Source organism: Raphanus sativus, chromosome 4 (genome assembly GCF_000801105.2).
Source record: "Raphanus sativus cultivar WK10039 chromosome 4, ASM80110v3, whole genome shotgun sequence".
NCBI lineage: Eukaryota > Viridiplantae > Streptophyta > Magnoliopsida > Brassicales > Brassicaceae > Raphanus > Raphanus sativus.
Window position 1 is genome coordinate 9594531 of NC_079514.1, and position 104227 is coordinate 9698757.

Sequence of the window (104227 nt, forward strand, 5' to 3'; positions counted from 1 at the left end):
CAAGCTCAAGACTTCTAAACCCTTTACATCACATCCCTTTGGATTTTTCTTTACAGAACTAAAGCTTCATGATTTGAACCCGAAGGAGTGCAAGAAGTTGTGCGTAAGTTTCAATAGCATCCTTAACTTCTCCTTTGGCTACACGAACCTTTGCATTCAGACGTAACAGCTTCCCTTGTTCCCACTTCCCTGTCTCGTTAAGCGCTGCATCCACGATAAAACCCAAGCCAGAAGCAACCATACTTGAAGACCAGACTCTGCTGCAACCTTCAATGCTTGCATAGCGTATGCTAACGTTGAATCAAGCTTCCTCTCCTCTCCATTCTCTAATGCAAGATGGTATGGCAATGCATAAGGGAACTCAGAAGAACACGTCTCGCTTTGGGTTATGTTCGCTATGAACAATGGTTGTTCCTTTACATCCTCGCGCCTCCTTGTCTTTACACCGTCTCTTCCTCCTCGCTTAGTTATCTTGACAACTAAAATTAAAGCAAGATACGTACGTTTACGTACGCAGAGAAAACGTTCAAGTAGTGTTTCAGAGAGACAAAGAGACATGAAATAGAAACAAAGAAATCTCACCGAAAATGCTTCTCTGGTTCGTGGTGGTGAGTTTAGTACGATCTATATCCTTTTGTTGAGATGGGGATTGAAACTATATGTTGTTATTGTGGTTGTTTCTTGTCGTTTGATGTCAAAGCTATGAAAAAAAAATTCGTTATGTTCCTTTGTTATTTAAGCAAAAAAGGAAAGAAAGTTAAGCATTAAATGTTGTGTTTTTTTTCAAATCGCTCACAGAATGACACGTGGATCCGAGCCTTCTCATGCATTCTCACAAAAATCGTTTAAGGAAAGCCTTAAAATGCTTCTCCTTTAATATATAGGGGATGAGGTAAAACTAAATTACTCTACTTAAATTTACTCATGCATTTTAACTATAATGTATGACATCATAATTTTCCTAACTAGTAAAAACTTTATATAAGCACAATATCTTCTTAGAAAAACTAACCACCACTCTTTTTTATGACTCGGATCACCTGAGCCGTAAAGGCCCGACTAATCCCATAAGCCAGTGACAAGAACCGATTGTATAATATCCTCTCAACGAAAATCAAATTTAGGAAGCTGAACTTCCACAAAACCACTAGATATTGTACAATTGTACACCACGTTTACAATCTTATCAGTTTTTTTCTAGAAAATAACTTAATTTCAACAGAAAGACGAGAAAATTGTACATGTGGTAGATAACTATTGAATTATACACTAGGGAGAGCAATTTTATAACCTTTCAACGGGAAAATAAGGTGATATTCATATCCAACAGATAATTTAGTTACACTAGTAATTAAAAGAAGAAGGGAAAAATCAACTCAGGATAATGTAATTCCCGAGATAATTAATCCTCGACTTGGCACACGTAGATGATGATATTAAGATAGAGTACAAAGTCAACAATGCAAAAGATAGGCAAACAGTTTTTCTGTTTTTTAACAAGCTGCAGTGGAGTGTGTGCCGTTTTTAACTCGCTGTCCATTTTCAGTTTCAGTCTTCCGATCATTACATATACACTTGTTCGCAGTTGGTACGACTGTGATCTCTGCTGCTTCAGGAGATGCCAATGTCCCTAGCTTCAGCATATCAATACTCACCTCCGGCAACTTAGCGGCTTCGAGTTCTTTCTCCACCAAATCCGACGGCGTTTTGCAGTATTTGAAAACCACGTAAAGTATCATTTGAAGTGCACCGAGAACAAACCCAATCACGTTCGGGAACTGTGATATCGACAGATGAAAGGTATTAGTGCTCAAAGCATTATTAACTACTTTTTATTTTAATATATGAACTTTTCACTTTTATAGATTCATATCAATTTGTAGAATGGTTACGTGCAATATACTACTGTATTACTTTATAACAGTTTTGTAGATAGAACTCTTTTGTAAAAGATGTTTTTTTTAAAGATAAAAGGAGTATCTTTAGCGTTTGTGGAATATATAATATGTAACGCGACAATAATACCAACAAAAGGGCTATGCTTTTTGTAAATCCATGTCCCTCTTAATCTATGATAATATGTAGGCTCAGGTATATAGAAACAAAAGCAAACACTTTCACGCAATATAATGATATGATTATGATAATGATTCTGATGACTTACAGCAACGTAGATATCCCTAAGAGCAAGACCATAAAGAAGCCATACGACCGCACTGATTGTAAGTGTCAAGGATAAGCTAAACGGCATGTACTCCACACTTTTTGTCTTTATCACCGTTCTCTGTTTTCATTATATACAAGATTAATTTATTCATTAAATCAAAACATATATTATGTAACACTAGCTAGCTAGCTATGACTATACTTACGATAATGCTAAGCGGCGCAGCGAAAACGCAGACAGAGAATCCGACACAGATTCCTCCGATAATCTTCGCACGTGTGGAACCTTTTGCTAAGAATTGGCAGAGGAGGAGAATCAGACAGAATCCTCCAAAGTTCATTAGCAACAAGAGCTTCACCGTTAACATCTGCACTGAAATTGTCATTAAATATAATATATCTCACATATACATGTCGTAATGTCTAATCAATGAACATACTCGTGCTTTCTTGGTGGCGAAGGCAACGAATATGGCGATGTATATGGTTTCTATGAAGCAACCAAAGGAGTTGATGGTGACGAGAAGGAAGACATCTTTTTTCTGAGTAGCGTAGTAGAGCCAAAGCATCGCGCTGAAGAGCGCCACCACATAGGGAAGAGATTGAAAATCTTCTGTGGTTTTTTTCTTCCAAATCCTATAGAACGTTGGCCTGCATCCATATCGAATCATCTTGGCTATTAAATATTGATATCTTAACTGGTTTGGTTTAGTATATGATCACATATAGTTTGTTAGTTCTAGTTATAGCGAGATAGTAACATATAACGTATGTGCTGATATATTTAGATACTCATGTTTTAATGAAGTAAAGATGTGACTACTTACACGGGGGAGAGGAAAACAGCAAAGGAAATGATGTTTCCTGAAAAAAAAAATCACGAAGTACAATGTTCGAAGACATACCGGTTTTGGAATATGGATATAGGCTATGATGATATCAAATTTGATATAAAAGGAGATAAATTCATACCGAGCAAGCCGAAGGCGAAGGCCCATGTGTTTTGAGTGTTGAAGATAGCCATGGTTTTAGAGTTTTATTTTGGTAGGAAGAATAATTTAGGTTTTTATTTGTATAGGAGGGAGAAGATGAACTCTTCGAGGTAAGAGAGATATAAGCTTTGTAAGTGTTTCTCTTTTATTAAAAGCTTATGGCACGACCTTAGCATTTGGGGAGTTCTAGTATATATAGTGGGAGGTCTTAAGAAAAAATGGGGGTAATAGAATATAATTTAGCAAAAAAAAGGGGAAGATATATGTTGTGTGAATTATAATATAATTAATATATATACATATACTTAAATATATTGTCTTTGTAGGTGTACTGCAAAAACAAATGTCCTTAGAAAATTATTCAAAAGCCAATCCACACCAATATAACTTTTGATAAATAATGCAGGTCGATTTCGGTTTAGGCCAACTCTTTCTTTTAAAAGCTTTATGTCTAGATTCTACCTATTTCACATATATCTATATGTGATTTGTTTTTACATGTTACAATGTTTTCTGCGGTTGGATAAAATTACAAAGCTCTTGAGTAAATTACATTTCCAAGAAAATTAGTTCACGTGAAATTGTAAGTAAACATATTTTACAGTTTTCATTAGTAACTTTTCATTCTAAACTTACGTTTTTCAGTTTTAAATCATAAATTTTTATTTTTCTATTGCCGTTTCTCAATCATTAACATTTTGCCCGTACATGCCCAATCAACTTGAAACAGTTAATAACACATAGATAGATGCTCTCTTTCATTTGTACTTGAATTAACATTTGTTTCATCAACGATATTCACGTTTTGTTCTTACGTTTTAAAAGGTAAAATAAACGGAAAGAGATATAGACTGCTTAACTAATGGAGACTACTGGTTAAGTGTTTTTTTTTGTCAGCTACTGGTCAAGATTAATACAGTATAGTTCAAATTCTCAAGTAATAATTGAATGATGAAAGCATAGAGGTACCCCTTATTTAACGGTTAGTCGATATAACAATTTGTTAAACTTCATTATATATATGATTTTATATAAAAAAGCAAATTCAAGATAAGATTTTGGCAGATCATGGGTGCAAGATTTTTTTATATAACTAGGCTCCAACACGAAGGAGAAAAAGTTGGCCTAGCATGCAAGTAAGTAGTCATGGTTAGGACCTCATATATTGTTTTATTGATTATGGCTCATAGTTAATGCCGGTCTTTGAGTTTTATAAGACTGAAAGCAAATAAAAACAAATTACTATGTGATTTGAACTTGGAACATGACGTTCTAAACTACGATATTTTTTTTTCTGAATATACTATAAGATCACTTAAATTTTAGTAAAAAATACCGAAAGTAATTTACAATGATGAAAGTGGGAAGCATATGCTTCTTCAGCTTCCTGCCAAGGTCGGGGATCAGTCTAGACTGGATGGTTACTTGAACGTACCGATTAGGTTAATTTTTTTTTTTTTTTTGCTAAATCTTGTGAATTCTTAATATTTTAACTCATAGAATAAGACTTTCAAAATATTACATATATATTCAAGATCATAAAATCGTTGTAGTAGAATAGTTTCATAGACTTGTAAATAATTAGGTTAACTTTAGTAACTTAAACTGCTTTCACCTGTTTTACTGAAGAGATCATTCTTTTAGGGTGGTTTCTTTTTCTAGTAAAATATTTCTTTAAGACTAATTTATTCTAGTATAAAATTATAAATTAAAAGACATTTGTTCAAATGAATTATTTCAATTAAGTATATAATGACGAGGTTGTTCATAATTTTGAAAAATCCATCCGTATTTGAACAATAGGCTAATAATATCTCTTTCTTAACACTGCAAGAAGATGCTTAGTAGGTAAGTGGTTGAAAATGACTACGGCATCAAAATTAAACTAGATGTTATTTCACATATATAACTATCACGAATAAATAATAAAGAGTACAATAATTTACTGGAACATCGAGACATACAAATTTTGACAAAATATATTAAAATTTTGACAAAGCTCACAAATACTAGAAAATAAAGAAACAGAGATATATGTCATACCCACACAAAACGAGCGCTTTAGCGTAGTAGAAATGAATATTATACACTTGTTGTAAACTTGTAATCAACTTGTTACGTACGTAGACTGGCTGGAGAATTCTAATGGCAGAAGAAAATCATGCAGATAAAATAAATAACTAGAAAATGAAAAAAAAAATAGAGGTGAGCAAACAAGAAAGCAAAGCGGAAAGACGAACTGAAATGTGGTTCTTCTAATGTACCAAGTTGCTCTCACTCTTTTATGTCCAATCGTCTTCTCTCTATGTTCTTTTGCTTTTTCTTTTATTTTCTGTTTACTTCATTTATCTTCCATTTTACATAGAGCAACTTGCGTTCTGGAAGACTGATACACATTCCTTACCAAAGGCCTCCAAGCATTCTTACCTAAGGCCTCCAAGCAAACTTTGACAACTTTTGCAATTTACAAAACCATTTTATGTGTATAATAATGTAACTCTTTTTGTTAATAGAGTTGGACGTTAGGCCTTAATCTCTTTCTAGGTCCAGAACTAGCATTTGCTAATATCAGAAACATGGCATAAAACATTTCTTTCACTGGGACTCAAATAGAAGCACAACCGAAACCCATGCACTTAGTTAACCATTAGTCTACACCAATGGTATTATAACATATAAGTGCAAAAAAAAAAGTAAAGTCATTGACATTGTTTGTTGCGTGTGCGATCTTACACAACATACTGAATCTATACTCTGATTCCAAATAGTATTCAGGATCCATATTAATTTGTAGATACTAAACAAACATAAATAGAGTGATTTAAATAAATAAAATCCTATGTGAAGTCAAGGTTATGAGAATGATTCAAACCATGTTTTCTATTAATAGAAATTCACAAAAAATTATCTGCGCCAATTAATACTATATATAATACCTTACATGCCATTAAGAAAGCGACACCGTGCTCAATGTTTTGGTGTCTAAATTTTGTACTTCTAGCACCAACTCGTACGACACCAGAACATCAAATTTGATGTAATTTAATCTCTAAGAACTACTCCAAGCGAACAGCAAAACGTCATAATTGACGTTTCTAGTTCTCCAACCGAATGCCAAACCCAACTGCATAAATAATTATTTGGTGTTTTGTGAACAGTGTTACACCAATGTGTAACACTGTTCACAAAACACCAAAACTTAAAATATTTTTTTATTCTTACTTTTACCTTAGAATAATATATTTAAATGAATATATATATCATTTAATTATACTTTTAACATATATTAATAAGCAAATTAATTAAAAATACAAATAAATACCATCAACTAAAATAATAAATTAATGAAAACATATTATTACATAATTAAAATTAAACACACATAAAATTACATAACTAAAATTAAAAAGACATAAAATTACATAATTAAAATTAAACACACATAAAACTACCAATTAAAATCAAATACACAAAAATTACATAATTAGTATGATGTACTTTATTTCTGGTTATTTATATTTTATGCATTGTAATTTTGCTTAACGGATTATAATCTTATATCTTTCTTAATTAATCATTTAATTATTATTATTTACCAAAACTAAATAAATTATTCCAATTAATTTCTTCAGTTTTCAAATTATTGATTAATATTTTTTTAATTGTAATTTTATATTTTATTTATTAATTAATCAGTTGTATAAACAATAATTATTTATTAAAACTATTAAAAAAATAAACAGCAAACTAAATTTAATATTATAATAATAGAAAATATTCTTTTTGGTGTGGGATTTGGTGTTGTGGTTGGAGATGGAAAATAAAGTGAAACACCAAAACACCAAATTTGGTTTTTTTTTCACACCAAATTTGGTGTGTGGGTTGGAGATGTTCTAATGAGATATCAAAATAACATTATCTCACCAAATTTGATGTAGAATAAACAATATTATATTAAATTTGGTGTAACACTATTCATCACACCAGATATTTAATATACATATTTTATTTATTTTATTTATTTTATTTATTAATTTGTTCTTTATTATTATTAATTAGTTCAAATCTGTAACTAAACATAAATGTACTGTATTATTTGTATTTTTAATTTTTTTTACATAATTTTTTTTAAAATAAAAAATCACTAATGATTATTATCATTTTTATATTGTAAAAATAAAATATCATAGAATTTTTATATTGTATTTTGCTTTCAAGTAAGAAAACACTAAGGCTGCAATTGGATTATTGATTTATGAAATGGAATGATGTGGAATGACTTATTCCATTAATTCCAAAATAAATTTCATCATTTTTAATTGAATGGAATACTCATTCCATCAATTTCACAAAACAGGTAAATTATAAAGAGGAATGTTTCCACAAAAAATTGATTATGAATGAATTTAATTCTATTTTTTGCAGTATTTCTTTTTATCATTCCATTTATTTTAATTTCATCAATTCTATATTTTTCTACCAGTTATAACCTAAAATGATTATTATCATTCTTTATATTGTAACATATTTTCATTTTATAGTATCGATTATAATCTTTATTTAAGTTATATTAATTAGTGATGAACAATTAATAATATTACATTATTGTAAAATTAGATTTAATAGTAAATAATTAAAACATTGTGTAATACTATTCAATAAACATTAAAATAACATTTTTTATTTTACAATATACTCAAGCTTGTATTACTAACTAATACAAATTTTATTAAAACAAATATATTATTTTATGTGTTTTTCGTAATTAATAATTTGTAATGTAATATTTTATATTAAATAAATACATGAAAAGCGTAATTTTGTTAAACCAAAAATATAAATTTAAATAAAGTTTATAAACATAAAATTACAAAATTTTAAAAATTTAACAAACATAATAATTAAGTGGATGAAACAATTATTTATCAATTACAAATAATAAAATATAAAATTATTAAAAGTGAAAACATCAAATAATATATAATATTAATTTTAGTGTAAGATTTTGTGCTATATTTAGAGATGACAAAAAAAATATAACAACAAAATACCAAATTTGGTATCATAGTTGGTGATAGCCTAATGTCGGTGTGTATCTTTGATCAAGAAAAAATAATGTCGTTGTGCACTCTGTAGTATTAAGGGGAACACGTTAACAAACTCTACGCTACTACGTGTCTTTAGTCTAAACTTATTAAATCACAAGTCCTATATCACCTATATTACACAGCGTTGAAGATTTTTCAGTTGCCTCGGCACGAGTTTAAGATTAATTTTTCCTTCAAGGTCCAGCACCGTTGAAGATTTTTCTAGTTGCCTACGAGAGTTTTTTTGATAACCATATCTTTCTCATCAATACTATTAATTCTTCAACATGTCCAATTGATATGAAGTTATGTCCAACAATTATTTTTTCCACAATAAAATATATTCTATAACTATAACTGAATCTAAGTAAATATTTTGTAACCACCTTTTAATTCCATAATGGTCAGAGCTTATTAAAAAAAAACCAAATATTTTATAACTATTTTCCTTTAATTCCTATATTCTAGGATCTATAACTGCAACATTTATGAAAATGTACAAATAAATTATTGATATATGTCGATTTAAATATGTATAATAATTACAGCACTTTTTTCTGAAAATATATGCACATTTGTTACGGAAAATATATGTTATTAATCAACAATAATACATTAATTAATCCAAATTAATAACCACCTTTATTCTTACTATTATGACTACTAATATTTAAAATCTAAGTTTATGCTTTATATTTACTAACCCTGACCTTTTAATAAAATAAATAATTAATATAATATTATTTACCATTGAAAAAGTTAATATAAAATAAAAATAATTAGATTTTTATTTCAATTCATGAAATACAAATTTATTTAACTAATATATCTACAAAATTAGGATTTTGCCGATAAATAATAATTATCATGAAATTAAATAATTAAAAGATAATTAAATTTATCTCAATTTTTCGGGTCAACCATTACAAAATCACGGTTAAATGAAAATTTGATGGATTTTTAATCGTATGGGATTTCTAAATAGAAATTTTATAATTTAATTCAAAATCTAAGCTGAATTCAATGTAGATCACTAGATTTACCACTGGTGCCGTGGATTCATATCATATATGAAAATATACTAAAACTATATCATAAATTAAATTTAGCAAAATTTGGATAAATATAATAAATTAATATTTTAATATATAGGTCCAATTTAATCAGATTCGAGGCCTAGACTTATGGGATAGATTCTATATTGGTTTTTCGAGTATGAATATTTAATTGCGTGAATCATTCAAAATGCTAATAAATACCACAATATTCTGATTTTATTTAAACCTGATTATATATTTCATCATCAAAATTATTTTTATTAAAACGTTAAACCTATTATAATATTCACATATATAATGCTTTCTTTGTAACATTTAAATGTAAATAAATAGTCAGAAATATAAATTTATATTCAATAAATTTAATTTGTTTCGGCAAATAAATTTGCACTTTGAAAACGTGGATCAAAAATAATATTACTTTGTTATTTAAGAAAAATAAAAATTTATAGCTGTTAGAAATAAAGTACAATTAATATATGAAATGACTATGATAGAAGTGTTTATAGTTATGAAAAATCACAAATTCAATATAACTATCAAAATCTTTTACTGAACTTTTTAAAAAGTAATATTTACACAAATATGATCACAGAAAACACAAATATGATTTACAAAGAATACACAAACATGAAATTAAAATTTCTAAAAAAATGTAAAACAAAAATATACCCGCTCTTTGAAGGGCGGGTCAAAATCTAGTTTTAATATAAAGTTTTTTATCTGACCAATAAACGCAAAAGAGAAAGGAGGTGCGCAGGACAAATCCCTATCGAGTGATATAGAATAGCGTCACTGGGTAATTGAATCCTTTATATTCCAAACTTTTTGGTAAATCATTCATGGCTAGCCATGTCCATCGTGAGTCGTGACGTGGGATTATGTTTCATACTATCATGCATGTTACGTATTAAATATTTTATAAAAAATACTAAATGAAACATGCATGAAGATAACGAGCACGTCGGCTTTCTCTAGAGGCCCCTGTATTAAAAGAGAAACATGTAAAGATAGACTCAAGAGGATATGATATGATTGGCTGAATTTGTTATTGCCACTAGATAAATATCACATCTTGCATAAGTAACCTAAATTTCACGTCTAGGATTTTTTAATGTTCACAATTTATTTATTTTTATATATAAATTTGAACATGTAATTTACCTGTTTTCCGTTCTTAATTTCTTTGTAGGGATTTAAATCTATATTATTCTATGAATTTGAACGTGTAATTTTCCTGTTTTTCTTACTGTATATATGGTTATAGAAATAGGATTCCTGCAAACTGTTAATCAAATGATTCTTAGAGAAGAGATGATGGAGTAGATAATCATCTACGAAAACTAAATTTTACTAACAACCCGTGGGTCAATCATTCATTGTATTTGCCAAACATAATAATCGAGTGAAACATCAATTTGTGTTGTATTATTTCTAGGATACTACCGTGATGTATGGTGCAAATTATAACTCTTAATGCTGTCTAATGCTGAAGCAAATATATCAAGTTTTCCAATTAAATCGAACTCATTAGCAAGCTGCGCCATATAAAATATTTTTTTCTAGCAGTTAATTATTAGATTTAAAAAGAAGGACGTTAAAATTATAAAATGAAAAGCAGATAAGGTTTACGTACCAAATTGATTTTTTTTTTGCGTAAAGTAATATCTCTAATTATTGAAGTCTTTATTGGACAATATATGAGTGATGATTCCACTCCCATGTAAAAGAAGAACGGGATAATATCAATCTTTTCTGTTTTTTCCTCTTTTTCTTTCACTTTTCTCTATAAATAATCTATTTTATTTTTTTTTGTAACTCACTAATAACAATAATGTGTCTTCCCCAAAATCTGCTAGAGAACACTCGGCAACTTGTTTAGTTGTATTATGATTGTGAGAGTGCGTATTATTATCCCATTATCATCTTCTCTATGAAAAATTCAATTATATTCGAGAATACGAATTAGAAATGAAGATTATCTCCATCCACTATTAGGCAAAACGTTTGATAAAGGTTCCTCATTTGGATTTAGTACAGTTGGCCGGTGGTAGCTTTGGTGAACCAAAACTTTATGTTTTTGTTTTTTCAGGTATTTAAATATGTTAGTATGTTTTTGATGGTCAAATAATTTTTTTAATCTTACACACATGTTTATAAAACTTTAAACTAAGATCTAACCGGTGAATTTCTTAGAAACATTATGAATAAGTTGAAAAAAATACAGATGAATAAAATTATAGAAACAAAGAGAAAGATTATTTTTATCAATTTTAGTGAAAAATAAATTTATTTAATATTCCTCTAGAATGAAAAGAAAAAAAAATGAATGAAAAAAATATTTTTTACAAATGATAAAACAAATTAGAAATACAAAGAAATGAAATATTCTTTTTCATTTCTTGGTTACCAGTTAGACCCTAAGAGATACATACATATAAAATATATTTATATTCTTAGTAATGCAATCGATTTTAGGACACTATTGTAAAATTGAAGTAACACTACAAAAAAAAGATAGTTTTACATCGTTTATTTTTAATATTTGCATTATTTATAAATGATGTAAAAGAATTTTACATCACTTAAAAATGACTCTGAAAGTGGTGATGCAAATAATTTACATCAATTCATATAATAACTGATGTAAAAATATATATTATTTGCATCATTCCCATAAATGATGTTAAAATATGTCATTTATTATAAGTGATGTTAGTTTTTACATCAATAGTGTTAAATGATGCAAGTAGTTCTATCAATTAAAATAATTGATTTCAATAATTTATATCATTTATAAATAACTGACATAAAATTATTATCAATATTTAAAAACGTAATTTTGATAAAATTATTTGATTAAAATGGTTTATTTTGTTAAATAATTCCAATTAATATTTTTACTGAATATTTATATTCTTTGTTGCAGTTTCCTTTCTTTCTAATATATATTATTATCTTTATAAACAAATTCATATTTCACAATTGTTGATAAGAATATTATATTAATACATCACGGTTAAAACAGTTATTTACAAAACAAGAAAAACACAAAAGTCAAACATCAAACCCAGTAGACATAAACTTCAATTCCTAATTTTTCTTTTGTCCATGAATTTTATTCCATATTGTAAACGCAATAACTCGTGTTCCATGTTTCTTCGTTCCATGATAGGAATCATTTATCATAATACCTGGAACAACTTTTGTTCTACAAAATTTAAAGCAAAACAGAGAAAAAAAATCAGAAATCATGTAGAAAGTTAGAAACTCTTGGCATCTTTGTGTGAATAAAGATAATCATTTTAAGTATAAATAACATAAAATTTTAACCTTTATTTGCATATCTCCGTTGATTTTGAAACTCACTGTCTTCACCTTTGTTAACCTATCAATGATGATAGTATGGAAACCATTCCATATAATAAGAAAAGAAAAAAGCAATCGAAAAGTGTGAAAACAGAATATGAAACCATTTAAAATGACCGAGTAGAAACAGTTTTTACTCTGTGTTGTAACTGTGTTGAATAAGTCTTTTAAAGAACTGTGTGTGGAAGAAGATGAGTTTATAAAAAATGTCGTGGTCTATATGCAGTTTGTTTGTTTTACCAAAAGATTGTGATCTAGTGGATGAGAAAAAATAGGAGATATTACTAAATTTTTGGAAAATATATATATTTTAACGGTTTCAATTTTTATTTACAAAACAAATTATGGAAATAATAGAAAATTAGTTACTTTATTCGTTTAATTATGTGGAAATCCAGTTACAAAAAAATATATGTGGAAATCTGTAATATTATTTTTAGTTTTAAAACAAAATCTTTTCATTTGACTTCTTTATTTCTTTAATTAATTAAATATTATTATGAGCATAGAAATACTTATAACAATATAGTTTTCAGATTCTTTATCAATAAATATATTCAGTTTCATTTTAGCAATTCATGATATCAAATTATTTTAGTTACTTATCAAATAGATTTTTATTTATATAAATTTACATGAAAATATTGAATATTATAGTTTATAATAAGATCTTCATCAATATATTCAACAAACAAAGGAATTACATACATATTAATATTACATTAAAATACGTTAGCAGCATTTTAATTATCATTAATATCAAGTTTGCATATTTTATTGAAATGATGTTACTTTGTATCATTTTCTAAGCGATACTAACAGAAAATAGTAAATGTATCAGTTATTTAATTGATGCGAAGTTGTATCTTGTATCAATTTTTGGAAATGATGTAACAAATATAGATTTGTATCGTTTTTATTGAAATGATATAAAATAATTTAATAACCGTATCATTTATTATAATCGATGTTGTACCACATATTTTGAATCATTTGATAATAAATAATGCAAACTAATATCATTTAAGTAAGTGATTCTATTTAAGTGATGTATTATGACTGTTTTTTTTGTAGTGTAACTAGAGAGAGAACTTGAGGGACTTTAAAAAAAACTCAAGGGATTATAAATATAAAATATTCTTTTGAATATACCGACATCTGGTTCTATGGTGTAGTGGTTAGCACTCTGGACTTTGAATCCAGCGACCCGAGTTCAACTCTCGGTAGGACCTATATTTTAAGCTTCAACAATAAATATTGCATTTGGGCCATTCTGTTATTTTCTTCCAGGCAGTTAGGCCTTCTGTTATTATCCCAGTACGACCTCTTCTTTTTTCTGATTCAACAATATGTATTGAATTTGGGCCTTTCTGTTATTTCTCCGGTCCAATGACATCAAATAGTATCAAACACCCATGCTTTGTTTTTTTTTGTAATTATGTTTTCTGCTGCTTTACACAGCAGGGAGGGTTGATAATGGGTGATAATTGAACCATAGTTCCGTTGTCAATGGTAGTGCTCGAGGTTCAGTAGCTACTTTCTGTGTTCCTGGCTTTAGAGGTTCTTTCCAAATGATTGGTTTAGCTTACATTACTTTTGTTTCTCAGCACCTTGGCTTCACACTTGGAACGTGTTTTGAGAGAACAAATTATTGCAGGAAAGCATTAGGGGACACATCCAGAATTACTGGTTAGCAACTGAAACCATTCAGTGTTGCCGAGATATTTCAGGAACTCTATTGGTCAAATTATCCTTTGCAAGGTCAAGTTTTCTGAATCCATTTTTGAGTTTTTGGAGTGTCATGAATGAAAGTGACTCTATAACTCATTTTCTGTCCTCGTTCCAGGCGTATGTTTACTTGGATGAAGGCATGAAGCTCACAGCATTAGGGGCAATTAGTAAAAAAGGAAAGGGTATTTGCGAACTTCAGGGAGTTGATTTTATCTAATGTTGATGTGATGATGGGAACCTTCTCACCAAATCGTTTGGTTCTTGTAATGGCTATATTACTGGAAGCTAAGGTTAGCAAGTGTTTCTACTTGTCTTCATATGCTGATCTTCTTGTTGCACATCTTCAGCGGTCTAAGTAACCTTCAGTCCTTCACTCAATAGTAAAAACAAACACAGCCTGTTGAAACGACAAAGATATGTTTAAGGCATTCGGTATTTATACCACATTCCAGGCGATGCTTATGTACGTTGTACACTTCTTAATTTCAAAAAAAAAAAAAATAGACGAATCATTCTCATAACCCTTGACTTCACAAAATGTATAACCTCTAAATATACTCCTCTCTCACAAAATGCATAACCTCTAAATATACTCCTCTGACTGTGTCTTGTTACCTTCATTAACAGCTCAGAGACTTGCCATCTTCCACACAACCTGATTTCTCAGTGCTCAAAGCCATCTCGTCTTACTAAAAAAATCTAATCCAGATTTGTCCAGCTTTGCTCAAGTCTTGTTTAGCACAATGAGTCTACATCTATGCATAGTTATCTTACCAAAATTTGTCAAAAGATATTTTTTTCCTAACAAAAAAACTCTCTGCATGTTTTGAGATTTCATAATTGTAATAGTCAATAAGCTCTGAACCATAAAGACACCAGCAATACAATAACAATGAGCAAACCACCCTACTTCTTCCTCATTTACTACTACAAACTACAAACACTACTAAGAGAAGAAAAACGAGAGCAATGGCTGTCACAAAAGACTCTGCCTTTTTTTTTTATAATATCACGAGAACTCTCTGCCGAGCTTCTGTAGAGCACAAAACATCTTCCTTCTCGACCCAACAGCACTGATCCCCATATCCTTGAGATCCTCCAACGTCAACAACGGCAACACCTCTTCATCGACTTCATGCATCTCAAACATTGGCCAATACCTCCCTAACCCTAACTCCTGCAGCCATATCTTCACTCCTTCTCTTCCTCTTCCTCTCTGCCAGTCTCCCCTCTTCTCGTACCTTGTCCTGTTCTCCTCCTCCTCCTCCTCCGTCGGAGACTCCGAATCATCTCTGCTGAAATCGCGAAACCCTTCTTCCATTTCTTCATCTTCTTTCGTCGTCGCCCAATTCGACCTCACTCTCTTCGCACCCGCACCCGCCGCCGCAGCCGTCGTCTCTCCGCTCGAAGCTTTCACCCACTTGTTGACCCGCCAAGTCCCGACAGAAATCGGATCTTCGTCTAGGGCCGCTCCGGCGTTGTTGTTGTTGTCGTATCCGGAGCTCAGGTTCGTCAGGGCTCGAGTCCTCGACGAAGGCTGCTGCTGCTGCTTCCCCGGCGGCTCCTTCCTGTTGCTCCACTGCGGACGCCGCGCGTGCGGAGAATCGTACGGCGCGTGCTGGTACTGGTCGCCGCCCCCGCCTCCGCCGATGTCTCCTAGGCGAACGCTCGGTCTTCTCAGGCGTTTGGTTCCGGCGGATGTTTCGGGTGCTTCGGCTGAGGTTATCATCGCCGGAGGAGGAGGATGGATGAAACCTGAACCGCCGTTTGTGTTGTGACCTTCCACCAAGTGCTGCAGCTCTGCCATGGCTTTAGCGAGAGAGAGAGAGAGAGAGAGAGAGAGAGAGAGAGAGAGTTTGTCTTCTCGGTTTCTTACTCTGGAACCATTATCCTTCCACTAACATGCGCCGATTGGAGATTGGTGAGGACGACGAAGTGGAACCTTTTGTTAGGGTTTATCTGGCGAAATTGGGTGTGGAAAAAAAGAGAGAATCGTCACTCAGAAGGAAAGACGAAGAGAGAGAAAGAGAGAGAAAGAGAGAGATGACAAAGGTGTTCAATAGTGGACACGTGTTTGTGGAGGAGATACTGTTTTGTACTAATGTTTTTTTTTTTTGACATCGCTGTTTTGTACTAATAGATTCCAGTCTTTTATACAACCAATCAAAAGCGTTCATTTATCTTTCATTATAATGACATAAATAAGATTTATTAGCAACTACTGTAAGATTCTTTCTAGTAATACAATGAACTTTCTTGTTTTTGGGTTAATTTGAACCCATTTAATTTTGTTTTCATACTGTATGTATATTTAAGACATATCCACTATGTAGCACATTGTTTTCTTAGATTTCTTTTCTTCTTGTGAAGTTCTTATTTTTTTTTTATAGCATCTATTTTATTTATCTTGAATGAATGTGATCATCATGTAGCAGACCAGACAAATAATTTGGTACATAAAAATGAAACAGAAAGTCTACATCATCTGCTACTCGTTTTGTCAAACAGTCAGCTACCTTGTTCGCATTTCTAGTAATTTATCTGAACTTGACATCTTGAAACTTACTAGCCCATTGCAGAATTTCCCTTTTCCAATTATAATAAGCAAAATGGAGTCTGTTATTGTAGAGTATATCCATCGCTTTTTGACTATCATTCTCTAAAATGATTCTTTGATGACCAGAAACCCAACAGTGTTGTAAAGCCATTAAAATAGCTTGAAATTCACTCTCCAAAGCATTATGTCGCCATCTACCTTTAGCATGTACTGAACCTTTATAAACTCCATTTTCATCACGCAAAACCCAACCAACCGTAGTCATATGATTTTGGTAATTGAAACCTCTATCAGTGTTACATAGATCCATCCACTTGCTGGCCTTTGCCAATATGACTGAGAGGTTGTTGTCTGAGACTATCTTCTTAGAGGATCACTAATTAAATTGCTTTCTATTTGCCTCCATTCTTGTGCATCCTCCTTTGCAAACCGTAATAATCTCCTCCAATGTATTTCTTTTTGCTGAAATATCAAAGTATTACGGTTTTTCCATAGCCTCCATAGTAACCAAAATGGCAGGTCTTCCATGTGTTTCAGACGAGTTGAACTGGAGACTTGTAAACATGCTTCTATCTTCTGTTCAATAGTTGAAACTGAACTATTGATGGTAATGTTGGATACTCCAGAGGCTCTCCATATCTGCTTAGCATAAGGACATTCAAAGAAGATGTGGTCCTCTGTTTCTATTGCAGAACAACACCATCTACATTGATCATCATTAATTATGTGTCTTCTCTTCAAATTGCTTCCAGTCGCAAGACTCTTCGATAAAAGCCTCCACATGAAGTGTTTTAGCTTTGATGGTGCTTTAGATCTCCATACCTTGTGCTTTAACTGAGCTGATCCATGAGTTGGGATTGTCGTAGGAACCGTTTGTACATGAGTGCCTAACCAATAACCAGACTTCACAGTATAAATTTCATCTTCATTATAGTACCAGCCTAATAAATCTTGACGTGCAGATGGGCTAATATTCAAGGCTAAAATCTTATTCACATCTTCGTCTATAACCATTGCCCTTAGTTTCTGTTCATCCGATTGACCTGAGACTATATCAAAGTAGTCCTTAACTTTTTCTCCCATTTGTATTGCTCCTCTAGCCCGTGGTGGTCTTGGAGGATGATCTGGAATCCATGGGTCTGTCCACATATTCTTCATTGAACCATCACCAATAATATACCTCATTCCTTGAGTGAGAAGATCTCTACCATGTAAAATGGACTTCCAAGCATACGATGCTTTCTTTCTTAATTTTGCAGTCAAGATATCACCATCAGCAAAATATCTAGCTTTAAGAATTCGAGCCATTAGACATTGAGGATGCTGCAATATTCTCCATACTTGCTTGCCAAGCAAGGTTTGATTGAAAACTTCCAAATCCTTAAACCCAAGGCCGCCTTCTCTCTTTGGTATACTGATACGATCCCAAGAGTACCAGTGTAAGCCATTTCTATCTCCGGAGCCCCACCAGAACTTAGCAAATATTGTATTTATCTGAGCACACACATCTTTTGGCAAACGAAAAATATTCATTGAGAATATTGGCATTGCCACAGCAATAGCTTTAAGTAGAACCTCCTTTCCCCCATCAATGATGTAGTTAAACATCTCACTTTTCTTGGTCCCTACTTGTTCAGGCAAGCCCAAATACTTCCCTATTCCTCCATCATTGAAAATACCCAGAAGATGCCGCATCTTTGTTTTAACAGTTGGATTCACCTTGGCTCCAAACGTGATAGAAGATTTAGTGAGATTAATAGCTTGCCTGGAAACTGCATCATAGACTCTGAATATTGACTTGAGTTTCTTAGTTGCCTTCTCATTAGCCAAGGAGAAGAAGAGGGAATCATCTGCAAATAACAGATGATTAACTGCCGGTGCATTATTTGAAATGCGTACTCCCAACAAAGCTTTGTTTCTCATTGCTCTCGTCATAAGATGTGATAGCACCTCCGCACACAAGATAAACAAGTATGGTGACAAAGGATCACCCTGTCTTAATCCACGAGCAGGTGTGATCAGACCTGCTGGAGTTCCATTAATAAGCACAGAGTATTTAACTGCAGTGACACAGCTCATGATCCAGTCAATCCACCTACTATCAAAACCCATCATCTTCATTGTCTCTGCCAAAAAATTCCACTCAAGACGATCATAAGCTTTTGTAATATCCGTTTTCACAGCCATATAAGATGATGCTTGTCTCTTCCGTGCTTTAAGACTGTGAAAGACCTCATGAGCTATCACAATATTATCAGAGATCATTCTCCCCGGAATAAAAGCATTCTAATTTTCAAAGATAATACTGCTCAGATGCTCTTTAAGTCGATTAACTAGGACCTTAGTAATGATCTTGTAAGATACATTACAAAGAGCTATGGGTCTAAATTCCTTCATGCCAGTGGGAGGATATACCTTTGGGATAAGACATATATTAGTATGACTTATCTGATCATCCATTCTTCCTGTTTCAAAGAAATCAGTAATCTCCTTCATCACGTCATCTTTGATTTCATCCCAATAGTTATGATAGAATACTGCAGTAAAGCCATCCGGTCCTGGTGCTTTGTGTGCTCCAATATCAAACACAGCTCGATGAATCTCTTCCTCAGTAACTTGTCTCGTAAGATTATGATTCATAGTTGGTGTCACTCTTCTCTGGAAGTCATGAAAGACCTCTGTATACAGAGCATGATTAATACCTTCAGAGGTATACAAATCTTGGAAATACTTCACTGCCACCGTAGCTATTTCCTTATGTCCTCTGTATACAATCTCCTGATCATCTTGAATCACTCTTATAGTATTCTTAATTCTCTTTCCTCTTGTTACTGCATGAAAGTAGCTTGTATTTCGATCTCCAGATCGTAGCCAATTAATTCTACTTTTCTGTTTCTAGTAGATCTCTTCATCCTTGTAGGCTTGGTTTAGTTCTTCTCTAATCTCTGTTTTCCTTTCTTGACTGACTGTTGCCGAAGTTACAGCTTGATCCAGACGTGCTCGTAGTATTCTGATCTTATCCTCTGAATTGCTTTTGTTTTGTCTCTTCCATCTAGATATATGTTGTCTACATCGATTTAACCTTTGAGCCAAAGAAGTTGCGATTAGTTGCATTTGGCCTGATCCTTTCCAACCTCGACAAACAGTCTCTGTGAAGCCATCTTTAGGCATCATTCGACTATCAAACCGAAAACATTTTCGAGGTTCTTCCCTTTCAGTAGCTATAAACGTTACCAATGGTCTGTGGTCCGATTCACCAATCTCCAAAAACTCTGTTTGGGAGGCCGGAAACATATTAAACCACTTAGAGTTAGCCATTGTTCTATCTAGACAACACTTAACAAGATGATCACCTCATTGTCCAACCCAAGAGAATCTATCTCCAATTGATTGAAGATCAACAAAATCACAGTTTCTCATCATCTGTCGTTGTGAAGTTCTTATTAATTTCCAAATTTTAGCAAGAAAAAAGAAGTTCTTATTAATTTAAAGTTTTCTTGAATTTTGGATTTGTAATCTCTCTTTTTTTTTTGTTTTCGTCCTTATATTTCTAATCCTACCTTGGACTTTAGTCATCAGCTTCTATGGGCTACCTTTTTTATTCAGCAAATAGTTTATATGGGCTTTCTTGGTCTTGTAAATGCTGGGTTTATCGGAAAGCGCGTAGTTGCCGTTTTAAATATTCAAAACGGCGAAAGTTTTCCCTAAAGACACCGAGGTGATGATACAAACGGCAAGAAGTTCTAAGGAGTAACGTGAAAGCGGCAAGACTATTGCTGAAACCTCGTGGCGCGTGGTTATCTCCCCTAAAACCTCTTCCTTCCGGCCTCATCCTCCGAAAGCCAAGAACCCTAACTTCTCTGCAAGTCTGCTTAAAACCTCATATGATGAATTGAAATGGTGAATGTTTTTAACTTCCATGGCGATTTCCAGTGTGGGTTTCGCTTGCAGATCCTATTTGCCTGTTCGTAATCGTACCCTCCAGCATCACTGCTTAAGAAAGGTGACTTTTTTTAGCTAATTACATGGACAAATATTACAGTTCTGTATTCGATTTTGCTATATGGTTTTGGTTGTTTCGTTTTCAGATTGGCTTCAACACTATTACTACTGCTGCTGCTGCTGCAAATGATACAGTGGACGAGCCAGATGGTTTCGCCAAGGTCGGTGATCGTCAAGACAAAGTTGCTGATGGAACAAGTAAGTTACTTCCATGACTTTTTCTCTAGACCGAGTCATTAGTTTCATATGTATACTTCTTCTTGAACTATTCCTACTCTGTTTGTGTGAAGTCAGTCTGAATGTTCGTTTTGTCTGCTCAACTCAACTATTTCCATTGATTTTGGGAAAATGAAGGGGATTGTGAGTGGAAGCAGGTGAACTCGAAAGACCTTGGTATAACCAGTTCAATGATTGATAAGCCTACAAGACAAGTGCTTAACGGCCTTAGGAGAAAAGGTTGATGCTTTTATGTCTTTAGCTTAGCTTTACTCCGTAGATTTCTCCAACTTTCAACATTTCATTCAACTGATAAAAATGTTTTTTTTTTTTGGTAATAATGTAGGGCATGATGTTTACCTTGTGGGAGGCTGTGTAAGAGATCTTATTCTGAAGCGGACACCAAGAGACTTCGATATACTCACTTCTGCTGAACTTAGAGAGGTTGCTCCTTCTTTTTTTCTCTCTATTTACATCATTTCAATCTGATTTCTTTTTGCTTTGGTACCAATCGTGTGTAGGTGGTTCGGACTTTTTCAAGATGTGAAATTGTTGGAAGAAGGTTTCCTATATGTCACGTACACGTTGGTGATGATATAGTTGAGGTTTGTTTTCTGTTTTTAAACTTTTTGAGTACAATAACTCTCTTTGTTATTTTTTTTTATTTTTTCTTTCTTTTGTTTGAGTAGGTTTCTAGTTTTAGTACCTCCGCACAGAATTCTTCGAGAAACATGAGAAGAAGTGAGCTCAGAGAATCAAGTGTCTCAGATGGTGACGAGGATTGTATCCGTTTAAACAACTGTCTGCAGCGTGATTTCACTATTAATGGGTAATCTTGTTTATACTTCAGTGATTTCGAAAAGTACTCTTCCACGTCTCTCTCTGTATGTTTTACATTCATTTACTTATCTCAGGTTGATGTTTGATCCATATGCCAAACTCGTGTATGACTATCTGGGAGGCATCGAAGATATAAGAAAAGCTAAAGTGTGAATGTATCCTACTTTGATTTTTTCTTTCAGAATTTATTTCAAAGCAAACATTTTCGATAAAAACATTTATCCTCATTGTGGTACACTTCTACAATCACAGGTTCGAACAGTGATTCACGCCGGCACATCATTTCAACAGGACTGTGGTAAGTTTATTAAAAGAAACAATTTTTTTTTATTCTATGTATTCGTGTGGACTAGTGAGTAACTTATTACCATGTTATGATGTTTAAAGCTCGGATTCTTCGTGCAATAAGAGTTGCTGCACGTTTAGGTTTCAGAATCTCCAAGGAAACAGCTCATTTTATAAAGCATCTTTCTTTCCTAGTACAAAGAATTGACAGGGTATATATGCTTTACATCACTGCTGCATCTATCCTCCAAAGATATATATGTATACTTGGACATATTATTTTCGTTAGCGTAATATATCTATTGTTGAATGTTCAGGGAAGGATATTGATGGAAATGAATTACATGTTAGCTTACGGATCAGCAGAAGCTTCTTTGAGATTGCTGTGGAAATTTGGGATATTAGAAATCATTCTACCGATTCAGGTAAAGTTTCACACTTCCGTCTCTCTCTTTGTTGGCATATTATTTGTTTAATGTTAACTTTGGTAATCACAGGCAGCATATCTTGCGGGGACTGGTTTCAAGAGACGTGACAAAAGGACTAACATGCTTCTGGTTAGAAAAAAAAAGCTCTCTCTCTCTCTCTTAGATTATATTTAGATGTCAAGAAACTGAAAATGAGTATTGTATATCACGCAGTCTCTCTTTGCTAATTTGGATAAGTTGTTAGCGCCTGATAGACCTTGTCACAGCTGCTTATGGTAAGTTATCTTATCCGTGGCACATTCTTTTGTCTGATGGTTTATTATAATTATTATCTGGAATTTTTTAACAGGATAGCAATCTTGGCGTTTCACAAAGCACTCTCTGATCAACCTCGAAGTCCTTTAGTGGTAGCTGCGTTTAGCCTCGCTGTTCACAACGGGGGAGATATTCAAGAAGCTGCGGAAATCACAAAGAAAATCACTAGGCCACACGATAGCAGCTTCTTCGAGCTAGTAGCACAAGAGCCCGAGGAGGAGAACATGGAGTTTCAAACACTATTAGACGAGGTCATGGATCTTGACGCATCAGTCAAAGACGCTTTAAACCAGATGACTGATGGGTACTATATTTCTAAAGCTATGGCAGCTTACCCTCAAGCACCGTTTTCAGATATGGTAAAATAAGCCCTTGAGAAATAACAACCTTTTAACAAATTGTCCGAACAATGGTGGTGAAATTGGATGTTTGATGTTGTTTTGCAGGTGTTTATTCCGTTGCAATTGTACCTTAGAGCAGGGAGAATCTTTGAGTGTGTGAGAGAAGAGAGGCGAATGGGATTCGAGGCAAAGCAAGGAAGCAAGATTGAGTATGGTGCGTTATATTCAGGGGATGTTACGGAGATCCGGCATGTGTTTGCTAGGGTTGTGTTTGATACTGTGTTTCCGTTGAACCTGTAAACTTTTTGTTTCACTTGGAATCTTCTTCTTTTTGACGCGCGCGTAGAGTTCGTTAGTTTCGTTGGAGTTTAATTTGTTAAATGACATATCTACCCCTATAAACTTTTTTTGTCGACTAGCCCTATGAATTGAAAGTAATTTTTTTGTAGTGAAGAGTGGATGGAAAAGAATAAGAAAAAGAAGATTGATAAATTTAATGTTAATTGTTGTTTTTTTGTTAAAAGAATTAATATAATGTAATTGTTACGGATATACATTGATGGTTAGTTCAAATTGTGTGACTCGATAGTTGGATAAGCAATGCCATATGTATGACTATACATTACAAAAGAAGTTATGACATGTTTATTTACTTTTACCAATGATATCAAGTCATTAAGTGTGATCTATCCTTAACGCCACTTCTATACTAATAAAAGGGATGTACATTAAAATATATGTAGTCGCAAAAGACATTTTTTCTCTAATTTGCGTAAAACAGACAAATCCATTTCCAAAAGAAATAGATTTTGTTTGCCAACAAAAGGAATTTTTTATTATTACATACTTTATTTGTCAACGATTTAGAGTATTCTTCCAATTGACTTGTCTTTGAATTTAAATTACTAAAAAACAATATATTATTTTAAAAAACGAATCCATAAGCAGTTGACTATTGGGGGCCCCATATTTTCCTCCGCTAAATCTCGCAAAAACCGCGCTCGACGCATGTGTTCTTCTTCCTCTCACTAAAACGCTACCGTTTTAAACAGTCTCACACATCATTTAAAACAAAACTGCTCGAAACTGCGAAAGAGTTTGGTAGTAATAAATCTTAACTCTTTTAAGCGATGGATCTCAGAAGAGTAGGGAGCCGATCATCTAACAACATGGAATTAAGGTCAACCCCGGCTTCTCCCGCTCACCGGAACCATCTCGGTGGTGTTGGTGGTGTTTACTCCCCCGCTCATCGGAACCAGAACGTCGCCACCAAAGCCGCGGCTCAACGGTTGGCGAAAGTCATGGCCTTACAGCACAAACACAGTGATGAATACGACGATGACGACGATGATGACGATGAAGATGATGAGGAATTCAAATTCGCTGCTCCTTCTTCTGGTACCAGTAACTTACCTGCGGTTCGCTTCGCTCGTCGCGATCGATCGCAGTCGCCTGGGGTATAAATAATAATTCATGATCTGTGTGTTTCGTTTTGATGATTAATTATGAGATTGAGCTTTTTGGCTTTTTTTTTTTCATTTTGAATTATAGATAAACAGATACCTCAACGAGCAAAATAGTTCACTGCGTTCTACGTCGGCTGGAAGGTCATCGATGTTTGGTAGATCTGTAACTCCGAGTGCATCTCCGATTTGGAGGCCACCTAAGGCGTCACCGAAGCCTCCACATGATAACAGGTGAAGAAGGAAAGAGATACACTCACTCTTCTTTGCTACTATGTACGATGTTGTCTTGTTGTGCGTAATTCCAATTAAGTTTTAACGTTTTTTTTTTCAGATATTATGGTGATGTGCCGTTGGTTAATTCGAGAGATAAGGGGTATCCGCGGAGAGCTTCAGCTCTTCGTGATGAAGTATGTGTTTCATTTCCATTTTTTATAACTCTGGATTGAAGTTAATTTTTTTTTTTTAATAAAATAAAATAAGTCAGAGACTTTGACTTGAAGTCTGACTCTATATTCTTAATTTCAGTTGGATATGTTGCAAGAGGAGAATGAGACTGTATTGGACAAGGTTCGATGCCTTTGTCACCTGAAAATATTTTTTTCATTAAAAAAGTATTAAGCTATTATCTTCTTTTTTTTTTTCTTTTTCTCATTCTCATAACAACTTATCTGGATTAACAGCTTCGCTATGCGGAAGAAAAACGCGAGGCAGCAGAAGCCAGGGCTAGGGAGCTCGAGAAACAGGTTTTTAATTTTCATTAGCAACACATGCTTACATCTATTTCTGACAATAGCCGCTGAAAACAACAAGTCAACCATCTTTCATTATGTTGTTGAACCAGTCTCTTGTCTCGTTTCTTTGTTACATATGCGTAGTGAGAGACAAAATGTAGTTGCATACCATTGTTTAAGTCTCTCAGATGTGGTGGAAACATGTAGTGTGTTTGATATGACCAAACATATACGTAAATGCAATGAAGTTAATACTCTGCTATCAGTATTATAATATATATGAAGAAGCAGACAGTTTTGAGGACTATACATGCATGCTCAATGCAATGAACTTTCCTATGTCTAGGACAATTTTAATTTCATGGAACCTTCTCCTGAAAGATTCTTTTGCTTATTCCTTTGTCCCAAAAGGTTGCTTTTCTTGGAGAAGGAGTGTCTCTGGAGGCCAAGTTGATAAGTAGGTGGGTGACCCTGTGAACTCTTTTATCTTTCTCTACTTTAGAAGATACGGCAGTATTATTTATAAAGGCTTATGATGAATTGTGTTTTCTTTTTTCTTTTCCCCTTCAGGAAGGAAGCGGCTTTGCGCCAAAGAGAGGTTAGTGTGTAGTAGAAGGAATAAAATGTCTTTTTCTCTCTTCTTTGGCCGAGCTCACATTTTCTACTATTCTAATGCCACATTAAGTCAAAGATATAGACACTTTTCGTGAAGCCTAGCAATTTAGACTGAAATGGCTGGCATTATGGTTCCTCCTAACAGGCTGCTCTTAAGGCTGCTAACGATAAAGAAGATGAGAAGAAGGAGGAGCTTGTTTCCCTCCGTTCGGAAATTCAGGTAAAGTATTTATTCAGTACACTCTGGTTTCTTAATATATGTGCTCTTCTGACCTGAATGATGAAATCATGTCTTTTACCTTCAGATCCTGAAGGATGAGGCTGTAAAAGCTGCGGAACGGCTTCAAGAAGCAGAGTCAGAAGCAAATGATCTTCGTACAATGACTCAACGAACGGTTTTAACAGAAGACGAAATGGTAATGTTTGAAAAAAACTCCAAAACTTTCATTATCATTCAGATATAAAGATTTCTGAACGTATGGCAAACCAATGGATCATCTAGGAGGAAGTAGCCTTGAAGAGATGCTGGCTTGCCCGGTATTGGGGTTTGGCAGTGCAGCATGGTAAGTGATGCATCCAACTTGACAACAATATCTTCTCATTATAAACTTGCTCAGCTTTCTCTAAGTCTTATAGTTGTGGTGAGAGAGTTTTAATTCATTGATTCATGTGGATTATGTAGGCATTTGTGCTGATATAGCATCATCCAGGCATGAAAAGTGGTCTGCTCTGGCTCCTCTTCCATTTGAGCTGGTCATATCTGCTGCACAAAGGGCCAAAGAGTTGTCTGGAAATCAAGGCTAGTCTAAATACTTGACCCCTGATACTGTTGCTTGCTATCATCATTTATTTACCAATATTTTGGAATTGACCAGGTGGGAGTGATGAGAGCAAAACTGAAAGCTTTGTAAATGAGCTAACTGGAGAAGGCAATATCGAAAGTATGCTTTCAGTTGAGATGGGTTTGAGAGAGCTAGCATCCTTAAAGGTAATCAATCTACCCTTTGTTTCTAAATTTATGTTTGTTCCTCCCCTTGGGATCTAAAAGTACTAAAATGAAATTTAGGTTGAGGATGCTGTTATGCTTGCTCTCTCCGAGAAGAGAACACCGAGTTTGGTTCGTCAAGGTATGTATATATATTTGCATACAAAAAAGAATAGTTTAACGATCCTTTGTAGTCACTCTTCTCTCTGTTGAGATACTACTCTTAACTTAGTTGTCTGTTTTTTCCCATCTTTACAGAGTCCAAAGGGAATAGAGAACTCAAGTTTGTAGAAGCATATGGTAAGGAAAAATTCTCCCTAATCTTTAAGATACAGTGGGTTGTTTAAGGTTATAACATCTATCACATTTGTCAAGTGCAGAACTAAAAGAAGGTGAACAAGAAGATGTTGCCTTTAAGCAGGTAATTTCTTTTCCTTCTCGTCCATAATACATTTTATCCTTTAGCTAGAGAGGTTCAAACACCAAGATGTGGATCTTAGCAACAAACTATGAAATGGTTTTAGTTACAGTCTTTACGGATTATATATATGCAGGCATGGCTGTTGTACTTCTGGGCTAGAGCCAAGTTGCTCGGTGTGGAACAAGACATTGCTGATGAACGTCTCCAGTTTTGGATCAGCCGTAGCAGCGGAGAAACACCTCCAACCTCTCACGATGCTGTCGACGGTAATATTTAAGATTTCTTCATTTCTCTTTTCGTCCTAAATCCTAATTCTGTTTCTTATCTATCACACACACTGAAGGCTAACTAAACTGGTGTTTTTATTTTTACAGTGGAGCGAGGTATGTTAGAGCTAAGGAAACTAGGAATAGAGCAACAACTATGGGAAGCTTGTCGCAAAGAAACCGAACAGCTTTATCCATCTTCTTCTCCTACCTCTACTCTCGCAAACCTCGACACTTAGTTTATCATAGATTATCATAACTTGTATGGGGAGAAACAAAACATAACATTATTGTATCATCATTTTAAAGTCTTGAAACCAAAAAAAAAAAGAAAAAAGCTAAAAGTCTAACCATTTCTGGAAGTAAACACACGTTGAAGGGGAGATAACACCATCAGGTGTACAAAGCCCTATATGCGGACAAGCCCCACAAGGCACCGAAGCAAAAGCACCATCTCTCGCCTCCCCACCACCTCCCTTCTTCCCCGTCAGCTTATAACAAATCTCCCCGATCCTCGTCGCGGAAAAATCAGTAAGCCCGTTGCTCTTCACCTCCATCACCACATTATCCAAAACCAAGTTCTTGAGTATCTCCCTCGTCTGCTCCCTCGTCAGCCTGTCCGCCTCGCTAGCCTTGTCGAAATACGAGTATATCACGTCGAGCGTCACCACCTTTCTCTTCAGCTTCTCGAGTATCCTGACGCAGATCTCCTTGAGGCCTTCGATCTTGGACACGTCGAGGGCTCCGTCGGTGTACCAGTCACCTCCCGTGAGCTCCTTGCAGGGCTCGAACTCGACGGCGAGGAAGTGTTTGATGCCCTTGTTGTTCATGTTGGGGACTTCTTTGATGAGCTTGCTCTTCTTGAGGGAAGTCAGGGCTCGTGTCACGAGGGTTGGTTGGATCTTCGTGGCTGTTCTCATCTCGTACGTGGTTGCTCCCTTGCCTTGCTTGCTTCGGATGAAGCCGAGGATGTTTTTTTCGTCTTCGTTTATGCCGCCGCTTGATGATGATGATTTCGGCTCTGGTCGTTTTCGTTTACTCATTTTTCACTGAGATAATAAAAGACACAAACTTTATCAGATTAATGTCTCAATTCCAGGATTGGTGAAGATCGGATTCAATTTTACCTCGAGAGTGTTAAAGACGAAGGCTTTATTATGAGTGAGAGGAGAAGCCGACAGTGATTAGAACGGAGGAACACAAAAGGTTGATCTTGTAAGAGAACCAACCCTAGTTTTTTTTTTTTGCAATAAATAATAAGTTCAGTGATATTTTCAAATTAAACGCTCAACTTTAGCTGAATTCAAAGAAGTACAAAAAATGGTGTTAAATTACATTGGTGTTAAATTGGAGAGTACGAAACTTAAGAGCTTTAAGTGTAATTAAAGAAAAGATGAGGGTCTTTTCGTATAAATGTAAATATTTAAAAAAATATCCTCCCGTCTTCTTTCTTTCCTCGGGGAAGCTAATACCTTGCGACTTCCGGCAAAACTGACGTCTGAAGAAAAAGACATTTTGAAAAAAAATTAAAAAAGGAAGCTTTTTTTTTTTCCCAATGGCGGAAGCAGAGAAGAAGCGAGATCAAACATTTCCTCAGGTAAAAATCATTACTTTATCCCCCCCACCTAAATTTAGTAATCTATCATCATCACCTTTTGTGACTCATCATTCCTCTTTATCTCTGTGTACAACCAGATTTTGATTTCTCCTTTTTCACTGATTATTGAGATCTGATTATGATGGTGGTCTCACAGGAGAAGGAGGAGGAGAAAGATCTGGACCTTGGCCACTGCGACGAGCACGAGTCTCCTCTTCCTCTCACCGTCACTTCTCGTGTATAACCTTGCTCGAGCTCTCATCTAGGATTCAATAGTCCCCTTAGCTTTTTTAATTTAATCTAAAGTTGGGGGACTTTGTTGTTGGCAGGTTCTGTACATGTTAGGAGACATAGCAGCTGGTCCAGCTTATCGGTTCACCCAATGGTTGGATTTAGTTCGTAAACGCAGTGCTACTTACGGTTCCTCTGGCTTCCCTCACCGTCTTCACCGCTTCGATGATATGGTCTCAAGGTTTTTTTTTATTCTTGATTCCTTTCTATTTTTGTGCTTTATGGTTTTTTGGAATCTTATGAGAAGAATCAGACAAGATTAGATTGTTAAGGGGTAAGTGTGTTGTTTCAGTGCAGGAGAGAGGAGTGCTGATCCAAAAAGTCCACCGAGTAAGGAGACTTCAGAGATTAGTCTGTGGGAAAGACTTGGCAAAGCTTCTATTGTTGATATCGACTCCACCTCTTTTTCTTGGAGCATGCTCTCTTCGCTTCACCACACTGAACATAGTAGCAGCACCGATCATTCTGAAGAGGACCAGAGTAAACCTCTCGAGGTTACTGTGAATTCTGGGGGAGTTGTTTTCTTCGCCCTGTTCAGCCATCCCAGCTCTGAAGATGCTTCACGAAAGGAAGAAGCAGCAGCGGTTATTAAATTCGCATCCTCTAGGATGGCCACGCAGTCAGAACGTCTTGGTTATGAGTTTGCCAAGTGGCTAGGTGTGCAGATTCCGCAGGTTGCTTCTTTTTTTTTCCTATCTCTACTTCAAGAAACTGGTAGTATTGGTTCCGCTCACTTTTACCATCATCATGAGAGACAGGCTAGAGTAATTCATAGCTGTAACCCTGAGTGGACACTGATCAAAGAAGCAACTGAGAAAGCACAAGCTAAAGCGAGTTCGGAAGGAGACGAGGTTGGTTTGGTGACTTGTTCAGAACTTCTGGAAGCCCTTGAGCTCAGTCGTTGTCTTCTCCTTATGAGGTGCAAAACATTCATCTTTATAAAAAAAAACCATTTTAGTATAGTATTGTTAGGGGGAAATTTTCAAAATTTAAATGTTATTAGATAAAATAACAAATATGTAAAGATAAAATATGATGTGGAATCGTCTAATAGCTGAACAGAAAATTTAATCTGAGTAATTAGTTGGTGAAAATAGTTGAACAGACATTTGTCATTACCTAAAATGGATAATATAGGCATTGACCATATCCCACATTTTTCAAATTTGTTGGTATGTGATGTTTTTGTGTAACACCCCCTTCTCATTGGCAGCTATGTACATGGATGTCCATTGCTAGAGAGCATGAGCAGTTTCGAAACCGAAGAAAAAGCAGAGAGAGCTGCTTCAGCGCTAGGGAGAATCCTGGTCCTAGATCTCGTGATAAGAAACGAAGACAGACTACCCTGCCGTCAGCTGAGATGGCGCGGCAACCCCGCGAACCTCTTGCTGACAGACAGGATCGTGTCATCATCGACCAAACCTCCTCTGGAGTGCTCTTTCGAAGAAGCGTTCGATTCCGCCATCAAACGGTGCCATCCGAGAGACTACAGATCCATTCAGAAGGAGAGAAGAGCTTCCTCTGTCGACAGCAGGTCTAGGTTGAGTGTCAGCGATCACCGTCTGGTCTCTCAGTCGTCTGACTTCTCTGATATAACCGAATCGCCTAGATCGTATGACACCGAGTTCATGAGTCCCATGTCTGATAGCTCCTCCATGGCTCCTGAGTTTCACATTGTTACTATAGACTCTGTTGTTCCAAGACGTCCTCCTGCTGGCAAACGAGCAAGCGACCAAGAGATCTATCCGAGATTAGTTGAGCTGCTTCTCAACAGCAGCCAGTATTCTTCAAATCTGTTATACGAAATAACAGAAGGAGGTTTAGGGTCTCCACAGGCGAAAGATGGTGAAGAAACACCTACTAATGTAGTGACGCCAGTTGTGCGTGAGTTTCGAAACGGTTTTCGCGCTGGTCTCAGGGACTTGCACGAGTTCCACATCTTCCTCGTCACGCTTCATCAGAAGCTAGACGGTTTGCTGCGCGCGTTTTTCAGTATGATGGACAAAACGATGTGTGCTGATTTCGAGAGAGATGACTTCGCTGTTCCCGAGTCTCCATCGCAGAGTTTTGGCGGCGGCCATGATCATCATTACGCGTCTCCTTCGAAAGAACAACGGGTGGTGACTAGTGATAACGGCTTTGACCAGAGCGAGTCAGATTTGTCGCAGAGATCGGTTCCTAGGACGCCGGGTTCTGAAAACAAGGAAGGGGGAGATGCTGCTGCAACTTCGCCTAAGTCACGAGAAAGCTGGCACGGGAGATACAGTAGAGGTGGAGAGTCTCTTAGTAGTCAGCGTTTGGCAGCAAAGCTCCGTGACTTCCATAAATTTGCAAAGATTGATGCGGAGTCTAATAAAGAACTAGACCAGTGGAATGAAACGCTCAGGAACGAAGTTATGAAACTCTGCCAAGAGAACGGTTTCAACACTGGTTTCTTTGAGGGGAGTGATAATAACAGTTGCACTGATGCTTACGAGCTTAAGGTATTATTATGAGTTTCTCTTCTTTTTTTTTTCTTTTTCCTTTTGCTTACAATTCTCCATGATGATTAACAGGTTAGGCTTGAGCACATTCTTGAGAGGATATCATTGATTACCAAAGCTGCTAATACAGAGAAACCATCAATGATTCAAGAGAATCTCTTCATCGGTGGAGGATTGGCTGCAAGGTCTGTATACACTCTTCAGCATTTAGGTATAACTCATATTCTTTGCTTGTGCGCTAATGAAATAGGGCAATCAGATACTCAGTACCCTGATCTCTTCAACTACAAAAATTTCTCAGTAAGTTAAACCTTTCTCTTCTTGTTTGTCTCCTCGCTTGATTGTCACCATATAAAGTAGAGAGAGCGCTCTCTTCTTGTGTGTCTTCTGTTTTGACCAGCAGATAACCGACGATGAAGACTCAAAGATTGAAGGCATCTTTCAAGAAGCTCTTGATTTCATCAACCATGGTGAAGAAACAGGAGGCAAGATATTAGTTCACTGCTTTGAAGGTCGGAGTAGAAGCGCAACCGTAGTGCTTGCCTACCTAATGCTTCGAAAGTAAGTTGTTAAAAAAAATGTTGTAAACGATTCAAGAACTGAAAATAGTACTCTCCTCGTTCAGGAACCTGACGCTTTTAGAAGCGTGGAGCAAACTGAGGAAAGTTCATAGGCGAGCTCAGCCGAACGACGGGTTTGCCAGGATCTTGGTGAACATTGACAAGAAATGTCACGGGAAGGTATCGATGGAGTGGAGGCAGAGGAAACCGACGATGAAAGTGTGTCCGGTTTGTGGTAAGAACGCAGGTTTGAGCAGCAGTTCGCTGAAACTGCATCTCCAGAAATCTCACAAGAAGCTGTCTTCGGGAAGCGTGGACAGTGCAATGAACATGGAGATACAAAAGGCTTTGGAGGCACTTCAGCTGAGCAGTGGTCGTGGCTCGAGTGTTAGCTCCAGTTCTTTTCAGTCTCTTAGTGGTTAAAGAGAGTTCGGTTTAGTATCTATATGTGGTTTGTTTGTCCCGGTTAAAGTCTCTAACCAGAACATCTTTCAGTTTTTTTTTTAATACTGTACTTGTTTTCCTTTTCCTGTAAGGATGTTTTTAAACTTGGTATACAACTAAATAAAACCTGTTTGATTTGGAACAAGATCTTGTTAACTTGGTACACAAGTAAAACTTGTTTGATTGGAACAGGATCTTTCTGTATTTAAACTTTCAAACTTTTTTTTTGTTTCTAACATTTGGAATATAACCAAAACACTTTTATATGAATGTTGTGATTGTATTATGCTCAATAAAACTATCTTCATTTATCTCCCAAAAAATTGATCATCAACATGTACTATCTGAAATATGAACTAAGGTTATTTCTTTTACGCTCCAGTATCAATCAAGGATTGGACAACGACACCTAGTACTTGATTTCTTCAAGAGATACCAAAGACAGAAGTCACAGCACAGTCGAATGTAGTAATTTCAGATGACGAAAGTAGTACGTAGGTTTCTATTCAGCCTGTGGATAAACCAAGTCTCACACAAAAGGGATCAACAAACAAAACATTGCGAGAGAAATATAAAAACCAAACGAAGAAAACTCTCCGTTACTCCAAAAAAAACTATTACATTCCAGTGAAAGCCTTCTTTGCAAAGGCAGACGCACCGGCTGGGATCACCTTCAGCACATTGAACCTCACCGTCTTTGACAAAGGCCTGCGATATTAATCCAAAAAAAAAAAATCAGTGGTGTTTTCTTGCGTAGCCTATATCATATGAAAGGCATAAAGGCATTGCTTTTTTGTGCAAAAAAAAAACAATATGTACCTGCATTGGCCAATTATGACATGATCACCTTCTTTGACACGGAAGCAGGGTGAGACATGGGCAGGGATGTTGGAATGTCTTTTCTCGTATCTGATCAAAATTCAAAGAAATTTTTGTTACAAAAAAAAAACTCTTCTAGGCTATATCAAGAACAATGAATGTTCAGACTAGTCGTAGTAAGTACCTTTGATACTTCTTAACGAAGTGGAGATAGTTCCTGCGAACAATGATGGTTCTCTGCATCTTGGCACTGTGGCAAGTACCAGCTAAGATACGTCCTCTCACAGACACAGTTCCAGTGAACGGACATTTCTTGTCAATGTAATGTCCTGCTCCACAATTTAAAAAAAAAAAACACGATTACAAAAACATGTCTGAACGTTTTTGATGTTTAACATTTTAGTTTCCTCAACGATATTCAGATCCACACTAACCAAGAAAAGTTACCTATCAAGCTAATCAGTTATCATAGATCAGCTCTAAACAAGCAAACCTAGATTACACTCGGAAACTCAATTGTATTATTAGTCGTAAATATTAGAAAAGAAAAAATAAAAAAAAATAGAAGAATCGAACCGTCAATGGCATCGCGGGGAGTCTTGAAACCCAAACCAATGTTCTTCCAGAAACGGTTTCCACCTTTGCCAGGCCTCTTTCCTTTCCCTGATTTCTTCGAGCTTAGGAACACCTTTGGTTGCTTTAGAAATGCCTTCTCAGTCTGCAACAATACAAAGCCGAAGATGATGAATGACGAGAGTTCATAGAAATGAAGATAAGGAAAGACATAACACATAGAGTGCACACGAAATCGAACCTGTTCCGCCATGGCTACTGGTTGCTCCTCCTGCTGCTTCTGCTGCTCTCCACCGATGGATTTGAGGCAAATGAGATGTAAAAGAGATGCAAATGAAGAAGCTCCGGCCAAAACCCTAATTTCATTTGGGCCTTCTATTTCATGAGCCCTCTGTAGTTTATTTCAGGCCTTAAGCCCATTTTATTTGGACTAGAAAATACAAATTCAAAGGAAAATCCTTTCAAATTAAAGCTGTAGAAAACTAGAAATACAAGTTTAACAAATGCACTCCAAATCAAATATATAAGTAACGTTTCCATACATGAGTTTCTATGTTGCAAATATTAAAACCCACAGATTAAGCAAACTACAAACGTATAAATGGAACCCTTTTTCTTTGGTTTATTTTCCACATTAAATAATACAATGAAAATAAAAATTAAAAAATAAACAATACAGCAACGATTCATTCATGTCTTCACATCGATGTATGATTAGATCACATGCATCCAAATAGCTTTTTAGGCGCAGTTCCAGTGGCACGGTACTTGGCAGCTAATTCCTCGGCTTTGAGAACCTCTTCTCCACGTCTAGCTTCGATCATGGCCCTCTTCTCTTCTGCCTGTTTGTGAATTTGAGCTATTCTGTTCTTCATTTGCTCCACATACTCTGCCTTCTTCTTCTCCAATTGTTCCTGTTGAAGATTGGGGACAAGTCAGAATGATTTTAGAATAAATGAAGATTCTGAGAAGTAAAAATATACCTCCATTTTCTTGAGCTCAGCTTCCACAGCTGCTTTCTTGTTGTTCTCCCATGACCCAATTGAAGAAAGTTTCTTTTCAGCTCTGTTTCAAACATTGTTTTCATCTCACAACTAAATACTCAAGACCTTAATTTGAATATTTTGGCCGTTTAATTGCAAGAATATAACCGGTGGTTTGATTTTTATATTATGTATAAATGTTAAGCAAATCAATAAAAGTTTTAAGATGTTACTTGTTCTCCACTTTGCACTTCTCAGCCTCTTCCCAAGCTTTGATAAGTGACATCCTCTTCTCTGTCTCAACTCTAGTCAGAACAGCATCTTCACTCCCCCAAATTTTTTAAGCAAGTACAATAATTTATCAGAGTATGTATAAAAATAAGAGACACTGTTGATAAACACACGCGTCCATATAAAACCTTTAAACCAACAGTCTGATTTCATTTACGACCCTAATTAAAAACGAAACACCTACTTTACAGGTTGATTTTCATACATGGCTATGATTAGGCCAACCACCTTTGCTAATACCTTTGTAATTATTTTTCTCTCTTTTAAGGTCATATTAGTAGTAATCCCTATTTAGTTTAGTTACCTCGATTAATTGAGCCTTCTTTCTTTTCTTCCCCTGCTTCCTCTGCCAAACAAGAAAGAAAATGATATTATAAAATAGTCATCACCAATCAAAATTGGTAGACTTCCAATTATTAAAGAACAATAATCTTTGAGTTATCATTGTCCCAGAATAATAATTAGCATAAACACAAAATTTGAAACCTTTTACGTTATTACTAGGATAAGACCTGCGCGTTGCGCAGGGTGAGTGTAAAAAAATAAAATATAAAAACATGGTTTTGATAAATATAAGAATTATAAATTGGTCGCTTTATTATATATATAATATGAAATTGTTCACATAATATTTATAAATTAACGGAAAATAATTATAATTGGAATTGTGGATTTTAATTTATGAATTTTTTCATTGGCCGATTTTGTTTGATATTTTGAATCCATACAAACAAAAGTACGTTCAATTATTTTAGTTAATTGTATCATATATAAAAAGATTTATATATGATCAAAAATAAATTAAAAGGCTAATTATCACAATTTTGGAATTTTTAGAAATTGTTCACACCTTTTTCTTCTGGATAGTAAACAAAATTTGTCACGGTCGGAGAATAGACAGATTGATATATGATCAAAAATAAATTGAAAGGCTAATTCAATACCATATTAAATTATATCTATTTTGGTTTAGTTCGATTTATATACTGTCGTTTTTTTGTTTATTCAATTTTGGTATGGTCTCGGTTCGGTTTTTTGATATTTTGTTTGATAAAAATTAGATACCATGTTAAAATCATATCTATTTTGGTTTGCTTCGAATTTATATAATGTCGATTTTTGGCTTATTCAATTTTATACTAAAATAATAAAATATATTTGTCTTGTATAACATCTGTTCAATTTAATTTTGTATCAAATTTATTAAGCACTACTCTAATTTTAAATAGAACTTTTTCTATTTTATTTAACTATGAAAAATAATTTTTAAATAAATTATAATTATTATAGATTTAATAAGATGAAAAAGATAAAATATATATAATATAGTAAATTTTAAACAAAAATATGTCAATAAAAGCCTTTACTTAGAAATAACCAATTATATATAATTAAGTCTTAAATATTAAGATCATATCAATAAAATAAACTACATATATATTATATTATGGTATTTACATAAAACTATACTAAGACATTTTAATTAATCAGTTTGTTCGGTTTATATGGTTTGATCGGTTTATATACTGAACCATATCTATATACCACATTTTTAAAAATAACATCTACTCAGTTTATACAGTGTTACCAAATCAAACCATTTTTTCTATTTCGATTTGTTTCGGTTTTAGTTTGTCCAGTTTTTACCGAACTGAATACCCTTAGTTCAAATTACTATATCGTAGATAGTTTGCAAACGTGTTTGGTGTACTAAATCGTACATAATATAATAATTTATATATAATGTTGACATTATATTGTGATAATAGTTATGCTTATTTTATTATTGCAGATTTGCAGGTGTCAAACAGATATGCAAATGGCTGAAGCAACAGTTTCCATCTCGTGATGAAAGATAGAAGAAGGATTATTAAATATCGATTGTGTTGACATACAATATCAACTAATGAGATCATATGCGACACTTCCTATATGTTCGATTATAATATGCATTTTTTATAATATGGTTTGCTTAAATCTTCTATGAGGCTATCACGTCAGATTTATGAGTACTTAAAAACGCCACCTAGAATAAGATCTTTTAAAATTAATACAAAATAAAGGTTCATATTTTTCAAATAATTCTCAAATAATATATAGGGGATATGTGTATATGGTATTAAATGTGAAATGTTCATATTATGGTATGAAATCTGTTTTGCCATATTTACTTTTACTAATTCACCACTTGAACTTAACAAAATAAATATACACGAAATAACTGGAATATATATCATTAACCTGTCATTTATTTCCAAAGAGGTCAATATATATTTTGCACTCCATGATTAGCGTGATTGAAGGGTTTACGTATATTTTAGGAAACTTTGTAATAAGGAAACCAGTAATATATCAATTTTAGGAAACTTTGTAATAAGGAAACCAGTAATATATCAACACATCAATACATTTCTCCCTTTTCAAAAAAAAAAATACATTTCTATATTAGCAGAATAAATGTTTTTTAATCTATTTCTTCATCTTTGCATTGCAAATCAATGATGGCATTTATTTATAGCCTTTTATTATAGAAACTTGTGCATATACTTTGCTTTGTGAAATAAATTATATATATCCCCTTATTATAGAAATATTATATTATGCATATACCTTATGTATATTTAATGATATATATATTATACGGAGTGTAAAACCCGTTTTTAATTAATTCGAGTGACCATTTAAAAATTACATTGACATCCCAACAATAATTCAATATACTTATTCTAATACGTGATTGACTCTTCTACTGAATATAATACATATTCCCATGATTAAAAAATAGCTCAAAAATCTAGTTAAATAACAAACAAAATATTGAAATCTCCATAATAAAGGGATATAGTCACATCACTATTTGTTAAGAACGCATATTATAAAGAAAATATATGCGCAATACTTTTTAAAAACCATTCATTTTTTTAATACAATTGGAAACCAATTACACCGAATGATACCAGTCACAATGTTGGAATGCTGAGTTTCTTAGAGTTGAGTTCTCTAATGTTGTATATTATGAAAAAGTGAATATAGCCAACTGAATTTTCTAATGTTTAATATATTAATTGTAAAATATGTTAAAAAAAAACTAATGGCACGGTACCTCCACACAGAATTTTCTATTGGTAACAGTGATTCTTTTTTATTATATTTCTAACAGACAATGATATTTACGACGACAACTGATATTTATTTGGTTCTGCAGTATAATTAGAAAGAGGTGTATAATCAAGTGTAGAAGAGCTCTTCGTAATGATGGAGCCATACGAATTCATTCATTAGTTACGGTTAAGAAAACATTATGATTTATATAACTGTTACCAATGGCATAGATTGTAATTAGTCTAGATAAGTAAGGATTAATTTAAACATGAGCCGAGGAGGATTGTCATGATGACACATCATTAAAATGGCATGACTGTAAATATATTACAAAACAAATGTTACTCTTCAAATTTGCTTCTCTATTAATAAGAAAGGGATTTCCTTCTAAATAAAGTTATACAATATTGTCCTTAGTTTGTGAACTAAATAAAAACGTTTGGAACTTTGTCAGTAATAATTTCCAAGGAGACTGTGATCGCTTAATATATCTTATGGCACAAGTTTTCTTTCATTTCTTTCAGCCAAACTTGGGTAATAATTTGTATATTGAAGAAGAGATTAGTAATTACTTGCGACGATGGGAACAATAGCCTTGGAGTCCTCTAGCTTCTCCTCTGCAGGCGCCGGAGATGGAAGAACTGGTGGTGGAGCCACAGGCTTCTCCTGTGGAGCAACATCGAGCGCAGCAAGAGGTTTCTCCTCCGGAGGTGGCGCTGATGGAGTTGGTTCAGACACGGTAGGAACGTTCTCCGTCACCTTCTTCTGTTCCTCTTCGGCCATGTCGTATATGACGTCAGGTATAACAACTAAAGATTACAAGAGAACAAAAAATATCTGAAGAGAATCAAGAATGATCCAGAAGTCTGGCTATTTAAGAGAGAGAATGAGAGGAGAGAGAAGAAACTGAGCTGGAATTGTTTGGTAGTGATGTCTGTTCCTCGTTGTCATAAAATGACTCGCCTTCTTTCTTATTTTATTTGTTTTTTCTTCTAAATTTAGTATATCATTGATTCATTGATGGACGATCATTAATCTTTAGACCATATAAACGTTAGACCGGACTTAGAGCTGGTAGAACCGGTTTGCTACGCCGAACCGGGTCATATTCGATGTAAAATTCCAATATTAGATAAAAATGTTAACCTTATTTTTGGTTTTCTTTTGGTTTATTGTAAGTTCATACATAAACTTCACATGAGACTAACGAATTGACCAACTCCTATGACGTCATATGAGGTTAATAAAAGGTTAGAGAAATACCTGAAGATATTTACGTTACGTTACTTATATTGTTGCCTCAAAATGGACTCTTTATAACTTGTAACATCTCTTTACGCGAATCTAGTTTCTTATCAAAACCGTAAAGGTTTTTAACCATTGATGTCAAATGGTGAGATTAGTGGAAGCATATTAGTCATAATATATGCTAAATTCAGAATATCATTAATATTGTGATTCCATGACTGCACAAAGGTAACTAAAATGCTATTGCTATCTACAGTAAAAACAACTACGCAGTAATTGCTGTTCCTTTTCTCCTTATAATAGAAATTAAAAGAAATACTATACGATATGTAGTAGTAATAATTCTGTAGTTGATGTACATATCTCTGAGACTTATAGGATTGCGTCACCGGTTCAAATCTTGTATCTGTAAAGTCATTTTATATCGTCAGTATTATAATTCATTTTCTGAGGAATTGACAAAAAATAAATAAAAGGTTTGAGACAATAGATTGATTATGTGGTTACGTGTTACCTACGTGATCGTGGTGGTTGGCTACCAAGTCACTCAACATTGTTGTTTCTAATTTTATTAAAAAATCTTGATTTGACAGGTGCTTTTGTAGTTTTCTCATTAGTTTTACAAAGAAGTTCATATATTTTCTCACATTATCTTAAAACTTTTATTCTACACAAATATGAAATATACAATAACCTATGAAAATATAAAATTATCTATCTGCATGACAACGGATCCTGGACGGCTATATGGTGAGGGACGTGCAATGCCTCGACCTAATCCGACCGCCTACTCTATGGGATGCTAAGGCAAATTTTACAAAACTTTGGGCCGCCCAAACCGCAAAAGCTATTTGCACCCGACACTCTGCCAGCATATGTTGCTCATCAGCACGTCCTGGTTTGGCTCATATTGGCATTTTAACAATTAATTATACATATATCCAGTTATTCAATGATTGGACGGTTTATGAAACCAAGATGGCAAAATGCAGAGTTTATAATATCAACTAAGTTACTTATTTCTTAGGTTCTTCTGGCTTCTTCTCTTCCTTCTTCTCCTCTTTCTTTTCCTCTTTTTTCTCTTCCTTCTTCTCTTCTTTCTTCTCCTCTTTTGCCGGTCCGACAGATATCAAATCTACTTTACCGACTTTCTTCAGTTTCTTTACCACCGCAACCGCATCCATCATACCGATCACAGTCAACTTTTGCTCCTTCATATCCGCTGCTATCGAATCAACTCCTGCTTAACACAATAACCAAGTCATCTAACCACTTTGCAAAACTACATTGTATCATATTTGGTCAAACATTCACTGATATATGCATACAAGTTGAACACTTAATCAGTTGTCTTATCTCACTATCCCATAAGCAGATAGCATTCACACATACATGGCTGAGTTCCGATAATACGTTTTCTTCTAGGCCCATAAACTATGGGCCTCTAAAAGTTAATAGACCTCTTGCTATATGTTCAACTCGTTAACAATGTCAAAACGGAGTAGGTGAGATCATCCAAGCTCTCAAATTCTAACGCAATTACACAATCAAACCAGATTTTATAGAAAAAATTAGCTAAAAGTGGCAGTTTATTGACTGACAAAACCAGCAGAAAACTTGTATAAATTTTGCTTTATTTTTTTACAAGTTCTACAAAAAATTTAAAATAGATTAATTTTGCAATAACAAATAATTACGTAGAAATTAGAATCGAATTTCAGTTGATAGTAATTTAAAGGAAGGAAGTAGTTATAGTACTCACCGAAAATATCAGCTGCAGCTTCTATGGCTTTCTGCTTGGTCTTATCATCCGTCATGGTTAAAACCTTCAGCACCACCTTCTACAAAACATAAAGAGTAAAAAATTTAAAGGATCTCGGAGAAAGAGATAAATCATAAGGCATATTCAGTAAAGAGATAAATCATAAGGCATATTCAGTTCTAAAAATCAATGAGAAAAAAAACCTGAGCCATTTCGTCTCGGATCTTGATGAAGTAAAGAAGAGATGAGATCGAGAAAGTAAAGAGTTTGATGTCCTTTTTTCAAAGAGTATAAAATTCGTGGGGAATAAAAGAGAGAATCGAGTGTTGATTGATTATTGACAAAATTGTTTGTGGTGGCTTTTGGAAAAGGATGAGACATGTGACGTATGTTTCAATGTAATGGACAGCTCTACATTATTCTTATTACTACGCATGCTTTTCTAAAGTTGCTTTGTTTTGTCTTTATTATTTTCAGGGAAAATTGCACCTGGTATGAGAAAGAGTTTGAAGCAATGAGTAAAACAAAAGGATAAAATACGGTTTTGAATAAACTGATATTTCGTCCCTTGTTAGACATTCACCACTCCGCCGAAAACATTTACAAATCCTGTATTATTTACTAACGTAGCATCTAAAGATGTTGTGTTACTTTAACTCTTAACATACTCATATATAAGTAGCTTGTAAATTTAACATATAAATATCGTATGTTTATAGATTTTTTGTTAATTATGTGTGTGTTTTTATATTTGCTCGGCTTCATGTTGTTACAATTCAATATAACATATTTATAGACATCACACATACATATAGAGCTGGGAATTTGACTCATTATCCGCGGGCCCCGCCTCGTTTGACCCGTCGTGGGGCGGGTGCGGGTCGAGTGATTTGAAAAAAATTGTTCGCGGGTGCGGGTGCGGGTCGAGTGATTTTAACGCGGGGCGGGTGCGGGTCGACAGAATTCAAACTGCGGGTACCCGCCAACCCGCAAAATTAAAAAAAAAAAATTATTTTTTTAAAATATGATTTTTTTTTAACAAAAAATATGTTTTTTATAAAAATAATAATAAAAATTACGAATATTTTAAAAAATTAATTAAATTATATTATTTATATTGTTTTTTAAAAATAAATATTAATAAAAATTTATTTTTATTATTTTTTATTTTACCCGCGGTTCCCGCGGGTTACCCGCTAATTTATACGGGGCGGGGCGGATTTTATTTTTTTCAGTTGCGGGTCAAGCGGGTCGGATTTTTGAATAAAAAAATGATTCGACCCGCAGCGGGGCGGGGCGGGTCGGGGCGGGTCAACCCGCAAACCCAGCACTACATACATACGATGTGTGATGATCCACCCATAACACGTAGCATAGCGATGCCAGAGGTCAAAATCGTCTGTGAATCCCCACCCCCTTTTGTCCACATGCTGGTCGTAGCTCTTCTTTGCCTAATTATTTTCAAACTTTTACTCTTTTACTCTTTTACCTAACTCTTTCACCTAATCTCTCCTAGTTCTCAAGGGTGAGCCGTTTCTAAATGTGAGCTATTTGTTTTGCTTAACAACTTGGGCTAGCATTTTAATTACTACTAGACCTTGACCCGTGCGACCGCACGGATATTAATTTTCCGTTTTAGTTTTTATTTATTTATACTAAATAGTATATACCTAACCTCTCCTAGTTCTTAAGGGTGAGCCGTTTCTAAATGTGAGCTATTTGTTTTGCTTAACAACTTGGGCTAGCATTTTAATTACTATTACTAAGGGGGATGTATTCAATTTAGCATTTGATGTGATTTGATTTTTAATGGAGTTTTAGATGATTTTAATAAGTTGCAGAGATTTAGGTGATTTTTATTAAACTACTCTAGAATATCACCTAAAACAATGAGATTTGAGTTTTATTTTTTTTAACTAAGAAACTCCACCCAAACACCCTAAAATCACCTCAAAACTTTAAAATCCCACAACTTAAAATATTTTCAATAACAATGGATTTCAGAGTACTTTACGAAATGTCAAGTTCAATAACAGTGGATTTTAAATGAGTTTTTAAAATTCATGTTTGAATAACAGTGGATTTGTCATTTTAATACAAATCACCTGAAACTCTCAGTTGAATACACCCCCCTACGAGTTTCCTCAGGTTAAATCTTAGAAATAAAGAACAAGTCCTTTGCATTATGATATTTTGGTTTATATTCTTTTAGAGCTTATTGCTCTTGAGATCTTAACACTAAAAAACGAGAGCCGTGCTTACCCTTGTATAAAAAAGGCAATAGCCTCAGGCCCCCTACTTTTAAATCAAAATTTAGGGCCCCATTTATATATTCAACTCACTAGTTCATTGTGGTTATTAGTGTTTCCATACATATTTATGTATGAAATTTGACTGTTTATACACATTTTACTGCTATTTTTAAACTTTGATTATAAACATATTACCAATATCTATCATTCAGTTATTTGTAAACATACACAGAAAAATATGAAACCTCATTTTAAATAGTAAAACTCTTTTTAACCAAAAAAAAAACATTTGAAAAAGTTTGTCTTAGGCCCCCTTAAACCTTCGTAAGGCACTGTAAAAAACGTCTTTTAAGAGAGATGTCCCCTACATTATGCCCTAATGTAGTTTTAATTCAAGGTGTGCTTGTTTTTGACACCCTAAGCATTAGGTTGTTGGTTAAGTAACCATCTCCTTTTGGCTTATATACTCAACTCAACTTCCCACACTAAACGTAAACAGTAAATTGTGTATTTAGAATAGAGCATATAACCCAGAGTTCATAAGACTTCAAAATCCATATAAACATACGTATACATGATATTTCAAGTCTAAAGAAACAAGGCTAATTAATGATCCATAAGAAGATGTTAAAATTAGGTTAGAGTTGAAGAATCAACGACATGTAATGAAAATAACATGTGCTCTATACAAATCTCTCGATTGAAACAGCTTGCTTAGATTTAACCGAAAACTTTCGATCGGGGGCCCAAAAACGTTTTCTTGGGCAATGTTTGTCATCAACTCGTGTTATTGCAGTAGAAAGAAAATGTGGTTTTGTCGTGTTTTGTTTGCAACATTAAATTTTGAATCCTTGACCTGAGGAAGAGAGAATTATTCTATAAGCTTTTTATGACTCCCAAACCTATAAGGTTTGGTATGACTAGGGTTGTGATGAAGCGGACACTTTTAGAAGTGTCTATTGGTACTTTTTTATTGGTACTTTTATTGCATAGAAATATCAGTCACAAAAATACTAAAATCGAAAGAACAAACTTATTGATTTTCCGCTGTAATTATAATGTTCATTAGTCGAACGAATGTTGAGTACTTATGGCTTCACTACTCAATCTGAGAAGTTCTTTGTGGCCAAAAGGTCGAAAAAGGTCTAATGTACTATTAAATAAAATTAAATTGTTAATTACACAAAATATTTTTAAATTAGGGTATCTAATGAATAGCAAGTAATCCTAAATGTATGTCTAGTTAACTGTTTACTCAAATATTTTTTTGGTCCCAAACCTATAAGGTTCGTTATCGTGCTCCCAAACCTATGAGGTTTTGTTATGACTTCTTAAAATAAAACCCTCGATGTGTTGTTCTATTAAAACTTGACGGTCACATTACTTACCTCACAAGATTCTCTCTCTCTTTTTCTCTTCTTTTGTCCTCTTTCTCTTTCCTAAACTCGTTTAGAATCTTCTCCTCGATTCTCTCCATCTTCTTTCTTTTGGTTTCTCCGTCGTGGAAGAGAGTCGCCGATGAGGAACTCACCGTCCAAGAACGAGCCAGGAAGTGGGCATTCTCGCAATTTCACCAACTGGTCTCCCTTTATCAAGTCCTCCGGTTTTGGAATATCTCCCAACAGATCCTACGCCCTCCTCTCCTTACTCACACTACTCATCGTCGGCGCGTTCATCTCCACGCGCATCCTCCTAGACCCCACCGTAAGTTCCAAAACCACACTCCTAACTTTTCTTGCTGAATTTGGTAGGATTATGGAAAGCATATATCTTAGCATCATGTACTTATGTCCTATTAACTCTGAATTTATTGCATTATTTCCTTTTACAAAGATCCAGCTCCTCTCTGCATATAAACAAACCATATAACATAAATAGAAGTTATCGAAATTTACATAAAACTCAATATAACATCAGACTATGTAGTTATATGTTTTAATGGATCTTTAACTTTGTTAATACTTTGAATTTTGTTCTGTCACGTGAGGATTTTCAATTGTCTTAGAAAGAGCCTTGGTGGTGGTGATGTCGGCTCTCTGACAAATCACGCAGAGACTGACAAGTGTCTACTTTGGGACCCTACCTATGACTTTTCGAGTTAACTAGCTGTAACCCACTTACGACAAACACATGTTCTCATCACCGTATTTTTTTTCAAACTTATAGGTTCTGCTAGAGAAAGAAGCCGTCACGACAAAGACTAGAACACATACGATATTCCCAAAATACCCTCCTCCAACTTCAGTAACCACACAAAAACCTAAACCCGAGTTCACACTACACTGCTCCGCCAACGACACCACCAACGGGACGTGTCCAAGAAACAACTACCCAACCACGGCGAGCTTCGGAGAAGATGCACCGACCGCCACGTGTCCGGATTACTTCCGCTGGATCCACGAGGATCTCCGTCCCTGGGCGAAGACAGGGATCACGAGGGAGGCACTGGAGCGGGCCAGGAAGACGGCGAATTTCAGGCTAGCGATCGTCGGCGGGAGAGTCTACGTGGAGAAGTTTCAGGACGCGTTTCAGACGAGAGACGTGTTCACCATCTGGGGGTTCTTGCAGCTTCTGAGGAAGTACCCTGGGAAGATTCCTGATCTCGAGCTCATGTTTGACTGCGTTGACTGGCCGGTCGTTAGAGCTTTGGATTTCGCCGGAGTCGACGCTCCGTCGCCTCCGCCGCTGTTTCGGTACTGCGGAAATGAGGAGACGCTCGATATCGTGTTTCCTGATTGGTCCTTTTGGGGATGGTAATGAGAACTTTCTTTTATTGTTTTAATGAGGCCCTTGAATTTATTAAGTTCTCTCGATTACACCACAATAGTCTCGAATAGATCAGAAAAGCCCCCAGTAAAATTTTGGCATGGTTGACTTTGTAGGTCGGAAGTGAATATAAAGCCATGGGAGAGTCTGTTGAAAGAATTAAGAGAAGGGAACCAGAGGACCAGTTGGATAAACAGAGAGCCTTATGCTTATTGGAAAGGGAATCCATCGGTGGCAGAGACAAGACAAGATCTTATGAAGTGTAATGTCTCCGAGGAACACGAGTGGAACGCCCGTGTATATGCTCAGGTAAATGTAATAATTATGATGGACTTTGAAAAATATAACATTTTTTAGAAAATACCAAAAAAATCTGATTCTGCTTGTTACAACTGCAATCGTCATACAAGACAAAATGTTCGTTTGTAACTTTTATGTGTGTTTCTGGTTTGATCTTTTAGGACTGGATCCGAGAATCAAAAGAAGGCTACAAGCAATCAGACTTGGCGAGTCAATGCCATCACAGGTAGCGTAAAATTTTCTAGGACGCTGAACATGAAAGTTGACATATGGAATTAGTAATGGTATGGGTCTATTGCAATGTTTATCTGTAGATATAAGATATACATAGAAGGGTCTGCATGGTCCGTTAGCGAGAAGTACATTTTGGCATGTGACTCGGTGACTCTGCTTGTGAAACCCCATTACTATGATTTCTTCACTCGAGGCCTGCTTCCGGCTCACCATTATTGGCCCGTTAAGGAGCACGACAAGTGCCGCTCCATCAAGTTTGCTGTTCAGTGGGGCAACTCTCACATTCAAAAGGTACATTATTAATATATGATCAGATCCATACATTAGGATTTTTTATTTTTTGGACAACGCGATCCATACGTTAGGATTTTAATTGTTTTTTTTTTTTGTATTTTCATTATCCTCGGGCGATTTTTTTTAACTAGGCGCAGGATATTGGAAAGACCGCAAGCGAGTTCATTCAACAAGAACTCAAGATGGACTACGTGTATGATTACATGTACCACCTTTTAACCGAATACTCGAAACTGCTTCAGTTTAAACCGGAGATTCCCCAGAATGCCATGGAGATATGTTCGGAAACAATGGCGTGTCCAAGGAGCGGGAACGAGCGTAAGTTTATGACGGAGTCACTCGTGAAGCACCCTGCGGAGACCGGTCCGTGTACCATGCCACCTCCGTACGATCCGGCGTCGTTTTACGCGGTTGAGAAGAGGAAACGAAGTGCAGCTACGAGAATACTACAGTGGGAGATGAAGTACTGGAACAAGCAGAATCAAACCGGCTCTTGAATTTTTTTTAGCTTCGGATCGGTTTTTGGTTGTATAGAGCAATAACAAATATGTAATCCGGTTTATTGTTGTTATAGATTACTACGTTACGTGATTCGAGTTTAGGCTATTTCATACGGTATCAGAACCAAATTAAACATTTCATACAATTATCTAAATTTATGAAGATGTTACTATTTATTAGCTGGAAACGTTTTATATGTTAACTCAGATATGAACCAAGTCGGATTCGTGTGTTTATCAAATGTAACGTACAAACTAAGTCGGATCCATTAGCTAGGTTAGGTTTCCTGATTAATATTCTTCGTTTCTTTCCTTCTAATAATAGTCTATACGCTAAATGTCAAAAGTTATTTGAAGTTATGCTAGAGTGCGCAACTCGCCGGCCTAGGAAGTTCTTTTGAAATTAGTCTAAATTGGGTAAACTAGGACTATCACCTGATTAATATTCTTCATCTCTTTCCTTCTAATAATAGTCTATAAGCGCAGTGTTATCAGATTGAGTTGGTTATGAAATTGATGGTGTAACATGATGGCTACTATTCACTCACAAGTTGCTTTACTTTGAGAACGATACATTGCTTCTGATTGAGGTCATAATCATTTAAAAAGCTGTCTTTGCTGTCTCTCTAATTTTCACGTCATGTATGTAGGACCCGAGTACACCTTTTCGTCTTTGTCTAATTGATTATAGAGTGATTTGCACGTCACTGTTCAGATTAGGGACACTGCAACGCACTACAATACTGTATTGATTACAGTGCCGTCTTAAAAAAAATTTTTGCCTTAGGCGAAACAGAAAATAAAGACCTTTTTATAAAAAAAAAATCAACTTCTATTTATTATATTTCTCTAAATTAAAGCAAAAAAAATGTGGTACTCAGAAAAAAAAATTGAGAAATGAATTTTTATGTGTAAATTAGGTTTTGTTAATGAAAATTTGAGAATTGTGAAAGATATTTTTTTTTGTTTTTATTGTATTTAAATTAGGTCTATCTAATCATAAATCTTTTATTATAATTTTACCTACTAATTGATAATCTAACAAACAAAATAGACCTATTTAATTTGTAAAATAACACTAAAAAAAAATTTAGACCCATGGACCCATGGCAATTGCCCATGTTGCCATGGGGTAGAGCCGGCCCTGATTGATTATAATATATGAGGAAAGATTAAGCAATCGAATGTATTCACACAAAACTAAAGATAACTTTTAATTATTAAAAATGGTAAATTTCATACTGAACAACAAAACTATCAGTTTCCTTCGGCTATGTCGGAATTATCGTGCACATGTGCATCTTTGGATAGTAATCATTGTTTTGCCATTTACTGTCAACAACTAAACTATCAGTTCACTTCTCATTCGAATATTACTCATTTAATCTCTAACTAGATTTTGACCCACCCGCCCGGGCGGGTATTATTTTCACTTTAAGACTATGAATTTATTCTTTGTACTTACTGAATGTATTATTTTAGTAAAAATAATTTATAATAACTTCAGGCATATAGAATGTCTTTTGTAAATATTTATTTTGTTTCTTTTGCTTTGTTTTATGTCTTCTCCAATCAATATATTTTTTTGGTTTGCTATAAACAAAATGATTTCAGAACTCAGTTGGACGGTAATATAATGATTTTAATCTATAAATTATATTAAAATTAGTCAGGTAAAGAATTGGTAAAAACAATTTTTTTTTTAATTTTTTAACATAGCAATTTGACATGTTTCCATATTTTCAATATTAACATTTTAATTATTATTTATATAAAAATTAAAATCATCTGTATTTTAAATTTTGAGTTTAGTTTCTTTTTTGTCAAATGAGTTTAGTAAATGTGAGTTGGGCCTGATAATTATCTAAGATTGTTAAAACCCATTCCTAGAATAAACTAAAAAGCTATTTTTTTGTTTGGAGACTGACGGTAGAGAACTCCCTCGAGAATCCAAAGATAACTCGTCATCTTCGAGATAGAGCTGATTCCAAATCAATCTGAGAAAAGGAATGCAGATCGTTATTGAAAAACAGCAGCATATCAAGGTTTGAACAAAAAAAAAAAATCAAGGTTTGAACCGCGGATCATCTTTTTTTTCAATCGATCTAGGTATTTTGTGCTCTTTATAAAATTCTGATAGTTCTTGTCTAAATCATGCAACAGGAGCACCGTCAAGCAAAGAAACTAACAATAAAAGCTCTGTTGATAAAAACCCCACTCCATAGAAACCAGACTCGGAGGAAAAGATGATGAAGTTTCTTCACGATTTCCAATTTCTGTGATTGGTAATTCAGCTTTGGTAGTCATAACAATGAAAGGATTTCTCTCGGTTAGAAGATGTAGTCAAGGTTGGCCATGTCCCCACAGTTTGTGTAAGTAATTGTTTAAGTTTTGATAACACTGACAATAAACAACAATATATGCTTGATGTCAGTGGTCACTGTGGTCATATTTGTGTGTTTATCTGATAGCTCTGTCTTAAATTAAACTAAAAAATCAAGCTTAATAATCTTGCAGCGATCTAAGGAACATATATTATCCTTGCTTTCCATGTTTATTTTTAACTTGTGATCTGTGTAAAGTTTCAAAACAATGCTTGTGTTTTTTGGTTGGGCAGGTTTAAAACGTTTTGGATAACGAAGACCACAATACAGATCACAAATTTATACAACGCAGATGATGACAAAGTGGAACCAAAAACGGTTAGTAAATTCGATGAATGGCTATTATATGACAATAATTGTAGGTTAACTGGTTGTCATGATTATTAGCAATAGACATTTTTATTGAAGATCCAATATGACTTAAACGAAAAGTATTGAAAAACAAAGCGAAATTCATTAAAAAAACATGAAATTTGCAGAGCCAACATGAAACCAAACCAAACCAAAACAATAAACAAAACTAATGTACCAACAATTGTCATAGCTATGGTGTCAAGAACCATTATATTGCACGACTCACTGTCATCTCTAACAGACAAATGTATCTTGAACCTGTCCAATTAACACAACCCAAGTTAACCCAAGTTCAAATATGATCGTTTTATAATAGAAATTCAGATAAAAAATGCTTACTTGGATGCGATGTCTAAACAGGTTCCACGACAAATGTCACAATAAAACTGTGGTTTAACAGATTTATTTATCCTACCAGAAGAATTCCTACCAATCTTAGTCAAACGACGGTTGTGTCTATTACATCCAAAATAGAACCACCCCAATCCGTGTCAATGGATTCAATAGAACAGATGATCTTGCAAGACTCAGCCTATATAAGGTATAAAATAAAAAGTTAAAACTATTATAGGAAGAGGTGTTTTCATGAGTATTAGTTTGTATCATTACCTCAACACTCCGCAAAATTTCAGATATACATCTTATCTGAACATCATTCCAATCATCTTTCACCTTTGTCATTATCTTTTTCTCATCACTCTGATCACAGAGAGCTAGAGGAAGAGGATTATTCATCATCCTGCGCAAGGAAAATAGTAAATATTAGTACTTAAATTATGATAGATTAAAATGCAGAATAACATAACAATGCCATTAATCACACTTACTTCTCCTTGAAATCAATAGCTTCCTCCATTGTTGGATTGAGAACCACAATGGTAGCATCAAATGCGTTGGTGATTTTTACTTCTCCTGTGTTTTAGATACAAAATATATGTGACATTTTTAAGTTAAAGTAAATCGCATGTATAACTCTGTAAATAAGGAAAAAAAATAGTCCAGACATGTGTATGATATAAACAGAATATTGAGTGTATACCTCTGTAGTTGCCGATTTTTGCAAACCTTATCAAGCATATTTCAATCTCACCAGCATCTGATTCAATATGTTTTTCAAACTGCTCAGCATATTTTCCCCATAAGCAGCATGCAATTTCATTTCCACTGATAGAACATTCAGAGATAAAGAAAAAAACTTAGGAAACATACTAATAAAATAAATATTAACAAAATTATTTTAATTACCTTATATCACGCATGAAAAAGTTAACTCTCTTGGGGTCAATCCTTTTAGCTTGAACATTGGCAACTGCTCCAAGATCAGTAACTTGTCCCATGATATCTGTTTAAATTACAAATCAGAAAAACTAAAATGGTTAACCACTTTATAGATGATAAAATAAGAATTGTTTTGTATACATACCAATAAGAAAATTGGGTTTACACTTTCCATTACAAATCTCCTCGTAGCTAGCAAGATCAAGGAAGTGACTATCATTCTGAAATTCAGAAGGGGTTATCACTGTATCTCCAAGGATTGTCATCTTGTACTGCTGCTTTGTAGGTCGATATTGACCTCCAGCCTGTCCTATTTTAAAGGTGTCAGTGACCTTCCACTCACCAAGAGGTAGATAACGTTGAACTCGATTCATCTGTGATTTTTGCATGATGCTTGGATTTTATCACCCTGAAAAAATAGAATATGATCGATTATTAGTCTACAATCGAGATAGCTACATATACAGAGTAATATGACACTATCTTACGTTTTGGTCTACCAGGACGCACTCAAGCGTATCTCCTCCGTAGCTGAAGCTTTGTTTCCAAGCATGAAGCAGTTTGACAGTGAGTCGCCATTCATCTTTGTAATGTTTGAGATCCTTAATAAGACTCATTTTTTTAACGTTTGACATGTTTGCTTTGAGAGAGCTTGATGGGAAATCTCTTATTGTTTCTCGGTATATATAGATGAGTAAAGAAATCTAGGTTAAGATGTAGCAGTTGCTATGGAAGATATCAAATCTATATAATATCTTTTCTGTTTTTAAGAGAACTAGATCTTGACCCGTGCGACTGCACGGGTATTAATTTTCATTTTAGTTTTTATTTATTTATACTAAATAGTATATTTATAATATTTAATCGTTTTATATTGATTAAGTTAGGGATAAGTATTTGGGTATCCACTCGAATTCAGTTAAAATTTATTCGGGTTTGAGATTTTCGAGTTTAAAAATTCTACCTCTATTCGGGTATTTATAAACTTTGGTTCTGGTTTGATTTAGATCTTTGCGGATTTGATAACCCGTTTAAATTATTTTTAAACTTTTGAAATTTATATATCTTTAAATATACTTAAATCTAAAAAACTAACATGTAAATTTGAGTAATGTAAGCTAAAGTACCTAAATTAAAAATTAAAATAAATTTAACTTGAATATTGGATGAAGAATAAATAAATATATATATTATATATATTTATATATATATTTTAAGTATTTTTGGTGTTTTGATTATTGTTTATCTACTTTAGATGTTTACTTTTGACTATTTTTTATATTTTAAATCAACTTAAAATAGTTGGATATTAACTCGAAAATAGCTAACATATTGAAGTATATAAATATGATTTAAATACATTCGGATATCCATAATATTTCGTTCGAATAAGATTTAGTTATGGTTCTCTAGATACCAAAATGGTAAATCCGTTTGGATATTATCTAGTTTCGGTTTAAATTTCGTAATACTTTTTCGTTCAGATTTGTTCAATGAAGAGTTGATATTATAATTTCCATGAATTGTTTGTCCAATAAAAATGTATTTTTTTGAATTTGACATTGTTTTAATTGAGAAGTTAATGAAATATATTTAATTCAAATTTAATTTTAGAAAACACATTAATGTAAGTGGAAAAGACAAATCATTAAAATAGGAAATATAATTTAATTGTGTATTTAATTCAAATTTAATTTTGGAAAACACATTAATTAAAGTGGAAAAGACAACATTAAAATAGGAAACATTATTTAATGTCAGTGGCATGGAAGTGTAAATAACACTGAAAACTAAGGGGTATTTTATATGTGTACTTCTCTTTTAATAATATAGACTACGTTTACCGTTTTTGAGCATGACCCATTACCGTCTAAGTATTAGCCTCAGACCCTGTCGATTTTGAGTTTCGGGATTAGCATAATTGCGAATCAGAATAAAATGCACAATAGTAATCCCAATCACGTGCTTTAACGTTGGTATCATGTGTCTATCACGGTTCGCTTCATGTGCAAGAATATAAAAAAAGTGAGAGAAAATAAAGAAATTATTCAGATCTCGCAGCCTTTTAGTCTTCGCACCTGAGCCAGTCTGGATCCATCTGTACAACACCCGCCATGTATTTTATTCTTGTGCTATGGTCAGTGAAGATAATGCAGAAAATGAAGAAATACACGCTGTATTAGAACTTATCCTCCATGAGTCTTAAGTTAGAAAAAGGAACGAATGCTAATAACAGATGTGAATTTTATCATAGATCAAACTTCATTTTTCAACAGTATTTGTAAAATCAAACTTGATTTTACCTCAATAAATTATGTTTGTGGATTTACCTACAAAAATAGTGTTTCTTCTATTTTCGAGGTGTTATTTTTGCAGAAGAATTAACTTATTGTCCACATAATGACAGAAAAATATACAGAATTTCATGCTCTGTAAACAAAATATCCACAATTATTTGCTCAGTGGGTTAGCAATATTTATTTGTATATGCCAACTTGAAGATAGTGTTTAAATATTTATGTCATGGGCCAACGAACCTAACAGCCGTTACTTACCTCCGTTACTCGTGGCGCCAATAAAGAAGACGAATACCAACGTTACCGGTTTGAATTCATCGTGGACCGTGCGACTTTGGTTTTTGCATGTTTTTGTGTCTGGTTAGAATAAAATTTTATGCATATCAAGTTTATTCAAATCGTTTGGTTTCATAAGGAGATATTTCTCTCTCTTCTGAATAACTCTCTGTCTTCTCTCTAATTTACGACCGACGAGATTCAACCTCTCCGGCCGGCGGTTTTGGCTCTTTCAGCCACCGTCGGTCCGGCTAAGTATATTAGGATTTGCTCTGTTTTTTTTATTTCTCGTTTCTGTATAAGTGAAGTTCGGCCCGACATGGTTTATTCTCCAAATTGCATGTCCGGTTATCAACTCCAGTATCGCACCAATCGATTGGTGGATGACTGGCCTCTGACTCTGGGGCCGTGCCGGTTCTTATTCGGTGGTCGCCGGCTAACTTGGTTTCCTTCGAAAGATTTCGAGCAGTGTGTTAGTTTCGTTCTCGTGTTTGGTGGTCTGAGGTTGGATGAGAGCTCGGTTTCTAACCGATTGCCTTTCTCCAAAGCCTAGACGGAGGTGTTGAAGCTGCTGAAGACTTTACCCCCAATACAGTCGTTGGTGGTGTTTTTGGTGGTCGTGGTCAAGTCCCGGTGAATCCGGTGGTCAGGTTTCGTGATGATTTGTTGAAGACACGCTCGTCTTTCCGGTGATTCCGTGTTTCCGGTGCGCCGGAGGAGTAACAAGGTTCGATTCCGGCGATTTCCAGTCGGTGGTGGTGATGTTGGTCTCTGTCCATGCGTCTTTTTTCGTTCTAGAATGTAACACGTGGAAAGAAAAGCGGTGGTTTTTTTTCCCTCGTTTGGGCTTGTAATTTTGGCCTGGTGGGCCTTTGTGTTTGCTTTGTGTATTTTGGTTTGGGCCTTATGGCCTTGTTAATAATATAACATATGATGGCAAAAAAAAAAAAAAAAAATTTATGCATATCAAGAAAAGGTAAAATAGTCACCAAAATCGAAGTAAATAAACACTAATGAATGTTAAGAGATTCGAATTAAAAAAAAATTAAAGTAAGTTAGTGTGCAAGTTCAATCATCGGTTTGTTTCGGCCTGGTATGGTTTATATAAACCGATTCAGTTAGAACCGGCGAGTTTCCTATTCTCCGTTATCTCCGCACTATAAAAACCAACCGCTTCGTCTTCTTCATTTCCTCCTCAAGTAGTAACCGTTCAGAATCTCTGCTCTCTCTCTCTAGATTTCAAGTTTGCGTTCTAAGCTACTTATCGAAGATGCGAGAGATTCTTCACATCCAAGGTGGACAGTGCGGGAACCAGATCGGCGCTAAGTTCTGGGAAGTAGTGTGCGCCGAGCACGGCATCGACTCGACGGGACGGTACCAAGGTGAAAGCGATTTGCAGCTCGAACGAGTCAATGTCTACTACAACGAAGCGAGCTGCGGGAGGTTCGTCCCACGCGCCGTCCTGATGGATCTCGAGCCGGGGACTATGGACAGTGTCAGATCGGGTCCGTACGGTCAGATCTTCCGTCCTGATAACTTCGTCTTCGGCCAATCCGGCGCCGGTAACAACTGGGCCAAAGGACACTACACGGAAGGTGCTGAGCTCATTGATTCCGTTCTCGACGTTGTCCGCAAAGAGGCCGAGAACTGTGACTGCTTGCAAGGTTAGTGAAGTTTTTTATCAAATCGTCTAAAGCCTCCAAAATCTCAAGGCCGGCCCTGACTTCGTGTTTGTGTTGATGTGAATGATGTTTTTTTTCAGGATTCCAAGTGTGTCACTCATTGGGAGGAGGAACTGGATCTGGGATGGGGACTTTGCTGATCTCGAAGATCAGGGAGGAGTATCCTGACAGGATGATGTTGACGTTCTCTGTGTTCCCGTCGCCTAAAGTGTCTGACACTGTTGTTGAGCCTTACAATGCAACTCTCTCTGTCCATCAGCTTGTGGAGAATGCGGATGAGTGTATGGTTCTTGACAACGAAGCTCTCTATGATATTTGCTTCAGAACTCTCAAGCTCACCACTCCTAGTTGTAAGCCTCTCTACTTTATATAATTCAATTGCTTGATTATAATTGAAATTGAATGGTTTGCATCAATTTTCAAGAAATTCCTAGGCTTTTTGTAGAGGATTAGGGAGTACTAGCCACTAATCAGATTATACTTTAACAAATTACTAGATTCTGACCCGCCCTTAAAGGGCGGGTATTTTTTTTGTTGTTTTTTCAATATAAAGATTGATAATTCTTCGTTTTAATTATATAAACTGTGACATGATCAAGTCTCAATTATGCGGGTTTGTTACAGTGTGTACAGTATGACGAAATTTAAAATGCGTCACAACCATTTTATATTTGTAAATAAATTAAATAATGGATTTATCCAGTGTTTTGATATCCGACCCGGATCCGCGGTTGAACCGGAAAACCCGGTGACCGAAAAAAATTCGGGTTGGGTTTTGTAAAAAACACAAAATTTAAAAACCCGCAAAAACCCGCTCAAACCAACTAAAACCCAAAATCCGGTACCGGTTGAACCACCGGTTGAACCAGTAGATAACTTTTTTAGTTGTATATCAAATGAAAATAAAAATAAAAAAAATTAAGTTAAGTATTCTAAATGTTTTTTAAACATAAAATATATACATATCCAAATTATTATTTTATGTTTTAAAGATATTTAGAAAGTAGTAACTTTAGTTTTATATATTTTTATTTTTTATTTATTAGCTAATATATTATTATATAATAAAACTAATTTATTTATTAATCTGCGGTTCACCCGCGGTTTACTTGCGGTCGACCCAATGACCCAATAACCCGGTAAATCGTCCGGTTCAGTGTCTGGGTCGGTTTTCAAAACATTGGTTTTATCCGAAATACTTACTTGGGCTATTATATAATTTTAAAGATTTATAATTTATATAAAATATTGCTAAACATATAAACTGGCCAATAATATTTTTGATTAAGTCTCATCCTCATGTAGAATTTCAATCTCTAATATCAACTTATTAAAATTATTGCAGACTTTAATTTGTGGTATTGATATTAAAAAGTTTATGAAATTTGAATTTGATTATATAAAAACATAATCCATTTAATTAGTTAGCAAGTCCATCTAAATGTTGAAATAGGCCCAAAAAATCGAAAGACCATAATGCCATTAATGAATTTTTTAGTTTGTTCATATCATTAAGGACATTTTTGGAAAATTTAAAATATTCATTAAGGGTATAATTCAGGAATGATCCTGTTTTAATGGTATTGATTTATTTATTATTATATATTTTATATTTATATAAGATATTTTTGCTTTTGAACTTAATTATAGATATATTGTGATGAGTTATCTAAATTAGATAAAAGCAAAAGAAAATAGATAATTTGTGAATTTATACTAACATTTTTACCTAATTTAACAATTTAAACTAATTTAAATCCATTTAAATTGATTTAGAACAGTTTAAACTGATTTAAAATGGCTTAAACCTATTTGATCATGTAAATCGGATTTTAGAAAATTGTTTTCGCTATGACACATTTGCAGGCTAGACAGGTTTTTAGAACTATGGTTTGCATGATTGAATTAAGTAGAAATTGCGTTAGAAACATCTCGGGCACTTACATGCTGTCTTGTTTTGCTGTCTTCACTGTTCTAATGGGCTTGTTTGTTTGTGTTTTGTTCAGTTGGAGACTTGAACCATCTCATCTCTGCCACCATGAGTGGTGTCACTTGCTGCCTACGTTTCCCTGGTCAGCTAAACTCTGACCTGCGCAAGCTTGCGGTGAACTTAATCCCATTCCCTCGTCTCCACTTCTTCATGGTGGGATTCGCACCTCTCACATCACGTGGATCGCAGCAGTACAGAGCCTTGACCGTCCCTGAGCTGACCCAACAGATGTGGGACGCTAAGAACATGATGTGCGCAGCTGACCCGCGTCACGGCAGGTACCTGACTGCATCAGCCATGTTCAGAGGCAAAATGAGCACCAAAGAAGTCGACGAGCAGATGATCAACGTTCAGAACAAGAACTCATCCTACTTCGTCGAGTGGATCCCCAACAATGTGAAATCAACCGTGTGTGACATTCCACCGACGGGTCTGAAAATGGCTTCCACTTTCATTGGAAACTCGACTTCGATCCAGGAGATGTTCAGGCGTGTGAGCGAGCAGTTCACTGCCATGTTCAGAAGGAAGGCTTTCTTGCATTGGTACACAGGTGAAGGAATGGACGAGATGGAGTTCACGGAGGCAGAGAGCAACATGAACGATTTGGTGTCGGAGTATCAACAGTACCAAGATGCCACGGCTGATGATGAAGAAGGGTATGAGTATGAAGAAGATGAAGAGGAAGTCCAGGAGGAGCAATGACGGTAAAAAGAAGAAAAGACCTCCTCGTATAGCTCTTGTCGTGTGTGTGAGTTTTTATTTTAACTAGTGTCTTTTTATCTCTCATGTTGATTGGCTTGGCTTTTCTTTTTATTCGGTTTTGGTTTTCTTGTATTGACATTTGGATATGTGTGTTTAGAGCTTAGGAAAATATGTGTTTATATAAGTCTTTTCGAGTGATTGGATTTGATGTATTGTTTTTTAGTTTTCCCCCTAAACGTTTTGTGGTAATATGATTTTTCTCGTGATTCCCTCTGTGTTCAAGACCGTGTTTTTATCCAATTATTATCGCATTTTCAACTTAAAATGGGATGCAGCTCCGGTTAAGGAGGAGCCTTGTTAGTTGGTATGGTCTCTGCTATGTTATGTAAGGTCTCTTGGGTTATGAGATCATGTTCTTTCTTCAAGATTATATTAGTGAATGGTTGGTGTAGATGTTGAAACGTTACAAAGCTAAAAACTAGCTTCAATTTCGACCATTTAGAGCATGATTAATATGAATTTTATTTAAGAGCCGGTTTTTAGTTTTTTTAATTAAAAGTTAACGGTTTTTTATATTCCGCTAAGAACCCATCTTAAGAACTCCACTAATCATGTTCTTAGTGTTCTTTTTGTTCATTCAAAGGGCACATGGGTGCTTGTTAATTTGGGTGAAATGACTAGTTAAAACTTTCCATAATTTCTTAAGTTCTCCTTGTATCAGTCTGACACCAATTAGCAAAGCAATCGAATTTAAAGTGAGAACTATGTATTTGAAATTTACTAAAGACATGATATTTTTATTCTCAACTTATAGTTTAAAAGTTTGCTAACTGGAATAGCTGCAATGTTGGCAAACTAGCACATAATTCTTTTAGTCACATTTGGATTATATTTGACCACTGCAATCCCAATAATTCTCAACTTCTACTATCACGATATAAGATCATTTTGAAATACTTGGCTTCCTGTACCTGATCAGAAAGACATAAACCAAAATATATAAAAGAGAGAAGAGTTGTCTTTTTCGTTCCAGATTGATTGCTACATAATCAAATCATTAAAAACCAAAAGAAGCTGAATGTTCGTGTTAAACATAAAAGATAAAAGTAAAAAAAGCCAGGGAAAAAGGAGACAATTGTGTACCGAGAGATTTACGATCTGGAACATTGGGAGCCTTGAATAACAAAAGAAAAAAAAAAAATATAATTACACAATCCAAATTAGGATTAATTGAATCCTTACAGTATAATTAATTGCTATAGAAAACAGTAATGCCTATAATTAACTGTAAAAATAATTAAATGTCAAGATTTACCAAAGAATCTGTAGTAGACGCTGGAATGAGATTATGGCATGTTTTATCACACGGATATGGACAATCTATTTCTTTCACGTCCTCTCCTCTCCCGAAATACCAATCTCCGACCGTCTTAGCAATTGTCTGAAACCAAAACCGGACGCGGTTTAAAGCTATTGTAAACCGGAATAAAAAACAAAGAACAAAGTTCTCGGTTAAGTATATACCATATTGTGGATCCTCGGTGAAGTGGGAGAGAGCCAAGTTTCCTGTAAAGCACTCTGACAATGATCGAAGCATGAGTTTATAAACATTCCTCCTCTCGTAGAATTTCTGAAGAAATTCATTAATGCTCCCAACATGTCTGTCCTAAACCCTGCAAAAGAAAAGGTTTTGGTTTAGCTCTTATTTTTACAGGTTATCTTATTTAAACGAGCCAGTTGGAATTGAACCTTGAAGTGCATCGAGCTGGTGTGGATTACATGCTGTCACATTAACCTTGCAACGGTTCCAACGTCCGGTGGGGTCAGCAGAAGGTGGTACCAACCCATGATGGAACTGTTAAACAAGTGTAACATAATAATAAACCGGCTTAGCAATCAAACCAACAAAAACTAAACCGGGTTAGACAAGTGTAATACGGTTCACAAATAAAATAACTATGGCTAACTAAGAATAGAGAAAAAAGAAACCTGGAATACATCGTAGGCTGAGTTTAAGATGAACATTGGCGTTTTAATAAATCGCAATGCATATTGCGGGAAAAAGCACTGCAAAATTCAAATTTTGTAACTTAACTTAGAGATTTGTAAATTTAACTTCATAACTCATAAGAAGAGTTGATATATAATTAAGATTTTAGATTGTACCAGAGATGGTTCGGGATAGAACGCACGTGTGCAATTTGGATCGAGGTTCTTTTGGACACCCTGAAAAATTTGTTCCAAGAATGCAAGAAAATCAGAAAACTATGGGGAGAAAAATAAAAACTTGATGGCATAGTTGGATCTCTAGTATATACCTGTAGTGACACAAGCTGATTGTAGAAATGTCTCATTGTCCGGTTTGATGCTACATCGATTCTATTAAACCAATATAGACCATATATGTTGGCAAACCAACCGTGTGAAGTAGAGATCAAAACATATTTGAGCAAGAAAACTTACGCGTCAAGAAAGAATCCAGCGTCGCTCATGCACTTAACGTCTGCGGTTTTTGGTAGATAGCTCGTGAAGTTGTCACAATGCAAAAAAGCAGACAAGCCACCTGCTGAACAGCCAGTCAGAAGCGCCTGCACCATCAGTTGACCGGTTTAGTACCAATAGATTAATAATACAGTCTACCGAACCAAACCGGAACCATTTTTTCTACCTTATCGGCTTTTGCTAAACCTTTGGGTAGAAGGTCAAGAATGATGGCATTCCATATACGTTGTCCTCTGAAATAAAGCATTGACGTCTGTCAATCATTCAATTGGTAAACTATCAGTAAATAAACACTCATAAACCAGATCGTTTGGTTTTGACCCAAAAAAGAAGCAGATCGTTTGGTACATTTAACCGGTTATTAAAAGCAGTTAGATAAAACAAGATTTGCTTAGACCGATAAGCGAGTTATTTCTTTATTCTTACCCCGTTGCCAACTTGTGTATCTCCCGCAAACGAAGCTCCATCGCAATACCTCAGCCTAACTTTGTTCCAGTTATAGAAATCTGATTTTTATAAAAATTATGTGTTAAAAAACAATGTGTAGTCCAACCAGTGTGCAGCTATACTACTAATACAAAAATATAAGCGAATGATAATAATGTGTGTTCGGTATGTGTTAGTGCATGTGAATGATGTTCCAATAAAGCAACAGCGAATTTTGACTCGAGACATAAACGAACTGGACTTCACATGTCTATATGTGAAGTTGGCAGTTTTACCCTCTTTGAGGTAGATTTAACCCGAGAAAGGTAGGATAAGTATGTAATTGGACACATAGGTCGACGAGGTTTTGATCGACTTGTGCTCGTAAGGAAGGCAGGGGACAAAGACAAAAGCACATAAGGTGTACAAAGCCATAACTTAATTAATAGAAAAGAAAAAGCCAAAACTATTGTTTCTATGTGTATATTTTATAAAAAAAGCTGAATTTAAACAGAAACATTTGAACCGTCACGTGAAAGAGAGACCTAAACCACAAACAGCAAACATGTTCACGTAATAGATTATTTAAATGATTAACGTGTCATTTATATTAATAATATAATTTGTTATCAAGAAATGAAATTAAGAAGTGACCTGGATTTAAAGAAGCGTTGTTGCTCAAGATTCCAGTGAAGACGGCTGTTTTGGTCATAAAACGTGTCGAGCCTCGATGGGTCTTTGATCTATCCCTGCATGATGCTACATCATTGCACCATCCTCCTCCCTATCACCAGTTCACCAGCTTTTCTATTAATATATAACGCTTGCAAAAAGAAGAAGAAGTGCGTGCAAAATGAAAATCCAATAAATTTGGGTATTTTTCTACAATTGTTGTAATTACTTGCAGACAAATGAATTGTCGATTGAATGATATAAATGCTAATAAAACAAATAAATAAATGTTGTCCCTCTCATAATTCTGTTTCGGAAAAAGAAAAGAACCATTGGAAAGAAGTAGAGAATGTTATAAATGCGCGTCATAAAGTGAAAGGCGTGAGACATGATCCAACTAGCCCCAGACACTATGATGCTCAAAAGTTCTAAGACGGCGGCGTAATAGTTTTTTTTTGTTCATGAATATGTCTCTGCTCTCTTCACCGGTTCTTTACAAGTATGTAGATGTGGTAGTAGAAATCAATTACTAGCATATATCGACGTATTGTAGCCACTTGGTTACATTCTAATCTCCTGATTGGGGTTGATAGATAGTTTGCACTATAGCCCAAATTTGTGATGAACAGCTGTTATTGCTAAATCGTTACTATTAAGATTTACTTAAGAATTGGTAATGTTTTATCGATAGTTGACTAATATTAACAAAAACTCTGCAAAAGTTTATTCCAGATGCTAGCTAGCTGGATTCAATTATTTTGCCTACTCATGGGGTTGGTTACAACATCAGCACTTTAGGTAGTGAAACTAAATCAAGCAATGATCAATAAAGGAAAATACAATTTCAATGACGAAATGGATGTCTGGTAAATTTATTCGCATCTAAGATTTTGATTATATGTTTAAATACTAGTAGTATTTAATAATCACAAGCATTGTAAGAATAAAAAAAATTATTCTGTGTTTGAATATTTTTGAATTAACTAAACAAAGTAAATGATTAAATTACCTCAAACTGCAAAAGCCAATTGTCTGATCCAGCACCGAAGCCTCTGTCCAAGTGATAAGCTGGTAAGCTACCGTCCAAGCAAACTACAAAAGAAAATATAAAAGCCAAACATATAAATCCAAAATGTAAGCAAATAAAATCTGACATAAGGAAAATCAAATTAATGACCAAAACGATAGTGACTAGGCAGCAAGTGGAGTTGTATATGTTGGATGATTTTGCGTGAGCTGCGTCATATTGTACATAGGTTTGAAGTGTGTCGAAAAAGCGGTTAAAATGTCTAGTAAACTCATCGACTAAAAATCATATATCTTTTCTTTTGGTCACGAAAAAATCGTATATCAATATTACTGATAATTATTTACTGATAATTATTTAAATGTGTTGTATAGACGACAAATGGTTCTGTTAAAGAAAAAGAAAAGACGACAAAAGAAGACATAAGAAAGGAGGAAGACATACAAGCACCAAGAGCAGCGGCCCCTCGAACTAATGTCATGCTAACACGCCGCCCTGGGTCGCCGGAAACAATCGGTGGAGATAGGCCCACGTAGACGAGAAGAACCGTCGCCGCCGTTAGATCGAGAAGCCGCGTAGTCTTCATTGTTTCACTTTCTGACGCTTCAATGGTGAGTGAAGGTGAAAGGCCGACGAAAACCGGGTCGTAAAAATTAGGCCTGTCTTTTTGTTATATTTATAAGGTTTGGTAATAGAGATATTACATAAATATATGGAAAGTTATTGGAGAAGATGAAGAAAAGGAAAGGAGAGACCAAGTGGGCAAGAGAAAGAGAGAGCTATGATTCTGATAGGCACAAAGAAACTTTAGTCATCTTGGAGAAAGATGGATTGTGATAAAACTCATATATACAAATATATATATATATATGCATTCACATTTTATCACATGGAGAGAGAAGAACATGTATGGATTTGTGTAAAGAGAAGAGAAACATCTGACCAAAAATTAATTTATTTTACCTTTTTGGGTTATTATTACATAAGAGATCTTACTAAAGATAAAGTCCACATTTTATTTTATTTTCATTTTAAAGAAAAACAATAAAAAATCTATTCTTACCATTGTATATGGGATGATTTTTTAAAAAAGATTTTCTTACTCTATTCAGATTTTTTTAAAAGATTTTCTTACTCTATTCAGGTTTTTCTTTAAAGATTTTCTTACTCTATTTAGCTAAAGAATCATTTGAAGTCAGCATTTCCTAATTTTGTTTTTTCATTAGTCAACGTTTCCTAATTTTTTGTTTCACAAGTCAACATTTACATTCTTTTTCATGTAATTCCACATACTTGCGTTGAAAAAACTCTTACTTCCGGAGGAGAGATAAGTTTAGCTCAGTTGCAAAAAAGAGATAAGTTTAGCTATGCATAGACAGCAGACTACTAGACATCATACTGCGTAGATAGGGACAAACAAATTATAAATGAAAATACTTATCTTATATTTTTTTTAGAAATAATTCCAAGTATGGTGATGGGTCATGGACTCATGAAGTGGGTCACCAGCCGATGTATTAGACTCGAAAATCAACCTTGATAGGTGTCTTCTGGTTTAGGTTCACCGAAACTTTTATAATATCTCCCTAGACAAAAAATATATATTTACGAAAGATCACTGAAATTTGTTTACAAATGTTTTTTTTTTGACTGAAGGCATAAGTTTACAAATGTTAAACGGGGATATATGATATAATTTTATTTATAAACATTAACATTCATCGACTAATCAAATTTGTCAGTTTTTTTTTTAACGTCTGGATCGATTATTATCGATTAATTATACTATTACAATGATGAGAATATTACAAAGACGATTATACAGCCGATAATTCTACCATCTTATGAGAATTCACGCCTGACTGCACCTCTCCGAGCCGTCCTATGAGATTCATGTTCGATGGTACGCTCTGCACCAAGCTGAAGATCTCCTGTAATCTGTTTCTCCATAAGCTGCATAATTTGGTATTTTTTGGGGTTTGAACCCCAGACTTCCGTGTGTAGAAGCATTACATGAACCCTTAGTCAAACCATTGGACCAAGGGGGCTTCCACATCAAATTTGTCGGTTCAGAAAACAAAAACTAATCAAATATGTTTATACGTATTATTTGCGAACGTAAAATTTTGGTTTAATAAACGGGCCTTCTGGTGAAGTAGCAGTGGACGGGTCCGAAATACTAATACATTTTAGGTTCGATCTTCCTATAATACGAAAGTAAGTCACATTGTTTTGTTCAGCTAATGCAGATATAAATTTATGTTTTAGGATCTATTTGAATATTCTGGAAAAAAGTCTATATGCGAGTTTGCGACCCTCCAGAATTTAACCAGGTAAAGAAAAAAAATAAAATTCTGGTTTAATCATCAAGAAAGAAAAGGTTGATAGTTATGGTTGTTAGCAATTATGATGAGTTGGGTTGGTCCTAACGGTCCTCCTTGTTGTCCAAACGCAGATGATTGTTTATTTCCCTTCGAAGTAAAGCTAAAGCTACCAAATGTAAACAAATAAAAACCATTTTTTCTTTTAATGTCTATACATTTTCTTCATGCCGAAAGAATTTAACAACGCCTTTCAAGTTTAAAACAACATTGCAAGAAGATAAAAACTCAGACCTCTTCTGTTCAGATTGATTGAACTAGGATGGTTTACTGACTCCGCGAACAAAGTTTTAGGACATATGACTGATTTATTGCTACCACTCAGTTGATATCAATTTTTTTTTGTAACAGTCATAGAAAATATTATAAATAGTTTCATACTGTTTTAAACTTTTTAAATTTAAAAGCGATACATATAAACGGGCAATTATAAGAAGGTAAAACATTTTTTTAAAAATAAATAAATATACAAAAATATTCAATTAAAATTTAAATTTGAAATAATAGAAATATTAAATATATATATATTTTATTTTATATTATAAAACTTTTAAACAAAAGTATTTTCTATTTTCTTTTGTTTAAAAATTAATAGTTTAATTTTATTAATACTATTTTATAATAATATGATTTTAATAATTTTATAATTATATAAAATGAAAATATTGTTAATTTGTTATTTAATCACTGTTATATTTATAGTTAACTAGTTATAAATACTTTTCTAATAACGTTTAAACTGCAGCCACCAACATCTATTAATACCTGCAATCGTATCCGCAAACAAATTGTATATGTAATCCTGCTTGTATTTACACCTTAGACTATTTCTAATTGTTTGCTTTATTTTCTACTTAAAATAGAGTGATTCTATAATAGAGTTATAGTTTATTCATACTCTATTTTAGAATATAAAATAGAGTGATGGACAAAAAATAATAATTTATTCTATATTTAAAGTAAATCTATTTTTCACTTTACTATGTAGCGAGAAATAAAATACTATTGAGGCATTTTTACTGTAAATTATATTTTAGATTGAAAAATAAAGTGGGGTAGAAGATGATGAGCTTTGAAACAAAAGAAGCTTGAAGCTCCTATACAAGTTTGCTACCACATCATGGACCCCGGACATATGGATCATGGGCTAGCTATACCAGTCAATCAAATTTTGGGCCTTTAAAAAATTTCTTAACAAGATCAGATCAAAGGACGATGATTAGAGCCTGCAAAAATATTAACCGAACCGAACCATCAGATCGATTTGAATCGGATTGAAAGAACAAATTGAACAAACCCCACACTCTCTCGGACCACGGTGGCTCTTTGGTCTATCGGAGAAAACTTAGGGTTTACCATCGGCGTTGGGTTTACCATCGGCGAAGAATGGGTACTTCGGTGCAGGTTTCTCCACTGTGCGGGGTGTACAACGAGAATCCACTCTCCTACTTAGTCTCCATCGATGGCTTCAACTTCCTCCTCGACTGTGGTTGGAACGACCTCTTTGACCCTTCTCTCCTCGAACCTCTCTCCAGGTTTCTGTCCCCTTATTACTCCCTCCTCCTTGTGACGGATTGATTGATTGAGCTCATGTGACGGATTTACGGTTTTTTTCTCAGGGTTGCTTCTACAGTAGACGCGGTTTTGCTTTCTCATCCAGATACGCTTCACCTCGGTGCTCTTCCTTATGCTATGAAGCAGCTTGGACTCTCTGCTCCCGTTTACGCCACTGAGCCTGTTCATAGATTAGGTCTCCTCACAATGTATGATCAGTATCTATCCAGAAAGGTGATATTTTTTTTACAGGATTGATTGTATACCTAATTGTTCTGCATTGTGCTTTATCCGATGATCTTATTGTTTTGCAGCAAGTCTCAGACTTTGATCTGTTTACGCTGGATGACATTGATTCAGCTTTCCAGAATGTCATCAGATTGACTTTCTCTCAGAACTACCATCTTTCTGGTAATTTCGCCAGTCTTTTTATAGCAAACCAGTTATTAGGAGGCCTCAAAAGGTTTATCTTTGTCCTATTAGGAAAGGGAGAGGGTATTGTGATTGCTCCTCATGTTGCTGGACATATGCTGGGAGGTAGCATTTGGAAGATAACAAAGGATGGGGAGGAGGTTGTGTATGCTGTTGACTACAATCATCGGAAAGAAAGGTACGCATTTTTCAGCTTTCCATCTGATGTGGAGTTCGATTTTTTTTCTTTTTGTTCAGAACTAAATAATAAAGAAGCATGATCGTGATACTGAGCTTGTACATCTTTATTCAGGCATTTGAACGGAACTGTTTTACAGTCTTTTGTCCGACCTGCTGTTCTGATTACCGATGCGTACAATGCTCTTTATACCAATCAAACCCAAAGCCATCACAGGGACACTGAATTTTTAGGTTGGCTTTTAGCTCAATATGTCTTATGTATCTCTTCTGTGTTATTAAGGAAAACCCCGCTTCTAACTGCTTGAATCACGTGTGCATGTCCATATTTATAATTCAGATACCATTTCAAAACATCTGGAAGTTGGGGGAAATGTTTTATTGCCAGTAGACACTGCAGGTCGAGTCTTGGAGCTTCTCTTGATACTTGAACAGGTGGGAGGTTCAGTTTTAAATGTATTTTTTTTTCGGTTAATCCTTTCAGCTATTTGTATGTAGATACTGAATATTGATCAAACCTGCAGCATTGGTCACAGAGAGCTTTTAGCTTTCCCATTTACTTTCTCACGTATGTGTCATCTAGCACAATTGACTATGTTAAGAGCTTCCTCGAGTGGATGAGTGACTCCATTTCAAAGTCCTTTGAGACTTCACGTGATAATGCCTTTCTATTGAGGTAATTTTTCTTTTTTTGTGTAAAGTGTCTTATATATACTGTCGTTCGCATACAGTAACGGAAGACTTTAAATGTAACTCAAACACTTTCAGGCATGTCACTCTCTTGATAAACAAGACTGATCTGGATAATGCTCCACCTGGTCCAAAGGTTGGTTTATAAGTAACTCACGCATGTTTGGTCGTATATAGAACTTGGTGACTTCGATATTCTGTTTTCTTTCTCCTCAGGTGATAGTAGAATTATATTATTCTTATTAATATTTTTTAGTAACTGCTTATATAGGTTGTTCTTGCGTCCATGGCTAGTCTTGAGGCTGGTTTTGCTCGAGACATATTCGTGGAATGGGCCAACGATCCCAGAAATTTAGTTCTCTTTACTGAAACAGGCCAGGTAATTTTGTTTCTCATTTGAGATATCACCGTGTTCTCTGGAATTGTTAATTGCTTAATTTTGTTGTCATGTGTTTCTATTTGCAGTTTGGCACTTTAGCTCGAATGCTTCAGTCAGCCCCACCTCCCAAATTTGTTAAAGTGACCATGTCTAAGAGGGTTCCTTTGGCCGGTGAAGAGTTGATTGCATATGAAGAGGAGCAAAACAGACTGAAGAGAGAGGAAGCCCTGCGAGCTAGCCTCGTCAAAGAGGAGGAAACGAAAGCTTCCCACGGACCTGATGAAAATTCTAGTGAACCTATGGTCGTGGATACCAAGACTACTCACGACGGTAATGTTTGTCTTAAACTGTGAAAATTCCAGCAGCCTTGATTATTTATAACTTCTTCTTTTTTTTAAATGTAAACTTCAACTTAGATTGGAAAGTCCATATGGTACTCCTTGTATATGAATTGGTTAGCTGCCTTAGGAGGCAATTTTGTGGTTACTTTGGAGTGACGTAGAAGCTATATTTAGAAGTCTCATGTTACATCTGTGTTAGTTTTCAGTCCCACAGTATGTTTCATTTTCGGTTAGACTCCCTGTTGTCTTGCTGATGGGTCTTCTTGCCATTACGTAGTGGTCTGCCGCTGACCTTTCACATTTCTGATCAAACATGCAGTTGTTGGGTCTCACGGGCCTGCATATAAAGATATATTGATAGATGGATTTGTTCCCCCATCCAGCAGCGCTGCTCCAATGTTCCCATTCTATGATAACACAGCTGACTGGGACGAGTATGGGGAGGTCATTAATCCAGATGACTACGTGATCAAGGATGAGGACATGGACCGAGGAGCAATGCATGTACGTTCCCTCTAATTTTGGTCTCTGTTTTGTTCTTATTCAGCTCTTTTTTTATTAGCGACCAAACTAGACCCCTTCTCTTAATTTCCATGATCTTGTTTGCATATCGGTTCTTTAACAGGACTTTCTGTGTATTTATATATACGCAATCTCCATGATATGCACTGAAACCCTTATTTTTTTTTTTACCATTAAGTTGCCTAGGCTCTTGATTTGGCTTGAGAACAATCCTTCAATTCAGTGCATTGGTTCAACAATTTGCTCTTTGTTTTCTTTTTGACAATAGATTTATGATATAAAATCCCATTTCAGGCAGGAGGTGATGTGGATGGAAGGCTTGATGAGGCAACTGCTAGTCTCATGCTAGATACTAGACCTTCGAAAGTCATATCCAATGAGCTCATTGTAAGTAGACTCCAATACAAACTTCATAAGAGCTCTCTATCCACTGATAGACATGTTGCTGCTGTCAGGTTTCCTTGATAAATGATTTGGTTTGTTCTTATGCTTTTTTTTGTTTTGCACAGGTGACTGTTAGTTGTTCACTTGTTAAAATGGACTACGAAGGTCGTTCAGATGGCCGTTCAATCAAGTCAACGATTGCACATGTTTCTCCTCTGAAACTTGTACGTTAGCGCGGTTCCTTTTTCCCTTTGTCTCTTTATATGTATAGTAGTCAATCACTTGAGCTGATGAGCTGATGTTAATCCAATATCATGTGTAAAGGTTCTGGTGCACGCAACAGCAGAGGCTACGGAGCATTTGAAGCAACACAGCTTGAACAGCATCTGTCCACACGTGTACGCACCGAAAATAGAGGAAACCGTGGATGTGACTTCAGATCTATGTGCTTATAAGGTAAAAACCCCGAAACTAAGGAAGATCCTCTTCACACATGGGGTTTTGAGTTGGTATGTAGTAAAACTAACCTGTATGGGTTTCCTCCTCAGGTCCAACTCTCTGAAAAGCTGATGAGCAATGTGATCTTCAAGAAGGTACCCTTTTTTTTTCTTGTTTCGGTTCTCATTTAATGTGGGCCGATCATGAAACAATTTGATTGTGTGAAATGAGCAGCTGGGAGATTCAGAAGTAGCATGGGTGGATTCAGAAGTAGGGAAGACAGGGAGCGAGATGAGGTGCCTACAGCCAATGGGGAGTGCAGCTGCTCCTCACAAACCAGTACTAGTGGGTGATCTGAAAATGCAAGACTTCAAGCAGTTTCTGTCAAGCAAAGGAGTTCAGGTAGAGTTTGCAGGTGGAGGAGCTTTACGATGCGGTGAATATGTTACTCTAAGGAAGGTCGGTCCAACTGGTCAGAAGGTAATAATACTTGATGCTAATGTATTCTAATACGTATATTACCCCCACTCAGTAATGGGTTATGTAAAGTAAATATTTATAACCGGTGGTTTTATTATTCAGGGGGGAGCATCGGGGCCACAGCAAATCCTGATAGAAGGACCGTTGTGTGAAGATTATTATAAAATAAGGGACTATCTCTATTCTCAGTTTTACCTCCTCTGATGGTGTAACTAGGAGAGAAGATGCAGCTTCTTCTTCATCTTCTTCTTCTGTTGTTTCCAACACTTCCAACTACTTCAGTGTAATCTTTTTTGTTTTGAATGACTCAAGTGTAATCTTTACATAGTCGAGAGCCTTGTCCTTTGACAACAACTTCAGTATTTTTTAGAAAAACAGAAACTTTAAAACAAAAACAAAGAGGCTGTGCTCTGCTGACATATCCCAAGTGTGCTCTGACATGGCATGCATTATTTAAAAATTTCGAACGCGGTAAACATGGGACAGATTAAAAAGTAAAAAAAAAAAAAAAAAAATTAATTAGCTGGTTAGGTGGTGGTGCGTGTGTGTTTTGTGTGAGGGCGATCACTCCAACAACACTCTCTCTCTTTTTTTTCAGTGACGAAGACAAAGCACCACCACCAAACATAATATTCTTCTAATTTCTAAAACCCTAAAATAATTAATCCAATCCTTTTATTTGAATCTCTTCATTTCTTCTGCTTCTTACCGATTCTCTCGTGATTCTTTTTTTCTTATCCTCTCTTACCACCAACCAACCATGGCTTCCGCGAGCGCCACGTGGACTCCTACCTCCCTCCAGCTCCGTCTCGCTCTGAGCTCCGGCGTTCGCCGTAAATCCAGCGCCGTCTACTTACGCCCCTCGCGGCTTGGTGGGAAAGTAGTCTGTTGCGTTTCGCAGAAGCCGGAAGTGGAGGCGTGGACTGGATCGGATTCGTCAAATCCGCCGGCGGATGGTTTGGCTGGGTGGGCGGATTCCGGTAACGGTAACGGTAACGGCAACAAGTCTTCCAGAGCTAAGAAGAAGAATTTGATTGAAGGTACACGCCGATGAGAGTTGTTTTGCTTATTTTGTTTCGAAGATTCGGAGTTTCCTAATTGCTTCTTCAATGAGTGTATAGTTTTAATCTAGTCGTACTAATGGTTCCATTGTGTAACTCCAGGAGCCACGAGTTTGCACACTAATGTTGTCTTCTTATGGAGTTTGAAAATTACTCTTTTTAATCTCTTCAGTATCAGAGCCTGTCTAACCTGTTTTGCATACTCTACTAGTACATTGCTTGTTAAAGATAAAAAGCATGGTTGAAAACTCTTGTGCATTTTGATTTATGTGCCTTGTAACTGTGTAAGTTTGCCGGTACTTTCTGGTGGACTAATAACAATCTGCAAGTAGTTTTCTTTCAGGTGTTGTGGGGGTTGGAGTTGTTGGAATCGTTTTTGTTGCTGCTATAAGCTACACAGTTGCATCTTTTAAGCGTAATACTTCCAGTAAGTTGCAATCCTTCTCTCTTTTGTTAATCAAATTAAATTTATTGTCTTCCAAAGCTCTTTCAGAATTTGTTTTATTGATGTATATGGGGCAATTGAATTTTGAGCGCAGGACTCAAACCGGAAATGCAGCCGTTGACTTCTTCTCAGCATGAAAGCGTGCTTATATCATCTGATGAAACTCCTAGTGATGAAGCAAAGGTAGCTAACAGTGAGGAAAACAATCTTCAGGGCGAGGTTGAGAGTATAGAAAACAATGATGTAGTTCAGCAAGGTGATGAAGCGTCTGGTGAAGATAACATATTGGGGACTGAGGATTCGTCGTTTGATGGTATCGTATCTGATGGAACTGATGCCACTGAAAATATCACTTCCGAAACTACGCCTGAAGTAGAGTTGAAGCTTCATGTTCAGTCTGATCCTGACACGCCAGAGAGTGAGAATATAATTTCTGAATCTAATTCTCTGTTAGTTTCATCCCCTGAGGCTATAGATTCCCAAAAGAGTGATATTACTGGAGCGGAAAATCCAGAAGAACCTGATAGCCTTCCAGACACTGAACCGACCAATGTGTCTGATTTAGAAACACAAGTCGACAGCGAGAAAGAAGATTCCATGTCTTCTTTACCTGACAGCGATGCTTATACATCCACCGGGACTGTAGTTGTTGGCGTTTCTGTTGCTTCACAATCAGATTTGACTTCGGATCCTCACACTGTGCCACTAAATGCCACGGGGTCAGCATTCTCGACTGTGACTGAGGATCTTCCTGAGGTAAATGGAACACCTGAGGACTTGCCTGCGGGAATTATGTCATCAATCTCGGACATAGATACAGCGAAAGAAGTTGAATCTTCAGAAACTCTTGTGTCAGAATCAACATATCTTAACATGAATAGTCAAGACGAACTTACCGACAACGGACAACTTCTGGAAACACCGAGTGGTGGAAGTGCATTTTCTACAGCAGGAATTCCTGCACCTTCTATTTCTTTTCAAGTAAATCCTGGAAAGATTCTTGTCCCCGCCGCTGCAGATCAGGTCCAGAGTCAAGCATTTGCTGCTCTGCAAGTTCTGAAGGTAATATATCTTTTTTATGTTGTACATACTCTCGCTATGTTGTTTGATGGTGTAGAGATTGGCTTCGTTCTGGCACTTGTAAAATTTGCAGCGTATGAATCATTTCTCCTTTTTCCAGGTCATTGAAACTGACATCCAACCCAGCGATCTATGTACTCGCAGAGAATATGCCAGGTGGCTGGTTTCTGCTAGCAGTGCATTATCAAGGTATATTTTATTATATTGTTTGTTAATCTGGTGGGATTAGAGTGTTCATTTTTGGTGTTGAAAAGTGAATTTCATACGTTTGTGTGTGTTCTTCAACTCTCTGCAGAAACACGACCTCAAAAGTGTATCCTGCAATGTATATAGAGAATGTTACAGAGCTTGCTTTCGATGATATTACTCCTGAAGACCCTGATTTTTCATCCATTCAAGGTAAAACTGGACTCTGAATTTTAACTCTTCCCAAAACGAAGATAACCTGTGAAGCTAACTTCTGTATACTCCTTTCAGGTTTGGCAGAAGCTGGACTTATCACAAGCAAGCTTTCTAACCGTGATTTGCTTAACGATGTCGAAGGCACCTTCTTGTTTTCCCCTGAAAGGTATTTATGTCACTGGAAAACGGAATCTCATCCTGCTTGTTTAAAATGAAATTCTGCATTTGCATACCGCATTGACAGTAACAGATAAATATTCGTGAACTGATATGGTTACCTTAATTTTTCTTTGAGATGTGAGTGCTATGTCTTGAGTATTCTTATGAAACAGAACGCATAAAATCATTGTTCTTTCTGTTTTTGCGAATATTATGGTACTATGTGCTTTCACATCACATTTGCAATTCATATATTAGCTTATTTCTACAAGTTAAGCTTGCTTCTTGTCCGACGCAGCCTTCTTTCACGCCAGGATCTTATCAGCTGGAAAATGGCCTTGGAGAAACGACAACTTCCAGAAGCTGATAAAAAGGTTGCATATCAAGCTTGGATTTATTCACTTCTCATAATCATGCAGATAATCATCTTTTCACTTCATCATGCAGGTGCTGTATGAACAGTCAGGCTTTATTGACATCGATAGGATAAACCCAGATGCATGGCCCGCCATTATTGCAGATTTATCTACCGGAGAACAAGGAATCGCTGCCCTTGCATTTGGTATGCGCAGATTTCACATCTAGATATGTCTTCTAGCACAATCATGACCTTATTGTATAATGCACACACCCCTTTTAGGTTGTACAAGATTGTTTCAGCCTCATAAACCCGTCACTAAAGCTCAAGCTGCCATTGCTCTTTCCAATGGTGAGGCTTCTGAAATAGTCACTGAAGAACTGGCACGCATAGAAGCAGAATCAATGGCTGAAAAGGCCGTGTCTGCACATAACGCCCTGGTTGCAGAGGTCGAGAAGGATGTGAATGCCAGCTTCGAGAAAGAGCTTTCCATGGAACGAGAAAAGATTGAAGCAGTCGAGAAAATGGCGGAACAGGTGAAACTGGAGTTGGAGCAGTTGAGGGAGAAGAGAGAGGAAGAGAATCTGGTGTTGGTGAAAGAACGAGCTGCAGTTGACTCAGAAATGGAGGTGCTCTCAAGGCTAAGACGTGAAGCTGAAGAGAAGCTGGAGGACTTGATGAGCAACAAGGCGGAGATATCTTTTGAGAAGGAAAAAGTTTCCAATCTTCGAAAAGAAGCTGAAGAAGAGAGCCAGCGGATTTCGAAGTTGCAATATGAATTGGAAGTAGAGCGTAAGGCTCTCTCCATGGCCAGGTTCTCTTTCTACAGCCAGAGCTATACAATATATTTATAATGTCTTAAAGAATCTATCTACATTATGATATCAACCCAATGAGTGTAAGAGTTTTGATCTGTGTCTGAATCCTCGTATTTTATTTGTTCAGATCATGGGCCGAGGAGGAAGGAAAGAGAGCTAGCGAGCAAGCTAGAGCCTTAGAAGAGGCTAGAAAGCGATGGGAAACAAACGGACTAAGAGTTATTGTTGACAAAGACCTTCAAGAGAATGTAGAGGCAGAACAAAGCGTATTGCTAAACACCGTAGAGCAATCTTCCATTGAAGGAACCGAGGAGAGAGCCCAAACCCTTATGGATAAGCTGAAGGAGATGGCGGAATCAGTGGTTGGAAAATCCCGGGAAGTGATCTCCATGGTGATGGAGAAGATACGTTTATGGATTGTGGTCTTGAAGGAATACGCAGAGAACTTGGGGAAGCGAGCGGGTGAAATGAGAGAGGCAGCCATTGTTAGTGCGAAAGGAGCAGCAAAGGAGGTTGAGAAAGGGACGGTTCAGGTAGGCGACAAGGTGAAGAGAATGGCTGAGGAGTGTAGAGATGGCGTTGGGAAGATCACTCAGAGGTTCAAGACCTAAGCGAGTTATTGAACTTGCTTTTTTTTTTGGTTTCCTTAAAATAAAATAAAAAAAGAGAATAATGGGGGTGGCCATTACATTATACAGTATTGGTCAGTGATGATCAGAGAGTTCAAAACTGTAACATTTTGTAATCTTTGTTATGTGCTTACTTACACTCTAGTGCATTACATCACATTACAGTTGCCTTTGGTATTGTATTCATAGGCAAATAAACACTTCATGATCTGCTAGTAGTCACTATACCAAAGTCCAAATAGATACCATGAACAGTACCGAGGTATATCATGTGTATACTATTATAATCTCTTTCATATAATATAACCAGAAAACCCACAGATTTAAGGCTTTGATAAAATCCCATGAAAGCAAGAGTCTTAAAGACAAAGCAAATATCTTATTTCTTCTCTTCTTTCTCAGCATCGGTGGCTCTATTGGCTCTGACACCAGCATGGCGTTTGTTAGTGCGCTCAAGACGGATCTTGTCATAAGCCTTGAATGACTTCATATCAGCAGTCACCTTCACAAGCTCCATCGCAACCTTCTCTCTAGCGATAGGCATGTAACCTCCTTGGACTTGAGTTGCATTAGCAAGCTCCTCTGGAGTAGAATCACCAGCCTGCAAAACAACAACAACAACAAATTGTCATTACATAACAAAAACTCAATATATCTCAATGTCATCTATCTGAGAATGGTGGATTGGTACCTTGACTACACGGGATCGGCGAGGAAAGACAACCAACTTGGCCTTGTAGGTCTTTAACCTTTGAACATTGGATTGAAGACCCTCCAAGGAACGGTTCTTACGACGGTGATCAATTGAGATTCCAATCGTTGGAGCCAACTTCTTTGCAATACCAGCAGCCTGATTATCAAAGAGTTTTCATCATTACATCTTCCATAAAGATATAGCAAAATGAGTTTAATAATTTGAGAAACCAGACCTTAAGCTCCTCGAGAGTGAAGCCTTTACCGGCTCTGACTTTCATGTTGTACTTGATTGTCCGTGCGTGAACAACAGGACGGAGAGCTCCAGAGGTGGGACGAGGGAAGATCTTCACTGCCTTCTCCTGTCTCGCTTCGTTGAGCAAAAAGAAAGTATATTAAGATAAAACGGCTACATAACTAAAGCTTTAAGCAAAAATCTAGTCGAGATCGAAACTAACCAACTCTTCTTCTGGTTTTCCGGGCAGGTTGGTTGAACCATGTTTTAACATTGTTCTGCCAGTGTTTCCTGAAGTGTGAGCCTTGGATCTCATTGTTGTGCTTCATTCTCTTATCTTAAAACTAAGCAAATTCAACAATGAGAAAAACGCATGTGTTTTTTTTTTTTTGTAAAATATTAAATTAAATCGCATGTGTTTTCAAATATGCAACTTAGCTACACACGAATCAAGTAGAGGATCATGCATTTCAATCCATGATCAAGTACAGTACAGACTACAGACTATAGTATTATGTATCAACCCCATTTTTATTCAAGGCAGATCAGATTCGTTAGCATATTCTGAGTTCATACAATGACGAAATGATATATTGATCACGTAGAGAAACGAGAGAAATGAGAGAGAGAGATAGAGAGATATAAACTCACAGCAGCAGCAGCAGCAGCAGCAGCAGCAGCAGCAGCAGCAGCAGCAGCAGCAGCAGCAGCAGCAGCCTGGACAAAAATGTCTACGAGGAGGAGGGCTTCTCGAGATTTTCATGCCACATCTTTATATAGTAAACACCCAAACCCGAGCAGATGAAATGGGCTTCGATTAGTCAAGATGGGCCGATCTTCTTTTAAATGTTTCTTTCTCCCGAGTCATAACGGTGTGGTTTTTACATACTCATTCATTCAGATTCGGTTTGAATATAATTGAGTTTTGGAATTTTTGGATTTGAAAATTTTAGTCTCATTCAAATATTTATAAATTTCAGTTCGGTTCAATTCGGTTCGGATTCAGATAATTTATTTAAAATTTATTATATACTTTAATTTTTCAAAATCTAAAATTTAAATTAATATATAACATATAAATTTGAATAATATTTACCAAAATATCTAAATTTAACATTAAAAATTAGTTTAAATATTTATATGAAGAACTAATTTATATTTTAAGTTTTTAGTGTTTTAACTATTATTTACCTTTTTAATTATTCATTTTTGACTACTTATATATATTTTCTAGTGTTTTGGATAACTGTTATGTAGCTAGTGCTGCTAAACCATGTACATATATAAAAGTTAGCCATAACTCGCATCTGAATTGGCCATATATAAAGAACATCTTCAAAAAGAGACTAGTCAGAATCAATACTATTAATTCTTCAACATGTCCAGTTGATAAATGTTGGCTCCAACGATTAATGACAACAAATAATGTATCATATATTTTCGAATGTAACCACCCATGACACAATAGTATAACGTAACCACCCCCTTCACAATAATAAAACAATAAAAGAATTATATAGGGAACAATTAATACAGGCACTTAAAATATGTAGGTTAACATAACCACTCCCTATACTCTCTTTACACTTATCTATTTAATAACTGTCATAATACAAAATTAATTATTTTTAACAAGGTTTTGTTATTTTAAAAAATTATTGTTTGAAAATAAAGTACCATATCAATACTATTAAAATTGAAGTATGTCCTATTGATATGAAGTTGTGTCCATTTAAAAAAAATTGATTTTTATATATAACTGCTTATACATATCTATATAACACGATATCTGTATATAATTTTTAACTGTCGACGGTTACAAAAACGATTGATATATATAACTAACAATTTATATAACTGCTTATACCCCATGATGCTGTTTGTGATCTTCAAAACCATTTTTGTGCTAGACGGTGGTTGTCCGTATCAGTGACCACCATATAGTTTTTTCGGAGTTTTGATTATTGAAAATTGGATATTAGATGACAGATCTATGAACATGAGGCACAAACGAAAAAAAAAAGATTTTAATAATTTTGTTAAATATGGTCGTTGATTTCCATGGAAGAAGTTGTAAACGAGTGTGACTCAAATAAATTGGGGAAGATAAAGACTAATTTACAATTATACTGTTCACTAAAAGATAAAAAAATATAACAACTTATTTTATATAATTGGATATAATATAATAATCAATACTATTAAATTTGAAACATGTCCAATTAATGTTACTTAAGTCCAACTAAAAAAATAAGATATATATAACTGTTTATATGCCAATATAAATATAACTGTTTAACTTTTAATTTTATTTTTAAAAAAATATCTTATTTTTTAGTAATACACATATAACAACTAACCGGTCAAAAAACAGTTACACAATCCGTTTTAAAAAAGTCTGAACTGATACGTGGCAGTTTGTTGAATGGATGACAGTTAATTGTTTCTTGCTGGTTACAACCTGTATTTTATAAAAATAATATTTCTTAAAAATATAAAACAGAAAATATATCAGTTCTTTTAACAGCGGATCATAAGTTTGGTCAAACTATTTGAAAAATCGATTTGCGGGTGCGGGTTATGAGTATTTTATGCGGAGTGAGTGTGGGTTGGTGAATTTTGGATCGCGGCTACCCGTGGACCCGCAAAGTATTTAAAAAATAAAAATTAAAAAGTAATTTTTTTTAAATACATGAGTTTAAAATAGTAATTTAAAAATTTTAATCATGTATAAATTTTTATTTTAAATATATTTTTATAATAGTTAAATTAAATAATGATTTTTAAAATATATATATAACCCGTAGATAACCACAAAATTAAGCGGAGTGGATGCGGGTACAAAATTATTTGTTTTCGGGTTGTGTGAGTCAGATTTTTTTAACAAAACAAAACTGAAAATCCACGGGTTGACGGGTCAGTGGGGCGAATTCAACCGCAATTTAACCTTAACCGTGCTATACCGGATCCATTTTTAGATTACTATTATTTAATAAAATATATTTTGGTTAAGATTTATATACAAATATGATTACAAAAAAATACAAATATATTCAAAAAAAACAAAAATATCAAAAATTGAATTTAAAACAAAATATATACCCGCCCTTTTAAGGGCGGGTCAAAATCTAGTAATGTAATAAAAATGTAACAAAGTTGTAACTATTTAAGCTTAACTATAATGGGGCAAAGGAAAATGTAACTGTTATTGGTTGACTCTTGACTTATCTATAAATCCCATACAAAGTAAACGAGCACGACCTACGTGGTGCCATGCTCTAAATCAGAAATCAAGACAAACTAATTAGTGTGAAGCCACATATACTAGTGGGATTATAGAGAAATACCCAAAGTATATAAAAACGAAGAACAACTTTTCCCTTTTGATATTCACTGATTTTTTCCATAGATAATAAAAACGATCAGCCAGTTTTGTAGTTATAATTTTAATTAATTACAGGAAGACATAATTATTTAATTTTGTGTATTTTATTAAAGATAAAGAGCGAAATAATATTCAAAATTTTAACCATAGTGCGAATTCATTTTGCAAATAAGTATATGATTATACAGATGAAAATTAAGGTGAGTTTGTAACTAGTATGTTTATCAAATGGACTATAATAAGATTTTTCTTTTTCCAAATAAGAATCGGCAAAAGAGAACCATTCTTAACTGGATCGCCCATTTTAGTATTCACCCCTGTGGGCATGACATATGCATAAAACAATAAATACATTTTTGAGAGAAAATGCTTGCTAGTATAAATATCATTAATCTGGCAACATACACTAACCAAGAAAACAATACATTAGGTTGCTCCAAATCTTAGACAAAAAAGAAAAAAACTATTAGGTTGCTCCAAATTAATAGAGCCATGTCTAGTGTCCAGTTTTTCCTCATCTTTTCTTTGTTGGCGTTGGTTGGATCAATCAATGGTAACAATCTTATACTATATCAAATCCATTTCTAATAATATAAGTATTTAAACTACCAAATATATAACCATGAAACTGCTAGGACGAACGCCGTGTGGATCGACTCCCACAACGCCCGACTGGAGGGATCGGATGGAATCCTACGAGGAAGGACAACGTCGAATGGGAAGGATAGGTTTGGAGTGCGAAACCGAAGGGTATACAGGTGGTTCGGGTTCGGGCTCGGGATCGGTCTCTGCTGCTGCTATCCTTCTCGAACTGTTTATCTTGCTTTTCATTATAATTGGTGTCGCCGCGGGAATCTGGTGTGTGTGTGTCCAGAGGCAAAAGGCTATAAACGCAGCCAACATCAATAACTTTCCAGGTTAGTTATAATATGAATATATTACAATACCTAACGAATTTGGGTTCGTGTTATATAGTGTTGGTAACGGTTTGGAAGTAAAAATAATTATAGGTCAAGTGGTAGGAGCTCAGGTGGCTCATGAAACTGATCTCAAGACTGTTCAAAAGGGAGATCCTGGTTATAAAGTTTGATTCGTACTTGTTCATTTTATCTATTGGTTATGTATTTTATTCATGCTACGTACTCTGTTGGTTTGGCTAAACTCTACGCTTCAGCTTGTTTTTAGGCCGAACAAACATTTTGATCTTCTGTTAAATTGGTCGTATGTTCAAAACGTGTTTTGATCTACATGGAATATAATAGTTTGGGCTCAAAACTCCAAGATGTCCACCTAAACAAACATTTAGAAAAATCAGGAATTGGGGCTTGGCCCGAACATCTCTGGTTTACAAAAATTCTGTTCTTAGAAGAAAAAAATCCTTTCCGAGTCATCGAAGGAGATACTATTTTGTAGGCACTCGAAAGGGAACAGAAGCTTTCTTCATACGCACAATAAGTGGGACCCTTTCAGAGTTATCGAAGGAGCGCCCAGGGCTAGACTAGGCGAATTTGAATTTTTTACTTAAACCGCTCTACTCACTCAAATTTGAAACCAAATCAACTCAAAATATAAAAAGAGCAGAATAAACAAAGGAACTGAAAGGAAACAAACTTCAAATTTAAAGGCCTTCCCTTATCTACAGATTTCTTGATTCTATATCGATTGAGAAATTCCCTCTTGGTAGTAAAACACTGATCATTATTAAACAAACAAAAAAAAGCCACTGATCAGATTTTGTGATTATGGAGACCAAGTTGCCGATGAGTCATGAACGAAAAGCGGTTCGGGTGGTGGCTAGGATCAAGCCATCATCAGCATATCCGAGTGCAAAATCTTCAGCAGCTACATCGGTATCAGTTCACAAGCCCAACGGAGATGAATCTGAGACGGTTTCCATTTCGTCCGGAGCTCAATTCGCTGGGTAGTTCCGTTTTTCTTTTATATGTAACCTTTTTTTTTTTTACTGAATTCACTGTTATTCTATTATTGAGTAACATATCTGTTTGGTTGATTGAGATTGGAGATTCCTACTCTAGCTTAGCTTTTTAAATCTCAATCTGCCCTGCATATTACACATAAAAGTTACATATTATCTGTTGTCGTTGTGTAAAAACTAAAGTCTTATAAGAATTGATGTGACGTACTGAGTGGGATTTATAAATCGAAGCCTAATTTACAAAATACGTTTTTTTTTATGTTGTGGCAGTTCGAAAGATTCATATAAGTTGGACTACTGCTATGAAGAAAATGAAACCACAAGTTTAATTCTCACTAAGGAGATTAAGCCTCTTATCTCTACTGTCTTTGAGGGTAAAGATGCTAATGTAATTGCACACGGAGCAAGATGTAGCGGAAAAACACATCTTGCTCAGGTATTGATTCTTGAAAGGTCTCTATGTAAGTTATTACTGACAATAAAAAAATGCTAATGGAGTTATGTAATGATTTTGTTTGTAGGGGTCTGAGAAGGAACCTGGATTAGCTGCCCTTACAATGGGTGAGATGTTATCCATGGCTGAGGAAAGTGGATACTCGATTCTCGCATCGATTTATGAGGTTTGTCATGAAACCGTGTATGACATCTCAGACCAAGAAAAGAGAGTGGTTTCTGTACTAGAAGGTGCACAAGGGAAAATCCAACTAAAAGGACTTTCCAAGGCAAGTCATTCTGTGTTCTGGAGCATTTAGTCTCAGTGCATCATTCATATTTTGCTGGTTAATGTCATTAATGTTTCAAAATTTTGTGACTTCAGGTACATGTGAAGTCACTCTCAGAGTTCAAAGAATTATATTTCGGTCTAAAGAAAACTCAGAAGCTGACCGGTGACTCTCCTCTTCGGAGCCATAGAGGTGTGATGATACATGTAACGACTAGTAGCAACATCAATTCTGGATCCATTGGGAGGATGAATTTTCTTGATATGGCAGGTTGATTATTTTCTTTCACATTGTTAGTGTTATCTCTTCTTTGTGATTTCTCTTCTATTAGCATCTGAAGGTTGTTGTCTTCCTCTGACAGGATATGAGGACTCCAGAAAACAAAACACTGATCTAGCTCCTCTAGAGATTACCAGAATCAATAAGTCGATATATTCTTTACAGAACGTCATGTATGCTCTCAACGCAAATGAATCTCACGTGCCATATCGGGAGAGCAAACTCACTCGCATGCTGAAAGATTGTTTACAAGGATCCAACGAAACCTTGCTGATCACTTGTCTGGTAGACATTTTACTGGCTGTTGATTTTTTTTAAAGGTTACACTTCACTAAAATAATTGCAAACAATGCTAACCATTTATTTAATATCTTGTTTCAGCCTCGGGAACTCAGCCAAGACTCGTTTTACATGTTAAACTTAGCTTCACGTATCTGCTTAGGCAATAACCGAGCCATGGCTAATGCAACTAAGAAGAGCAATGGTCCTCTAAGATCTATTTCATCATCATATGTCTCTCAAAGGAGACAAACACCTTTGACCGTGACTGTTTACTCTAAACAAAGGACAGAGCTAAGGGGAAACGCGAGTGAGAGAAAGATTAAGCTCAAAACTTCCGCTTCTGCAATTAAAGGAAGGTAACACTTACCTAACTAACTTAGTACCAGCTCTAAGTTTACTTGCTATACTCAGTTTTATAACATTAATAATGATGGTATTTTTCTGCAATGATTGAAGGAAATTGTTTGGTGAAGCAAATGGTTCGGTGAAATCTAAAAATAACACTAAGGAGGTAAATCATCACTTATTCTTATTCAAATAAAATTTTAAGGAATAGTTTTGCTAGACTCGTTTTGGATTTTGTAGATGGATAGCAAAGACAGAATGGCAATGAAAAAGGTTTAGATCCTTGTTCTGGATTGTTAGAATAATGCGCTTCAGTTTCTTTTTAGCATTTTAAATGACACTTATGTTCTATTTTTGTGCAGGAAACTTCCACTTCAAAGGTGGTCTTAAACGTTGAAGCCTCCGCTTCAGAAGAAGTAAATCCTTGCGTGCGTGAACTTAATTGAAACTAAATCTTTACTTAACAAGCTCTTCCGTTCTTTATTGTAGAAAATGTGTTTGTTATTTATTGTTACAGATTCTCAATCTTTCCTGATAGTAGTTGTAGTATTTTGTATGAACGTTAATGCTAAATGATAACCATCAAGGAAATATTTACATTATGACTTCTTTGTAGGAAAATTCCGTCTCAACTCTTTCAAGTTTCAATAATCTTCAGGAAACACCTCGGAAACATCAAGAAGAGTTTTCAGAAGCCATTAATTGCATTGATGTTATTACATGCAAAGGTGAAACTAGAAAGTAGATAGTGAAGAGTTTGGTTTACCGAAATATCTTGCTATTATCTTATTTTTTTTCTTTGTATTGCAGCCCAAATTGTTGAGAGAGATGAAAACCGTTTAGACATTGAAGAAGGTCTGACTCTGTTTAATGAAGGTATGCAGAGAGTCTTGTAATGTTAATCTGAGAAGCTATCATATGTGAAACCTTGTATAAACTTATTGCCTTTCTACTGCTTGTAGGTGAAAATTTGGACAAAGAAAACACTAGTTTGCTAGCCAATGAAATTACATCACCACCGCTCAGCTTGCGACTTCAAGAGCTATCGAACAATTTGAAGTCGATATGTAATACCTTAAATCAACCATCAACACCTGAGAAGTACCCAACTCCACTGACTAAATATCCAGAGCATGGAAATATTATTGCTGAAGCTGAGCTGAGAACACCAGAGAGAAGTATGCCTTTAAATGTTGGTTGTAGTCCGTGGAAGACATTCAGTGCACACAGCTCTAAACTGAAGGTAAGCATGGTTAAAATTGTTCTTTTCGGTTGAACAGAAATGATATCATTTCCTTATTCGTATGATTATATAGTGTCTTCATACATTTGGTAGCTGCCTACATAGTTTGCTTTGAATCATTAAATGTTGTATGTTAATTGTGATTGGTTGACATAACTTTTTTGTGTCAAAATTCTGCAGAATTCTGCAGTTGGAGAGTACCTCAAGTTCCTAAACACTGCAGATAAGTAAGTTATCTAATTCTCTATAGTAAAATAAAGTTATTTTGGTGTGATAACGAAGTTAACTAATCTATTTAGTTCTCATTCACTTTTTTTTTTGGTGTTTACAGGGAAGATCTAAAGAAGCTAAAGGTTAGATGGCTAGCCTGATTAGAAAAATATTAGATAGTTATGGCATAATAACTAATACGTATATATGGATTTCATTGATGATGATATAGGGCATTGGAGAAAAGAGAGCGACTTACATAGTGGACCTCCGCCAAGAATCTCCTGAACCATTTAAGAAAGTAAAGCTCACCTTCACTATTTTTGTGATTTGTGAATGAGAAGTTTTCTCCTAATTTGGTTTTTTAAATGTGAAGTTCAAGTTTCATTTTGGGTTATTTTATAAGCTCTCGTTTATCTTCCATTGCAGCTTGATGACTTGAAAGATATTGGACTCTCAGAAAAACAGGTAAGCTTATTAGATCACCCGATTTTGTTCCTTTTTTCGGAGTCAGCTGTGGGTTACTAAATCATAATTGTGAGAATATATGAATGTTGCATCAAGATCAGGTTTATATAAATAGTTTGGTAGGGATAATTGAGATTGTTATGACGAGGATACATAAGCACATAGGTATGTTAGGGTACTAGTTAATGTTTCCTCATCAAGAGTCTGAGACAGCCTCCCATTCAAAGTAACTTCGAAACTGTAAATAAGCCTTCATGTGTAATGGACTTTTTTTTTGCATTGACAGATTAAAGGATTGCTAAGGAAAGAGATTGGAGAGATTTTCAATTAGCTGAAAAAAAAGTCTCTTATGGTCAAAGAAAATGGGTCTGAAAATATCTGCTTACTGAACTAAGAGTTGGAAAGATTCTGTCTATGATCGTTGAATACTAAGTTAAGGTGTTAAGTGTGTCGGTGACATTCTATTGTCGGATGGTGTTTGTGTTTCCGTGCAATGACAAGTATCAAATTTCAAATCAATCTCCTTTTATTATAGCCGAAGTTCTCTTTACAATCAAAAAGGTCACAGAATACACTTCAATGATGCGAAATCAAAAAAAACAATCCTTGACGTTGTGTTGTTGTTCTTCATGATGTTTTGTTTAAGCTACGTAAACGCGATCTCCAGTGAAGATAGAGATCAACTCAGGCGACACCTCCTCGTGCTTCTCCACAAAGTACTTCAAAAACCTCTGCTTAGGACTCGTCAACGCAGACGAGATCGCAGGCATTTCACCGATCAGCCCTTTAGAGATAAGAGCTCTAATCACATTACACCTCGGCAAAATGAACTTCTCCAAGCTGCATCCAAGCACAATAGGTGTCGAAGCCACATCCTTCAAAGCCCAACCCATCTCCTTCACAAGAAACTCAGCCTTGCTCTTCACCGTATCCGAAGCCAATCCAATACACTGAGGATGCCTCTTGATGATCATCAACGCCTCCTCTCCACTGAACCCTAGCTTCACAAAAGTCTCAACCGAACCCACTATCTTCTCCTCCGAAGTGCCTACACACTCGGGGTACTTCTTAACTATCACACGCACCTCCTCTTCCGTTAGACCACACCCTCTCAGAGTCTCGAACGTCTGCGTTATCTTCCTCTCGGAGTATTTCAACAAGTACGGCCATTTCTTGAACGTCGCCCAGACCTCATCAGCGGTAAACCCTAGCTTTTTATAAACGCCCACTTTCTGCTCTATCGTCTTCTCGCTCAGCTCGTAGAAAACGTAGAGAGCGTTGACGAACTTCTTAGACGTCGGATCAAACCCCATCTCGACGATCTTCTTCACCGACTCCTCGAATCTCTCTTTCCCACAGACCGGTTTAGCTTTGGAGATCAGCAGATTAAGCAACAGCTTGTGCGGCACGCCAAGCTCTCTCAGAACAGAGACGTTCCGTGTTCTGTTCGTCTGCTTCACACTGTCATGATCATCCCGCAAGATATCTTTCACGTAATCGAAGTAACCGGTGATGTTGGACACGTGCCCTCTTCTCCCCAAGATCTTGGGGACCTTCGAGACGACCTCCGTGATCTCCGAGCTCGAAGCTCCGTTGAGCTTGAGGAGATGGAGTTTCGCGCGGAGGGTTTTCTCCGGGTTCTCTACGAGGAACCGCGGGTAGGCGGAGATGATGGTGGAGATTTGGGGGTCTGTGAACCCGTAGCTTCTCAGGAGTTTCAGGACCGAGTCTGGGTTTCGTTTCTCGTCGAAGTTGGCTTTTGATGAGATCGATTCGGCGAGTTTTGGGGTTAGACCCAAGGAGTTGATCAGGTAAAGGGTTGTGAAAGTCTTCCTCTTTCGTTCGTTGTCGTCTTCTTCGGGGGTTGGATCTGATGCGGTGGCGGAAGTGAAGGGGTTTTGCGGGAGGAGGAGGAGATTCGATAATGGAGAATATATCAAGTTCCTCCATTGATGTAACTCGCGTGACCTTCTTCCATGGAGTAAGAGTGATAGCATTTGAGAAGGTGATGCGATTAACTTCCTCAGTTTTACTTGAGAAGGAGGAAGAAATGAGAAGATTTGGAATTGGATTGACGACGCCGACGGCAAGAACGAAGAAGCCGGTTCGGTTTAGGGTTTATTACAAAACCAAATTATTTGTTTTGAGGAGTTTTGTCGTAAAATCTCTTTTTTTTTGTTCTAACATGTCGTAAAATCTATTGTGTGGGCCTGTTGGGCTTATTAAGTCTGGTGGGCTAAGGGATTTTTTGATATAAATAAAACCTTAACACACCACCAGTGACTGACTAGCTTTACGTTTACCCAAGAGATATGTAAAAGAAACCTTGAGATGCCGTCTGATTTCTAAACTCGCATTTTGGATAGGAACGATCTTGTCTTAAGGTCAAATGAAACCATGTCCAACTTTATGAGTTCATACATTTTGAAAATGTAGTTATCGAGTGTAATAAAACTTGGGACATGATCTAAAAGCTGAGAGATAGCAAAGTGCATTTTAATCTTGAAACAACAACATAAGCCACTTTAAAACATTGTCTGAGCAGCACACACCAAAGTCACAAACCAACGTTCAACATTCAGCATTCCGCTGATTATTATCAAAAACACAAAGAGCAAATCCTTAATGGGATTTACTAAAATATAATCAGCTAATTAACCGAAAAACCAAGTTTGGGGTTTTGATTAATTAACTCGCTTTGATCGACTCAAACCAAACCGTTACCATTTCCATTAGCATTGCCATTGCTCTTTCCATCTTCCTCCTCAATGAGTAAAAACTCTTTGCTCTTCTCCAGCTTCTCCATGACATGAGCTTCGAGACTGATCTCCACATCTATACTTATACCTCCAGCTTTCCCTTGGTACAGATACATCATCCCATTAAACCGGTTGTTCGACCCGCTCCTAACCGTTTCCGGTTTCCCCCACCCGAAATCCACCTCGTAGACCTTGAACCTCGGCGAGCTCCCCACCGCCACGCAGTTCACTCCGGCGTCTTTGAACTGGAATATCTTCGGCGACTTCTCCCACTCCTCGTTCCGCGCGTCCACCACGCGCGCGTCGTGAGCCACGATCGCTTTCTGCACCACCGAAGCTCCGAACTCCGGCCCGTGCGCCGCCAGAAGCCCCGCCGCTGTCCCCGTGAAGATCGCCTGGATCATGTTCCCGAAGTACTCCTCCGGCATCGGAGGATCGACGCGGCGGCGGCAGTCGGCGAAGACGGTGAAGACAGTTATGTCTTCGGGTTTGAGCCCACGCGCGAGGGTGACGTGGCGCCAGATGTGGGATGTGAGGGACTGGAAAGTGGAGAAAGGTTTTGAGCCGTCCGATGGGATGACCGAGTTGGTTCTTGACTTGATCGTGTGGATGGCGGAGTCTGAGAACCTGAAGACTTTCTCTACAAGCTGCGGCGGTTCCGCCGCATCATCCCCGGCGTTGGGGTCCTTTGGGGCAGTTAGGTCCAGCTTCACACGTGTGTCACGCGCCTTCGCTCGGTCCAGGAAAGGTTGGGTCGAGATGGTTTTGGCCCCACGGCAGATCTCGGCCCATGAGCTCATGAAGTGCCATGTGGAAGTTCCGTCCAGGACTGCGTGATTGAAAGAGAGGCCCATTGCAAGCCCATCTTTAAGTTTAGTCACCTGTCTTGGTGACGCAAGTTAATGGATGAGTAAATTTTAAATATTTTAGTAGAAAATCTAAGTTTCTTTGAGACCAGAAAAGCAACAGAAACAATGACTACTCCAACCACCACACCTGTTTTCAAAAGCCTCTACATTAATTTCACATTAAATTCCGTAAAGAATTTAAATGAGCATCCGACACTGATTTAAAGTATTATATGCAAGTACGTAACGTATGTATAATATATACACAAACACAAGTCTCTACGTATGAATACAATATTACAATGCATGTTTGTAATTTATATGTATGCCTTAAGGTCGACAATATAATTGGTTGCAAGTCCCCGAACAATATAATCCTAAGATAAATTAAGTGCGTTAAGTCGCTAACATCCATTGTATGTAGGTTTTCATTGATAACGACAATTAGATTCTGTATACTAATATTAAAGATACTTACGATTTGATTCGTAAACCTATAATTAAATTCTGAGTACTACTTGTTTTCTCGTACATGACTAGAGTCAAGATGACGTTGTCCCGGTACTTACCGGTTCGTAGTTACCATTAAAATGTTATTGGTCATGTCATTGAATGTTGTACTTAATGGGTGTGTTAGCTAAATTTATGTTTTTTTACTTAAAATTGCACATCCAACCAATTGCAAAAGCATTTGAAAACTGAATATGTTGATTTATTGACTAAATTCTGACTCATTTTTGTAAGAGCTTCATAAGATATGAACATATACGTAGACATAGATAAAACATTGCCACAGATAAATAAGTGGGTATATCATAAGCATAACATATGCATGTCAAGCTGTCCATTTATATATGCATGTCACGAAAAGTTTTTAGGATATTTTCAACCTTACTTCATAATTTATTTTAAAATAGAATTTGGAATAATAAATATTCAAATCTCGTTGTATAATGGAGTAAACATAGAATTACTCTATAAATTGAATGGTCATTTATATTTTGGTTATTTTTTATTCTGTTTTTAAATATAATTAGAGTAAATCCAATTCTATTTTATAATTAAAAATAAAATTTTATATTGGAGACGCTATTAATAGCATAACATGCATTAAAATTCGACAAACATAACCAGTATAGATTATATTTACGAAATCAGTCAGACTCGCATAATTCAATACTAGTATTTTTCTGCGACCAAGATTTTTATATATATATTCTCTCTGTTTCAAGTGAGAATAAACAATATAAACAACAAATATACTAGCATTAGCATATATGGATATTGAATAATATGTATATTATTAAATAATTACCTGGATAACAAGAAGAGGCCTGCTAAGTCCTTCCAAATTCGAGATCCTGTTGTAAGGAATCAACTCCTCAAGCTTGGCTGTCCCATCCTCAACCATGAGATCACCGACGCTGACGTCAGGAGCTTCAGCAACCAAGAACTCCACGCCGTTGATCTCTTCGTTGTCAGCATCATACTCAACTCGGAAGACCCCTTCGTCGTCCTTGGCCAGCTTACCGGCAAGCTGATAGAAGTCTTCGAGAACCGAACCCAAACCGTCCTTGAGCTTCTCCACGATATCGTTTTGGAAAGTGGGTTCCTCGAGATCTAGAGGGTTTTGGAACTTGTAAAGCAGAAACTTCTGGTTGTAGTAGAAAGCTAGGTAAGGAAGATCAAATGTGGTGAGCTGGAATTGTTGCTTCCCTAGTATTGGATTGTTTGGTTTCACATGTGTTTTGCTTGTTATCTTTATCTTCATAGTGATACAAGATTTATCTAGCCTTTTTGATCAAATTGCTACTTTGATGATCACAAGAATATAATCTTTTCGGTGAGATTGTAATGTGGTGTGGGTGTTGTGAAGTAAGAACTAAAGACTGTTTTTATAGAGACGTACAGTGTGTAGTTGGGTTAGGCATTTAAGGTTTCACAAAGTAGTTGAGATTCAACTAATGACTCAATTTAACTCACTCTCTTTAAATATATTTGCATGAATTGTTAAGGTAAGTTAATTAGGGTTTAGGTTAGACAGTAGATACAAAATTAAATTAAATTAAATGTAATGATGCAATGTGTTTAAAGTTAACGCCGATAAAGATGGTAAAGAAGCTTAAAAGCAGTGGACCAGAGCAAACGGTTATTATGGGTCGTACCTGGATTTACAAAGATCCTAAGCTGTCAAAAGTGGTGCATGGTCTTTTAATAGTCTGAGTTAGTTTTATGAAAGCACATCCTCTAAACTTTATTATGAGATACCCATTACAGGTTTAACCGATAAGGGACTAAGGGTTCCTTTACCTTCTCTAAACATTACACATGTCAATCACTTTATTGGATTTAAAGGACTCTACTTCCCATATTGAAATAGTAGGTATGTCAGTGTGTGGAAATGTGGAAGCTGGAGGGTGACTTCTCCGGCTAATACAATCTTGTCTTCTCATTATTGTATGAAAATTACCCAAATCAAGGATGCATAGTTTTGAAGAAGACAAACAGTCAACGACTGAATATTAAAACAAAGAAGAAAATACCCTAAACGTGATAAGTGATCTACTTAAATGCCATTACCAGATTTATTCTCACCAAAAATGACATAGTTTAAAAAAAAAGTGATATGGCATAACTTAGTTATGATATATAATTTTGTTTATAATTGTTCACATTTTTTTGTAGATTTTACAAATATGGTAAAAACTATTAATTCCTACATCAACTATTAAAGTAAATCTTTGCAAAAATTTATTTTATAAAATTTTTTAAAATATATATAGTAATGACTAATTATTTATTTATGTTTCTAAAATCTGCTAAACATTATTTGATAAGTGATTTGCTTAAATGTTATCAGTATATTCATTCTCACAAAAAAAAAATATGACATGACTCTGAAAATTATGATATGACATCATTGAATTATGATATATATATTTTTCTATATAAATGTTCATATTTTTCGTAAGATTTATAAATATGGTAAAAATTATTAATTCCTACATCAACCATCAAAGTAAAACTTCTTTACAATTTTTTATCAAGATTTTTTGAAATATATAGTAATGACTAAATTTGGTATAAATATATATATATCAAAATTATTTGTAAGTGTGCCTTACAAATATAAAATTAAAAACAATACTATCAATTTTTTTCTGATAATAAATTGATTAAAATAATTATTTAAATTTCTCAGTTCATGTAATAAATGAACAATGATTTTTAACCGGTTTAACCTATTTTAGTTACAAAAATAAATCCAAAATTTATCAAAATTTATATATATAAATATAAATTTTAAAACTAGCGGATACTAGAAATATTTAAATAAATAGTCATTATCATATAAATAAAATATTATCCTTAGCAAATATAATTTTAAATTTTATCAAATATTAAATAAAATAGAATTAGAATAATTAAAATAAATGAAAAGAACAAGACTACATGTAATTATATTTATTTTTCAGATCTTAAAAATTAAATATAAAAATAATAATATAAAATGTTCAAATATTCTTGTTATACTAAAATAAAATTATATCCAAAATTGTTATATCTGTACATAGCACAGAAAAATTCTTAGTAATAAATAAATGTGTTAAAAGTTAATAAAAAAGGGTGTAAGAACATCTTCATCGTCATTCCATATTTTACTCTATTTATTCTATAAGATGAAATAAAATATAGAGTATGGATGGAAATGCCCTAATCTGATGTGTTTATTTTTTCAGTCAATGCATAATTTTAAATTTGGATGATGACACTGACAACATTGACACAGTACACTAACAGTGGCCGACAGAGGTTAAGACCGGTAGGGGCATCTGCCCGTCTATTTTGATTTTTACTTCACTAATTAAAACTAAATTATATAATGTCTCATAATCTTATAACTATACACAATGAAAAAAATTGCTGTGCCCCGTCTAAATATAGGGCTAGATCCGCCCCTGTACACTAACCTTAGCTTCTGGTATTGATTGTGTGATGTGTTATGTTTGGCAATTTAAACAAGCATAAAAAATATATGATACGCACGAAGAAGTTTCAAAGAAGACTGGATTTAAGAAGTACAATATGTATTGTTAGAGATGTACTGCGCCATTGTTAAAAGGCCTGTGTACACTGTTTCAAAATTCGAATCAACACGTTCGATGATGTTGGAATGAGATGAAATGATGTTTGAGAACTAATGTTGGATTTGCTCTATGCTTCTATCAATAGATGCATATCAAAAGAAATTCAAAAAAAAATTATATTGATTTGTATTTACTCGGTCCAAGTAATCTTTTAAGATCTATAAAACCCTTTTCAAACACGTCTATTTACTCGGTCCAAGTCATCTTTGGCCAGCGATGTAAAGCTTAGAAGATAGATGACTTTGACGTGTTGCTTCCAGTGTTCTGATTATTTCTGTTGTATTCTACGGACTTCCCCTTATCATAAGCATATCCCTAAGAAACAATTCATTTTATTGGACGTTTCTGTTTTTATTTTATTGTTTTGCACATTTTCGGTTCTAAATCCAGATTTCTTTGCGAACTCTAATTAATACGTTTAAATTATATAGATTAACTAATAAGTAAAACATAATTATGTTTTTGCGCGGAGGGGGTGGGGGAAGGTCAGCACATGATATCAAAGACATGTATTTTTTTTCTACTCGTTATTTTAGATTTAGTATCTTTTGGTAATTATGTTTCTACGGAACTGGGGAAGGGGGTGAGCGGGCCGGAACAGGATATCAAGAATAAGTATTTTTGTTACGCTCATTTTTAACGAGAAATTTTTGGTTCACCCCTTAAAGTGAACCTAAAAATTTATTAACCAATAGAATTTAGTTATTTTAGATCCAATATCTTTTCAATAATTATGTTTATGCCGGGGAGGAAGGAGGGTCATCACAGACTATTAAGACTTCAGAAACAAAAAATCAAAAATTAGTTCAAAAATAATAATGTAGATATAGTAGACATTTGGCGCTTAACCAAACACTCGTTTGATTTTGGATTATATAGAGCACCATCGGCTTAGCAAGCTTTTGGAACTATATGTGAATAAATTTTTTTCTTTGTTGTAAATACATACTAATAGACTATATATCAGCAATGTTGGTGGCTAGAAATGGCAATTGACGCTTAATTAATACGTTTAAATTATATAGATTAATTAATAAGCGAAACATAAAAGAACATGCATAATTATGTTGGGGGGGGGGGGGGGGGTTAAAACAACAACGAGAAGTATCCCGTCAGATTCTCGATGAAATCAATCAATGTTCCGTTTAGACGCAGCAGTGGTGGCGTACATCTCCGCTTGTTTCTCTTGCGGTTGTATTTTCCCAGTTTATTGGGGTTCTATCTTCGATTAAGTCTGGTTTGGGTTTGGATGAGTACTTTTTAGGTTTGGGTTTGTTTTGTTAACCAAGCCCATTTTGGAATACTGGAAAATGGTGTAACAAACCAAAAAAGTAAGAAACCATAAAAAATTAATTGCAAATCCTTTTTCAAAAAAATAAAAATAAAAATAAATAAATTTCTACACACAGTAAAAATATCAATATGCAAACCAAACCAAATTGCCATTGTCGTCTTAATAGTCAAAATAATCAAAGGAAAATTCCTCAAAAAGACTTTTGAATGTTTTTATGATTAGAAAACACAGAGGTTATGTATACATATACATACTATGCATATATATACACAAATATTAAAAAAATTAAAAAGTAAAATTGATTTTCATTTTTATAAAACCAATGTTTTATTTGTAATTTTATTCATAAAATATTATTGTAAATTATTATTTTAAATTTTCTACCATAAGTTTTAAATTCTAAATTCTAATTTCCCAAATCATAAGACTTCACTTTTTCAAAATCTAAACCATAGATCTAGATTGGTTTACCTTAAAGATACACATATATTGCACCTCTTTAATAAAATATATATTTTTAATTAGAATCGAACACCATTAATTAGAATATGTGTTTTTCCCACACATACGGACATAATCGTACAAATATTTATTGGTTTAAAAAACTAATATAATAAGTTATTATTTATATACTCAAAATATTAAATCAAACATCAAGTTATTTTATATATAATAAAGTTTTCATCAAAATATAAATAAATATTATTCTGTTGAAATTTATAAACGTTCATATGTTAGAAATATTTTAGATTTCTTATAAAATATTTTTGATTGATTGATATTTAGTTAAAATTATTTAATATCTTAATTCTTAAAAAATTTAATAGAAATATTATTTACATATATCAATATATATATATATATATATATATATACACACGAATTATCTTACTAAAGATATTTTTATTTTTTTTAAGTTTAATTACATTAGTTTATGAGTAATTATCCAACATACATGTAAATTTAATATTATTAATGTAAAATTTGTTTTTAATTATATAATACATTATATATAAAAATTCACTAAAATTATTATTAACTTTAACCACTCTAGCTTTTAACGTAAGATTTCAGAAAAAAATAACGGTTCATAAATAATAACGTAGATATGGTAGACAATTGACGCTTAGCTAAACACTCGTTTGATTTTGGATTATATAGAGCACCATCGGCTTGGCAAGCTTTTGGAACTATATGTGAATAAGTTTTTTTTGTTGTAACTACATAATATACGAGATATCAGCAATGTTGGTGGCTAGAGATGTCAATGGACAAATTATCCCGCAAGAACAGAGGATGACAACCTTGATACATACTGCTCATGATAAAGCGATCGTTGTGAGATTGGATGCGTGTTTGAAAGAAATTTTAAAATATACAAGTTTGGATTGGGTTATTTCTAACGAAACCAAACATCTGAAGTTTTCAGGCATCGAGCCTTTTGTGGCCAAGCCTTTGATGGCTGAAGACATCACCATGATAAAAGCTCTCACAAAGTGTAAGGAGTGTTGTGAATCAGATGTGAAGCAGAAGACTCTAAACAGTTTATTGCCCGCATCAAGAATGGAAAACCAGTTTCAGAACTGCAAAATATAGTTGCAGTCGATCTTTGGAATGGAAGCAAAGTGTTATAGTAAAGTAAGATGTTAATTCATTCGCCTAATTTTTAGACTTAAATGAAAGGTTTGTTGTGTTTAAAGAAATATTAGTTTCAGATTTTCAGTCTTTGTACACTATTTTATTGAAGAAAAAACTATGTGATGGACATATTCGAAAGTAAAAATTGGTGAGCTGAGAACCGCTTACAAAATAGACCGATACTTTTCAAAAATATAGATAAAACTTGAAGATCTGATTGACTATTGTGCCTGATAATTTGTTTAGACAATTTATTAGAGATAAAATATCCAAAATAAAAAAATTAACTTTAAGTAATATATAAAATGTTAGAAGCAATTCACGTACCACCAATTGATTTTATATATATTGGTCACAATCTTTTATATATAATGTTCACTGAATTAATTTCGTCCCTAATACAATCGCATTTATGTGAAATTATTTGGTTGACATATGTAACCGAATTATTTTAAAATACTTTTATATATACCACCATATTTTCGAAATCAGAGTGTTACGTAATGATCTTTAATCTAGAATGACATCATAACAGCGAAAAATAACAAAGTTTCGTACATGAAAGATAATGACACATGCCTAGATTTTGAAACACTCGTCTGATCTAAAGCACCGTTGGCTTGGCAAGCTCTTGGAAGTATATGTGTAAAAATTCTTTCTTCGTCATAATGATATGATATATCAATTTCAACCTTTGTACACCATTTTATTGAAGAAAAAAAAACATTCGAAAATAAAAAAACCTACTGAGAACCCGTTACAAAATATTAGGAATACTTCTAAAAAAATAAAATAAACTTGAAGAAGATTTGGTTGAACAACGTACCTGATAATTGGGTTAGATGTGTAGTTGTCGATGGAGAGGAGCCGATGCTCATGATTTTTTTTTCTCATCAGAAGTTACAGAAAATAATAAAAATAGTAATTAAACTATCAAATTTGAACTTTGGATATGTATTTCAAGATTAGATTTTTGATGTTTAGCTAATAAATTCGGTTGACAATGTTAAATGTGACTACTAATCTTGCATATTTAGGAAATGATAGATGGACCAATCTTAAATTAGATCAACTAGCCGGCACGAGTTGGTTCAGTGGTGATTAATTAAAAGAGGTTTGATCCCAATACGAAAAACCGTCTGGGTTCGACTAGGGCATTTTCTTTTGTTGGAAACGGTGGACCATCCACCCACAACCATTTTTAATTTAAATTATATCGATTAAAATTGAATCGGATAACATGCATCAGATTTTTATATCATATTAAATTAGAGTTTTCAAAAGAAAAGTAAAAGTGGTTTGACATCATATTAAATTAGAGTTTTCAAAAGAAAAGTAAAAGTGGTTTGGCTAATTTTTCTTAAATATTAATTAATGTATTTCAAGTTGTGTTGTGATATTTTGTCCCTAATAGTCTCGAGTTCCTAGTATATATATAGTGCTCACTCGTTCTGGTAAAGCATTCTGAAACCACAAGTAATTGCTAACGTAAACATGAGCATGGAGAGCGGAGTCCACCGTCCACTAGCTGATTATTCAGCAAACATCTGGGAAGATCTCTTAACTCATTTCTCAAAGTCTGAGCTTGTACGTATATTTTTTCATGTTATTCAATTCAAGCATTACATTTATAACATGCATTAGCATCCTCAGCCGATTGTGAGTTGATTCACTCATGCATTCATATTTATCCATTTCCATATAGGAATGTACTGCTACATTAAAAGAAAAGCATAGTACTCTAAAGGAGGTTGTGAAGAAATCGTTTATGGTTTCTAAAGTGAAACCGATGGAGAGCCTCATGTTCATCGACGCTCTATGTCGCCTTGGTGTCTCATATCACTTTGAGATAGACATCATACAGCAATTGGGAAATTTATTTGATAGTCCTGATTTTAATCCGTTGATACGACATGATGAATGCGATTTATACACTGTTGGGGTGATTTTCCAAGTTTTCAGGCAATTCGGGTTCAAACTTTCCGCTGATAATTATTTATATTTCCTCTATTTCAAAATGATATTTATTCATTTTTTCATACATACTAGTAAAATATATAAAATTTTAATGATAAATGCATAACTTTTTGTGATTCTCTATTTCTTATAATTCTAAACCAATAAGCATTCAATAAATATAATTTTTTTTAAGTTTACAATTAACCATTAGTAGTTAATAAAAATACATTGAAAGTAGAAAAATGTATCCTTGTGAAACAATTTTTTCCTTTCTAAAACATGAATTATTATGAAATGGAGAATGTATTTTCAAATAAAATATATAAATGAAGAACACTGCAAACTTTGGATGATTTTCATTTAACCCAAGTTAAATTTATACATATCAAGATGTGTTTGAGAAGTTCAAGGGCGAGGATGGAAAGTTTAAAGAACACTTAGTGGCAGATGCAAGCGGTATATTAAGCTTGTATGAAGCTTCACAATGGAACACTCACGGAGAAGATATTATGGACGAAGCTCTCGCCTTTTCAAGCTGTCATTTGAAAGAAATTTCTTTTCAATCTATCCCCCAGAATCTTGCAGTACGCATCAAGAATGCTCTAAAGCATCCTTACCACAAAGGCATCTCAAGGATAGAAACGAGGAGTTATATATCATACTATGAGGCAGAAGAGAAGCGTGACACAGTTTTACTTGAGTTTGCAAAGATAGATTTTAATATGCTCCAAAGGTTGCACCGCACAGAGCTTGCTTGCGTAACAAGGTACTATATGAGATGTGCTGCTAAACGCGTGTAAATGTATGTGTGACATGAAGTTGACCTTTTTTACCATTACATTTTCAGGTGGTACGATGATATGGAAATCAAATCTAAAGTAACATACACGAGGCATCGTATAGCAGAGGCGTACTTGTGGGCACTTGGCGCATATTTCGAGCCTCAATATTCTCAAGGACGAGTTACATTAGCTATTGCAATAATCATATTCACTCTGCTTGATGATACGTATGATGCGTATGGTACAATGGAGGAACTTGAGATTTTCACAGATGCAATGGAAAAGTACTCGAATTGCAAAAAAATTAAAATACAAACTATGCACTATAGAATTTTAATTTTCCTTATGGCTATGATTTATACGATATGGTTGGCTTTAATAGGTGGCTTCCCGCTCCGCCTAACATGATACCTGAGAGCATGAAATACGTGTACCGTGTCACGGTAGATTTCTATGACAAACTTGAAGAGGAACTTGAGAACGAAGGAAGGTCAGGCTGTGGCTTCCATCTTAAGAAAGCAGTTAAGACCGCAAGAATCAACCTTCAATATCATTTTGTTTCGTATATATATATATATTCAGACCTAATGAATTATTTACAATCAGTTGAAGACAACGGCGAATGGATATATGCGAGAGGCAAAGTGGTTGAAAGAAGATTACACTGCTACATTTGACGAGTATAAAGAGAATGGGCTATTGACTTCCGGTTACTATCCCTTGATTGCAATGACATTCGCGAGAATGGGAGATGTCGCAAATCTTGATGCTTTTGAATGGTTAAGCTCAAACCCTAAAATTAGGGCAGCTTCTGAGATTATCGGTCGATACACTGATGACATTTCTAGCTATGACGTGAGTAATTAATGTTTCATTGTTAGAGTTTGTATAGTCCTAGCTGTATATATATGTTTCTCAAATGGAATACATTTGACAAATATATTATGGTTTGCAGTTTGAACGAACAAGGGAGCATGTAGCAACGGGTATTGACTGCTATATGAAGCAGTTTGGTGTTTCGAAGGAGCAAGCAGTGGAAGGAATAAATATCATGCTTTCTGATGCATGGAAAGACCTGAACCAAGGGCTAATGAGGCCTCATTCATGTCCTTTCCCTCTTTTGATGCGAATTTTTAACCTATCCCGTGTCGTCGATGTATTCTACAGGTACAAAGATTGTTACACCCACCCTGAGTTCCTAAAAGAGCACATAGTCTCCTTGTTCATTGAAGACATACCCATTTAAAAACATCATTGTGATTGTTCCTATCTATGGAGTCATGCATCACAAAATAATAATCAAATAAATTTCTCGACACTTACCGTGTCGCCCTCAACATATATCATATATGCCATTTGTATTTCCGTTGTGTGTGTGTGATTTCTTTGAATAAAATTGTATGTGTGGTTGTAATGCTTTTTTATAATATGCCATGTGTGGTTGTAATGCTGGTAGTACATCCATTTCTATTTCTATTTTACTTGTATTTATGTTGGTTAATCCATTTGTGTTTGAATAATTATTTGCATGAGTTGATTTCTTTTCTTTTTTTTTTATAACTCAGCGGGGAAATTACGAAAAAGGTAATTTTTGAAGTCAAATGATCATATTGAGGCAAAAATAACATTAAAATGTTCTGATTTTAAGTAATTTGGATTATGAGATAAATGGTTATTGTTATTTATGAGATGAGTGCTTTCTCCGTTGGTGTTCTTGTATGCCCAAAAACAAACTGAAACGTGTACTGTTTCGTATGAGAACAACTCTAGTTTTAGGGAAAATTTTTCAAAACTAAAAAAGACAATAACAGCTACGATTTACAAAGTCCTGTGGCTTCAGAATAAAAATTCAAAACTAAAAAGACAATAACAGTTACGATTAACAAAGTTCTGTGGCTTCAGAATCCTCTATGCATGATGTCCGTTACACCAATCTTAAACCTGTTCAAAGATCTACAGTCTTTTGAGGACCAAAACTCCACATCCAATGCCGAGAAAAGTTGCTATGGAGACTCCAAAAACGCCCGAAAGAATCCCTGGGACGACAAGAGAGGTCCATCCTTTAGCGGTCGCCATGGCGCAAGCAGTGGTTGGACCTCCTATGTTAGCGTTTGATGCAAGAAGCAGTAGTTTCATGTCGATACAGAACAGCTTCCCCAGAATCAAAGTCATTGCAAGATGAGCCATTACTTGAATTACAGCAAAGAGGAAGATGCTTGTGGCAGTGTTGATTACATTCCATACACTCCCTGTAGCTCCTAGAATCGTGAAAAAATACCTGAACAAATACAAAGATTCAGAGATGAAAGATGGTTTGTAATGGATTAGAGTCTAATAAAAGGAAATACCTGCATGAGAAGGAGAGAGATGGTTTCAGCAGAAGGTGCTAGAGAGTTGAAGAAACCAGGGAAAGAAGTAGCCAAGACGACGGTGATGGCTGTAACAGCAGGAATCATGCCTCCTTGGATCCTCAATAGCTTTGTTCTTGGCCTCAGCTTTGTTATCCTTAGTCATGTCAACATCTGTCAGAGGACCACATAGAATTTGAGTAGGAAGTGTTTCTGCTTATATTTGAATGTAACCGCAACCAGAAATTGACAATGATTCAATAATGTAAAAAACTATAAAAGTATTGAAGTAGGTCTATTTTGTAGGAGCTCAAACCAAGTAGCTTTTTTTTTTTGCTAAATTGTAAATATCATATATATGAAGAAAGATTTTACACAAGCAGGGAAGACGACGTATTTCCACACCGGAACTTCCATATAGTAATAAATGTACACAATCTTTCAATCTCGTCCTAATTACACACAATTCAAATATATAAACCTATTACTCCCTAGTCAAAAAGATCGAATCCCGTTTCCACGCAAAGTTTAAAAGATGAACTAAAACCAACAAATAACGGTTTAAATTTGGTTTGGTATTTTTTTTGTTTTAAAACTTAACCAATTACAATATGAAACCAATTTATTTAACCAGAGATATTATTTAACCGACTTGAAACCAATGGAGTACCTGATTAGGATCTGATTATGTTTCTTAACCAAATAATTTTAAAAAATAATAATCCAGATCCGAAAATCTATTAACCCAGATAGAAATCTAGGTTAAGATCACAAAATTATGTGTTCCAGTTTCACAGATCAAAAGAGAAAGTAAAGTTTGAGAGAGAAAACTAAACTCAAAAAGAGAAAATGGCGGATATACAATATACTATCTGCAGAGATATATATATTCGCAGAAAAGCAGTAGAGAAGATGAAGTTTATTAACAGAGACGTAGGGTAGTAGTTATATATATTTACTTTGTTGTCTTAAAATGAAGGTGCGTAGGCTGGTGGTTAATGCTTTAGAGTAAAATATGGCGGGTCACGAGTTCGATCCAGCGGAAACATGTTTTTTTTTAATTTAAGGAATTTACAATGACGATTTTGCCTTTATCTTCAACCTTCTCTGCGATTTACAGACCTTATATTCCACATTTTAACTCATTTTTCACGATTTACAGTGGGTTAGATGATCCATTAGAAGCTCTGGATGTGGTATTTGATGACCCAGGCACACCAATTCCGATCTGTGGAGACTTAAAACAATCAAAATTTTAAACTTGATCTTAGGGTTCTTCATGTATTCTTTTGGGGATTTTAAAATGATTAATAGGGGACTGGGTCGGGTTTGGTATATGGATATTGGTTTGGATCGAGATTTCAATTCAATTCTGAAACCAATTGATACCAACTGGTTTAATATTGCCTTAAACCATTAAAACCAGCTCAAATCTTCGGTTGTGTGGAAACGAGTTTCGATCTTTTGATTAGGGAGTAATACGTTTATATATTTGAATTGTGTGCAATTAAGACGAGGTGGAAAGATTGTGTACATTTATTACTATATGGAAGTTCTGGTGTGAAAATACGTCGTCTTCCCACACAAGCAAGATCTATTGTTTGACACATCTTGGCAAAAAAGATTAAAAACAAGATGAATCAAAAACATCCAAAGAATTGGACAGCATTGGCTTAAGCAGTTATCGAATCCATAGAACCATGAGGGAGTCAAAATGTTTCCTGGAATTTTTTGCAGAAATAATGTTCCTCATCTCCCTGTCAATACTCCTGAACACAGTAGATGATGGCAGTGTAGCATTGTTGTGAATCAGGTTATTACGTTGTTTCCAAATGTGAAAGACCAGTGCTTGAGTGGCCAGCTTCCTGAGCAGGATCAAGTAGCTCTGTTTAGTAATTGGTAAAACTGTTAGCTAATAGCCGCTGATACGTGGCACAACGTGTACTGATGCATGCGTGAAGAA

At 35.1% G+C, this 104227-nt stretch overlaps 20 protein-coding genes and 1 non-coding gene across 42 annotated transcripts; 10 read left to right on the forward strand and 11 right to left on the reverse strand.

Moving 5' to 3' along the window:
- Positions 1-1299: 1299 nt before the first annotated feature.
- Positions 1300-3321, reverse strand: LOC108849149 (bidirectional sugar transporter SWEET12). The gene is made up of 6 exons (XM_018622662.2): positions 3139-3321; positions 2994-3030; positions 2607-2817; positions 2373-2534; positions 2165-2284; positions 1300-1778 (listed from the first exon to the last, which is right to left on the reverse strand). Exons 1-6 carry the CDS (start codon positions 3188-3190, stop codon positions 1494-1496), a joined length of 867 nt encoding a protein of 288 aa, XP_018478164.1. The 5' UTR covers positions 3191-3321; the 3' UTR covers positions 1300-1493.
- Positions 3322-13832: 10511 nt separating this feature from the next.
- On the forward strand, positions 13833-13904 carry TRNAQ-UUG (transfer RNA glutamine (anticodon UUG)). The gene has a single exon. It is a non-coding gene; the product is annotated as a tRNA-Gln (tRNA).
- Positions 13905-15243: 1339 nt separating this feature from the next.
- On the reverse strand, positions 15244-16463 carry LOC130510507 (uncharacterized). The gene has a single exon (XM_057006888.1). The coding sequence runs from the start codon at positions 16208-16210 to the stop codon at positions 15413-15415; it is 798 nt and encodes a 265-aa protein (XP_056862868.1). The 5' UTR covers positions 16211-16463; the 3' UTR covers positions 15244-15412.
- A 4304-nt stretch (positions 16464-20767) lies between these two features.
- Positions 20768-23899, forward strand: LOC108851524 (uncharacterized). Of its 2 annotated transcripts, none has more exons than XM_057007364.1 (14): positions 20768-20963; positions 21049-21160; positions 21253-21418; positions 21525-21622; positions 21700-21783; positions 21868-22007; positions 22093-22165; positions 22271-22316; positions 22406-22515; positions 22621-22728; positions 22801-22860; positions 22945-23006; positions 23081-23405; positions 23493-23899. In XM_057007364.1, exons 3-14 carry the CDS (start codon positions 21370-21372, stop codon positions 23685-23687), a joined length of 1350 nt encoding a protein of 449 aa, XP_056863344.1. In that variant the 5' UTR covers positions 20768-20963; positions 21049-21160; positions 21253-21369; the 3' UTR covers positions 23688-23899. The 2 variants fall into 2 exon arrangements, with proteins under 2 accessions (XP_056863344.1, XP_018480464.1); XM_018624962.2 differs by having other exon boundaries at positions 21317-21418.
- Positions 23900-24108: 209 nt separating this feature from the next.
- LOC108848657 (coiled-coil domain-containing protein SCD2) lies at positions 24109-28120 on the forward strand. The gene is made up of 17 exons (XM_018622078.2): positions 24109-24844; positions 24939-25084; positions 25185-25260; positions 25379-25420; positions 25534-25596; positions 25996-26045; positions 26155-26182; positions 26345-26419; positions 26505-26615; positions 26702-26762; positions 26882-26998; positions 27075-27187; positions 27266-27326; positions 27443-27484; positions 27565-27605; positions 27739-27871; positions 27980-28120. Exons 1-17 carry the CDS (start codon positions 24518-24520, stop codon positions 28108-28110), a joined length of 1617 nt encoding a protein of 538 aa, XP_018477580.2. The 5' UTR covers positions 24109-24517; the 3' UTR covers positions 28111-28120.
- Positions 28111-29137, reverse strand: LOC108848658 (uncharacterized). Its single transcript, XM_018622079.2, has 2 exons — positions 28999-29137; positions 28111-28920 (listed from the first exon to the last, which is right to left on the reverse strand). The coding sequence occupies exon 2, from the start codon at positions 28912-28914 to the stop codon at positions 28210-28212; it is 705 nt and encodes a 234-aa protein (XP_018477581.2). The 5' UTR covers positions 28915-28920; positions 28999-29137; the 3' UTR covers positions 28111-28209.
- A 172-nt stretch (positions 29138-29309) lies between these two features.
- Positions 29310-33383, forward strand: LOC108854250 (dual specificity protein phosphatase PHS1). 4 transcript variants are annotated; one of them, XM_057009696.1, is made up of 9 exons: positions 29310-29468; positions 29626-29706; positions 29798-29940; positions 30052-30433; positions 30518-30678; positions 30973-32242; positions 32315-32542; positions 32643-32803; positions 32868-33383. In XM_057009696.1, exons 1-9 carry the CDS (start codon positions 29427-29429, stop codon positions 33223-33225), a joined length of 2826 nt encoding a protein of 941 aa, XP_056865676.1. In that variant the 5' UTR covers positions 29310-29426; the 3' UTR covers positions 33226-33383. The 4 variants fall into 4 exon arrangements, with proteins under 4 accessions (XP_056865676.1, XP_056865677.1, XP_056865678.1 ...); XM_057009697.1 differs by having other exon boundaries at positions 32646-32803; XM_057009698.1 differs by having other exon boundaries at positions 29331-29468; positions 29567-29706.
- A 342-nt stretch (positions 33384-33725) lies between these two features.
- Positions 33726-35016, reverse strand: LOC108854251 (40S ribosomal protein S11-3). The gene is made up of 5 exons (XM_018627779.2): positions 34880-35016; positions 34642-34783; positions 34250-34394; positions 34066-34155; positions 33726-33954 (listed from the first exon to the last, which is right to left on the reverse strand). The coding sequence occupies exons 1-5, from the start codon at positions 34889-34891 to the stop codon at positions 33864-33866; spliced, it is 480 nt and encodes a 159-aa protein (XP_018483281.1). The 5' UTR covers positions 34892-35016; the 3' UTR covers positions 33726-33863.
- Positions 35017-35133: 117 nt separating this feature from the next.
- Positions 35134-39968, reverse strand: LOC108854252 (remorin 1.4-like). Its single transcript, XM_018627780.2, has 5 exons — positions 39587-39968; positions 36217-36258; positions 35855-35942; positions 35622-35703; positions 35134-35552 (listed from the first exon to the last, which is right to left on the reverse strand). Exons 1-5 carry the CDS (start codon positions 39795-39797, stop codon positions 35358-35360), a joined length of 618 nt encoding a protein of 205 aa, XP_018483282.2. The 5' UTR covers positions 39798-39968; the 3' UTR covers positions 35134-35357.
- A 1170-nt stretch (positions 39969-41138) lies between these two features.
- Positions 41139-42400, reverse strand: LOC108849707 (heavy metal-associated isoprenylated plant protein 39-like). The gene is made up of 3 exons (XM_057009722.1): positions 42228-42400; positions 42025-42103; positions 41139-41502 (listed from the first exon to the last, which is right to left on the reverse strand). The coding sequence occupies exons 1-3, from the start codon at positions 42234-42236 to the stop codon at positions 41279-41281; spliced, it is 312 nt and encodes a 103-aa protein (XP_056865702.1). The 5' UTR covers positions 42237-42400; the 3' UTR covers positions 41139-41278.
- Positions 42401-45611: 3211 nt separating this feature from the next.
- LOC108834394 (uncharacterized) lies at positions 45612-48461 on the forward strand. The gene is made up of 6 exons (XM_018607729.2): positions 45612-45980; positions 46443-47029; positions 47159-47351; positions 47504-47568; positions 47657-47867; positions 48002-48461. The coding sequence occupies exons 1-6, from the start codon at positions 45795-45797 to the stop codon at positions 48365-48367; spliced, it is 1608 nt and encodes a 535-aa protein (XP_018463231.1). The 5' UTR covers positions 45612-45794; the 3' UTR covers positions 48368-48461.
- Positions 48462-51342: 2881 nt separating this feature from the next.
- LOC108834395 (uncharacterized) lies at positions 51343-52760 on the reverse strand. Its single transcript, XM_018607730.2, has 7 exons — positions 52532-52760; positions 52354-52450; positions 52148-52272; positions 51936-52020; positions 51718-51847; positions 51572-51640; positions 51343-51366 (listed from the first exon to the last, which is right to left on the reverse strand). The coding sequence occupies exons 1-7, from the start codon at positions 52758-52760 to the stop codon at positions 51343-51345; spliced, it is 759 nt and encodes a 252-aa protein (XP_018463232.2).
- Positions 52761-56144: 3384 nt separating this feature from the next.
- LOC108855297 (tubulin beta-8 chain) lies at positions 56145-59599 on the forward strand. The gene is made up of 3 exons (XM_018629080.2): positions 56145-56623; positions 56722-56991; positions 58648-59599. Exons 1-3 carry the CDS (start codon positions 56230-56232, stop codon positions 59331-59333), a joined length of 1350 nt encoding a protein of 449 aa, XP_018484582.1. The 5' UTR covers positions 56145-56229; the 3' UTR covers positions 59334-59599.
- A 526-nt stretch (positions 59600-60125) lies between these two features.
- LOC108852421 (pectin acetylesterase 9) lies at positions 60126-64796 on the reverse strand. Of its 3 annotated transcripts, XM_018625925.2 has the most exons (14): positions 64405-64796; positions 63943-64025; positions 62916-63045; positions 62262-62341; positions 62002-62088; positions 61797-61921; positions 61652-61712; positions 61500-61559; positions 61323-61400; positions 61083-61188; positions 60858-61006; positions 60649-60774; positions 60477-60507; positions 60138-60304 (listed from the first exon to the last, which is right to left on the reverse strand). In XM_018625925.2, exons 1-14 carry the CDS (start codon positions 64544-64546, stop codon positions 60264-60266), a joined length of 1299 nt encoding a protein of 432 aa, XP_018481427.1. In that variant the 5' UTR covers positions 64547-64796; the 3' UTR covers positions 60138-60263. The 3 variants fall into 3 exon arrangements, with proteins under 3 accessions (XP_018481429.1, XP_018481427.1, XP_018481426.1); XM_018625927.2 differs by lacking the exon at positions 60477-60507 and having other exon boundaries at positions 60126-60304; XM_018625924.2 differs by lacking the exon at positions 60138-60304 and having other exon boundaries at positions 60314-60507; positions 64405-64795.
- Positions 64797-67615: 2819 nt separating this feature from the next.
- On the forward strand, positions 67616-72097 carry LOC108848288 (cleavage and polyadenylation specificity factor subunit 2). Its single transcript, XM_018621609.2, has 17 exons — positions 67616-67876; positions 67961-68129; positions 68210-68306; positions 68379-68505; positions 68620-68738; positions 68845-68939; positions 69029-69180; positions 69273-69330; positions 69466-69573; positions 69660-69903; positions 70234-70418; positions 70731-70823; positions 70946-71044; positions 71145-71276; positions 71369-71413; positions 71493-71738; positions 71841-72097. The coding sequence occupies exons 1-17, from the start codon at positions 67728-67730 to the stop codon at positions 71940-71942; spliced, it is 2220 nt and encodes a 739-aa protein (XP_018477111.1). The 5' UTR covers positions 67616-67727; the 3' UTR covers positions 71943-72097.
- Positions 72098-72349: 252 nt separating this feature from the next.
- On the forward strand, positions 72350-76860 carry LOC108854855 (uncharacterized). The gene is made up of 10 exons (XM_018628520.2): positions 72350-72778; positions 73143-73226; positions 73339-74306; positions 74425-74513; positions 74620-74723; positions 74802-74892; positions 75184-75259; positions 75333-75447; positions 75526-76057; positions 76189-76860. Exons 1-10 carry the CDS (start codon positions 72499-72501, stop codon positions 76670-76672), a joined length of 2823 nt encoding a protein of 940 aa, XP_018484022.2. The 5' UTR covers positions 72350-72498; the 3' UTR covers positions 76673-76860.
- A 106-nt stretch (positions 76861-76966) lies between these two features.
- Positions 76967-78379, reverse strand: LOC108854856 (60S ribosomal protein L13-3). Of its 8 annotated transcripts, none has more exons than XM_018628523.2 (5): positions 78288-78379; positions 77842-77962; positions 77620-77753; positions 77382-77540; positions 76967-77291 (listed from the first exon to the last, which is right to left on the reverse strand). In XM_018628523.2, the coding sequence occupies exons 2-5, from the start codon at positions 77945-77947 to the stop codon at positions 77070-77072; spliced, it is 621 nt and encodes a 206-aa protein (XP_018484025.1). In that variant the 5' UTR covers positions 77948-77962; positions 78288-78379; the 3' UTR covers positions 76967-77069. The 8 variants fall into 8 exon arrangements, with proteins under 8 accessions (XP_018484025.1, XP_056862726.1, XP_056862725.1 ...); XM_057006746.1 differs by having other exon boundaries at positions 78282-78368; XM_057006745.1 differs by having other exon boundaries at positions 78279-78364.
- A 4174-nt stretch (positions 78380-82553) lies between these two features.
- LOC108855741 (kinesin-like protein KIN-10C) lies at positions 82554-87022 on the forward strand. Of its 9 annotated transcripts, none has more exons than XM_057009480.1 (17): positions 82554-82924; positions 83210-83375; positions 83461-83661; positions 83757-83931; positions 84023-84225; positions 84322-84578; positions 84679-84733; positions 84808-84840; positions 84930-84995; positions 85184-85295; positions 85378-85443; positions 85530-85810; positions 85991-86037; positions 86142-86163; positions 86253-86321; positions 86450-86488; positions 86775-87022. In XM_057009480.1, the coding sequence occupies exons 1-17, from the start codon at positions 82746-82748 to the stop codon at positions 86817-86819; spliced, it is 2016 nt and encodes a 671-aa protein (XP_056865460.1). In that variant the 5' UTR covers positions 82554-82745; the 3' UTR covers positions 86820-87022. The 9 variants fall into 9 exon arrangements, with proteins under 9 accessions (XP_056865460.1, XP_056865461.1, XP_056865463.1 ...); XM_057009481.1 differs by having other exon boundaries at positions 85548-85810; XM_057009483.1 differs by having other exon boundaries at positions 85226-85295.
- Positions 86997-88560, reverse strand: LOC108855742 (uncharacterized). Its single transcript, XM_018629631.2, has one exon. It carries the CDS (start codon positions 88483-88485, stop codon positions 87130-87132), a length of 1356 nt encoding a protein of 451 aa, XP_018485133.2. The 5' UTR covers positions 88486-88560; the 3' UTR covers positions 86997-87129.
- A 396-nt stretch (positions 88561-88956) lies between these two features.
- Positions 88957-91968, reverse strand: LOC108849626 (BAHD acyltransferase DCR). The gene is made up of 2 exons (XM_018623208.2): positions 91411-91968; positions 88957-90128 (listed from the first exon to the last, which is right to left on the reverse strand). Exons 1-2 carry the CDS (start codon positions 91864-91866, stop codon positions 89196-89198), a joined length of 1389 nt encoding a protein of 462 aa, XP_018478710.1. The 5' UTR covers positions 91867-91968; the 3' UTR covers positions 88957-89195.
- A 6689-nt stretch (positions 91969-98657) lies between these two features.
- Positions 98658-101336, forward strand: LOC108832465 (alpha-humulene/(-)-(E)-beta-caryophyllene synthase-like). Its single transcript, XM_057008523.1, has 7 exons — positions 98658-98762; positions 98881-99161; positions 99523-99900; positions 99982-100200; positions 100299-100437; positions 100523-100771; positions 100872-101336. Exons 1-7 carry the CDS (start codon positions 98670-98672, stop codon positions 101160-101162), a joined length of 1650 nt encoding a protein of 549 aa, XP_056864503.1. The 5' UTR covers positions 98658-98669; the 3' UTR covers positions 101163-101336.
- Positions 101337-104227: the final 2891 nt, after the last annotated feature.

Coding starts and splice junctions, on each gene's coding strand:
- LOC108855742 (XM_018629631.2), bottom strand. CDS start 88,485: ATGCTATCACTCTTACTCCATGGAAGAAGGTCACGCGAGTTACATCAA.
- LOC108851524 (XM_018624962.2), top strand. CDS start 20,865: ATGTTTTTAACTTCCATGGCGATTTCCAGTGTGGGTTTCGCTTGCAGA. Junction 20,964..21,048: donor AGCATCACTGCTTAAGAAAG/GTGACTTTTTTT, acceptor TTTCGTTTTCAG/ATTGGCTTCAACACTATTAC. Junction 22,729..22,800: donor AAATCATTCTACCGATTCAG/GTAAAGTTTCAC, acceptor TGGTAATCACAG/GCAGCATATCTTGCGGGGAC.
- LOC108854250 (XM_057009696.1), top strand. CDS start 29,427: ATGGCGGAAGCAGAGAAGAAGCGAGATCAAACATTTCCTCAG. Junction 30,679..30,972: donor CGTTGTCTTCTCCTTATGAG/GTGCAAAACATT, acceptor TCTCATTGGCAG/CTATGTACATGGATGTCCAT. Junction 32,543..32,642: donor TCAACTACAAAAATTTCTCA/GTAAGTTAAACC, acceptor TGTTTTGACCAG/CAGATAACCGACGATGAAGA.
- LOC108848657 (XM_018622078.2), top strand. CDS start 24,518: ATGGATCTCAGAAGAGTAGGGAGCCGATCATCTAACAACATGGAATTA. Junction 26,420..26,504: donor CCCTCCGTTCGGAAATTCAG/GTAAAGTATTTA, acceptor TTTTACCTTCAG/ATCCTGAAGGATGAGGCTGT. Junction 27,485..27,564: donor CAAGTTTGTAGAAGCATATG/GTAAGGAAAAAT, acceptor TGTCAAGTGCAG/AACTAAAAGAAGGTGAACAA.
- LOC108852421 (XM_018625924.2), bottom strand. CDS start 64,546: ATGAAGACTACGCGGCTTCTCGATCTAACGGCGGCGACGGTTCTTCTC. Junction 64,026..64,404: donor GGCCGCTGCTCTTGGTGCTT/GTATGTCTTCCT, acceptor TTTCTTTTGTAG/TTTGCTTGGACGGTAGCTTA. Junction 62,342..62,915: donor CAACGCTTCTTTAAATCCAG/GTCACTTCTTAA, acceptor TATAAAAATCAG/ATTTCTATAACTGGAACAAA.
- LOC108848658 (XM_018622079.2), bottom strand. CDS start 28,914: ATGAGTAAACGAAAACGACCAGAGCCGAAATCATCATCATCAAGCGGC.
- LOC108848288 (XM_018621609.2), top strand. CDS start 67,728: ATGGGTACTTCGGTGCAGGTTTCTCCACTGTGCGGGGTGTACAACGAG. Junction 68,307..68,378: donor TCAGAACTACCATCTTTCTG/GTAATTTCGCCA, acceptor TTGTCCTATTAG/GAAAGGGAGAGGGTATTGTG. Junction 69,181..69,272: donor GATAATGCCTTTCTATTGAG/GTAATTTTTCTT, acceptor AAACACTTTCAG/GCATGTCACTCTCTTGATAA.
- LOC108832465 (XM_057008523.1), top strand. CDS start 98,670: ATGAGCATGGAGAGCGGAGTCCACCGTCCACTAGCTGATTATTCAGCA. Junction 100,201..100,298: donor TTCACAGATGCAATGGAAAA/GTACTCGAATTG, acceptor TGGCTTTAATAG/GTGGCTTCCCGCTCCGCCTA. Junction 100,772..100,871: donor ATGACATTTCTAGCTATGAC/GTGAGTAATTAA, acceptor TATGGTTTGCAG/TTTGAACGAACAAGGGAGCA.
- LOC108854856 (XM_018628523.2), bottom strand. CDS start 77,947: ATGAAGCACAACAATGAGATCCAAGGCTCACACTTCAGGAAACACTGG. Junction 77,754..77,841: donor GAAAACCAGAAGAAGAGTTG/GTTAGTTTCGAT, acceptor TGCTCAACGAAG/CGAGACAGGAGAAGGCAGTG. Junction 77,292..77,381: donor GCCGATCCCGTGTAGTCAAG/GTACCAATCCAC, acceptor GTTGTTTTGCAG/GCTGGTGATTCTACTCCAGA.
- LOC108849149 (XM_018622662.2), bottom strand. CDS start 3,190: ATGGCTATCTTCAACACTCAAAACACATGGGCCTTCGCCTTCGGCTTG. Junction 2,285..2,372: donor CTGCGCCGCTTAGCATTATC/GTAAGTATAGTC, acceptor TAATGAAAACAG/AGAACGGTGATAAAGACAAA. Junction 1,779..2,164: donor TTAGGGATATCTACGTTGCT/GTAAGTCATCAG, acceptor TCGATATCACAG/TTCCCGAACGTGATTGGGTT.
- LOC108854252 (XM_018627780.2), bottom strand. CDS start 39,797: ATGGCCGAAGAGGAACAGAAGAAGGTGACGGAGAACGTTCCTACCGTG. Junction 36,259..39,586: donor TATTGTTCCCATCGTCGCAA/GTAATTACTAAT, acceptor CTTGTTTGGCAG/AGGAAGCAGGGGAAGAAAAG. Junction 35,704..35,854: donor AAGTGCAAAGTGGAGAACAA/GTAACATCTTAA, acceptor TGTTTGAAACAG/AGCTGAAAAGAAACTTTCTT.
- LOC108834395 (XM_018607730.2), bottom strand. CDS start 52,760: ATGAATCGAGTTCAACGTTATCTACCTCTTGGTGAGTGGAAGGTCACT. Junction 52,021..52,147: donor AAAAATCGGCAACTACAGAG/GTATACACTCAA, acceptor TCTAAAACACAG/GAGAAGTAAAAATCACCAAC. Junction 51,641..51,717: donor AAATTTTGCGGAGTGTTGAG/GTAATGATACAA, acceptor TACCTTATATAG/GCTGAGTCTTGCAAGATCAT.
- LOC108834394 (XM_018607729.2), top strand. CDS start 45,795: ATGAGGAACTCACCGTCCAAGAACGAGCCAGGAAGTGGGCATTCTCGC. Junction 47,352..47,503: donor ACGCCCGTGTATATGCTCAG/GTAAATGTAATA, acceptor TTGATCTTTTAG/GACTGGATCCGAGAATCAAA. Junction 47,569..47,656: donor GCGAGTCAATGCCATCACAG/GTAGCGTAAAAT, acceptor GTTTATCTGTAG/ATATAAGATATACATAGAAG.
- LOC108849707 (XM_057009722.1), bottom strand. Junction 41,503..42,024: donor AGCTGCAGCTGATATTTTCG/GTGAGTACTATA, acceptor TGTGTTAAGCAG/GAGTTGATTCGATAGCAGCG.
- LOC108854251 (XM_018627779.2), bottom strand. Junction 34,395..34,641: donor TCCCCGCGATGCCATTGACG/GTTCGATTCTTC, acceptor ATTGTGGAGCAG/GACATTACATTGACAAGAAA. Junction 33,955..34,065: donor GTCATAATTGGCCAATGCAG/GTACATATTGTT, acceptor TTAATATCGCAG/GCCTTTGTCAAAGACGGTGA.
- LOC108854855 (XM_018628520.2), top strand. CDS start 72,499: ATGGCTTCCGCGAGCGCCACGTGGACTCCTACCTCCCTCCAGCTCCGT. Junction 75,448..75,525: donor AATCGCTGCCCTTGCATTTG/GTATGCGCAGAT, acceptor CACCCCTTTTAG/GTTGTACAAGATTGTTTCAG. Junction 76,058..76,188: donor AAGGCTCTCTCCATGGCCAG/GTTCTCTTTCTA, acceptor TTATTTGTTCAG/ATCATGGGCCGAGGAGGAAG.
- LOC108855297 (XM_018629080.2), top strand. CDS start 56,230: ATGCGAGAGATTCTTCACATCCAAGGTGGACAGTGCGGGAACCAGATC. Junction 56,624..56,721: donor GAACTGTGACTGCTTGCAAG/GTTAGTGAAGTT, acceptor GTTTTTTTTCAG/GATTCCAAGTGTGTCACTCA. Junction 56,992..58,647: donor CAAGCTCACCACTCCTAGTT/GTAAGCCTCTCT, acceptor TGTTTTGTTCAG/TTGGAGACTTGAACCATCTC.
- LOC108849626 (XM_018623208.2), bottom strand. CDS start 91,866: ATGAAGATAAAGATAACAAGCAAAACACATGTGAAACCAAACAATCCA. Junction 90,129..91,410: donor GGCCTCTTCTTGTTATCCAG/GTAATTATTTAA, acceptor TCACCAAGACAG/GTGACTAAACTTAAAGATGG.
- LOC130510507 (XM_057006888.1), bottom strand. CDS start 16,210: ATGGCAGAGCTGCAGCACTTGGTGGAAGGTCACAACACAAACGGCGGT.
- LOC108855741 (XM_057009480.1), top strand. CDS start 82,746: ATGGAGACCAAGTTGCCGATGAGTCATGAACGAAAAGCGGTTCGGGTG. Junction 83,662..83,756: donor AACTAAAAGGACTTTCCAAG/GCAAGTCATTCT, acceptor TTGTGACTTCAG/GTACATGTGAAGTCACTCTC. Junction 84,996..85,183: donor CAGAAGAAGTAAATCCTTGC/GTGCGTGAACTT, acceptor ACTTCTTTGTAG/GAAAATTCCGTCTCAACTCT.